Source organism: Heterocephalus glaber, unplaced genomic scaffold, assembly GCF_053883595.1.
Source record: "Heterocephalus glaber isolate CG9 unplaced genomic scaffold, H.glaber_assembly_v1.0 deba00001509, whole genome shotgun sequence".
In the NCBI taxonomy this organism is placed as follows: Eukaryota; Metazoa; Chordata; class Mammalia; order Rodentia; family Bathyergidae; genus Heterocephalus; species Heterocephalus glaber.
In genome coordinates this window covers 3,556,080-3,690,454 of record NW_028258325.1, presented here as the reverse complement: position 1 = coordinate 3,690,454, position 134,375 = coordinate 3,556,080, and the positions used below count along the sequence as shown (strand labels likewise).

General features: G+C 49.3%; 3 protein-coding genes and 1 long non-coding RNA gene across 7 annotated transcripts; all 4 read left to right on the top strand.

Annotated features, from left to right (window-relative positions):
* Positions 1–775: 775 nt before the first annotated feature.
* Positions 776–10,638, top strand: LOC147825051 (uncharacterized). The gene is made up of 2 exons (XR_015441256.1): positions 776–8,341; positions 9,248–10,638. It is a non-coding gene; the product is annotated as an uncharacterized LOC147825051 (long non-coding RNA).
* Positions 10,639–12,019: 1,381 nt separating this feature from the next.
* S100p (S100 calcium binding protein P) lies at positions 12,020–14,704 on the top strand. Its single transcript, XM_004847324.4, has 2 exons — positions 12,020–12,355; positions 14,419–14,704. The coding sequence occupies exons 1-2, from the start codon at positions 12,218–12,220 to the stop codon at positions 14,566–14,568; spliced, it is 288 nt and encodes a 95-aa protein (XP_004847381.1). The 5' UTR covers positions 12,020–12,217; the 3' UTR covers positions 14,569–14,704.
* A 6,613-nt stretch (positions 14,705–21,317) lies between these two features.
* Bloc1s4 (biogenesis of lysosomal organelles complex 1 subunit 4) lies at positions 21,318–22,519 on the top strand. The gene has a single exon (XM_004847325.3). The coding sequence runs from the start codon at positions 21,366–21,368 to the stop codon at positions 22,017–22,019; it is 654 nt and encodes a 217-aa protein (XP_004847382.1). The 5' UTR covers positions 21,318–21,365; the 3' UTR covers positions 22,020–22,519.
* A 28,129-nt stretch (positions 22,520–50,648) lies between these two features.
* On the top strand, positions 50,649–131,028 carry Kiaa0232 (KIAA0232 ortholog). Of its 4 annotated transcripts, none has more exons than XM_013073057.3 (10): positions 50,649–50,791; positions 83,187–83,682; positions 101,241–101,378; positions 110,469–110,535; positions 111,796–111,877; positions 113,879–117,167; positions 118,537–118,608; positions 122,908–123,016; positions 126,855–126,952; positions 128,656–131,028. In XM_013073057.3, the coding sequence occupies exons 2-10, from the start codon at positions 83,539–83,541 to the stop codon at positions 128,833–128,835; spliced, it is 4,179 nt and encodes a 1,392-aa protein (XP_012928511.1). In that variant the 5' UTR covers positions 50,649–50,791; positions 83,187–83,538; the 3' UTR covers positions 128,836–131,028. The 4 variants fall into 4 exon arrangements, with proteins under 4 accessions (XP_012928511.1, XP_004921151.2, XP_021115972.1 ...); XM_021260313.2 differs by lacking the exon at positions 50,649–50,791 and adding an exon at positions 72,067–72,197; XM_004921094.4 differs by lacking the exon at positions 118,537–118,608.
* Positions 131,029–134,375: the final 3,347 nt, after the last annotated feature.

Sequence of the window (134,375 nt, the reverse complement as noted above, 5' to 3'; positions counted from 1 at the left end):
AGCAGCAGTGGTTCATCAAATCCCTCTCGCTCAGGATTCCTCTAACACCTTCCCAGCACACACGCATACACAGCCAAAGAGTTGTGAAGCTGGGGTTCGAATCCCTATGCCCCAGGGCCCACGGGGAAGGGCCAGTCACCGCAGGTGTGGATGAGCTGATTCCTCAGCCTTTTTACCAACAGCCAAGGAATGTGGGAAAGACGGAGTTTATTCGGATCAGAGTACAGATCCAGAGGGATGGCGCAGGTCTGCAAGGGGGTGAGCCTGGGGTCCCCATGGGGGTGGGCCACGGGGCCTCAGGACTGCTTATTCCAGGAGCCTGGTTTCTGCCGATATTGTAACTGTTGCTAAGGTTGTACACTGAGGTTGTTTTGTTTTCAGAGTGGGAACAATTTATTGAGAAAAAGCTTCTGTCTAAGAGAGGCAGAAGGGGGACAGCAAAGTACATTGGCTGGGTCGGACACTGTCAAGGCCAACCGGCAAGGCCTTTCACTCGGGCCTCACAAAAGGCTCCTCAGACTCAGGTATCTGTTTGCTGTAACTTTGGGGAAAGATGGGTCACAGCTCGTGGTAACGAATGGTTCTTATATTTATTAGTATCTCATGCTGTTCTTAGTTAACATCAGTGCTGTGCCTCGCGACCGCCCTAGTGCCGGGCCAGGGCTGCGTCACCAGAGCAATGCCGAGACCTAACCCTTTTGTCAACAAACCTGCCTCAATCTTCTGACGGAGCCAGCGGTCACTAGTCGAACAGTACCTGAGGAGAGGGGTGAGGATTAAGAAAAACAACACAAATTCGGGAGAAAAGAAAAGCAGAGGAGAGAGCAAGGGCCTTCTCCTTCCCACTTTATTGAGCCTTTTATATATCCTCCTTCATTACCCACAGCCTCCCTCCCTTCCTCCCCTCATGATCTCGTGACTAATTATTTTTACAGAGAAAAGGTCAAATATATCTTTACAATTCCGGGAATGTTACTTTCTCGTCCAGCAGACATTCAAATCCTTTCTATATTCGTTGTTTTCTTTAAAAGTCAACATCCTTGTTTTTGTACCAGTTTCATATCCTGGCTCATTATGTTCTTATCTGACTCAAGAATCTCAAGGGGTTTAGGAGTCTTTCCAGGGTAGTTTCAACCCTTCGCTCTCCACAATCTTCCCTGCACCCAACTTCACTATTCACTACCGACAGGGCCACTGCAGGGGGGGAGGCGATAGCCACCTCCCAGCTGTTCCCTGATTTGCAAAAGACTACCAGCCAGCTTCCCTTCCTGCTGGGAGGCCAGCACCAAATCCCGGTTCTAACTCCCACTCGCGACCCTCAGCTAGTTCAAAGTTAGGGAGCCGCGGTGTCAAGCCCCGCACCCCAGCCTCGGGACCCTCAGCATGGGGAAGGGAGGGGACACGAGCGCGCCACCACGCCTGCGCGACCCCGAGCCCGCTCCACGAGGGGCGTGGCGGTAAAGAAAGGGACGTGACTGCGAGGGTCTGACCTATCAGAAGAGGCGCTGGAGCCCTGCGGGCGTGGCCTTCGCGGTTTCCCCGGAAACGCCCGGAGCGTGAAGTTGCGTAGAGACCGAGCAGAGCCTAGAAGAAAGCAGGGAAGGACGCAGGCGGAACGAGGCGGGGACAGAGGGAGGCGGCAGAGTCGCGGCCAGTATAGGGACAAGGGGCTGGCGGTTTCTCCTTTCCCTGCGTAGTTCAGGAGAGCATGATCTGCGGTGGAGCCCGGGGTAAGGAGCACCTCCGTCACCAGGGGGAGCGGTGGACACGCGTGAAGGACAGTCCTGGCTTTGCTTCTGTGTCCCCGATGTGACAGTCTCGGCTCAGAAGTCATGAGGCCAAGACTTTCCCCCACTTGTCTACTGGGTAAAGAGCCTGGCTGCGTGGACGGAGGAAACCGTTTTTTATGCCTCGATTTCCCCCTATTTTTCTATTCGTGTTTTCACCACATGAAACATTAAATGTCCAATACCATGCTTTAAGTCTTAGATTATGAGTTTCGTTTTTGTTGTTTCTAGTCCGGTACTGGGAGTTGAGACAGGCTGTCTCTAAGTGTTGAAATTGTCTGGGGTGGGCCCAAACTTGCAGTCCTCCTGTCTCAGCCGCCAGAAGGGCTGAGATTACAGACTCAAGCCACCATTCCCTTGCTTTTTGTTTGTGACAGGTCTCACTTTGGCTTCCAGGCTCTTTTTTGATACCGGGGATCGAACTCAGGACCTTGTGCTTGCAAGGCAGGCAGCCGAACCACTGAGCTAAATCCCTTTGTAAGCCACCCTGGCTTCGAGTTTGCAATCCTCCTGCCTCAGCCTCCTGAATACTGGGGTTACAGATGTGTGCCACCATACCTTTCATGCAGTGTTTTAAAATTAATACTCCATTCAGTTTATGGGACAGGCAGTGGAACCACTGAGCTAAATCCCCGGCCCTGCATTCAGTTTAGAAAAGACAGCTTTTAATGAAATGTTTTCACATAAAGGAATATGATCCAGAAGCTGCTGTGCGGCCATATTTGTTACTGGGATTTCATTATAGTCTAAAGTTTGGAAGTTCATCCTCGTGCTTTGCCATCTTTTTGTGCGTCCTGGAATTTGAGGACAGAGGTCTACAGGTGAGGAGATGGCTGTGTCTGTTGAATCAGGAACCCAGATTCCAGTCGCAGGTGTGACTGGCTCCTTTAGGTAAAACTGGGGATCCTGGGAGATTCTTGGCCCCCAGTGGTGGGGAGGGAGTGGGGCTCTGAAGTGCACTGGTCCAAAGGAGGAAGCTGGGTTTTAAGGAACTGGCTATGTAACTGGTGGGTGACAGAACGAGGATGAGTTCCAGGGGCCGGCATTCGATGACGGGGAAAGTTCTTTCCCTACTGCAAGGCTCCAAGAGCCCAGAGGGACTGGCAACGGAGTGTGGCGCTGTAGTCACCCTGCTGAGAGTCAGGATGCGGTTTCCAGGTGATGTGCTCAAGCCCAGACTTCAGACGCTGAGACGAGAGATGGGCTTACTCTCAGGTTCACTTGTGTGAAACATAGATGCTGACAACCAGTTTTCAGAATCTTTATACAAATGACCGAAACCACTGGGTTAGGTGTTCAAAGGCCCATCAGAGTCAGGTATAGTGGTTTACACCTGCAATCCCAACACTCAGGAGGCTGAGTCAGGAGGAGCACCACAAGTTCAAGGCCAGCCTGGGTTACATAGTGAGACCCTCTCTCAAGGAAAAAGCAAAACAAAAGGCCCTTCGAAGTGGGAAGGAGGACTGAGCCACAGGAGGCAGAGCAGGAAGGGCCCTCCAGAAGCAGGTGGTCAGCCACCCATGCCCCACCTCCAGAGGCCGGAAGTGCATTCAGTCACCAAGCTTTCTCTGTGTCCAGCGAGTTCAAAGCTTGGCCAGACACTGGAGGGTACCAAGGACTTCTCAGAGACTGTCATGGATTGAGACACTGGATTCTGGGGCTGCTCCCGTGAACTGAGTGCTTGTAGGACTGGATCTGGTATTTGTAAGAAGCTTAGAACAGTGCCTGGCCTCAGGAAGAGTTACCTAAGTACTCGGGGAAGCTGAGGCAGGACAGCCCAGCCTGGGCATCTGTAGCAAGACCTTGTCTCAAAATATAAAATAGACACAAGTTATCTCGGTAAAGTGTGAGCAGGGGAACCAACCAAGATCCACAGGAGACTCAAGAGCTAAGGGCCACAGTGGGGGATCATGGAGCTCAGTAGGTGCAGCCTCCAGCCTGCTGAGGCTAGGGAAGCTAGGTTTTCAGTGAGGGCAACCGCCCTCCGAGAGGAGGCGCAGCTGCAGCAGCAGGGGGCGCCTGGGGCGGTGCAATTCCAGGACCGGGCGGGAAGGTGTGGCCTAGGACCGGCTGTGGCCCTGGAGCTACAAGACCCGGAGGGGTGGCGTCCGCGGTCCTGCCGGGCTGCCGCGGCCGGGCAGGATTCCACTGGCGTCGGTGCCTTCCGGCCTGACTTGTTTTCTCCAGGCTGCTCCGGAGCCGCAGTAACTGTGAATGTCAACAAGTTATTTGGGAGAGAAGCTGGCCCGGTTTTTTATTTTCTACACTTCCCAGTATTTAAGGTTCATGAAAGTAATATGAAGGGTCAGTAAAGATTGAGCCGATCTTTAAGCCCAGGTGTGGGGGTCCTTGCCTGTCAGCTCAGCACTGGGAGCTGAGGGAGGAGGATCGAGTGGTCAGGCCCAGCCAGGGCAATTTAACAACTTAGCTAAATTTAAAATAAGGGGAGAAATGAAATAAAAGAAATTTTTAAATTAAAAATAAAAAAGGGTGGCGGATATAGATCAGTGCAAAGGCCCTAGGTTCAGTCCCCAGCACTGCAAAAAAAAGGGGAGGGGGGACCAGGTTTCAGTGTTTTTGTTTTCTACAATTCTCAGTATTTATAATTAATAAAAAGTAATATAAAGAGTGTCAGTAAAGGTTAAAAGTACAATATTTACCGGTCCTCAAAGCTGTCGGGCCATTGACTCGGTAGTCTCATTTCTTGGGGCCCAGAAAGCCGGGGCGGGCAGGGAGCAAGCAGCAGGTTTCTATCAAGCACCGCCAGAAATTGCACACCGTATCCAGGTGGCTCTGGGTGGCGAGGGTCACTGTCGCTGAGGGCCAGCGTCCCAGGCACGCGCTTGCTTTGTGGTCCTCACACACCTGGCGGGATGGAGGCCTTCTGAGGACAGACTCACCAGTGTCCCTCCTCCGCCTCGGGAGGCAGCAGGCGCCTCTGGTGCTTCTCGGCCCAGACTCAATTCTGAGGAGAGGGCAGCCCCCCCGCCGAGGTCTCCCGGGAGCAGCATCCCAGCCCCGCTCTGGGGCCTCCTGGGCGCAGTGGCAGGGTCTCCCCATTACCGAATGTTTACAAAACTCAACCCAGAGCTCAGGAAACCCAAATGCCCAGAGCAGGCCCAGTGTAGGGGCAGGAAGGGCACACAGGGGCCTGGCTGCCTGGTCTGGGGGAAGGTTGACTCCCAATGTGGTGGGATTGTCAGATTTCCAAATTAGGAATCCACATTCTGGGAGTAAAATCTTTATTTTATTATTTTTTTCTGGTACTAGGGATTGAACCCAGGGCACTGAGCATTCTAGATAGGAGTTCCAGTACAAAGCTACAGCCCCACCCCCCTTTTTCTTTTGGGACCGGGCCCTGCCAGGTTCCCTACACTGGGCTTAAATATATGATCCTCCTGCCTCAGCCTCCCAGATAGTGTGGATTACAGCCCACCATGCAGGGGTTAGGGGTGAAATGCTATGTTTGAACATTGTTTGCATATTTCAATGCTATGTTAGCCAATACAATCTGTCTCTACACTGAATTCAGTCCAGTGGCTTTATATTAAGGTTCTGGAGATCCGGAGCATTGTATATATTGGGGGATGGATTTTCAGCAGTTAGCTCACGAGCCAGTCGGGGGCTGACTGTGCAGAATCGCAGGGGAGGCTGGCATGGGATGCTTTTCAGTAAGACAGTGCCGCAGCTTTGAGTTCAGATTCTGTGGGATGGAAACCCGGGCAGACTTCCTGTGTCCCAGGCTGGAGCAGGGTGCCTTCCGGAAACCTCTGTCCCCTCTCTCAGGGCCCTTACCTGATGGGACAAGGCCTACCCACATGAGGGTCCCTCATCTGCTCAGGGTAATCTGCTGGTTTAAATATCAGCTGCATCTGAAAAACATCTCCCAGCAACATCTTGGCTGGGGTTTGAGCTGCTGAAACTCTGTAGATGCCCTCGGGGTTGGACCAAGCCCCCCACCTGGGCCCAAGAGGCCAGACTGATACAGCTTAGTGGTGATAACTGTGCTTGGTGCTTCTTGCGCTGCACTGCAGGCCGCCCCGCACCTCCAAGCCTCCCGTCTTAGAGGAGCTGTGATCACCACTGCTTCCTAGGAAACGGATCTTACACCAGGGCAGAGCATTGGTCCACGGCATCCGGGAGCAAATAAAGGACAGCGCTGAAGTCAACCCGAGTGTTTGCCGGAGGTCAGGCTGCTCAGAGTGATATAGGGGAAGAGATGTAACTCCCAAACCTATTAGATATCTGAAATGCGAGTTTGTGTTCTCTAAAATCGAAGAAGGAATTCTAGGAACAACGGAGGCTAAGAGTAGAAAAAACTTATTGGGAGAAAGAAAGCTTCTGCCTAAGAGAGACAGAAGGGGGACCGGAAAGTGGGTTGCCCACCCACCCCACTTTTCAAAGATGTTTTATACAGCAAAGCCATGTGGTGAGGCGGGTACAAAGTGGGACAAAACTACAAGACCCAATGGAAATTTACAAGGTGGGGCAAGACCATGACCAAACAATAAGATTACAAGAACAGTCACCCAGGTAATATGGATTAAATGGGGGAGCAAGTCATGTAATGTAGCAAGCCTACAAGGATTTTCAGGAAGGGTGGGGGTCAGGGATATTGCCTGGAGAGGCCGAGTCAAGACCTTGGCCCCCACGCAGGTGACTGATACCTACTTAAGAATATCAATCACTGCTATTCATCCTAATGGGTGTGGTAGTTTCTCTCCTGCTACAATGCTGGCCTTCAGTGAATGTGTCTTCACTGTCCTCCCTGTTGGCTCCTCGTGGGCTGGCCCTGTCTAACTGCCTACAAGATACCTAATTAACTCACCTATCTGCAATAATAGGACCGGCATCTTTCTGGGAAGACACTCAGGGGAAGACATCCGTGTGACCACACAAGCAGCAGCCACACTGCTGCAGCTGCAAGCCACGGAAGGCCAGGCACTTGACAGCCACCAGAAGCTGGAGATGGAGGCCCCAGGGGAACCAACCAGCTCAGCACAGTGCCTGCTGTCTGCCACAAGCACCAGAAAGCCGTTATCCTCACCCGCATGGTTGCAACATAGCTGCTGCTTCCCTGGACATCACTTCCAGGGTTCAGGAAGGAAGAGGAGATGGACTGAAGGGCTTATTGCATTCCAAAAGGCCAACCCCCTGCACACCCAGAGAAATAGCATCTGTCTGGGACTGTGGTGCAGAGGCCCCTGGCTGCAAGGGGCTGGGTGATGGCCCCAGGGCTCCCAGCTGGGAAGTCGTCATCCTGCTTGGCTCTGGGAAACTGGTTTTCTCAACTCTCACAGCCTCCGCCCTGGTCAAATATTTGCCTGAGGTATTATCAAGGAGGAAGCTGGTTCACTCAGGACGTGTTTAGGCAGCACCATATGGGGAGCAGGAGCCACGGAGCCTGGTTACTGCTTCCTTGCTCTGAGCCTGGGTTTCCCCGCTGCAGGCATGGGGGCTGTGGACGGTGGCAGGGGAGTCCGCTCTTCCTCCTTCACTTCCTGCCCCTGTCCAGACCCCGCCCCTCCCAGCTGTTCCCCAGGCTGGGCAGCTCAGGACCCCTGAAGCAGGTGTGGCCAGGGCCTCCCTGTCTCCTGCCTGGGCTCCTCATCTATCAGCCACACCAGCTGCAGAGAGGGCCTCCAAAGGGCAAACCCTGCCTCGCTTGGTGGGGCACGCTTGTAGTCCCAGCACCCAGGAGGCTGAGGCAGGAGGATCACTGAGAGTTCTAGGCCATCCTGGGCTGTATAGTAAGCTCAAGACCAGAACTACATAGTGAGAGCCTGCCTCAAATCTGCCCATATGCCCCCCTCCCCAGTTAAAAATCCTGGTGGCCTTTGCTCCTGCCCATCAGCTGGAGCTCTAGACCTAGAGGGGAGCAACAGGGCCAGCACCTGTGAGGGTCCCCCTGTAGCTGTGAGGTACAAGAGGACCATACTTTGGGGCCTTCCCTGGCCTTCTCCACCCCAAGCCACCTCCACCTTGAACCCCACTGTCCCTACCCCAGTGCCTGGGGTTCAGGCCTCTCTGTCGCCTTGCCCCATGCTGCTATCTCACCGCTCCCTCCAGCCCCTCCCCTCGCCTCGCTCCAGTTCACTCCCCAGGCATTGGTCAGGCCCAGCGTGGGCCCCGCCTTGCTCCGAGCCCCACTTCCCCTCCTCGGCCCCTCTCCCTCGTGGCCCCAGTCTGGCTGGGGACCCAGATCCCAGGCTCTGATCTTGCCCACCACGCATCGCTCAGCCCAGGGCTCGGCAGGACCCGGGGGCACACCAAGGGCCCTGGGTCACCCCCGCTGGGCCCAGAGTCCTCCTCCGTGCCCCTCCCCACCCCAGACTCCGGAGACAGGAATGAGTCACTTCCTGAGAGGGGACCCAGAGCCCAGTGGCCTTAGAGACAGGTCGGGGAGGCGGAGCTTGCCTGCCTCCCCACATACCAAAGGTTTTCTCCAAGACTTCCAACTCTCCCTGGTGCCAGATTCACTGGAGACTTTGCTGGCCTTCCCCATGCCCTGGCACGCGCAACCTTGTCAGAACCGGGCTGAGACCATCCCACAGGTGGGCAGCTCCCTGCTTTCCTCATCCTCCCCATCCCGGAGACGAGGACATGGCCCCCATGATTCCCAGGGCTTCCTCAGAACCCTGGTTAACAAGTAGGAGCCCCGTCATTCTGGTTCTTTGTCTGGTCTTTTGGTCCTGGACACCAGAGGTCCCTGTCCAGGTATCTGGATACCAGACTGGCAGCCGGGGGCAGGGGGAGCCAGAGCTCCTGGGGCCAGGCTGGAGGCCCTGCCAAGCACAGAGCTGGGCCGTTGAGGGGCAAGGAGCTGCCTCCTCAGCCTCCTGACCATGGGGCCCTGTGGAGACACCAGTCAGTCGGCAGGTGGTCCTGCCAAGAACTTTCTCCCCGAAACAGCCTTTCAGGTGTCCACCCTGCAGCCAGCCAGAGCCACCACCCCTAGCTCCCTCTGAGCCGTGGGTGTCAGGAAAACCCACCCCATCTGCCACCCAATTCCACCACCCTGTTGTGCTTCCTGATCTCCAGGACCCATGGGCACCTCAGTGCTGGCCCTAGTGAGCCCAGGTGCCCAAGCCTGGAGGATGGGAAGAAAAACGATTCCAAGGTGGCCAGGAACAGAGAAATGTGACTCAGTCTCCCTTAGGGAATGAGCTAGCTTTGGAGATCAATGCAACTTCCAACTTCTTCACATTTGGATGAATACAGTGCCGGTGGGTCTGGGAAATCAGTTACCTGTCCACATAGGTGGTCAGAGGGCAAAGTTCTCGCAGGTCACTTTGACTAGGCATTTCCTGTCATGATCACTCTATCGGTAATGGCCTCAAAGTTCTCTGCATTGAGACCCTAAATGGGCCGCCACGGCTTCTGCAATATGCTTGAAACCAAAACTTTGAAAAAGACACGTTTCTAATTAAATTATCTGAAAAGCATTTTTTTCCCCCAAGGAGACAGGAAGTGCAGGTTTGAGAGTCCCTGCTGCGGATCAGCACTGGCTGCTGCGGGCCACTCCCCGCCTGCCACGGTCACAGCAACATTCCCAGGTGTTCTCAGGACCCGTTTAAAGGTGTCATTAAAGCAGCCTACAGGTCTGATGCAATCCCCATCAAAACACCGGGTGACACTCTTCAAAGACAGGAAAAAACAATCCTGAAAGTCTTGTAAAAGCACCTAAGACCCAGAATAGCCAAAGCTCCCTGAGCAAGAAGAGCTAAGCCAGTGGAATCACAATACCCAGCTTCCAAACATATCCCTCAGCCATCCTAACGGAAGCAGCCTGGAACCAGCGCAGGGAGGAGGACAGGGAAACAGACCTTGGAACCCAAAGCAGCTGGTTCTGAACAAAGGAGCCAAAAATGCACGGGAGACAAGATGGTGGCTGTAACAGGTGGTGCAGGGGAAACCGGATCTCCACACGTAGGAGGTGGAAACTAGACCCTTGTCCCTCACCCTGCACGAAAGTCACTTCAAAATGGATTAAAGATGCAAAGGTAAGCTCTGGAATTTTGGAACCACTAGAAGAAAACAGAGGGGACCTGGGTACCAAAACCAAAAAGAAAACAGAGGGGAAACACTTGAAGTCCTAAGCACAGGCTAAGACTTCCTGAATGGACTCCAGTGAGTGGCCAGGAAATAATAGCGAGAATCAACGGGTGAGACTGGGTCAAATTAAAGAGCTTCTGCCCAGCAAAGGAAACAATCAGCAGAGTGAAGACTCAGCGACACGGTGAGGAAAACTTTTGCCAGCCACTCTTCCGACAGGATGAATGTCCAAGACACATAACAAAACAAACAAACAAAAAATCCCCCAACCCCCAAATAACACAATTAATAAACGGGCAAATGAACTGAACAGATACTGCTCAAGACAAGAAGTACAAAGGCCAAGAAGTAAAAAAATGTTCAACATTTTAAGCATTAAGGAAATGCAAATCAAAACTACATTGAGGTGCCAGCGCAGTGGCGCATCCCTGCGATCCCAGCACTCTGGGAGGCTGAGCCAGGAGGGTTGCGAGTTTGAACCCAGCCTGAGCAACTTAACAACCAAAAACGGGAGCCAGGGTGTGCAGCTGGGTGTGCAGCTCAATAAAAAGGCCCTGGGTTCGATCCCCAGCACTACAAAACCAAAACCAAACAAAAACATGCTGGTGAGGAGGAGATGCGGTGTGCACAGCTGGTGGGAATGTGAAATGGTACAGCCGCTGTGGAAATTGGTGTGGAGGGTCCTTTTAGAACGAGAGCTACCATTGGGCTGGGGATTTAGCTCAGTGGTTCTGGTGCCTGCCTCGCAACCGCAAGGTCCTGAGTTCGATTCCCGGTACAAAAAAAAAAAAAAGAACTAGAGCTACCATTTGATCCAGCTGTACCTACAGAAGGAGTTGAAGGCAGCATACTTAGGGACACTCAAACACCTGGCTTAGTGCAGCTCAACTCACAATGACCAAGATGCGGAACCAGCCTAGGCACCGTCACCAGAGATAAAGAAAACGCGGCATAACACACGGCGGAGCCATTCAGCCAGGGAGAGGAACAAAGTCGTGTCATTTGCAGGAAAATGGATGGAACCACGGGTCACCATGTGAAATGAAACACGCCAGACGCAGAGAGCCAAATAATCACACATTTCCTGTCCTGTGTGGGAGCGAGAGAGAGAGAGAGAGAGAGAGAGAGAGAGAGAGAGAGAGAGTGTGAAAGTAGAAGGGAGACTTAGAGGAGAGAAAGGAGTGAGCGGACTGCGGCTGAACAACACAGCTGATGGACATTACCATGGGCCGAGCTGTCAGAGCGCAGCCCGCCAGTCCCCTAACTACCGCACGCACCCAGAGAAGTGTCAGACGGCTTTTCTCCCTCAGGCCCACGCAGGTGTTACTCCAGCAGGGCAGCCACAGTCATCAGCGTCCCTCCCAGGCCCAAGTCCATCCGGAGAGCCAGGTCCTCTGCACTCCCACTTTGCAAGCCTGCTCTGCAACCCTAGAAAGCGCTGTCTGATGCTGTTTCAGCCTGGTTTCCGGTCGGTCTCTGGGCCGCTGCAGGGGTCGCCCCCGCCTGAGGTCCCCCCTTCCTGCCCCAGTGGTGACAGCTGGTTTAAGGGACCTCCTCCGGGAGACACCATCTGTAGACTGGCAGCCGTGGTGACCAGTTGCCTGAAATCTTGTCCCAGAGCCACCTGTAGCTTGGCAGGAAGTGCAGTGGCTGACAGTCACCAGTGGGGCCACGCTGCACCTCCACTGGGGAAAAGGTCAGCAAAGCAGTGTATCCGCTTACAACCAAGCCCCCTGTGCACCACTGGGTTAAACTCCTAGCACCCCGAATGGCAGAGGCCCAGGGGGCCTGGGGATCTGGGCCACTTGTTGGAGTACAGCATGCTGGGAGAGGCCAGGGCAGGACTTGAACCCAGGCCCTGGCCTTTCGAGGCCTGCATATCTGCTCCTTTAGCTGCTGTGGTTGGGGGTGGGGTGGATAGAGGGGTCAGCTGCTTCTCCGAGTAACCAGGCTGTTCTGAGAAGGGGGTGACGCGCCCCTCCAACACCCAGTTCGTTCCCCTCCCAGACATTCTGTCAGGTCCTGGGTGCCCATCTGCGGTCGGTTGGGCTGAGTTAATAGGCAGGGCAGGGCCCGTCACTCATGACTCACTCAACAAACACGCAGCAGGCCCGAGACGGCATGTGCTGCCCGAGGGAGGGGAGGGGAGGGGAGGGGAGGGCCCTCTGACTCAGGGTGACTCCCACACAGCCAGGCCCAGCAGCGTGGCTCCTCGGTGGCCGGGGCAGGGGACGCAGCGGAAAAGGCCAGCACTGTGCCCTGCTCGCCCCACCCTCTGTGTCAACAAGGCGGGCCTCATAAAGCCTCTGAGGCGGCCCGGGCCACATTTCCTCCTTGGCCTAACCAGCCCCAAGCCAGGCAGCAGAGTTGGCACCATGACGGAGCTGGAGACAGCCATAGGCTTGATCATTGACGTCTTCAGCCGCTACGCAACCAGCGAGGGCAGCAAGCAGAGCCTGACCAAGGGCGAACTGAAGACGCTGATGGAGAAGGAGCTCCCCGGGTTCCTACAGGTGGGGCCTGGGGTGGCGGATCTTAGAAGGTGCAGCTGCTGCTGCAGGGATGAGTCTGGACCCCACGTGGGCACACGGAGCATCCGTGCAGGGAGGGAGGGAGGGCCCAGCTGCTTCCCCGTAGGGCCCTGGTGGGATTCAAACCTGAGCAGTGGGGTGGGGCTTGGAGGAGAGTCCAGGGCCATCCCTGAGCCATCCGGGGGCGCTGTCCCTCTCCAGGGCTGCCGTCCACTTCCCGCTGCCCAGGCCCCTTGTCGCCTGGAATTAGTGGGGATGGCAGGAGCAGGGCAGAGAGGATCCATGGAGGCCCCGTGCGCCTGGAGGCTCGGCCTCCCTGGGAACCTCAGAGACAGTATGGAGTCACAGGTCTGGCGCTCAGGGAGGCCCTGGCCCAGGAGCAGCCTGCCTCTCCCCCAGCAGCCGGGGAAGTCTGAGTCAAGCCCTTTCCTGTCCCTCACCTCTCCCCCTTCCTCTCCTCCGCCCTCCATCTCCCTGTCTCCTGTGCTTTCAGGGCCCTCAGCTCCTGCCCACAGCTGAAAATGAAGGTCCACAGGGTTCAGCCCAAAGCAGTCCTTCAAGGGTGCTCAGCGCCTCCGAATGTTAGGGCTCTGGTTCCCAAATATGAACGCAAGGAAGACACTTTTTTTGAGACAGGGTCTCACTATGTAGTCCAGGCTGGCCTTGAACTTACCGGTGATCCTCCTGCCTCAGCCTCCCAAGTGCTAGGATTACAGGAATGTGGCACCATGCCCAGCCACGATTGGCTATTGTTTCAGATTTAACATTACAGCGTAAATTCTCACACCCGTGCTCATTGGACACATCTGCCCCATGCTGGGAACTCATGCATTGGGTGTAGATGTCTTGATGAGCATCTAATTTGAGGATTTAATGCTTGGGGATTTTGATCCAAAACATTGATTGGGGTCAGAGACAGTGATGGAGGGGGAGAGGTTCTTTTTTGAGACAAGGTCTCACTATGTAGCCCAGGCTGGCCTCGAACTCCTGATACTCCTCCTGCCTCAGCCTCCTCAGTGCTGGGACTACAGTCGTGAACCACCACGCCCAGCTACCTTCGAACAGCTTTGAGGACCAGTGCCTAGGCTAAGGAGTCTCCAAATTGGTTCCGTCAGAATCACCAGGGGGAACCTGCGGAACCAGAAGGCCAGGGCGCTCCAGCAGGCTGGCCCTGGGCCCTTTCCCACCCTCCCTCCTCATCGTTCTGAAGCCTGGCGGGAGAACAAGGGCCACCTGGGGGCGGGGACCGGGTGGCCTTGAGGGCCTCCTTCCCCGGCGCCCAGCCCGGCCCGGCGCCCGGAGCTCAGCGTTTCCCAAGCCCCGGCTGTCCCTGTGGCTGGGAGCAGGGAGGCCTGGCGCGTGGGCGCAGCGCCGCTTCCTGCTGAATTCCCAGCGCCCTTCCTTCTGCGCGGGTGGTCAGCGCCCCCTGCTGGCGACGTGCAGACCTGAGCGCTGGTCTGGTCGCCCCTGGTCCCGGGATGGGGCGGGGGCGGGGGGGGGGAGTTCGTCCAGGCTTTCAGACCCCCAGCCTGACCCTCTCAAAGAAGGTCCGGGACCTGGGTGCTCCAGCCAGGTGGCGGAGCAGAGAGGAACAGCAAGACTTCTGCGCTCCCTCCACACCTAGGGCTCCTCCCTGTGTGACCTCTGGCGGGTCCCCTGGGCCTCGGGTGACCCTGGGGCTCTGCAGCCCTAATCGTCCTCCTTGTGACACAGAATGCACCTTCCTTGCCCGGGGCTGTGAGGACCACGGGTGGCTGTGAAGTGTGCTCGGTGCAGGCAGCAGGGACACATTAACTCAGCGGGGCACAAGAAGTTGCGAAGTTCCTGGGGACTATCACGTTACAAATCCAAAAGCTGTCCCCTTCGGCACCAAACCCCCTCTTGCACAGCATAATCCGATTCAAACGTGGCCTAAACAATTATAGGTTCAGTTCAAGGCAGGGATCTGAGGGCACCTTAGGACCTCTAAAGCCTGCCCACCCGAGGCTGGGCCCCTCCAGCCCTGCAGGACATCCATGTCGCTGACTCTGGGCCTCTCTCTCTAGAGCGGAAAGGACAAGGATACTGTGGACAAACTGCTCAAGGACCTGGACGCCAACGGAGACGCCGAGGTGGACTTCAACGAGTTCATGGTGTTTGTGGCCACGCTCACTTCCGTCTGTCATAGTTTCTTTGTGAAGGCAGGACCCGTATGAAGCCCTGGGCTGCAGATTCCTGGCCAGCCGGTGCGTCAGGGGCTGGGGGCGGGTCCCTGGCTTCCAGGAACACTTGCTGCCAGGGCTGAGCCTGCTGCTGGTGTCCCTCTGATGAATAAATGCTTGTCAGATGGTACCGGTCTCATTTCCTTTAAGCCTCAGTGTCTTCCTCTCACAGAAACAATTTGCCATGGGCTCCCACCCTGATAGAACCACGAGCATCTTGGTTGTAGCCTCCCTGTTGCCCGTCTGGTGACACATGCGTCCCAAACCCAACAGGACAAAAAAGTTGTTGAGATAGTCATCCAAGTGTGGTGGACAGGCTACTGGCACCCACAGTTTTGTAACCAACTGTGGATGTGTTGACAGTTCTTAAGCAAAGCCAAGTCCATCCTGGTTGGCCACGGCCTGGCCCTGTCCAGCTTAACATGTTCCCTCCCTTCTGTCTGCTGCCTCCGACACACCTCTGTGGTCGGTCCCCACTGAATCCCACTCTGCTGCCCTAGATCTGCCTTCCTTCTGTCTTCTGGCTCCTTGCATGGTGGTTCTCAGTCACCGAGACCAGCTTTATGTTTGGGGTCTTTTTCCTCTAATTTTTGTTTTTATTAGCACACGTTGCAGTTCATGCTGGCCACATTCATCATGGGGAGGTGGAGCATGTGCTGAGCCATCTCCATTCTTTTTCCTCCGCCACCTCTCGGTCCCTTTCCCACTGCAAAAGATCCATCTCCCTGTTTCCCAGTATCTGTCTTTTACTTTGCTCTTAAGTGACACATTGGGTTTCTCACATAAGAGAAACATTCACTGTAACATTCACTAATTGAATTTGTCATTTCATTCCTCACCGCCTGCCCAGCAGGGGGATGGGTCAGCAGGTAGGAAGGAGTCTATTCTCAGGCCCTCTGCTGAGCACCTGCCCCATGCCCGCCCCATGGCTGAACCCAGTCCCTGGCCCAGGAATTCACCAGCGTAGTGACGGCTGCTGCACTGGACCCAAGGGAGGGTCAGGGACTTGCAGCCACCCATCTTCGAAATGAGCCACACAGTCTGTCCATCCAGGTGTCCGTCCTCCGGCCACACCATGGTTTCTCAAGCAACACATTTTGAATGATGCAATACTACTTTTGCCACACATAAAAAACATAAACCAGTGGCATTTGGAGAGAAGGAATGAATGGCGAGCGGGGATGAGCAGGGCCACAACTTGCATGCCAGCTTTCTGACTCAGCTGAAGGAAGCAGCCTAGGCCACTCAGGGAGGTGGCACACACGCGGTTGGTAACCGCATCTGGTCTCAGGGTCCCTGGCATTTTGAATACCCAGCACCCAAAGCCTCTTCTTATGTTCCCCAGAGAGGAGACAGCTCCGAGGTCCTGAGCTGGGAAGGGGACACAGGGACTCGGGGCCTAGCTTGCTCCCTCTTCAGGGAGGGGACCACAGGGTTTTGCAGGGGTGGGGATTGTCACACTCATGTCAAGAGAGGATGAAAGGTAGAATTGCAACTCAGGGTGGGAGGCCAACAGGTGCCCTACAAAAGGAATCTTGTTTTCTTTTTTCTTGCTGCTTAACAGATCAGTCAACAACCTGCAGATGACAAACAACCTGCTTCTTAGCTCTGGAGAGAGGCCAAGCCCAGGACGCTGCCACAAGCCTGGTCAGCTTGGAGCCCGGCTGCACTCAGAGCGGGGTGCAGGGCCCTGGGGCCCGGACTCGGGCAGCAACACCAACATGGGGACCCCCCCGCCCCGAGCCCCATGGTGCACAGCAGGGCTGCAGGCAAAGTCCCAGCTCTGCAGCTCTGAACCTGGCTCCGCAGGACACTGAGAGGCTCTGGGGACTCTGTAGCCACTGACCCCGCTCCACCAGCCCAGCCTGCCACAGTCCAGCACCCTGAGCAGGATGCAGACGCCTCAGCCCTCAGGGACGAAGTCCTGCCACCTCCCGGGACGCCTGGTGCCTGGTCCTTTCGAAGCAGAGCCCAAGTCAAAACAGCACGCATGCCACCTTGTTACTGTCCACAAAGGGTAGCTAGGGATTGAACTAGGGAGTACTCAGTTGCATCCCAGCCCTTTTGGTTTTTTAATTTTAACACAGTGTCTCACTAAGTTGTCCCATCTGGCCTCGAACTTGCAATCCTCCTGCCTTGGGCTCCTGAGTAGCATGGATTACAACCATGTGCCACCATGCCCAGTTTAGACTACACTTCTTAAAGATTCCCTCTCAGTGCCATCATGAGAGGCATGAGGCCTCCAGCAAAACCTCTGGAGGACAGACCACACTGTACAAGATTACGATGGTAAAGGAGAATTTTGTTTGTTTGTTTGAGACAGGGTCTTGCTACGTACATAGCCCAGGCTGGCCTCGAACCCACGGTGATCCTTCTGCCTCAGCCCTCCCGATTACAGGCATGTGTCACCATGCCAGTGAGAATTGTTTTTTATCATGGTAAAAACTCATAACTTTATATATTTACCACCTTAACCATCTCCAAGAGCCTCAGTAGTGTCAACAGCTGATTGGTTTTGGGGGTGTTTTTTTGCTACCGGGGGTCGAAGAGACCTCCCAGCCTTGCGCTTGGGAAGCAGATGGCACCACTGAGCTAAATCCTGGCCCCCTATTAACAGCTGATGGTAACAGAACTCTAACAGCCCCTCCCCTCAAGCCCTTGGCAATCCTTATTTCACTTTTGGTCTCTATGAATTTGTATCCTGTAGGAATCGCCCATGAGTGGAGGCACATGGGGTTTGTCCTTTTGTGACTGGCTTATTTCATTCAGCATAACGTCCTTGGGCTTGACTGTATTGTAGTAGGCTTCAAAATTCCCCTCCTAGGGCTGCGGATTTAGCTCAGTGGTGCTGCTGCCTGCCTCGAAAGCTCGAGGTCCTGAGTTTGATCCCGGTACCAAAGAAAGAAAAATTCCCTTCCTTTTTCTGGCTGAGTAATATTCTGCAGAGTGCATACAACTCGTTTGCTTATCTACGTGTCTGCTGATAGATACGGGTTGCTGATGGAATGTTTCTAAACAAAATATTTAACCTGCTAAATGTTTCTCCCCTGTCCTGCTTGGAAGACAAGTAGTGGTCATTTCCCAATTGAACCTGTAGATGATTGGATTAGTGATGTCTTCCAGCTGGGCAGCCACACCTGAGACCCAGGCACTTCCAGGTCGCCAGCGCCACCTGCCGCTGCTCCGCAGAACTGCTCCTTGGGCCAAGCTCTGAATGAGGGCAGAATGAAGTTTAGGTGCTGGGGCTGCAGTCGCTCTGTGCTCTGACAGGGCCGGAGGACCCATCTCCAAAATGCCTTACTCGTGAGCTCGTCGGAGAGAAGCTCTCCCCTAGCTTTTGGACCAAGGCCTCAGTTCCTGGCTAAGTGGGCTTCTCCATAAAGCTACTGCAAACAAGGCAGCTGGTTTTCCCTGGAACAAGTGCTTGGAGAGGAAAGAATGTCATGGTAGCTTTTATGGACTAACCTCCTAGTCACAAACTATCGCGCCTTCCTTTCCTATTTATGATGAGCATTTACACACTCAGCAGGAGGGAAAAACCAGGAGTGTAAACACAAGGGGGTGGAGGTCGCTGGGGGTATCTTGCAGGCCAGGCAGCAACTGCAGTCTCCCCTCTGCCTAAAGCTTCATGTCCTTCCAGCATGCAAACCACACTTGCTCCCACCCAACGTTCCCAAATGTTATTTTTTAAAAATTCATGTAGTTTTATGTATTAATATCCTTATAGTTGTAGCATCAACTTCAAGTGCAGAATTTTGTCTTCCAAATTAGGTCTCATCAGATGTAGATGAGACTTCCTGAGCATAGTCCCTTAAATTCAGCTTCGAGAGTACATTCTTCTCGACATGTAGACCTCTACAACTAGAGATAAGTTATCTGCCCCATGCATCCAATGTACAATTGTGGGTGAGTGTACTACTACATTACACCTGTACTATTACATCTGTAACCATTACAGATGTTCTTGCTTTTAAAATTGGGGAAGGGCAGGAGATTTAGCTAGGTGGTGCCACGCCTACCCCGAAAGCGCAAGGTCCTGAGTTCGATCCCCAGTACCGGGAAAAAAATTGGGGAAAATAGGAGGCATAAATAACTCATTAGTCCAAAGGAATGCTGCAACCCATTCTCCAGGTTTAGGAACAATTCTCCACCACCCTCACTTCTGCTCTCTGGGCTCTTGATTCTGTGTCATGTTTCTGTGTTAGCTTTCCATCAGTGTGGGGCAAGACACCTGAGAGAAACAACATAAAGAAATAGTTTTAGTGCTCCTCATGGTTGCAGAGTGTTCAGTCCATGGTAAGCTGTTTCCATTACTTTTAGGCCTGTGGTGAGGCAGAAACATCATGGCGGAAGGATGTGGTGGAGGAAAATTGCTTATCCCATGGCAGCCAGCAAGCAGAGAGTGTGAAAGAGCCAGAGAGGAAGGGGTAAGGGACAAGATAGACCCTTCGAAGGCGTCCTCTCAGTGACCTACCTACCCCAATTGGGCCCCACCTCCTAACAGCCCCATCAGTCTAGTGGATCAGTCCTCTTGATAAAGTTAGAACCTTGATGATCCAATTAGTCCCCTGGAGGCCATCAGATGACAGCCAGGCCTTCAACATGATGAGCCTTTCAGGGGACATTTTGGATCCCAATAGAACACTTCCTTTTTCATGAAAAGTAGCTTGCGTTTGTTGATGGATTGTTTTCTGTCTGCTTTTTGTAGAGGTTTGAGGAGTCCAAGTGGAGTGGAGTGGCACACATCTGTAATCCCAGCACTCAGGAGGCAGAAGTAGGAGGATTGCCAATAGTTCTAGGCCAGCCTGGGCTATGTAGAGAGATTCTGTCTCAAAAAAAAAGTTTGAGGAGTGTTATTTCTTGTATCTAGATGTCCCCCAAAGCCTCATGCAGTGTTAGATGGAGCTTTTTCAGAGGCATCTGAATCTAGAGTGTGTGATAAATTCATGGTATAATGTTAGGCCTGACGGCACTAGGATTAAGGATGTGAGTGCTACCCACCCTAAGTAGTATGAATAAAATAAAAGGGGAAGAGCGAGCTATGGTCATCCCTATTGCTTTTGCTACCTTGTGGCTGCCATGAACTGTTCTCCTCTGGGATGCCCCTCTGCCATACTACCCTGTGTTGGAGCAGCTGATTATGGACTAAAACTTCCACAAACTGTGAGGTAAATAAACCCTTTTCCCTTTAACTTCGAATTCCGGGTATTTTGTCAGCAATGAGAGAAGTAACTAAGACAAGGAGTCCACAGGCCTTTCTTTTTGCATCATGTCTGTCCCTTTCAGTCCACACTGCAGTGTTTGTGCCAATATAGTAATATATAAAACTTTGTAGGTTTCCTGTCCATTTCACTGAGGGTTCGTTCCATTAGACAAAAGCTTCACTTACAAAATCCTGCGAAATGAGGCCATCTGGGTCTTGAGCTCCCACTGGTAATGCTGAAGAACAAGCCTTTAAACCTCCCAGAGACTCCACCAATGGAGGCTCTGTGCAGCTCATCCTAAAATTCTAACAATTGGTAGGTCTAACTGCATGGTATTGGTGCTATAGACAGCTAAGTTAGGTAGAAATACGATAGGCAGTCAGATAGGGTGGTACCCTGGAGAAAGTCAGTCCAAGAGATGAAAACACATGCGCATGAGTTGGAGGCCAGGCCTCAAAATAAAGACAAAATGACCAGGCCTGCACACTTCCCCAAGGGTAACCCCTTGTCTAATGAACTCTAGATAGACCTCAGCCACCTCAGGAGGTGACCAAGGCCCTCGGGCCAACGCCTTCCTGAAAAGTCCTTTTTCTTTCCTTATACACTTGAAATGCGACATGCTCCCCCACTGGATCACTATTCCCTGAGTGACTATACCTGTGACCCTGTTGATCATAGCTTTAATTCACATTGTACCCACGTGGTTATGCTTTATAAAACTTCCCTTGAAAAGTGGGGCCCCCAGTCAACTATTCAGGATCCCTCCTGCCTCTCAGGAGCTAAAAATCTCTTCTCTCAATAAATATTTCCTACTCTTAACCTCCATTGTTCCTTAGAATTTATTCAATTTGGGGAAACACAAACTCAGCATATCTGACATCTAACAGGTTGGGAGTTAAAATATTTTCCCTATGTCATTTGGAGGTCTGGTGTCTCTCCTCTATCATTAGGAGTCACCACCTTTTTTGAGATTGCTTTTGAGATTTTCAAGGATTTTACGGTCGTAACTCAACCTTCGTCTTCATACTTCTGGAAGTACCTTGGATATGACCTTAGTTTAGATGCTACTTTTAATTTTACATCATTTGCAGTCTGAAGAGGTTGAGAGCTTTCAAAGTCATCAAGATCATTCCATGTTTTGCAGACCTTGGTTTTGCTTGTCTCTTTTTTTACACTCAGCAAAGAAAAAAAGGGGCAGGGAGGGCTCCCGCATAAGCGTGGACCATATTGTTTATGATGATCTAGACAGCGATTACAGGGTTGCATCGCTATGTAAGAAAGCATCCACATGCACACTTAGGGTTTATGCACTTTTATTGTATTTCTCTTACACTTTCTTTAAGGATCAGTGCCTGGGCGCAGACCTAGGGAATCAACCACTTGCCCCAGCGCGTTCGGGAACCGGAAATGGAAAGAGCATGCGCAAGCGTGCGTGATGGCGGCTGGAAGCGGAGGCGGTAGGAACGGAATCAGTCCGAGCTCGGGGTGGGACTGGGGCGGGACTGGGGCGGGACGCACCTGCGCCGGAAGCAGGGTCGTGCGTGCGTGGGCGGAGCCGCGGGGGCCGCTGCACCGGAAGCCCGGGCCATGGACGGTCGCCCGGAGGGCGGAGGGCCGCCACTCGAGGTGCCCGCGGAGGACGCTGGGCCGCAGGCTCCTTCCTGGAGTGGGGACAGTGGCAACGTGTCGCAGAGCCACAGCAGCGCCTCGGGGCCGTGGGAGGACGAGGGCGCCGAGGACGGCGCGCCCGGTCGCGACCTGCCATTACTGCGCCGCGCCGCTGCGGGCTACGCCTCCTGCCTGCTGCCCGGGCCCGGGGCGCGGCCCGAGGTAGAGGCCTTGGACGCCAGCCTCGAGGACCTGCTGGCCCGAGTGGACGAGTTCGTGGGCATGCTGGAAATGATCCGCGGGGACTCGTCGCACGTCGTCGGCGAGGGCGTGCCCCGGATCTACGCCAAGGCCGCGGAGATGAGGCGCATCTACGGCCGCATCGACAAGCTCGAGGCCTTCGTGCGCATGGTGGGCGGCAGCGTGGCCAGGATGGAGCAGCAGGTCGCCAGGGCCGAGGCCGAGCTGGGCACCTTCCCTGGCGCCTTCAGAAAGCTCCTGCACACCATCAGCGTGCCCTCCTTGTTTAACAAGCCGGCCCCTGCGAGGACGCAGCGCAGCGCCTATGAGCCCCCTGCCCTGTTTCGGACCGAAGACCACTTCCCCTGTTGCAATGACAGGCCCCTGCTCTGATCCGCCGGCCCCTGCTGGAGGAGGACCCAGGGGAGCCCCTGAGCCTGAGTATTAATTAAAAACCCTATTAATTTATGCTTGGGAGTATGGAATTTTAAAGTTTCTTTTCTGAGAACTCTGTTTCTCAGTATCTTCATTGTTTCACATAGGAAGTGTAGATTTTTTTTATGTCTTCCAATTCTACTCGGAAAGCTGCTTGGATAGTGCGGTGCCCGTGTACTTCCAGCTACGCAGAAGGATTGCCTGAGCCCAGGAGTTCGAGCCCAAGCTAGACCGCCTCGTGACACCGTCTCCAAAGCGAGAAAGAAAAGATTCAGTGGAAGCTGCTCGGTGTGGGGAGTGGAGAAGCAAAATGAATGAGCGCATCTCCACGATGTGGTAGAACTCTTATTTTTATGGACTTTGCTAATCAACTAACAGTATTACCCATTCAAGATTTATATATTTATATAATCGCAAGAAAAATGAACCATTAAAGCCTTATTATTATTCAATCCTAATAGTGATTCGATTTCCATCGCCTGTCTTAAGGAGAGATGGTACATTATTTAGCATTTAACTTTACATAGCGTACATTGTATCTTTTTTCCCCCATAGCATACATTGTCTTTTTTTTTTGTACCAGGGATCGAACTCTAGGGACCTTGTGCTTTCGAGGCAAGCCGCGGTGAGCCACTGAGCTAAATCCCCAGCCCTGTCTTGTTTGTTTTTTGAGACAGTGTGTCAGTATGTTCAGGCTGACCATAAACTTGCTAAGTAGCCCTGGCTGGTCTCAAACTCACAGAAATACTCCTGCCTCAGCTTCCCTAGTCCTGGGATTACAAGCATTCACTACTATGCCCGGCTCATAGCATGCATTGTAAATGGAAAGAAACTTGACAATTTTTAAGAAAATACATTGGTTCTTTGCAGTGAATTCCAAAGCTGTGTTTGAAAGAATGACCTCACAGTGTCCATTTATTCATAAGAAACACATCTATATATGATTGCCAATGTTTGGTTTGTAACTTAAGCATCACTTAAAATTTTAATTTTATAAGAAAGCTTTCCTTTTGAAACAGTCTACTTATTCCCCTTCTTTGAAAGTAAGCACATTACTTGTGTGGTTTTAGTGGTGGGAATAAAGGAAAGTGGCTTGGGAGTACCCCCTTTAGAAGGCTGAAATGTGCCAGGCATGGTGGTGCATGCTTGCAATCTTGGGAAGCTACTTGGGAAGCTTAGGCAGGAGGATGGCAAGTTTGAGGCCAGCCTGGGGAATTCAGTCAGACCGTGTCTAAAATGTTTAAAAAGTTTTAAAGGTTTGAGGATGTAGCACAGGGGTAGAGCACTCGCTCATGCAACGTGCACAAGACCTTGGATTCAATCCCAGTATCACTGAAACAAAAAAAGGCTAACATGAAAAACTAACCTTAGCTGCTGTTTCATAGCACTATTTACTTCATCCCACGGATTTGTGTGACGGAATGGTGATGGGGAGCCTGTTGACATGAAGCATTAAAAGGTCCCTTGCAGGCAGGCTTCCTTGTGTACTTTAGTCAGCTTTGTGGGTGGTCCTCCTAGACACTAGACCTCAGATTAGCGCTCAGTTTAGGTTACTTTTTTTTTTTTGGTACTGGGGATCAAACTCTGGTCCTTGCACTTGCGCAGCAGGCAGTGAAAACCACTGAGCTCAATCCCTGGCCCAGTTTAGGTTACTTTTGTGTCAGCCCAGATCGTTGAAGTTGACAGAGATATTTTCACTTATATCTGTCTCAGCTTTCATGGATTTTTTTTTTTTTTTTTTTTTGAGACAAGGTCTCACTATGCAGTTCAGGCTGGCCTTAAACTCAATATGTAGCCCAGGCTGCCCTTGAACTTGCAGCGATCCCCCTGCCTCAGCCTCCCAAGTGGTGGGATTACAGGCGAGCGCCACCACACCCCGCTCGTGGACCTTCTATGTCATACATTTATGTTTGTCTAACTGCTTGCTTCATTGGTAACAAATCAAGCAATATCTAAACTTAGAAGACAAGAGAACAAGAAAACTACATTTACTACTTAGCAACTACTGGGAGGTATTATCAGTAATTAGTACATTCCTGTGACATTAACAGAATATAACAATAGCTTCTTTACGTAAAAGCTACATTGCTAAAAGGGTTCTTTATTTTATTTTATTTTTTAGTTTTGAGACAGGGTTTGCTATGCAGTTCAGGATGGCCTTGAACTCACTGTTGTAGTCCAGGCTGGCCTTGACCTGTGGAGGTGTGTACCACCACACTCAGCCAGTCCTTAAGATTAGTTTTTAATACTAAAGCTGACATATAATATCTACATAACAGAAACCTTAAGTTCCAGAAAGTGTAAGTTAACAAGTGTGGCCCCACATGGTGCAAACCTGTAATCCCAGCACTCAGGAGGCTGAGGCAGGAGGATTCCTGCAAGTTCAAGGCCCACCTGGGCTACATATTGAGACTCTGTCTCAAAAACCCAAAATAAATAAAAATAAGTTAACAAATGTGCTATAAAGTAAAACTTAATTATAGTTATTTACTTGGAAATCAGGCTGAGAAAAAAGTATAACCAATGAGGGAATGAATCTCAGCTTCACCATTTTTAATGTTAATCATTTAAAATTTCTTGGTAATCTAGAAGTCAGAAGCCCTGGTTCAGGTGATACATCTGAGCTTATACGTGCAGCTTATCTCTAAGGGACCTTAGGTTCTGAAATTCTCCTTGATAGATGATTCTGCGATTGGCAAACATTTATTCAGGGCCTTCCCATCTAGATTGGGGGTTTGCAGCCAGTCTGCGTGGTAGAAGGCAGACGCAAGGAGAAGGTCCTCAAAGGGCCAGTAAATGTTCTGGAGTCACAGGCCAAATGGGCTCTCTACTACTTGCCTGCCCAAAGGCACCCATAGACTATAAGCCAGTGTGCATGGCTGTGTGCTAATAAAACTTTATGAAAACAGGTGGTTCTTGAAACAACACTGAGAGGGAAAACTAATAGTGGTCTGGAGTGTAAAGTCCTAAACTAGCCTGGCTCAGCAGCCATCAGAAGGGGCTGCAAGGACGGTGAAGTGTGAGTTCCTAAGGGCTTTTCCTTGCTGCTGAGAGTGACCACGGTGACAGCAGACAAGAAGTGAGGTCAGATGACACCAGGTCACCAGCAAGTGGAGCCCCTCTTGGATCCGGTCTGCTTCATCAGCCTTTTTCTGGACCAGAAGCTTCTCAGGGACTTGTTCTTGGTATCGTCTAAGGATGTCGGCTTAGAATGGTCTCCCGTCAGTGGTCAGTGGTAGCACGCTACTCATGGCCCCCAGTAAGTGTCCCCTCTGGCTCTGCCCTCACTCTGTCCCCTGCACGTCCCCAGCAGCCAAGCGGGCTTCGAAAACCCTAACTCAGATATGTCGGGCTTTGCCTGAAGCTGTCACCAGCTTCTGACATCAGAATGGACTCAAATTCAAGCTGGGCATGGTGCTGCACACGTGTAATCCCAGCACTTGGGAGGCTGAGGCAGGAGGATCCCTGGGGGTTTGAGGCCAGCCTGATTTACACAGCAAGACCCTGTCTCAATTTAAAAAAAGAATCCCCAGATTCTGTTCTGTCCCCTGCCAGCCCCACACAACCCGCCCTGTCCCTACACTGATCTCCTCTCGGGTCTCACTCCCTCTGCCCACTCCTGGAAGATGCCGGCCATGTCCCCTGATAGGTGGTTGCCAGGCTGCGGGCGGATGGAAGGTGGACAGGAGGCAAGCACAGGGCGGCCAGGGATACGCACCTGGCCAGTAGGTGAGAAGGCCAGACTCCACAGGCACTGGGGAGGCCGAGTAGAAGGATCGGAAGTTGAAGCCCAGCCTGAGCGTTAGCAGCCTACTGAGACCCTGTCTCAGCATTTTTAAAAACAATTTTAAGTTCTGGGATGTAGATCAGTGCGAGGGCCCTGGGTTCAATCCCCAGTACTGCAAAACAAAAACATCAGTGGGCTACGTCGCGAGTCCCCGCAGAGAGAGCGTCTCGGTGGGCGCCTCCGCCGCCAGGGGGCGCGGTGGAGCACGAGGCGGGGAACACCGGTCCAGCCCCGCCTTTCGCCTTCCGGACGCGCAAAGCCGTCACCCAAAGGTCCCGAGCGGCTCCCCGTGTGGATTGCGAGTGGCTGCCGGGCCTGGGCGCAGCCGGCCGTTCCTCCGCGCGGGGCGGAAGCCGGGGTGCGAGTCGGGGAGCCTGGCTGGTCACACGCCTGCGAACCGGGGTTGGAGGGGGCGGAGCCTGGACCCTGACACCCCGTACCCCCCCCCGCTTCCCCGTGGGCCCCCCCCCAGGGGCCCTTTTTCTCTCTTTCAGCCGAGATCGAGGGACTAAGTGCAATACTCGTCCGTATATACATTTGTAAAATAAATACAATATCTTTTTTTCTCTGCAGTTTTTGTTCTCTTTTTTTCTGATTTGTGTTGAGAGTCACACAACACAGATGTCCCCTCTAGCACCCACTCTGCCTCCTCTGTGGCTGGGATGGCTGTGGGCACTGATCACACAGTATCTGCCTTTGTGATTGACTTCTTCCCTTCGCTCAGATCCTGTCCTCGTGTCCCTGCTGTGGCACCAGAGTTCTCTTCCTTTTCCGGGCTGAAAAATATTCCGCGGTGAGGATGTAGCACGTCTTGTTACCTGCTTGCTGCCACTCCTGTAAGGCTGTGTGCCATGGGCCCTGCTGCCCCTTCCCAGTAAAGGAGCCCGGGGAGCCAGGCCTGCAGGAGTCAGACATGGCAGTGTGGCCCTGCAGCCCACCAGGTGGGCCCCTGACTACACTGACCACCTTGGCTGCCGTGTGGGCAGCCCTGGCTGGCAGCTCAGCTGGCCCTCCACACGTGGTCAGGCTTACAGACAGCCTGAGTGTGTGTCCCAAGTGCTGCCCAGTCCCTGGGGACACTTTGTGTCTGTTTTCTGTTTGTTTTCTTAGACAGGGTCTCACTGTGCAGCCCGGGCTGGCCTCCATCTCCAGGAGGTCCTCCTGCCTGGGCCTCCCAAATGCTGAGGTCAGAGGTGAGCACCCGCATGCCCGGCTCCCAGCGGCCCTGGCATCTTACCCCACACTTGCTTCTGCGCTGCTGGGAATGGACCCCAGGGCTCGAAGGCAGGGCCAGTGCGCCAGCCCTGAGCTGCACCCTGAAGCCCTCGAGGTCCTGGTGTTGTGACAGGGGCACCCTGATGGCCATGAGGTGGGGAGCAGAGGCTTCCCGGGCACAAGGAAGACGAGATGGTGGAGCAAATAAGACGGGTGGAAAGCACAGCAGCTGGGCGCGGTGGCGCACACGTGAGAGCCCAGCACTGGAGAGGCTGAGGCAGGAGGATCGCCATGGTTTGAGACCAGCTGGAACTACATTGTGACTACATAATGCTACCCTGTCTCCACGTGCACACACGCACACGCACGCACATGAGCTACTCTGCCTCTTGTGTCCCTTCCACCCTCCACCCACCCTGCCTTTCTCCAGAGGCCGCCTCAGTGTCCCTGGCTGTTCCCGCGGGAGACCCTGGGCGGCCAGGGGTCTCGGAGCCCAGCTTCCAGCCAGGGCTGGGGCCCAGCTCAGAGCTCGGTGGCCTCAGGGACGGGTGTCACCCCGGCCCGGGGCACAGGAATAAGGCTCCCTCCGGGCAAGATGAGCCTGCCCGGAGCTCACCCCCGGCTGCGGGAGGCCAGCCGGAGGTCACGGCCCGGCCCCTCCCTTGGGCGGCCCGGGCGCGGGCTCACCGGGAAGCGGCTCCAAACCACCTGACGTTGCGCGCGGGGCTCACGCTGCACCCCTGAGGGGACAGGGAGCCGTGACAGCCGGGGCCGCCCGAGGTTGCGCGTCCCAGGAGGGGCGGGGCCCCTTGGTCCCGCAGTGCCCCGTGGTCCCGCCCGCAGCCACCAGGGGGCAGCGTGGCGCCGCGGGCGGGCCGAGCGGGACAGATTGAGCCCTCCGGGGTGACCGCGTCCTCTCGTCCCCTTCCGCCTGTCGGGGTCTCCGGCCCTTGGCTCCAAGGCCCGGGCGCGGGCCCGGGCGCACCGCAGGTCACACCGCGTCGCGCGCACGGCACGCTTGCCCTGCGAAGGGGACCGTTCCGTCCGGTCCCGTCCCTCCTCGGGGGCGCAGGCCTGAGCGCAGGTTCGCGGGCCACCACCTTTGGTTTGGAAATCTGAGGGCGGGGGCTGTAGCTCAGTGGTGCCGCCTGCCTGGTACCAAAAAGAAAAAAATGCTATGGAAATTTGAAATTTTTGTTCTACAGCCAGATATGGAGACTCACATCTGTCTTGCCGGCACTCTGGAAGGGTGAGGCAGGAGGACTGCAAGTTCGAGCCCAGCCTCAGTAACTGAGTGACTTAGCGAGACCCTGTCTCAAAATTTAAAAATAAAAATTCAAAAGGGATGGGGAGATAGCTCAGTGGAAAGGTTCTGGGTTCAATCCCCAGTCCTGCCCAAAAAATAAGAAGGAGATGAGGAAGAATAAAGTTTGCGTCTGTCCCGGGAGGGTAGCTGTGGATCCCGTGCCATTCAGCTACCTGGGGCTAAGCGCTTAGGTCCTTCACCCGCGCTGTGGTCCTGGCCACCCCTGGGGAGGCTGCAGTGGTGGGCATGGGCCGTGGCCTCTCCTCTGTACCCACCTTGCCCAGGCCACTCTGTGCCCGCCTGCCCACTGTGGCCCGCCTCTGTCCCCCGTGGGGACACAATGCAGCCTTGTTCTCCACACACTAAGCCCGCTCCTGGCCGCCCTGTAGGAGCTGTGCCAGCCACAGAAGACACGCGCGTGTGGCCAGGGGCAGGGCTGCATGGCCACCAGGCCTTGGAACTAGGGGCGGGTTCTCTTGGGCAACAAGCATGCAACAGGCTGGGCAGACTCAGAGACAGGGGCAGGCGTCCTGCTGAGCCCTGGCACCCAGGCCGGGCCAGGCCCTTGCACAACTCTTTGGGTTTGCTTGGGGCTGTGCATTCTGTGTTAGGACAGAGCTTGAGCCGGTGTGGTGGTGCACACCTGTAATCTTAGAGCTCAGGAGGCTGAGGCAGGAGGATCTCTGAGAGTTTAAGGCCAGCCTGAACCACATAGTAAGATCCTCTCTGAAGTAATCGATCCACTGAATTATTGCTCCCTAGATTCATAGTTGATTTGTTTTGTTTCACTTTTTGAGACAGGGTCTTGCTGGAATCCAAGCTGGCCTTAAACTCATGGCAATCCTGCCTCAGCTTCCCTAGTGCTGGGACTACAGGTGTGTGCCACCATGCCTGGCCCTGATATATATTTCTAAATCACCTGATCTTCTCCACTCACCTCTGAGCCCTTCCGGCCAGTGGCAGATGGGTTCCTCTCCCAGTTACCCAGAATCCACAACCCTAGGCAAATGCACATCATTGCACAATGTGTGTTGATTAACTATGCCAAAGCCGCTTATGTGATCCCAGGACCTTTGCACCTGCTGCTCCATGGGCCTGGAATTCTGACTCCACCCCACTCCCACACCAACAGGTCTGGGGAGAACATTCCCTTCCAGGACAGGCTGCCCTGCTGCCCCTGTCTGACACCCACACAATTTCCTCCTAGACCAGCATCAGCAGTTGTGTACCCATTCCCATGGCAATGAAGTTCCCTAGGGGGCGGGGCCTGTCTTCTCTCACTGGCCTGGGTGTCCTGAGCTCAGCACAGTGCAGGCTCCCTGTGCCCTGGTAGTGACCAGCAAGTGTGGGCCAGCAGCCTGGGAAGCTGGGCCTGAGTCTGTTTTATCCCAGAAGCTGAGGTCATGGAGTTTGTTGGCAATGCAGGCGCAAGCGCCCATCCCCCATGGGTCCCTGCCGCCATTTGTCTGTCTGTTCACAAGGCCAGGGCCTTAAGCAGTCGGGCAAGTGCACAGCTGGACATACAGCTGGCCCTGCACTGCGAGCCACTGGGGAGGATGACAGGCAGGAGCCAGCTCAGTGGCTGGGACAGGCGGGGGCAGTGAGCACACGGGTTCATCCTCAAGGGCTGCCCGGCTCCTGAGAGCTGGGGGCAGCTGGCTGGAGTCCCAAGAAGGAACTTTGACAACAGCCTCAACAGGGCCTCGTGTGTGGAGGGCCCGGGTTTGTCCCAGACAGAGCCCTGCAGGCAGAGACTGAGCACCCTGGCCCTGGAGGTGTGCACGGCAGATGCAGCCTGGACAGGTCCATGCGAGTCCAGCTGGAATCCTCTCCTGTGGGCAGAGGAGGGAGCACCACACGGTGTCAGCGTGCAGCTGATGCCAAAACGCGGCACGCGGTCATGACCATATCTAATGCACTAGGAAAATCTCCCCCGTAAGTTCCTCTTTGGGGAGTTCTCCCAGCAGCCACTGCGTGTGTCAGGCACTTGGCTGAGGTCACTTGTACAGAGCCAATCTGAGTGTGCCTGTCCCCCTCTTCCCACTGCAAGCTCAAAGCCGGACGTCCTAGGAGCTGCGTGTCCCTTCACAGCCCACCTCTCAGCTCTGCTGGGGAAGGAGATGCAGGGCTCTTTGAAAAGAGTGTAACAGTGCGCATGTGTAATCCCAGCACTCAGGAGGCTGAGGCAGGAGGTTCGCCATGAGTTCAAGGTCAGCCTGGGCTATACAGAAATCCTGTCTCAAAAAGAAAACAAGGGACCGGGGATTTAGAGCAGTGGCAACGCGCCTGCCTCACAAGCACAAGGTCCTGAGTTTGATCCCCATTACTGGAAAAAGAAAAACAAAACAAAACATAAAATCAAAAGGTCTGGGGACGTAGCCCATGGTGGAGTGCCCCTGGGTTCAATCCCTCAATACCAAAAACATAAAATCAAATGAAAGTATTATCCATTTAAGATAGAGAGGAAAGGCCTAAAATGTGAGATTGTTTCCGGGTGATCCAATGCAAGATAATTTTGTTGTGTTCTTCTTTATGTTTTTCTGCATGTTCCTGCCATTCACAATAATCACATGTTATGTTTGTAACATGAAAGAAAATGAAGAAAAAAATGGAACGGCATCAGGATAGACCAAAAAACCAAAAACCCTGCCTTGCTGAGCTCTGAGAATTGTATTTATTTTTTATTTTAATTCTTTGTTTTTGTTATGTTGTTTTCTCTCTCTCTCTCTTTTTTTTTTTTTTGGTACCGGGGATTGAACTTGGGTCCTTTCGTTTGTTTTCTCTTTTTGAGATAAGGTCTCACTCACTCTGTATCCCAGGCAGCTGGCCTCAAACCTGTGGCGACCCTCCTGCCTCAGCCTCACTGGTGCTGGGTTACATGCGTGAGCCACCACGCCTGGCTGTGGCAGGAATTCCAAAAGCCACCGTGAAATCTGTGAGTGTCCATCAGGGTCCCTGGTGACAGCTTTTTGGTGTCTCGGGAGAGAATGGCTTTCCTTCCCAGAGGCTGGCAGCACACCGCCGGCTCCCTGGCCTGGACTGTCCCCCACACAGCTGGGCAGGGACCTGCTGCTTATCTGGGTCCCCAGCCCTCCTGCTTCTCCTGCCACTCTGACGTCCCACAGCCTCTCTGCTAAAGCAGATAGCAAAGCACAGACAGGTTCCCTCGAGATAGGGAATTTGCTTTGAATTTCTCTTTCAAAGCAAGCTCGCCAGCCGGGGATTTAGCTCAGTGGTTTCACCACCTGCTGTGCAAGCACAAGGACCAAGTTCGATCCCCAGTACCAAAAAAATAAAACAAAACAAGCTCTCTGGTCTATGTGTGGGGTAAACAACATGCTTCGAATTGCCCAAGATTGTGAAAGGATCGGGGGGGGGGGGCGCAACCCTGTAAGCCCCGTGCTCGGGAGGCTGAAGCAGGAGGGTCACTGCAAGTTCGAGGCCAGCCTGAAGTACACAGCGAGACCATCTCAAAAAATAAATAATAATAATAGCTGCCAGCAGGGAGTCACCGTGCCCCAGTCGTCACTCTGGGGAAGTAGAGTGGTTGTGCTTTGGGGTGGTAGAGTCCAGGTTGGGCTGCAGTCGGGAGGCTGAGGCAGGAATGAGCGTCAGACACGGATGAGGTGGGCGAGGGTTGCGGTTTCCAGTGCCCAGATCTGGGCCTGGGCCCTGGGGTGAGGGAAGCCAGCTTGACACCCGGCTGCCTGTGCCTGGCCTCCTCTCACTGTGGCTCAGCAGGATGTTTGGGTGCTTGAGGCTTTCTTGGAAATTCGAGGTCAGGGAGATGCGGGTCTCTGGCTCAGGGCACCTGGTGGTTAAAGGCCGGGGAGCCTCAGCCCAGGGGAGAAGGGTCCTCCACCTCCCAGTTCCCCGGGAACAGAGCCAACCTGCCAATGGCAGGGCACTTCCTAGGCACAGGTGTGCCCGCCTCTCAGACAGGTGCAAGTACTCGGGCCTCGCACGCAGTGGGCTCCAGGATTCTCGGAGCAAGGAGATTCAGTTTACCAGCCAGGTCTTGTTTACTGAGGAGGGGAGATCCCTTGGGCCCGGATGTTCAAGGCCAGCCTGGGCAACACAGGAAGAAAAGAGCCCGAAAGTTGAAAGGCCTCAGGCATCAGCTGCCCCAGTTCAGGTCACAGGGTGAGTTCTAGGATCTCGGGTGTCTATTAGCCTTTTTGTTCTGGCTTGTTTTTTTGGTGTGGAGCGGCAGGGATTGAACTTGGGGCCTTTCGCTTTCGAGGCAGGTGGCAGAACCACTGAGCTAAATCCCTGGCCCTGTTCTGGTTTGTTTTTTGACGTGGAGTCTCCCTATGTAACCCAGGCTGCCCTTAACTTCACAGCGATCCTCCTGCCTCAGCCCCTCCGAGTGCTGGCATTACGAGCACGGGCCACCCCTCCCAGCTGTGTTCAATATTGAGGACTGTCTGTGGCGGGGTGGTGAGGGTTACATCACCAGCGGTGCTGTGAGAGGGTTTTGGTTTCCCCACATCTTCAGGACCTGCATTGCTGCTTGTTTTGATAACAGCCACCTGGGAGGGCCAGCGGCAGGGAGGTGGTGCTGCCCCCTCCCTGCGCCTCCCTAAAACCCCAGATGAGAGGGCTTCCAGGAGCTGCTTGGGTCCTCGTTTACTTCCATCCTCTGTGCTCTGCTGTCACAGCCAGGAACCCTGGCCAGCCCAGGGTCAGGAGGCTCGGCATCATGCTTCCGAGGGTTTGTAGTTCCCGGTTTATATATATATATTTTTTCTCAGTACCTGGAATCAAACTCAGGACCTTGCACTTGCCAGGCAGATGCAGTGCCACTGAGCTACATCCCCGGCCTCTGCTTTACATTTAGACCCCAGTCCATCTTGAGTGGTTTGTGTATGGTGAAGTGAGGTGCCACCGCGCCCAGCTGGTTTGGATGTTTTTTTGGTTTTTGTTTGTTTGGTTGGTTGGTTTGGCTTTTTTTTTGAGGCAGGATCTCTCAATGTAGCCTAGGCTGCCTTTGAACTTACAGTGATCCTCCTGGCTCAGCCTCCTGAGTACTGGGGTTACAGGCATGCTACCATGTCCAGGATGGCACTGTAATTTTTTTTTTTCTTTTTTTTTGGTGCCGGGGATGGAACTCAGGGCCTTGTGCTTGGGAGGCAGACACGGTGCAGCTGAGCTAAATCCCCGCCCCAGGCACTGTAATTTTTAACCCACTGAGTTTACTGCTGTCCTTGCCCTCTGAGACGGGACATGGGGATGGTGCTGCGTGGGCATAAGGAGCAGCCCGTTCCTGTGCTGAGTCACGGCAGGAAGGCGAGCACGGGAGTGGCTTGCTGTCCCCACTTATCTCCCGGAACAGAGCCTCCCAGAAGGAGGCCTCCCCTGCCTCGGCCTCCAGACAGCAGAGGGAGTGGCAGTGGGGACAGTTCAGAGTCCACAGCTTCGTCTATGGTATCAAAATCTTAAGCATGGGAGGGCCGGGGATGTAGCTCAGCAGCATAGCGCCTGGCTGGCAAGCTTGAGGTCCCGAGTTTGATCCCCAGTACCAAAAATCAAAACAAAAACAAAACAAAACAGCAGAAAAACTGAAGCATAGGAAGGACTTCATCTCAGAATAGGAAAAGTAACAAAAAATAACAGTTTTCAACTGCACACTGATGTCCCCCATATTATTTTTGTTTTGTTTTTTTGAGTACTGGTGATTGAACTCTGGACCTTGTGCTTGCAAGGCAAGCAGTGGAAACATTGAGCTAAATCCCCAGCAGTTTTGCTTTGTTTTTTGAGACAGCATCTTGCTAAGTAGTCCAGACCGGCCTCAAACTCCCTGTGATCCTCCTGACTCAGCCTCCTCGGAGTGCTGGGATTACAAGCCTGCATCACCACACTTGGCATCCACAAATTATTTTATAGAAAGAATATCTTTTTTTTTTTTTTTTTTTTTTGCTTTTTTTTGAGGAAAGGTCTCCCTTTGTAGTTCAGGCTAGCCTTGAACTCACTATGTAGCCCAGGCTGGCCTTGAACTCCCTGAGATCCTCCTGCCTCAACCTCCCAAGTGCTGGGATTACAGGTGTGCACCACCACACCCAGTTTAAAAAGAATATTTTAGGGCTGGAGATTTAGCTCAGTGGCATCCCTGGTACAAAAAAAAAAAAAAGAATATTTTAAATGTTTGAAACTGGGCACAGGGGCTGGGGATTTAGCTCAGTGGTTCCGCCACCTGCTGGGCAAGCGAAAGGTCCCAAGTTCCATCCCTGGTACCAAAAAAAAAAAAAAGAAACTGGGCACAGTGACATACATACACTGTAATCCCAGCTACTCAAGGGGGTGAGACAGGAGGATCATAAGCTCAAGGCTAGCCTGGGCAATTTAGCAAAACCCAGTCTCAGAATAAAATTTTTTTTAAAAAGCTGGGTGTGGTGGCACAGGCCTGTAATCCCAACCCTCAGGAGGCTGAGGCAGGAGGACCACAGCAAGTCCAAGGCCCGCGTGGGCTATGTAGTGAGTTCAGGACCATCCTGAACTGCATAGCAAGACCCTGTCTCAGAAAACTAAAACAAGGGCTGGGGACGTAGCTCAGAGGCATCCCGGCCCAAGGTCCCGAGTTCGATCCCCTGTACTGGAAGAAGAAAAAAAAAGAGCAGGATATACTCGGAGGTAGAACACTTGCCGAACCCTCCCCAGAGCTGTGGAGGACAAAGGAGCGGCGCTCACGTGACCCTGCGGGGTTTCCTGAGGAACTCAGCCCCAGGGGGGCAGTGGCCACAACCTGGCTCTCGCTCGCTGCGTGTCCCCCCCTGGCGCCCGCCAGCTCTGCACCCGCCCAGGGCCCCGCACTCTGCCAGGCTGTGCCCTTCTGCGCCTTGCAGAAGCCCCGGGCACCGCGATGCCCAGGGCGCGCAGGATGGGGTGGAGCTGCCGAGCCGCTGCCCCTGCCCTCTCTCCCGTTCCTGGCCTGCCTGCTCCCCCACCAGGGCGGATCTGGGGGTGTACCTTGCACAGGAAGCCAAGCGCCACACGGGCTGTGGGGAGCAGCAGGATGGCACGGGCAGCGGGACCCACAGACCCAGGAAGCCTGGAGGGTGGCGGGACCCAAGGGAGCTGTGACCTCACACCGGCAAGACACGGGTCACCAAGGGGCAGCCCCTGCTGACGTCAGGGGTGGAAGGAGAGGAGGATGGAGGACGGACAGGGTCAGCACCAGAGCCAGCATGCGGCCCTGCAGGGAGAGCCCAGCCCACCAGTCTTGGGTGGTCCAGGCCTCAATTCTTTCCTGAGACAGAGTCTCACTCTGTAGTTCAGGCTGGCTGTGAACTCCTGGCAACCCTCCTGCCTCAGCCTCCTGAGTGCTGGGATCTCAGGTGTGTGCCACTGCACCTGGCAACTTCGCTTTGTCTGTGTCCCTGGGCCCGTGGCCCTTCCCTTCTCTGGGTCTCCTGTCCCTTGGTCCCACTCTCCAGCTCCCTCACTGGGCCTTCCGGGCAAACAGCTCTCCAGAAGTTGCCTGGTCAGGACGCCTCTCTCTGCCTGGACAGCAACGCCATCGCTGGGTTTTACGGGGCCCTAATGAGCAGGTTCAGGCCGGCAGAGCTGCACCGGGCCTGCAGATATGTGTGACCATTACAGAGGATGCCAGCAGCCAGCGAGGCTGGTACCAGCCGCAGGAGCCAGCCTGAGCCGGGGGGCTCCAGGGAGCCTGGCGCCCACAATAGCCCTGGGTGGGCACAGCCTGCTGTCTAGGCCTTGCGACACTGCCGGGCATACTGCACAGGCCGGAAACCCAGGCCCAGGAGGCTGAGATAGGAGACCACCAGGAGTTCGAGGCCAGCCTGGGCTACACAGCTCGAAAAAGCAAAGAAACGACCAACAGATGGGAACCCAAGGCTGGGAGCCGGGAGGCGGGAGGCCTCGTTCCCAGACAGGGCTGGGAGCAGCAGGGCAGGGAAGGGCTCCTCTCAGGTACCTGGTGGGGCTGGGCTGACTGCTCCGGGAAGCAGGCCCAGGCCAGCCGGCCCCTCCGCTGCTGGGCTGTCACCACCACGCCACGCCAGGGTGGGCCCGCTCCGCTCTGTCTTCCCGGAGGCCAGCCCAGCCCCAGGCCTGCCTGAGGTGGGGATGGGCCATAGCTTCCTCCCTCGCTGTTGCCCACCAGGTGCCCTACTCCGGAAGCTCCTAACTCTGCAGACCATGCCTGTCTCAGCCCCGCCAAGTGGTGGGTGACAGGAAGACCCGGCCCCAGCAGCCCAGTGAGCCCTGGAGCAGCCTCAGCAAGGACTCAGTCCTGCCCGGGACCACGACCCAGACGAGGAGGGCAGGGTGGGCCAAGACCCCTGCGTGACCTGTGAAAGGTCTCTATGGTCAGGCTGTGTGGCCTCCGAGAAGGTGTTTAACCTCTCTGGGCCGCAGATGGCTCCATTCCAGAGTAGCCACCCATGCAGCATTTATTTAGCACCTTCTGCATACCACGCCACCTGCCTGCTCTCGGGGACACAGCCATGGTGGGGTCAGGTTCAGGGAGCACAGGACCCCAGAGCCAGGATGTGTGGCTTCTTCTGCTGTGGCCAGCTGTGTCTACCAATGGTGCAGGGACAGTGATGGTGACAAGCTGTCACCTGGGGCATGGGACTGGGTGGGAGGCAGAGCCTGAGCCGAGGCTGGCACCCGGCTGAGTGGCCCCTGCTCTGGGGCTGGGAGGCTAGGTTCGGAATGACCTCTCTGTGCCCCCAGGGTGGGGACGGGTGACAGGCAGCGTGTCAGCCCCAAACGCCCTGAGCAGCAGGAACAGCCTGACAGACAGCCCTGGGTTTGGTCCCTAATCAGTCAAGAGTCGGTTCAGCTGCAGAAAGGCCCTGGGTGAGAGCAGGAGTGACAGCTGTCTGAGTTCAGGACGGAGCTCCTGAGGAAGAAATGTGTGGTGCACACGCCTGTGGTCCCAGCTCTCGGGAGGCTGAGGGAGGAGGGTCCCCTGGAATTCAGGGCCAGCCTGGGCTACACGATGAGATCCTGTCTCAAAAAAAGATAAATAAATAAAAATGGGAAAGCTGGAACAATACCAAACATATATAATGGTCACAAATGGATCCCAGCTGGTCCCCTCGGAAACAAACCTTATAGTATGTTGCCAAACGGCATTCTGTGTGTTTCTGTTCAAAGTGGAATTGGTCAGGATCAGGATACATGTGGAATTTGTGTTCAGCTCTTTTCATTTAACATGTGACTCTAGAAGTATATTTACCCTTTCCCTCTCCCTCTCCCTCTCTCTCTCTCTCTCTCTCTCTCTCTCTCTCTCTTTCTCTCTTTCTCCCTTCCCTTCCCTTCCCTTCTTTCTGGATTGAACCCAGGGACTTCTCTCTGAGCCACATCCCCAGCCCTTTTATGTTTTATTTTGAGACAGGGTCTCACTAGGTCACTAAGTTTCCCAGGTGGGGCTGCACATGTGATCCTCCTGCCTCAGCCTCCCAGAGTACTAGGATGACAGGCGAGCACCCCCAGGCCCTGCTACTGTTTCTTTCTGATTACAAAATAAACACGTGGGGATGTGAAAACAAAACAAAACAAAAAAAACGAACAAATCACACACTTATGGAAATCTGGGACAGAGAAAGCCGAGGAGAAAGGAAACCGAAAGTCACCTCAGTCCCCACCCAGGAGGGGCTCTGACACCATGGGTGTGGCCCGGAAGACAGGAACTGGGTAACCCTGGGCTGGGCTCAGCCACAGCACTTGGTCCTTATCAGTGGAGCCTTGGTTTCCTATACGTGGAGCTGGTCATGGCCGCTCCACACCACTGTCAGAGGAGTAAAGAACAGGCAGGCAGGCGCAGGGTCCTAGCACTCTGGAGGCTGAGGCAGGAGGATCGCCACAATTTCGAGGCCAGCCAGGAGTATGGAATGCACAGCCAGACCCTGTCTCAGAAAGAGAGAGAGAGGGAGAGAGAGAAAGAGGCAGTGGTTTTACAACACTGTAAGTGTACTACACACCCTGAGTTGTACACTTTAAAATATTTCATGTTGGGCTCGGGATTTATCTCAGTAATGCCGCCTCCTGCCTCGCAAGTGCAAGGACCTGAGTCCAATTCCTGGTACCAAAAAATAATTGCACATTGCACTCAGGAGGCTGAGGCAGGAGGATCACCATTAGTTCAAAGCCACTTGTGCTACATAGTGAGTTCAAGGCCAGCCTGAACTATACAGTAAGACTTTGCTCCAGAAAAACCAAAACAATAATAAAAATCATGTTATGTAAATTTCACTTCATTTTCTGGTTTTTAATTTTATTTTGTTAGTACATGTTTCCAGTACATGCATTTTACAATCATCTTTTGGAGTTGGTACATGTACATAACATTACCTCAATTTTTTAAAAGGCCAGGCATGGTGGTGCATGCCTGTAATCCCAGCACTGTGGGAGGCTGAGGCAGGAGGATCACACATTTGAATCTTGTCTGGGAAACTTAGGGAGACCCTGTCTCAAAATAAAAAATAAAGGGTTGGGGGCAGGGCTCTGTCTCCATGGTGAAAACAAAGGGCTTGTGGTTTACAGGACCTCAGGGCCCCACACAGCGTCAAAGGGGCTGATCTCACTCTGAGTGCAGCCCCAAGGCCACGGCCTCTGCCTGCCCCGTGTGTCCCCTCCCCGTGCCCATTCTGGCAGTGGAGTCACAGGGGGTCACCATCCTGCGCCTCACCCTGTGTGGGCACCTGGTGGGCTGGGCCGGGCAGACCCCGGGGCACTCAGGGGCTGTCACTGAGGCAGAGCCGTCCCGATGACTCTTCCTGGCGGGGCCTGTGATTTCCACACCCGCCCCCTCCTGCCCGGTTATATTTAATCCTCTGGCTTTCAGAATCCAGGACTTGGGGACAGAGTGGCCTCCTTCTGCTTCAGGGCCCTGTGGGGTTCCTCACTAGCAGAGCTGCTCCGGTCCTGCACAGCCTCGGCCTGGCTTTGAGTCTCACTTTCATTTTTCTTTCCTTTTCTTTCTTTCTTCTTGAGACAGGGTCCTACTGTGGAGACCAGGCTGGCTTTAACTCGAGGCAATCCTCCTGCCTCAGCTTCCTGAGAGGCACCACACCCTGACTCTTAACTGGACTTGGTTTTGTCCTGGGGGCTGGCCAAGTTGGCAGTGATTGCTTCTCCATCAAACAGACTTGTGGCTTGTGCAAACGGACACCCTGGCACCGAGATCTGCCTCTGGCCCCGTGACTCTGGCCAGGGGAGTCACAGGTGGGGGCCCTGTAGGACCTCAGAGGGCAGTGAGGATGCCCATCTGTGTGCTGTCTTCCTGCCCAGCTTCCTGCTCACCACCAGCCTGGCAGCTGCCGCCAGGGTGGCCCTGATGGGTCCTGGCAGCCGCACCCATCTCTGGGGGGACTTGTGACATGAGCACCACCAAACCGTCAGGAGCCCCCGTTGACCCAGCTCGCTGCCCGAGGGTGCTGGTCTCTGCGCGGGGCTCTCATGGGGTGGGTGGGGACAGACCTGGCGTTGGCAGGGTGACACAGCTGCTGCCTCATCCCTTGGGCCTCACAGCCACTCACCGACCACTCCAGGGTGAGAGCCCGGGCAGTCAGGCTCCTACGATTCCCCCGCCTGGGCCTCTGTTCCCCGACAAAGGTGTGCTGCCAGCCAGCACTGGGCACAGTGGAGTCGGGGCCCCAGGGCTCTTGGAGGTCACAGGATGTCACGCTTACCTGGCGGTGCCTTTCCGTGGACCATCTGATCTCACCCTCCCGAGAGTGTGGCCTTCGGCTTAGATGAGAAACTGAGGCTCAGAGGGTGAGCAACCTGCCCAGCTCTCACATCTGGCAAGTGGAACACCCTAAGGGAAAGGAGCCCCTGACCTTAGTCAGGGCCCTGCTCACGAGGAAGCGCTGAGTCCTTGACTGGAGCACCGGCTCCTTCTCACTGCAGGAACGAGCAGCAGGGATGGGGCCATGGCCGCTCTTTCTTGGGCCAAGGTCGCAGGCTGTGCCCTGCACAGCTCCACGGCTCCCAGACACCTGAGCTGGGACGCAGCCCTGCTGTCACTGGACCTGGCTCCACGGGGCTGTGCTCCCTGCCTGTCCTGCCCTGCTCCGGGAGGAAGGTGCTGAGCACTCGGGGTGTGTGGGACAGAGTGGCGCCCCACGACGGTGACATGTGTGCATGTTCACCTCTGTCCCTGTGCCACAGAGGAAACAGCTTTGCCGGCATCAAGAGGTGAGGGCTGGGCTGGCACTGAGGAAATCCCCTTCCCGGTCCCGAGTTGTGTCACTGGACGCGCTTCCTCTAGACTCACACAAACGTTAGGCTCAGGGACGATCAGTTGGTCTCAAATGACCTGCCAGAGGCAACCCGAGCCCTGCTCACTGGGCACAGGAGACAGAAGGTGATGTGGGAGGAGAGTCGGCAGGTGGCACACGCCTTTGATCCCAGGACTGGAGGCTCAGGTCGGAGGGTCACAGCCAATTCAAGGCCAGCCTGGACCACATAGTAGTCTGAGTTCGATCCCCGGTACCACAAACATTTTTTAAAAACTAACTAAATAAATAAGTAGCTGAATGGAAGGCAAAGCTGGGACTCGGACCTGGCAGTGTGACAGTGGCCTCCTGCTAAGGCAGCTTGAGAGCGGCCCCAGTGCCCTGGCCAGCTTTGCTGAGAACCTGCGTCACCGGCCTCAGCTCTCCAGGGGCAAGAAATAAAAATAGCCGGGCAGGGATGCCAGCAGCGGCGTGGGCAGCAAACGTGCCTCTCCTGTGACTCCCCTCGGGGAGTGTCCTGGGCCGGGCCCTGGCTGGGTGCCCGGGGTGACCTTACCCCAAGGGGGGACGGGACAAGTGTGGGGGCGGGAGGCTGTCACCCCTAGGGGCCAGGGGACCCCCGGAGAGGTCACAGTGGAGAAACTGAGAGGTATGGGGTGCACTGTAGGAGTAGGACCCACAGTGGCACACGGGACACGGCCCATGAGGAAACATGCAGAGGTGGGGCAGTCTGTTGGGGTGGGTGGAAGCTGAAAGCAGCCCAGCCAGGATTGGGGTGGGGCCTGGGGTGTCAGAGCCAGTTAGGACAGGGGTGGCACCATGGCTCCCTCTGAAGATTCATAACCTTGAGCCGAGCATGGTGGTGCACACCTGTATTCCCAACACTTGAGAGGCTGAGGCAGGAGGATCACAAGTTTGAGACCAGCCTGGGCTATACAGCGAGTCTCTGTCTCAAACCCAGCACAACAGAACAAAAAAGATCCATAACCTTGACATTACAAACTCCCGTTGCCATGTGAGGTCTGTCTAGTCACATCTTCGGGGGACGCAGAGGTGTTCCACCTTACAGGTCATTCTCCGGCCAGGCTCATCTCTACCACCAACCTTCTGCACTCGACACCTGCGCCGAGGTTGGCTTCCAGGAGCACCTGGGAGCGCCTGACACAGATCCCCCCAAGCTAATCCTCCTTTCCAAGTTCCCCTCCCAGCATCCAGGTCTCAGCAGGCACTGGCGGGTCTGGGTTCCAATCCTGCTTCCAGGGCCGGGGTGTTGCTCAGGGGGGCAGCTCTTGCCAAGCATGCTGGAGGCTGAGTTCAACCCAGCGCCAAGAAAAAAATCTTGCCACTTACTCCCCTCTTCCTTGGGTGACTTGCTGGCCTCAATTTCCTCATCTGATGAAAGAGGTGAGGAGCCCGGAGGGGCCCCCCTAAGCAGGTTAGCGAGGCAGTGGGCCCACAGGAGGTACCTGGAAACCAGGGCAGAGGGCCAGGTCCTAGGGCTTCTAGCTGTCCATCACCTCCCCCCCCACGCGGAAAATAATAAGGATCATAAACACAAGCTCTGCCGTCACCCTGAGCTGCCAACTCTCTCAGGGCTAAAAGGAGTTTGTTTTGTTTGTTTGTTTCCTGGGTGCAAAGCAGCAGCCCATGGTGGAAGCTGCAACTGTCTCAGGCGCCATGGCCGCCGGCGCCCCAGAGGCTGGCATCTGGGGGTGATGGCAGAGGGCCCCCTGAGCAGCCCCTTCCCCTCCAAACAGGGACAGCTGCAGGCCCGCGACCAGCCCTGAGCCCACGAGGCCTGCTGGTTTCAAGGCAGAAATTCCAGCGAGGGCGAAGGTGACACCTTAATTCAGCGGGTTCCTTTGCCTCTTCCGCGCTTCTCGGTCAGCTCCACTGGATTGGACGTGTTTTCTAGCGCGTGGGCAGAGGCGATGTGCGCAGCTCCCCGGTGTGTCTCGTGTCTCAGCAGGTGGGATGCAGGCCGGCGCCTTCTCAGGGACCTTCTCTGCCACTTTCCAGTCACCAAAGGGGCCGTTAACACCTCCTTCATCTTCTTCACTACCTCCCCGCCCTCCGCAGTTGACCCCCGGGGCAGTCCATTCCTCCACCGGAAATACTGGGGACAAGCCAGTGGCGTGATTCCGTGAGCACGCTGCACTTAGCATGGATGACGTCAAAGAAGCCAGGGAATGGGAGGAGCTATGTAGGTGAGAGGAGCCAGGGATGGGAGGCACCAGGGTTGGAAAAGCACTGCGGATAGGAGGAGCCCTGTGAGTGGGCGGGGCCGGGTCCTGTAGAGGATATAGAGTGGAGTGGCTGGTTCTCCCCCGAGCCCTACCACTTCCTGGCTGTGTGACCTTCAGCAAGGTCACCATTTCTCATGCTCCTGCAAAATCGGTAGCAGCAGTGGCACCCGTGGGTGGTGGGGACGCAGCAGGTGAACCCGTGTGGAGTCACGGACGCTGCCTGGTACCGGTGTGCGCTCACATGAGCTGGCGTTCTTACCCGAAGGCCTCTGCGGCTCAGTAAGCCAACGGCAGGAGAAGTGATAAGAACAGGAGGACAGGGATCCCCTTGCAAATAAGGAAGGAGGCTTAGAAAGAACTGAACCACAGCAGCATTATTCTCAGTAGCAAAAAACAAAACCGAGTAACCAAACCAGGCTTGGTGGTGCACGCCTATAATCCTAGCACTCGGGAGGCTGAGGCAGGAGGAGCACCCTGAATTTGAGATCAGCCTGGGCTACATAATGAGTTCAAGGCCATCCTGAACTTCATAGTGAGATCCTGTTTTAAAAAAATAAATAAAATCATAAAGCATCAGACTATGAAATAATGACGGCGTATAAACAAACATAAATATAATATCCACATATCAATTACAGCCATTTCCCCTGTAAGCACCATGGCCTCATTAGATACCAGGAGCAATTCTTGAAGTCCCACTGGGGCTGTGAGTCCTTGGTGCCCTGTGAGTCACCGCCACCCTCTGCTTCTCCGGGAAGTGGCTTCATAAAGCCACCCACGCTGCCCTTCCACGCCACTGTCCCAAACATGCAGGGCTGCAGATGAGCATGTCGGCACATGCCAGGGAACTCAAGGTCTCTGGCAAGGGTACCAGTCGAGGGAGACCCTGACCTTGTCAATAAACTCCATCCTGACGGATCCCTCTCAGCTCTGGAGACCTGCAGCTGTTTAAAGTGGAAAAAGCGGGGTGTGGTGGCACATGCCTGTGATCCCAGCTCTCAGGAGGCTGGAGCGGGAGGATCCCCAGGAGACCAAGGCCAGCCTGGGCTAGATAGTGAGTTCAAAGCCAGGTTGAACTGCATAATGAGACCCTGTCTCAAAAACCAAACAATGAATGAATGAATAAGTGTAAAGGACACCAGAAAAGGAAAGGGGGACTAGGTTCTAAGGCTGGGGCAGTGACCTTGGACCTCATGTCTCTGAGCATCAGTGTCCTCCCCTGGGAAATGGGGACTTCCGGGGTGGGGGTGCCCTGGGGTAAGTCCAAGTTCTCAGCATGGTACCTGTCCATAGTAGGTGCTCAGGAAAAGCAGTCGCTGCTAACAGCACAGAAGCCCACAGCCTCCAGGAGCTAGGCTCAGGACTGGGACCCTCACGAGGCCCAGCTCCTCACGGGGTGGGTGTGGTTTATGTGTGAAGCGTCCCCGAGACTCATGTTTGGAGAACTTGGTGCTCAGGGCAGTGAGGCTCAGAACGGGGTCTCAGAGAGGGGACTGGAGGGCACCGACCTCCTTAGTGGCGATGCTGGGAGGTCTGGAAATGGAAAGTGGGGCCCAGATGGAGGGAGTGGGCCTGAGGTGCAGCCTTGGGGATGCTGTCAGGTTCCTGGTCCCTTCTCTGTGGCTCTCTTGCTCTCTCTCCCCTTGCGGTGCGGTGAGCAACTCTCCCCCGCCATCCTCTCCACCAAGTTGTTTCTGCCTCCCCACAGGCCTAGGAGCAATGGCGTCAGCTGACCATTGACTGAAGCTCTGAAACTGTGAGCTGGGTAAACCCCTCCTCCTCTAAGCACTGGGCTGCAGCAGTGGAGAGCGGGCTCACACAGGATGTGACCTGAGTCCTGCATGCAGATGAGGAAGCAGGCTCAATGACTCCCCGCGGTTACCAGCTCCGACCAGAGAGTGGGTCTGTGCTGCATCACAGGAGCTGAAGATGTGGTTAGAAGTCCAGGGCAGAAGCCACCAAAGGGTGAGTGGGACCTGGGACTCTAGATCCTTCAATGCACTGCTTCCCTGCTGTCAGCAGCAGACTCCTGGGTGCTGACCTTGCCCAGGGGACATTTTTTTTTTGGTACCAGGGATCAAACTCCCTAGGGGACATTTTGACAGGAGATTTGACCTGGCATCCAACAGGTCTGAGATCCCAAACCTGGCCAAGGCCAAGAACTTCCTTGGCTTTGAATTGATCACAGCATGAGATGCATCACCTGAGCTCAAGCTGAAATTACTGAAGACATAAGTGAATTGTTCCCCTGTACTCCTGCCATCCAGCCATCTTTCCCACCAGCATCCCAAACTCCAAGCTCCTCCTCACCTACCACCCAAGGCCTGGCTTGATCTGTACCCTGCGGCTCCTCCCACTGTGGCCTCTTCAAAGTCCTCTGGAATCCTCCAGCCATGCCCAAGGGCTTTCAGTCCCTCAGTGCACTGTGACCTTCCTGCCTCAAGACCCTTGCACCTGCCGTTCTGTGTCTGACATATTTCCTTTCCTGATCATGAAGAGCTGGGTCCTTCCCTAGGTCCAAGCCTCAACCTTAACATTGGTGAAGTTTTTGCTGACCTCACAGCTACACGCACTTCCCACTTACTTCTTTTCATAACAGTCATCACAGTTAGTGATAACACAGTTAAACTTTATAGTCAGTTCCCATCCTTACACTGTAAGTTCCCTGGAGACATTGTCCTGCATTTTTCAGTGCCTACCAGAGTCTGGCACGATGCCTGCTGCACCACTTAGAGTGTTTTCGGAGTACCTGAGGAGCAGGATGAGTGGAAGAAAACCAGACTCAGAGTTGACCTTGTTTCCTAGTCCTGGCACATACCAGCTGAGCCGAGGAAGTGACTTCAGTTCTCTAAGTCTGTTTCCTCATCTGCAAAGTGCAGATAAAACAGCCCCTCCCACCAGCAGTGGTACAGGCACACTTAGGAGGCTGAGGCAGAAGGATTGGTGTGAGTTTGAGGCTAGCCTGGGTTATGAAGTGAGTTCAAGGCCAGCCTGAACTATGTAGGGAGACCCTGCCTCCAAAAAAAAAAAAAGGGAGACAGAGAGAGAAAAGAATGGCCCCCTTCTCTCTTGGGGAGATCAAATGAGACAGCATTGGATTTGTAAGGCCAGGGGGCTGGGGGTGGGTAAGTAAGCGGGGAGGGTAAAGCATTTGAAAATAACCAAGGTACATTCAACTGGGCCTGGTGGCTCAGGCCTGTAATCCCAGCCCTTGGGAGGCTGAGGCAGGAGGATTCCAAGAAGTTCAAGGCCTGCCTGGGCTACATAGCCAATTCAGGGCCAGCCTGAACTACAAAGTGAGGCCCTGTCTCAAAAAAAACAAACAAAAGAAACAAAACAGAAACAGAAACAGTATTTAAACTGGCGTGGTGGTGCAATGTCAAGAGTCCCAGCTACTCAGGAGGCTGAGGCAGGAAGAGCAGTTGAATCCAGGAGTTTGAGACCAGCCTTAGCAACACAGTGAGCGCTCATCTCAGGAAAGAAAAGAAGGGAGAGAGGGGAAGGAAGGAAGGAAATAAGCAAAGTTCGCTCCTGGCAGATGCTTCCACTACTTCTAGTGCAGGGGTGGGGAAGGTGGCTCAGGGACGGGGTGGGGGGTGGGGGGTGTAACTTGCTCCAGGTTGCACAGCTTCCAAGAGGCAGCGCCGGACCCACTCTCTGATCTGCAAGGCCAGATGCAGCAGACTCGGAGCCTGGAGCAGACTCGACAGGGCGGTGCGCTGGGACCACAGCCAGGCAGCCAGGGAGGGGATGCTCTGGAACAGAGTGACGTGGAAGAGGCCAAGGGAAGGACGCTGGCCCCAAGCATGCAGAGTGGTCGGATGGGGTGGCGAGTGGGGAGGACAGGACGGCGGGCAGGGACAGGAGAGGCTGGTGTGGGTGCTGGTGTTTACGGAGTGAGAGACTTACCCTGGGTGTGGTGCCCCATGCCTGTGTCCCCAACATTTGGGAGGCTGAGGCAGGAGGATCACTGCATGTTCAAGGCAAATCCTAAATATACAGTGAGACCCATTCTCACAAAAAAAGAAGAGACAGGACTTTCATGTGGCATCACAAGAGTGTAGGGGACAACACACTGCTGCTTTGGCCCCAGACGAGGCCCACAGGGAGGGGGATGGGGCCACTAACCCCGTCATTTCCTATACCATGGAACTGGAGCCCACAAAGGGCGGGCAGCTACTCGGACGGGGCTGGGATGAACTCCTGGCCTTGCCACGAAGGGCTGGGGCCTGGGGCAAGGTGGGCAAGGCTGGCAAGGGGGCATCTCCAGCTGCAGAAGGGGTGACCTCTGCCCTGTGGACACCCCGAGCCACGGGCCTGGAGCTGGGGTCCTCAGTGTTTGGGGATGGGAGGGTTTGAACATACTCTATTTTTCTGTTTTATTCAGTACTGGGGAATGAACCCAGGGCCTTTGCCTGGAGCTACATCTCCAGTCCTTTTTTATTTTTTATTTTCAGACAAGATCTCACTAGATTGTTAAATTGCCCAGGCTGGGCTCAAACCTGCCATCCTCCTGTCTCAGTCTCTTTGGGCACTGGGATTCCAGGCCTGCCCTGCCATGCTCAGATTGAACACATGGTTTGAGCTGTGTGTGTGTGTGTGTGTGTGTGTGAGAGAGAGAGAGAGAGAGAGAGAGAGAGAGAGAGAGAGAGAGAGAGAGAGAGAGAGAGATGGACCCCAGTCTCAGCCCACATTCTCCAGGACCCTCAGAACGGCTACGTCAGAGGGCACGGGAGCTGTCACCTTCTCTATCACTGCTGTGCCTGCATGCAGGGTTACAGAGCTGTGGCTTGAGTGTAGAAAAACATAACAAATGACTTTGGGTGACCCAGAAACCAGGATTTTTGTGTGTGTTTTGTTTTATTTGAGACAGAGTCTCCCTACGTAGTCCAGGCTGGCCTTGAACTCATGGTGATCCTCCTGCTTCTCTCCCTACCCCTACTCGGACCACACTGTAGATGATGTCAGTCACCTGGACACCAGTGAGCCCTGGGCAAAGGTGACCTTGGAGAAGACCTTGCCTGCTCCCCTGGGATATGAGGCGGAGAGTAACAAGGAAACCACATATAAGCAAGAAACTGGTGAGATCTGTGAGCAAAAACCAAAATAGGGTGCCTGGGCATACAAAGTGTCACGTCTGGGAAGGTTGGCTGGTCTGAACTGGGCACCAGGGCAGGTGTCCCTGGTGGGGGATGGTGTGGCTAAGCCTCAAAGAAGAAGGAGCCCACTATACAAAGATCTGAAAAGAATGTTCTGTAAAGAGGGCTGCAAGTGCAAAGGCCTTGAGGCTGGAGTCTACCAACCCTGCTGAGACTTTTAATAAAATAACCTGAAGGGCAGGAGCTTTTTGCCAAGGAAACAAAATAATCCAGACATCTTCACCCCTTCATCTGTGATCTTTCTCACCACCTCTAAGTCCTGCTGGATCCCTACTCAGTTTACCTCTTCTGCCCAGAAACCTTCAGGCTCTACTAGTTCGTGGTTTATGAAAAGTGGCCCATGGAGGCTGGGCAGTGGTATGAGGAAGCCCGGGCCATCAGCCCCACCCATGTGGCTTTGTGGGCCAGAGGCCAGAGGCCTCACAGTGCCATTCGTCATGCCCCCCGCATCCGGCTCTACAGGCTGAGTGTGCCCGGCCTAGGCCATCGGGGGTCATCGTCCCCAGGGGACAAATCTGCCACACTGAGGCCCTGGATGCCTGGCCACAGTGGACTCAGTGAGCCAACCTCAAGTCACAGTTCTCTCCTGTGTATCTCCTTTTTTTTGCCAGCTCAGTGATAGTTTCTGACTCTACTGTCCATGTTCAAAATGGATTATGTGCCATACTTGGCTAGCTGACATCTGAGTTTTAATTAACATGATTATGGAATTCACCAGCAAAGTTAGAATATATTCAAAGTTAAAATTCAGTGGCAGCTGGGTGTGGTGGCACATGCCCAGAACTGCAGAGGCTGAGACAGGAGAATTGCCATGAGTTTGAGACCAGCTAGGCTACATAGTGAGTTCAAAGCCAGCCTGGACTACAAAGTGAGACCGTGTCTCAAAAAGAAAAAAAATCGGGCTGGTGATTTAGCTCAGTGGTACCGCTGCCTGCTTTGCAAGCCCAAGGTCCTGAGTTCAATCCCTGGCACCAAAAAAGAAAAAAATTCAATGGCAGAAGAGATTATTATTGTTAAGACAAGGTCTCAGTATGTAATTCAGGCTGGCCTTGAACTCACAGCAATCCTCTTGCCTCAGCCTGCTGCATGCTGGAATTACAGGTGTGTGCCACCATGCCCTGGTTTGGAATGGATTATTTTTTTATCAGAGCTGTAAAGAAAGCAATTGTCCTGTCCTGTGTCCCCACTATCATGCCACACTGTGGCCCAGAAGCCAAATATGAATCTTCTGCTTGCCATTCATACCAGTCCATTCCGAGGACTCCAGCTGACAATTTCCCCATTTTCTTGCCCATAATTGTACCATGTAATGAGTTACTAATTCTCCTCACTTAGAACAACCCCTGAGCCCAAGAATATGTACATTTTACCAATGTAGGTCACATGAGAGATTTATGTTCCAATAAACTGGCTCGTGACAAAGAGCTTGATCAACAAACTGCCCGAAGTAGCCATCTGTGTTCGAGATACATTGTTACTTGTTTAAACACTGCTTGACACATGCCCTATTTCACCACCTTTTGCAAATCTCTCGCTTTCTGCGGGGGCTTTTCACTGGTCTATGAAATCCCGGAGTCTGGGGGACCCGAGAATCAGCAGACACCCCCTTGCTCCCAGATGGCGTCCTGGCCCCTCTTCCCACAGCACGTTCTCTGGGGACACCCTGCCTGGCGCCCAGCCAGGCCAAGCCTGCGCCCGCGCCCGGAAGAAGCTGTTGAAGAGACTTAGAGTGGTTTATAATGCATACACGACATTCACCTCGGATGAACCTCAGAGCACGCGAGGGAAGCCAGCCAGCGGGAAGGAAAGACTCAGGTGCAGGCCGGGTTCAGCAGCCGCCTCCCTCCTGCGGGTGCGCAGGGAGGCCCGGAGTCCTGCAGCCCGGCCTCGGGCCTCGGTCCTTGTGTGCCTGAGCCGTGGCTTCCCGAGTGACCCCGGGACGGCCGCGCTTCCCCTGGGGTGCTCGAGTAGGACAATGGCAGTGGGTGCGGCGCACAGGGGGAGCCCGCCTGTGAACGCGGTCCTCTCGGCCCTCGCGCCAGTCCCCCATCAGCGCACGGAATCCCGCCTCTGCTTCTCCCGGCGGCCCTGTCCAGCGAGCGGCCCCTGGGGCCCCGGGCGACGACCCGGGGTCGCGCCCCCGCCTCCTGTGCTCCCGGAGCCCCTTCGGTTCGCTTCTTCAGAGCAGGCCCCGAGTCCCTTTGGGGAGCTGGGTGGGTGTGAAGAGACTGATGAAAAGGTTAGGGGACATTTTTGGCTCCCACTTCCGAGTCTTGCAGAATCTTTTATTTTTTATTTCTCTTGCCTACCTAATAATTTTTAAAAGCCATGTCACAGCGACGTAGCTCGTCTTCTTCTCATCCGCCCACGGCAGCCAGCCCAGGACTCGGCGAGGCGCGCGGGGTGGGATGGGGGGGGCTCGGCCGGCGGCCCCGCTCGCCCTGCAGGGGGCGTCACCACCACTCCACCCCCCCCCCCCCCGCCGCTTCTCCCGGCCCCCGGCGCCCTGCGCGTCCCTGCCCCCCGCGCCACCGGCGGGAGGGCGTGGCCGGGCCTCGCTGATGTAATCCCGCGCCCGGGCGGAAGGATATGGAACGCGGGCTGGTTGGCGGGGCGCTGAGGCCAGTTGCCGGGTAACGGAGCGGAGCAGCCACGGAGCACCGCCTCCCGCCCTCCGCCGAGTGGCGCCGGGGCCGCAGCCGCTTTACGTCAGGCGCAGGCCAGGGCCGCCCGGCGCTCGGCAGCCGCCCGCAGCCCCGAGCGCGAGCTGAGGCGCCCGCCCGCGCCGCCCGGCAGCCTGGGCAGGTAAGGGGGGGGGGCGCGGGGCGAGTGGGGCCCGCGGGGGCGGGGGGCGGGCCGGTGGGCTCCGGGCGGCCTGAGAGAGGCTGGGGCGAGCCCCGCGCAGACCCGGGCGGCCTGGAGCCCCGGCCTGGGCCCGCGTGAGGCTCGGCGCAGGGCGGCCGGCGTCTCGGCTTCCCCGAGGCCTCGCGCTGGCCATGAGTGTGCACAATGGGCCGCCCGTGCCATGCCGGCCGGGTCCTGCTTGGGCGCCGCTGGTGCGCGACACCGGGGGCGGCCGTGGGGCCTGGCTGCGGCCGGCCGGGCCCCGCGCCCTCCGCATTGTCCTCGGGGCCGGAGGGGTTGCCGCGGGGCGGGGCGGGGCGGGTGCAAGCGAAGGTTACGGCTGGCTGCCGGAGTGACAGGCCCCGAAGTCGCCGCCGCTCCCGGCCCGAGCTCAGGCCCGGCTGCGGCTGCGGGGTCCTCGCCCCTAGAACCCTGGCTCCGGCTGCAGCGTGGAGGTCCAACCGTCGCCCTGGAATGTGGCCCGGGGCGTGCGGGGCGCAGGTGACAGGGCTGGTGAGCCCTTGGGAGCAGAGCGGCCCCCGAGCCCGAAGAACCCGCGATTCTTTCTTTTAGCACCTTCCAGTTGTGCTTTTCTCTGCGCAAGCTTTAAAGACTTAAGGCAGGAGAAAGTAGAGGACGGAGATGAGTGGGGAGAGGGTTGAGCGACCCTTGGGGGTCATGGAACAAAATGTCACTGGGATTGCTTGCTTTGCCTCACGTGGCCCAAGTTCTTAAGAATGGGTTTTGCACTTTAGGGGGCTTTGCTTGTTTAAAAAATGGTAGGTGATGGAGGAGGAGGGTACAAGCCGCTTTGGTAATAGATGACGCTGGGGGAAAAGGCTGTTGTTACGCAGTGAAACCCCCAAGCTGGATTTCTGTGCGCTGTCGGACCCGTTCAGAACACTCTGACCGTTTCATAGACCCCGAGTTTAAAGGAAGAAAAAAATACCTGTTACTGCACCTTGAAGGTCAAATATTCGCCTGTCAGTTACTTTGGATTGAACCATTTGTAAATAGGTCTTGGGATCTTTGTTTAATTTCTTCATGTCAAAAACTCTTTCTGACTTTGTGCCTTTGAGTTCCTATAGGCCAAACTCCTTGCAATTATATTTTATATCTGACAGGCAGGTGATGCACGCATGTAATCCCACCTTCCAGGGAGATGAGGCAGGAGGATGGCAAGTCTGAGACTAGCCTGGCTAATTTAGTGAGTCCCTGTCTCAAAATAAAAATTAAAAAAAAAAAAAAAGGTTAAAAAACACAAATGGCGCACTCCTCTAATCCTAGCACTCGGGAGGTTGAGGCAGGATGATTACAGTTAGTTTGAGGTCAACTTGGGCTATAGTGAATTCAAGGCCAGCCTGAATTACAGAGCAAGACCCTGGCCCCCACAAAATAAGAAAAAAAATCTTAGCCAGGCGTGATGGGGATACTTGTAATCCTAGCTCTCAGGAGGTGAGGCAGGAGGATCCCCTGGGCTACAAAGTCAGTTCAAGGCCAGCCTGGGTAAATAGTGAGACCTCATCTCAAAAAACTAAAAGAAAAAACCCCACTTATATTCTAGATTCAACTGTCATGCTTGATAAATAATGATTTTTCAGTTACTCAAAAAGGAGCTTACTCCTGCAGTTCAGAGTATCACAGTTTTTACGTAAATCCTTTCTTTTTTTTTTTTAAGACATGGTCTCACTTTGTAGCCCAGAATGGTCTCGGACTTATGGCCATCTTACTGCCTCAGCCTCTGCAGGGCTGGTATTACAGGTGCGCACCACCATGCCCAGCTGTAAATCTTTTAATCAGCCCTGAGTAGAAGCTCACACCAGAAATCCTAGCACTTGGAAGGCTGGGGCAAGAGGATGGGTCTCAATTTGAAGCCAGGCTGAACTACATAGTGAGACCCTGTCTCAAAAAACCAAAATAAATAAATAACTGTTTTACTGGATTTTTTTTCCACTTGTGAGGGAGGTGGTGGAGCCACTGAGCTAAATCTCCGGCCCAATAAATGACTATTTTAAAATAAAACTTTTACTGGTTAATTTTTTAAAACCCCAAAATCTGTTTTAATCAAGAAAATGCCCATTTGACCACTGAAATATTGAAGGGAAAAGAGAGCATTGCTCTTTATTATATTTATTATATTATATTCTTTATTATATTATATTTAGACCCATAGAAAGTGAAAGTTGTTTTTTTGGAGGTGGGTGTCTTGAGGCAGGGTCTGGTTATGTATTCCAATCTTGGGTTTTTTTCCCCCTGTAACTGAGAATGGAACTCAGGACCTCGCTGAGCTAAATCCCCAGCCCTTATGTATTCCAGTCTTGCTATGATTCTCCTGTCTCAATCTCTTAAGTCCTGGGACTACAGACTGTACCACCATGCCTACGCTTAGAAAGAGAACCAGAGGAAGAGTACTTTGTCTTGGAAAAGAAGGTACAGGTCTTTAACCTGACAGTGTGTGGCAACTATATTATTTTAAGGATAGTTGTTACATAAGCTGAAGAAAATTAAATGAAGTTTTAGCACTTCTCTAGTGGTAATATAACTTGCTCTACTGGTTTTTTTTTCCCAAGTACTTACTGTCCATTTTGTACCTTATTTTCAAAAGCAATGAGATTGTTTTTTATTTGGCATTGTGTAGAAAAGTACTGACCCTGAGCTTTGTCCCGGTATTGGTGGCATTTGACAGAGTGGCCGATGGCATCTGAGCCTGTGTGGTCATCTGTGAAGTGAGAAGAATGGGGACACCTGTCCCCCAGGACACTTGGAGATGACAGTGAGGGAGGTGTGAAGTACTTTGTGATCACTGAAACCCTTCAGAGTGCCGGATTAGTGCTTTACTGCTAGCGCCTCAGATTCCTCTGCTTCTCCAGGCTCTGAGCTCTGTCTTCTGCTTCTCCTGCCCCTCCTGTCCACACTGCCAACTGCCAGAGTCTTGTCCTAAGCATACACCGGCTTTGTCAGCCTCTGTTCAAGCTATCTTCCAGGTTTCCTGTGGCTCGACGCTCAGAACACACACACTACTGTAGTCTATACTGTGTTCTCTTAGAGATTGTTTATATTAAACTCTAGTTGTGGTGCCCATGTTAGTACGGTACCCAAACACCTTCTCAGGGGTTTCATGCAAGTGCTCAGATGTTTACCAAGTAAAATCAGAGTCTCTTAGCCACCTTGAAGAATATGCTGCTGTCATGAAGTATTTTTAATAACAAGCATCAGAGTACCAACTGCCGGGGCCGGAGATTTAGCTCAGTGGTTTCGCCGCCTGCTACGCAAGCGCAAGGACCCGAGTTCGATCCCCGGTACCAAAAAAAAAAAAAAGAGAGAGAGAAAACCTACCAATATCTAGATGTGGATAGAATTTTTGCATATGTCTCCTAACAGTGGAAAGTTGAAGTCATCAAATTTTTTGTGCATATTATTTTTCAGCAAAGCAAATGTTTTCACTTTAATCTTACATCTTGTAATTATTCACTAAGGAATTGGGCTCCTCTGGTATTTGGAATGGATGGTGAAAATATTTCTCCCATCTTCAGAACTTTCCTGTCACTAGTTTTTCTCCACATCCCTCTGTCTCTTCTGTTTTTTGGGTTTTTTTGTCTCTTGTTTTGTCAGCAGTTTTAATTTGAGACTTCAAAAGTGAGCAGGGTGTGGTGACACACACCTGTAATCCCAGCACTCAGGCTGAGATAGGAGAATCTCCTGGAAGCCTGGGCTACCTAGTGAGTTCAAGGCCAGCCTGGACCACATATCAAGACCCTGTCTCAAAAAACCCAAAATAAATAGTCATCTGTTGTTTCTAAAATAATATGGAAGCTGGGCGTCCTGTAATCCCAGCATTAAGGGAGGACAAGGCAGGACAATCACAGATTGAAGGCTTGCAAGGCAATTTAGCTGGACTGCCTCAAAATAAATAAAGGAATTCTCTATCTACAATGACATAACATATTGAAGGCTGTTTAACTTATATTGGCTATAGTTTCTATTACAAGTTTTTTTCATCATTGGAAATTACATATTCCTGGGAGGCTGAGGCAGGAGAATTGAAAGTTGGAACTCAGCCATGGCAGCTTAGCAAGATTCTGTCTCAAATAAAAAAGGGCCAGAGACGTACCTCTGTACAAAGGCCCTGTGTTCAATCCCCAGCCCCCCCCATCACATATTTCTAATAAATCTCCTAAAACCTGCTCCAAAGATTTGGCATGATAGGATTCCCCATGTGAATAAAGTTGCTAATATTGTTAGTATCTGTATCAGAAAAGAAACGTAGCTGGGCTTGGCAGCCTGGGCTACATAGTAAGTTCAAGGTCAGCCTGTACTACTCAGTGAGACCCTGTCTTAAAAAAAGAAAAGGAAACGAAAGGCATTAGGATAATTAGAGGATTAGTAACTTCAAAAACTGCTTTTGGATAGCTGGAGTAGTGAGTGAATATGAGTTCTGAGAATGCGGGTGCTGTATGCATGTGCAGCTCTAGTGACGGTAGACACGGGGCACTGTATAATATGCCTGTAGTCTTTGTGGTGTGGGGGTGTCACTAAGTAAATATTAAATAAAGTAAGTCATCTATGTGGAGGAAAAACACATGGAGATAAATAAGTTTAAAGGAATATGCCTCAGTGGATTTTCAAGGTGTTTTGGTAGTATAGTATGGTTGTTATTTTAATTATATAGGGGAAAGTTAAAAAGAATAGGGAAGGATTTCTTTGCCCTTTCAGCCAGGAGTTTGTTTCTAACTCAATTGCAAGTTGCAGAGCACTTTTGGAATCTTAATAGCTAGTGCATAACTATTGAATAATTTTAATAGGTAGTGCATAACTTTCAAAATTGTTGGTCTGATTTAGTCAGACCCTTTGTTTTTTTCCCCCTTCTTCCTTTACCAGCCTTTTCTTAGATATCTGATTAGTATTTTGCTCCTTATTCACGTTTTCCTTGAAGATTTTCAGAAAAAGTTGAAATTCAATAAACACATTTTTTTTTAAGGAAGATATTTATTGATAGGAAAGCTCCTGAGGGGCAGGAGGGGTCCTGAGCTGGTAGCCCATTTGTTTTTTGTGGTTTTTTTTTTTTTTGTACCAGGGATTGAACTCGGGTCCTTGCACTTGCGCATCAGGCGGCAAAACCATTGAGCTAAATCCCTGCCCCAGTTTTTTTTTTTAAAGTAGGAAAAATTTATTGAGAGAAAGATAGCTTCTGTCTTAAGAGAGACAGAAGAGGTACCAGAAAGTGATTTGGCCCAATAAACACATTTTTTAAATCCCTTTTTGGGGTTGTTGTTACTTGCCTACTGCATTTTTGTTGTTGTTAATTTGTTCTTTGGTTCTAGGGATTGAACCCAGAGGCACTTTACCACTGAGCTACATCTCCAGCCCTTTAAATTGTTTATTTTTTTGACTTCAAGACAGTCTCACTAGTGCCCAGGCTGGCCCAAAAGTCATGATCCTCCTGTCTTGCCCTCCTGAGCAGCTGAGATTACAGGTGTACACTGTTACACTTAGCTTTATTGTTTGTGCTCATGCTAGTCGCATCAGAAAGTGTCTTGTTTGGCATTTAGGTTGAATCTGTTAAAGGATGTTTACTCAGCTTTACATTACTATCATGAAACACCGGAGGCAGGCTAGTTACAGAGCAGAGAGGGAGTGTTTTTGGCTCACGGTTTGGGAAGTTCCAAGTTCACATTGGGCAACAGCATAAATGAGGGTGGCAAGATGGCATCACTTCTTCCTGAAGTGTGTGTCAGAGCAAGCACCCAGTTTCAAACCAGAAAGCATGGAGAGGCGGGGCCAAGCTTGCCCCTTTTGTAATTGCCACCACCTTAGGTGAACTACCTCAGTCCCTTTCAGGCGCTCCAGTACCCAGAGAACCACCTGTTAGGCTCCACCTCTTAAAGGTTTACTGCCTACCACTATGGCCACCCTGAGGAACAAGTTTCTGACTGTGGACTCCTGGGTCCATTCAAATCATATCCCCTTGTCACCACGCAAAATGCATTCATTCTATTCCAGTACTCCAGTCTTTTTCTTTTTTCTTTCAGGTACCAGGGATTGAACTTGGGACCTTGTGCTTGTGAGGCAGGTGGGAGAACCACTGAGCTAAATCCCTGGTCCCTAGTACTCCAGTTTTAACTGTTCCAGTGTTGGTCCCCTGGAAGTCCAGTCTCCTCTGAGCCTCATGGCAAATTCTTGCAACTGTGAGCCCCAATAGCAGTGATGGCAAACCTTTTAGAGCTTGCAGTGACACAAACAGCCTGCTGTGGCACATGCCAAAGATTTGCCACCACTGCCCAATGGCCATCAAAACAAGTTGCATACTTCCAAGATAAAAAAGTGGGACAGGCACAGGGCAAACATTCCTATAACTGTGGGAGGAAGGTAGAAATAATCACCTGAAAGCAAGACCAAAACAGCAGGACAGACGCTAGGTTCCATAGCTCCGGTTCAGGCAACTGCACATAGCTGGGAGAGGGGAACCCCTAAGGCCATTGCAGCTCCGCCCTTGCATCTTCCCTGGTCTCCGCTGCTGGTGATGGCTCTTTGGGAGGACGCTGCTGCACATCTCTGGCTGCACTTCCTTTCTATGGTCTCCAGTGTAGTATGGTTTACCAAAAGGATTTGAATCTAAGTAGCAGTTAAAAGTCTATTTTATGTAAGTTTTTTTTTGTACCAGGGATCGAACTTGGGACCTTGCGCTTGTGAGGCAGGTGCCAGAACCACTGAGCTAAATCCCCGGCCCTAAAAGCCTATTTTAAAATGAACAGGTGAAAGAAACCTAAAAATGCAGTAAATTGTAAGATGAGAAACAAATGTCCTTCGTCCTCCTTCCCATCCTGTACTCATCTTTCTTTGAAAACTACTGATGAGTTTCTTGGATATCAGAGGTAGAAAGCCATGCCTGTAGTGTTTTAAAAAAATGGGATCAAGGCCCAGAGCTTTCTGTGTCCTCTTATAAACGAACACTGGGCTTTGTATCTTGGTGTGGTTTCCCCTTCAGTCACACAGGTCTACTTTATGTGCAGGTCTGCTTTACCATGCTTTTTTGGGGGGTGGGTACTTGGGGTTGAACTCGAGACCCTGCACTTGTGAGGCAGGCGGTGGAAACACTGAGCTCAATCCTCAGCCCTGTTTGAATCATTTTAGACATTAGGCTGGATATTTCTTCAAACACAGCTTCTTCTTATACATTGAAATCTGTGAAGGCTGTGGTCAGCCTCATCTGCAGTCACCACAGAGCCCCTTGTTTGGTTTAATGATCTGTCACAGTCTTGCTATTCTTTGTCGTTTTTGGATTAAGGGCCTACACTGTCATTCTGCACTGGGCCTCACAAATTGTATATCCAATGCTGTAAAGACTTTGTGAAAAAGCATTTAAAAAAGCCCCTTGAAGTGGGTGTGGTGGTCACACCTGAGGCTGAGGTGGGAGGATCACCATGAATGAGTTCAAGGCCATTCTCCTCTACATAGTTCAAGGCCAGCCAGGTCTACTATAGCAAGACCCAGTCTAAAAAAACAAAAACCAACAACACAAAAGCCCCTTGAGCTCTCCCTTTCTAATCCCTTTTTGCATGATGACTGTTTACCATTTAGTTTATCCTCCAGGAGATTCTTTAAGGAATGCCTTTGGAAATGTTGCATACTATGCTTGAGTCTTTTTTTTTTTTAACTATTAATTTGAGCTGGGCAGTAATCCCAGCACTCGGAGGCTGAGGCAGGAGGATTCCTGTGAGTTTGAGGCCAGCCTGGATTTCGTAAGGAGATCCTGTCTCAAAAACAAACAAAACTATTAATTTGAGACCCACAGAAAGTTTGTGTAATTTTTTTTTAATCTATAAGGGATCAGAAATGCTACAGGCTTTAAAATTAAAAGGAAAGATTCCAAAAAATTAGCCATTAATTAGAAGTTGGTGCTGTATTGGTTTGTTTCTGTTTTTGTTTCTTTTTTTTTTTTTTTGGTATCAGGGATTGAACTCAGGACCTTGCGCTTTCGAGGCAGGCGGCGGGACCACTGAGCTAAATCCCCAGCCCTGTTTTTGTTTCTTTTTCTTTTTCCTTTCCTTTCCTTTCTTTCCTTTTTTTTGAGACAGGGTCTTGCTATGTGGTTCAGGCTAGCTTTGAACTACTGTGTAGTCTAGGGTGTCCTCAAACTTGGGATCCTCCTGCCTCAGGCTCCCAAGTGCTGGGATTACAGGCATGTGCCACCATGCCCAGCAAGAAGCTCTTTCTTACCCCCAGAACTGGAGACAGTTCTGACCTACCCACATTTAGGCAGTTTTATTTACTTATCTGTGCTTATTTTTTTTTTTGGTACCGGGGATCAAACTCAGGTCCTTGCGCTTTCCGAGCAGGCAGCGAAACCACTGAGCTAAATCCCCACTTTTTTTTTTTTTTTTTTTTTTTTTTCAGTGCTGAGGGTGGAACCCATGGCCTTGTGCATGCTTGGCAAGCCCTATACTACCACTAAACCTTAACCTAGCCCAGTTTTTATTTCTTTTTTTTTCTTTTTCTGTTTTTATTTCTTTAAAGTGTATTTAATTTGAAACTTTAGGGAATCAGTTTCAGTTTTGCAGAGTTAAGATACTACTGTATCTCTGATGAGACTTTACTTTGTAAAAGGCAGTAAAACAAATCCTAAGCACATCATAGGTAAGTCAGGAATGAAAATAAAGTTTGTTCATTTGTCAGGCTCAATTGAACAAAGGATTTATTAGAAGTATTCTTTTTTTCATTTTTTGGTACCAGGGATCGAACTCGGCACCTTGTGCTTTTGAGACAGGTGGCAGCACCACTGAACTAAATCCCCTGGCCAGAGGTATTCTTCTTTTTCCTTTTTGGAACTGGGGTTTGAGCCAAAGTTTTGGCACTGAGCTACAGCCCCGCCCTTTTATTTTTCGAGACAAGGTCTTGCTAAGTTGCCTAGACTGGGTTTCAATTTAGAGTCCTCTGATCTCAGCCTCCGAGGTTGCTAGGATTACAGGTGCATGCTGTCATGCCTGGCTTCAGTAGGAATTTTTTATGTTTTATTTAGTTAAAAGTGGATGGAAATCTTTTTTTCTTTTTTTGGGGGGGTACCAGGGATCGAACTTGGGTCCTTACGCTTGCACAGCAGGTGGCGAACCCACTGAGCTAAATCCTTGGCCCATCTTTTTTTTTTTTTTTTTTTCCATCGGTACATTTTAGGTATACAATATAATGACATTCCTCATTGGAAATTTGCACCTTTACGTAATCACTCTTGGTTCTTATTTTCCCCCTTCCCCTGCCCTCCTTTCAACCCCTCCATCCCTCCCTATTTACAAAGATTTTGTTTCTAATTTTTCATTTTCTCATGGAAATCTTGATGCAGTAGAAAGGTGAGGATTCTTAGAGGTAGTTACAGAAAATGGAGGGATGGGAGGCTGTGAGCTAAGCCTGGTTAACAGTCCTCCCCCTCTTGGGGATTGTGTTAGAGACCTTAGGTAAAGTTTCATTTAAGCCTCCTTGTGGCCCTGTGAGAGGTGATTGTTTTAGTCAGCTTTCCATTACTGTAGCAGATGCCTGGACTAATAAACTTAGAAATGGCTTCTTTCAGCTCACTATTTGGGAGGTTTTAGTCCATGGCCCATTGACCTTGTTTTCTGGGTCTCCAATGAAGGAGCCTATCACAGAGGGAGCATGTGGTGAAAGAAAACCACTCACTTCATGGCTAGGAGGCAAAAAAGAAAAGAGAAGAAAGGGGATGGAATCCCATAACTCACTGGCTTCCCTCTAGCCCTACTTTCTGAAGGTTGTACCACCTCCCTGCAGTGCCATGCTGGGTCCAGGTCTTTAACATGGACCTTCGGGGACATTCAGGGTCCAAACTGTAGTAGTGGTGCTGTCATCATTTTACAGATGTGGAAGTTACACCTCAGAAGTCTGGAAAACACCTCCCTTTGATCACAGATAACCTGCAACACAAGCCAGGATACTCATCCTTACAGCATGCAGTCACGTTCCTTCCAATGCCCCGTTCTTCCTAGAGATGCATGCATTTACAGTACATTTGTTGACTGCCTACAGTGTGCTGGGCACAGATGCCCAGGTGAGTTAGACATGCAGATTTATTGGGGGAATTGCCTGGGAAGTGTAGAGGTGGGAAGCAGGAGCGTGTAGGAGGAGCCTTCCTGGTTCCACACTGGTCGGTCCCTGAGAAAGAGAAGGGAAGGTTGGATATAAGCTGCCTTAGATCGCAGCGTGGTCAGGGACCGCCCCTGCCAGGCTGACAGGGAGCTTCTGCTGCAGTTGTGCATCCTGCAGCAGACAGGAAGATGGGACCAGTCCCCTCCTCTGATCCAGGCCTGGCAGGGGGTGCTGGGGGTCTGTGGTTTAGGGTCAGTGTCATGCAAGTTCTGAATGTGCAGGGACAGGAGACTGCTGGCACTCTGTGCAGCAGCTTCTCTGGAAGGCTGGTCTGACCACGGCAGCCCATGGCTGCCACCTGTGGCACTTCCTGTCCTGGGGGGGGGGGACTGCTAAGGAGGTGGCGCCCATGCCAAGGGAAAATGAGTATAGAAGGGGAAACAGAGCAGGAGATGGGTGTTTTATACAGGTGGGCAGGGAGAAGCTCTCTGGTAAGACAACACTTGAGTGAGAGACCTGAAGGAATGAGGGTCCCAGCTGCTGGGCTACCTGAAGAGGAGAGCATTTCAGGGAGCGCGGGTTGAGCAGACGCTCCATTCTGGCTTGATGCACTACTGTGCAAGCAGAGCTAAGCAGGCTTGCCGTAGGACCACAAGTGGAGATGGAGGAGTGGTTGGAATGTGGAGTTGCCCTTGGCTGACCTTGGGAAGGTCACAGCACGGGTGGTAGTGGTAGTGAATCCAGAGTAGCTTCGTTTTAGTCACAAGTTTGAGATGCCATGCGGATCCCTAGCTGTGTAGCAGCTTGTTGGCTGTGGAGTCTGGCATCAGGGGAGAGAAGCAGTGCAGTGACCACATGGAGGATATTTAAAGTCACAGCCCTGGAGGAGCTCAGCCAGCACTGTGCTGTTCGGTTGACAGCCATGAGCCACAGGAGGCTTCGGAGCTTTGTCATGTGGCTAATCTGAACTGAGGAGTGCTGTGTCATACACACCAGATTTCAAAGGCTACTATGAAAAAAAATGTACCAGGAGGTCCTAAGTTCCATCCCCGGTACCAAAAAAAAAAAAAAAAAAGTAACATGTCTCAGTAATTTTTTACTTCAGTTATATTTGCAGTGATATTATTTTGGATAGTTTGGGTTAAGTCAATGTTGTTAAAACTAACTTCCCATTTCTTTTAATATTGCTATTAGAAAATTGCACAATCACCTCATTTTGTTCTTAGAGATGGAATAAGTGTAAGTGCACATTTACAGAGAAGGCCCAAGTCACTGGGCCTGGGCCTGGGCCTGGGGCTGGAGAGAGGAGGGGTGTGGCTTGGAGTGGGTGAGAATGATCATTGCTGTGTTCTGTTCACCCATGAGCGTTGCTAGAACCTCTCTCAAACTTGGATGAAAGGAAAGCTTCTGAGAGAAACTAGCCCTGAGTAATATGTTACAGGATCACGTTACCCTGTAGACTTACAGCAGCTGTGCAGGCAGTCTCTGCCAGAGGTGGCCAGCTGTTCATTATCACTGAAAGCTCTAAAGGTTTGCCATCACTGGTCTGTGCTTTTTTTTTTTTTTTTTAAGTGAGTCTCATGCAGCCTGTTGAGAGAAAACTCTACTGCAGCCTATCTGGGCAGTCAGCCATGTAGAAAAGCACACATTTGTAGAGCTCCAGCACTAATGCAGGAAGGAGGTTCTTGTGGTCCTTATCTTCGGTCACAGGCCTCTTACACCTTGCAGTCTACCTGCTGAACTGACATTTACCTGCCTCTTCCTGATCCCAAGCTCTTAGGTTACCTCCCAGTGTTCATTTAGGTGCCTCAGTGGGCCTTGGCTGCCAGAGGGGCTTTGTGTGCTTCTGTTGTATAAACTTCCAGTTGGGACTCCTGGCTTCCCCCTTGCTCCCATGGTTACTTAGGCCAGCCTCACTTGGCACTCTGCTGTCTTCTGTTCTGAGATCACAGATGTGAGAGTCCACTGTGGTCATTTGTTGACATTCTCAGAACTTCTCATGCATCCTCTGAGCTTTGTTTTTTTGAGACAAGGTCTCCCTATGTAGTTTAGCCTGGTCTTGAACTCACTGTGTAGCCCAGACTGGTCTCAAACTTGCCTATACCTTTGGGTCAGATTTCTGTTCAGCTCTGCATGTAGACAGCCATTTTAAGGGCATGACCTGGAGGATGCATCTGATCCCTGGCCCCTTGCTCTGTGGCTCTTCCCCCGAGCTGACCTTCCTAGCCACCATGAAGTAAGTAAGCATGTTCGCTCTGCCCCACCCCTCTGCCATGTTGTTTCTGCCTTGGAGTCAACCCATCATGAACTAAACCCCCAGAAATTGTGAGCTAAATTAAACCTCTCTTCTTTGTTGTTTGATTTGGGATTTATTTTTATTTTTTGGTACCGGGTATCGAACTCGGGTCCTTGCGCTTGCTCAGCAGGCAGCAAAACCACTGAGCTAAATCCCCGGCCCTTTTGTTTTGTTTTTTGAGACAAGGTTTCACTGTATAGTTCAGGCTGGCCTGGAACTCAAGGCAATCCTCCTGCTTCAGCCTCCTGAGTGCTGGGGTTACAAACGTGTGCTATAGTACCATGATAGACATTATGAGTTTCATTCTTCCATTTCCAAAAAATAAACCACTTGCACACGAAAGAGTGTTTCTAATGTTTTCTCCCTGGGTATGTGATCGGTGCCCATGGAAACTGAACCCCTCAGAGAAGCCCTTGCATGAGTTTCACCAGGACAGGCAGAAGATGATGTTGACTTCAGGAAAGATCCAGTCACACCATGCAGGTTGCCATTGACTAGAGCAGGGTCTGAGTGGTCTGTTCTTCCCTGTCCTAGGTTCTGGCCTGTGGGGCTGCACAGTAGCTAAGTCAAACCTATGGCTGGGCAGGTACAGTAGATGCAGGGGAGGGGCTTTGCTTAGTCCTTCGAAATCATAAAAAGGAAGGGCTCCGAGTTCAGTGTGGGTCTGACAGTGATAGAAAGGCACAGCTCTGGAGCTGGGCCACCCGAAGGGCCTGGTTTTGACTCCATTGGACCCTGCATATGTGCCTAGGTGTCTCAGGCTGTAAGCTGGGGGCTGGCGTGGCTCTGTGTGTGGGTGCTGTGGAAGCGGTGTCTGGTGTAAATAGGTGCAAACGTGTTCTCTGTGAAGGAGTGGGCACAGGCATCTGGACAGCCCAGGCACAGGGAGAAGGGGGTGTGCTTGTGGTCTCTGTGCTCTGAGAAGTGCCAGAGCATCCCGGGTCAGATGCTCACCTCTGAGCACCAGTGGGCGTGCTTCTGATGGAGACTCACCTCATTTCTGTCCCCTCCCAGCCCTACCCCAGCATACTTAAAAAGGTAAAAGTTGTAGAAGAAAAATGTATTTTCAGTGGGATTAGGGGAGACAGTTGCTGTATTTATTCCCTGAGACTACTGTAACAAAGTTCCACAAATTGGTGACTGATAGCAACAGCAGTTTATTTTCTGAGGGCCAGAAATCCAAAATGCAGGTGCGGTGGATGTGAGGGCGATCTGGCTGCGACATCTGTCACCCCATTGATCACCTGGGTTGATTCTGCTGACCTGGCTGGGCGAGTGTCCCCTTCCTCCCTCACCACTCCATGTGTATCCCTCCCCAAGCTTCACGCTTGGTCAAAGAGAACCACCGCTTCCTCGGTCAAGGCTGTATGAGTAGCTGCGCTCCCCTGCCAGAACCTCTAAACAAGCTCTCAATTGAAGGTGCGGACAGAGTTGGTCTCCTGAAGGAGAGCCTGATCCATCCCTCTTGAAGTTACTTTTTTTGTTGCTAAGATACAGTACCTGACACCCACAGACTGAAGCAGGAGAGGTTTATTTGGCTCACAGTCTGTAGAGGTTCCAGTCTGTAGTTGGCTGGCTCCAAGGCGGGGTGGCACTGCAGAGGGGCCTGCCTGGTTGAGGAGGAGAATCAGCTCGTAGCATGGGAGCTGGAAGCAGAGAGTGGGCAGTCAAGAGGGAGGAGGGGGGATGAACCCTTCCAGGCCACACCCACAGTGACCCGTCTCCTCCAAGCAGCCTTCACACTGAGGTATAAACTCATCCAGTGATGACTATCTTGTCCCCATGATCCAGGCACCTCCCAAAAGCCCCACCTACAGCTGGGCATGGTGGTGCACACCTGTAATCCTGGTTCTTGGGAGGCTGAGGCAGGAGGATCGCCAAGAGTTCCAGGCCAGCCTGGGCTACATAGTGAGTTCAAGGCCAGCCTGCACTACAAAGCAAGACCCTGTCTCCAAAAAAAAGAAAAAAAAAGCCCACCACCTATGATGATCGTATGAGCCTTTGGTGGACATCTAGATAATAAACCGCAGCTTCTGATGGTTACTGAAGGTCCTCGCCTTGTGGGTGCATTATCCCAGTCTCTGCCTGGCTTTCCCTTATGAGGGTATCAGTCACTGGATTAGGGTCCACCTAGTCTGGTTCAGCCCTGTCTTAATTTGTGCACATGCACAGCTCCCATTTCCAGGTAATGTTTATGGGTGATAGAGTTACAACTTGGATGTACCTGTAATCCATAGAAATTGCCAAGGTTGGGGGTAAGCTACCCATATTAACTCTTCAGATTCATATCTTTGCTTCAGAACTGTCAGAAGAGTTGGTTAAAAAAACAAAAGTAAAACAACAAAACAAAAAATCATTGTCTACTAGAAAATAGGCATTTGGTCACAAAGGCAGAGTGGAACAAAGGATAGCCTTGGACTACGTAACTGTTAGATGGCTCCTATAAAGACTAAGTTTTGTTTTTGTTTTTTGTTTTTTTGCAATACTGGGGATTGAACCAGAACCTCACTGTGGTAGGCAAATGCTCTACTACAGAGCTGAGCAAAGTCTCCAACCCTTTTTACATTTTATTTTGAGTCAGGGTCTCACTCAGTCACCCAGGCTGGCCTTGAATTTGAAATTCTCCTGCCCCAGCCTCCCAAGTAGCTGGGATGACAAGTGTGTGCCATAGCACCTGGCAAAAGAAATTTTTTTTTTTATACACCTAGTTTTTGTTTTGAGATTAGTTGTTTGGTTTTTGTTTTACATGTGCTTTATTTTCCTTTTTTTTTTTTTTTTTTTTTGGTACCAGGGATTGAACTCGGGACCTTGTGCTTTCAAGGCAGGCGGCGGAGCCACTGAGCTAAATCCCCGGCCCTTTATTTTCCTTTTGATATCATCTGAATTCGTATTTGAGAATTTGGGGAGAAAGGCTTTACATCTTAGACTTGTTGGATCCCGTAAATAAGTCAATCAGAGCAATCAGAAATGTCATTTAGGAAAATTTGGGGGCGTTTCAGTCACTTGTGGAGATGCAGAGCTAGGTTGGAGCCCAGTCTCATGGGCTTATCATTCCTTGTGTGCAAGGTTAAGCGATGGGGTGGCATCAGGAGCCCAGTGGGAAGAGTAGGCAGCAGACAGGTGTGGGAGAGTTCGCTCCTCTCAGCACTCTGCTAACTGCCCATTGTGTGGGAGGGAGTAGGAGCACTGATAGAAGTGCCGACAGGGCTCTGAATACTTGTGCCATAGGACAGTCAGTATTCTTCTTCGTGTATAGAGCAGCTGGCTGCTGAACCGTAACGTGGAATTGTTGCCAGTGCCCTAAGTTTTGCTGTCTGAGCTTCCCGAGCCTGGCCCATTGGCCACCTTAGCCTTGCAGGAGCTGAGAGTAGTGTGGCCTCTGTAGGAGCCTCAGTCCAACCAGTGTGCCTCTTTCCCAGTCCTCCCCCAGGGTATAAGGCAGGCGGGGACACTGCTGTAAATGACAGCATGCCCAGCGACAATTCAGGTGTAGAGTGAGGTTGGTAAGTTGGTGATGTACAGATCACAGCAGAGTGAGTGTAGCTTTAAGGTTTTTTATTTTTATTAGTACATTTGGAGTGCATAATGATTACATTCATTGTGAGGAGCTGTATATGTGCCTAACACATCTCAATTCTTTTTGCTCCCCCCCCCCCGCCTTTTTTGGTACCAGGGGTCGAACTCGGGTCCTTGTGCTTGCGGGGCAGGTGGCAGAACCACTGAGTTAAAAATCCCTGGCCCTCTCCCTCCACTTTTTTTTTTTTTTTTTTTTTGGTACCAGGGCTCGAACTTGTGTCCTTGCGCTTGCGCAGCAGGCAGCGAAACCACTGAGCTAAATCCCCGGCCCCAAGGTCACATTTCGTATGATCCTTTTGTTTTGTTTTGTTTTGTTTTTTGGTACTGGGGATCAAACTTGGGACCTTGTGCTTTCGAGGCAGGTGCCGGAACCACTGAGCTAAATCCCCTCCCTCTCCCTCCATTTTTTGATCTCTTTCCCCTTTGCAAAATGTGTGTGTCCCTGTTTCCTATTATATATTTTTTATTTTGCCCTTTATTTGTACTTTGGGTTTCTCATAGGAAAGAAACCATGTGGCATATAAGTTTGTGTGTCAGATTTATTTCACCTAACATTATACTCTCAAGGTACATGTTTTCCTACAGATGACTCAGGTTTATCCTTCTTTGTGGCAGAGTAGTGCTCCACTGTGTGTAAATACCCGCTTTCTTTATCTGTTCATCTGTTAATGGACATATGAGCCACTTTCAAGATTTAGCTTTTATGAGGTGTGATGTTATAAACATGGGTGTGCATAGATCACTGTAACATGATGTCTTTAACTCTTCTGGGGGAATAGCTAGGTCAAATGGAATTTCTAGTTTTAGTTTTTTGGGGCAATCTCCATACTGATTTCTTTTTTTTTTTTTTTTTTTTTTTGTTACCGAAGATCGAACTTGGGACCTTGCACTTTGAAGGCAGGCAGCAGAACCACTGAGCTAAATTCCTGGCCCTCCATACTGATTTCTATAGTGATTGTACTAGTTTACATTCCCACCACCAAGGTAGAAGGGTTTCTTTTTTGCTGCAGACTCCACAGCATTTATTACGTTTGTTTGTTTGAGATAGGGTCTCACTTTGCAGTTCAGGCTGGCCCTGAACTCCCTATGTAGCCCAGGCTGGCCTCGGACTTGCAATGATCCTCCTGCCTCAGCCCCCAGAGTGCTGGATTACAGGTGTGTGCTACCATGCCCGACAACCAACTTATATTTAATATGAGTAATTTGGAAGCTAATTTTTAGGTTTTGTGTTTGTGTAGTTAACTATTTGTTTTCCATTTTTATGTTTTTCTGAACCATGCCGTGTATGTTTGGGTTGCCATTCTGCCAAGGGTTCTTTTGCTCACTTCAGGATAGAAATCACAAAAAAGCAAAGTACAACTGTTTCTGGCTTTTCTCACCCCCAGTCTTAGTGTTACCAGCTCTGTCTTGGTCTCTCCTGCTCAGTGTGAAATAGAAATTATGAAGCTAGCTCATCTGAAGGAGGCTTTCCTGAGGCTTGTGCATGGGATAGGGTTTCAGATTGGCTTCCCAAGGGCTCCGGAGGAAAGTTACCTGCACAAATAGGTGATATTAAGAGGCGGTTCAGCTGTCACATGTGACCAGGGGGCTTCTGCATACATCTTATCATTCTTTGCTCTTGGCACCAGAGTCTGCACTTGACACAGGGATCTCTTCATCCATGCTGGGTCTGTTTGTGCTCAGCTCTGCAAAGATGGTGGAGATGCTAACTGCTGCCTCCCCAGGAAGATCACATATCGGTCAAGATCAGGTGTGTTTTGCATCCTGTGGTTGCAAGGAGATTTGCAGGGGGAGCCAGCATCCCCTGAACCTGGTCATTGCTGGAAATAGTTCCTCAACAGTTCTTTGAAAGCACCAAGCATTTGGTGGGAACCCTTCTCTGCTCTGTTTCGTTTGTGTCACCTTTTTTTTTCCTGTGCTACTACCTTGTAATGTAATAATACTTATGATTTTTTTTTTTGAGACAGGATTTCACAATGTAGCCCAGGCTGACCTGAACTCACACCAATCCTCCTGTCTCAGTCTCCCTAGTGCTGGGATTACAGCCATGTGCTATCACGCCTGTCAATTTATGATTTGAATGAATCATATCAGTGAGGTTTTAGAATTTTGACCTGTGTAGTACTCTACAGAAAGGTTACTCAAGCCCAGGCCACGGACCTGTACCAACCTGTGGCCTGTTAGCCAGATCACACAGTGGCACTTCCATCTGTATGCACAGCCACAGCAAAACCAGTCCCTGGTGCCAGACAGTTGGGGACTGCTGCTCTACAGGTAGTGATTTCAGTTTATTTGTTGAAAAGTATAGGGTTTTGTTGTTGTTGTTGTTTGGTGGTGCTAGGGATTGGACCCAGGGCCTCTCACTTTCCAGGCAAACACACTGGCATAGAGCTACATCCCTAGCCTTTTTTATTTTTTATTTTGAGACAGGAGTCTTCCTGAGTTGCCCAGGCTGGCCTCAAATTTGTGATCTTCCTGCCTCAGCTTCCTGAGCAGCTGGGATTTCAGAGGTGTGCCACCATACCCAGCAGGAGAATGGTTTTAATTAGATTCTAATCTAAAGTGTTACACTTTTGCTGAGTATTTTAATTTTTTCCCTTTTTAAACTTTTATTAGTACATGTTTGCAGTACATAATGATTGCATAACATTTCAGTTCTTTATTTTCCCTCTTCCTGCACCCTCCTTTTATTTTTCAAGCATCAGATTCATTTAAGACCATATGAAGTTAAGTGTTACACACAGATTAAAAACCAGACTAATAGGCCGAAGAACATAGAAAAGATATTGCTGAGTATTTAAAATACATATTTGGGAATGTTATATTGTTCACTTTAAAATATTTGTATTTTGGGTTTTGAGTAATATGTCTACTTCATCTGGGGAGAGTTTGGTAAGATAAATGAACATCAGCGCTAACTCTGGCTTGTGGGGATTCTCAGTGTGTTGTCCTGATTCAAGGGGACAGTGCAGTTAAACTTGGTGGTGTTCCTGAGTCTCTCAGCAGCTGCACCTCGACCTGAAGCAAATGTTTATTGAAGGCAGATGTCCCACGTGGCCGGACCTCCCCTTCACAGACCCCGGCCTGTTGTGCCCAGCTTGCCCTGCCTCGGCTGTGGAGCCCCTGGCCAGCTGCTCCATCCCTAGTGGAGGCTGCTGTGCCATCATGTTCAGATGCTTTGGACCCACTGAAATGGTTGCTTTATGAAGCATAAGGAAATGTGCCCCGTGCACAGAGGGAGTGCTCTGTGACTAGGAGGGCAGAGATGAAGTGGGTGCATACACAATCCCAGGAGTACCACAGATCAACAGTGAGCCACCAGCAGGCAGGAGAGGCTGCCCCAGGTTCTCCCACGGCCCTCTGACAAGACCAGCCCAACCAGCGCCTTGATCTCAAGCTCCAGAACTGGGAGCAATTCATTTGCTGTTGGTTAAGCCACTCTATTTGTAGGATTTTGTTATAGGAGCCCTATCAAAATAATATGCCATAATTTACTCACAGTTCTTAGTTTTTAAATTTTTTTTTTTTTTTTTTCCGGGGAAAGAGTCTCACTATGTAGCCCAGGCTGGCCTTGAACTCAGGGTGATCCTCCTGCCTCAGTTTTCTGAGTGCTGGGATTACAGGCATGCACCACTACACCCAGCTCAGTTTTATTATTAACATGTAATAATTGTACATGTCAGTAGGTTCCCTATAATATTTCAGCACATGCACGCAGCACAAACTGGTCAAATGTAGTCACCCTAAGCCCTCTCTCCCTGCACACTTCTAGGAATTACTGTTCTACATTCAGGTCCACTTCTTTTCAACTTCTTCCTATGAAAAAGAACATGTGCTACTTGTCTTTTTTGTCCAGCTTGGAAGGAAGGTGTAGGAACCAGCCAATGAGTTGGGGTAGGGGGACAATGAGGATGAACGACAGAAGACACAAGATAATTTAGAATGAGGGGGCCGAGGGGCTCTTTGCCTGTAGTGGACAAAGAGCCCTGAGTGTTTGGCTCACCTTGCTTTTATTCACTTAGACACAGGAAAGAATAATTAGGTTAGTACAGGATTCATCTCCCTCTGGTTATCTGTCGCGTGTACTGAGGTGAACATGCAGATCTCAGCTGCACTGACCTTCTCTGCAACTTGCCATGGCATTCTGCACAGTGCCAAAGGAGGCGCAGCTTGCCATTTTCCTCTTGAGCTTGCAGAGAAGGTCAGTTAGGCCTGGACCTCATTACCTGGTTTCCTGCGGGTAGGAGGGCAGGCAGGCAGGCTGGCTGCTGGCTTTGTTGGCCGTGCCTCCTCAGTGTGGTGCTGCCTGCTTTGCTGCTGTGCAGGGGCACAGTCATAGGTGCTTCGTGCTGGGGACCCTGCCCTGTAACCATTCAGATGACCCGCTGAGAGCTCCAAGGTATGCATCCACCAGGAGTCAGTGCGGGCAGGGGCAGAGGCATATGTGCCTGGAAGGGAGTCTGAAGTTTCTGATAACATGAAAAAGGAGTACTAATTGATTTGCTGTGAAGCATAGTACAGTTTATGCAGGTTAACTGAAGGCAAGAAAAGAGGGATACACTTAGGGATCTTACTCCTAAGTTACAGCTCTGTTTACCTTTTCAGTCTTGGGAAATCCAAGATCCAAGAACCTCAGGTGATCCGTGTCTTGCTTGTAACTTGGGCTTCGGGGAAAATATTGCTGTGAGAAGACTGTATTTCCAGTGTGTTCCTAGGAAGCAGCGGCAGAAGCAGAAGTGATGAGCAAATGAATGGCCACTTATTTAATTTCTTTCTTGGAGGTCCCAGGTGCACATTATTTCAGGAAGTCTTGAACACACCCACTGGTGCTGATGCAAAAAGCAGAAGTCCATCACAGTACGATATATTTTGTGTAACAAGTTATTTTTTAAATGCTGATACTGTTTTTTTAAGTAGCTTCCTAGGAACAAAAGAATTACCAGTTACCTTAAGAACCACATCTAAAGACTTCATTTAGTGTTTGAACCATAAGATTATTGGATGAAAAATGAGAACATGTACTTTGATCCTGTACTAAGTTCTCCAGTGTCTGTCTTTTTGTAGAGATTTTCGTTTAGACCCTTTAAAATTCTTAACTAGTAGGTTATGAGTCAGTGAATCCATAACCTTTTTTTTTTTCCCCTCAAAGCAGGACTTTTATTAAGGGACAGAGCTCCTGGGCTGTTTCGAACAATGGCGAAAGCAGCCCCATATATTGAGTTACGTACAGTTCTCTCTCTCTCTCTCTCTCTCTCTCTCTCTCTCTCTTTCTTTTAGGGTTTGCTTTTTTTGAGACAAGGTCTTGCTCTATAGCTCAGGCTGGTCTTGAACTCACTGTGTAGACCAGGCTGGCCTCCAACTCATGACAGTTCTCCTGCCTCAGCCTCCCAAGTGCTGGGATTACAGGTATGTGTCACCACACCTGGCTTGATAAAGTTACCTCTTATTGACAGATATTTAAATGGTATTGATGTATTGCTTATCAACTAAGTCTATTTTAGACAATTATAATATGTTACTGCTTTGGCTAAGGCTTTTTATAGTAATTTTCAAAACCACACTGTCTTACCAGTTGTAGGATATTAGCCCCTTGCTTGAAAGAGGATAGATCACTTCTAGTTTTGAGTTTAGTACACTCTGCAATTGAAAGCTGTACAATGTTTATGCCCAGTCATTTTGATAAGCCACAGTATCACTTCAAAAAGTTACTTTGGTGCACCATGATCTAATATTTTAACTCTGACAAGTGGGTTTTATCATGTTGGAGCTTTTATATATCTTATAAAAATATAAAAATCTTATTTTAATATTTTTGTTTCTAAATAAACTTGCTTATGGTTTTTGAAAAGTTTGCATTTGTTAGAATAAATATTTCTCCTTATAAATTAGATTTCTAATTTAAATTTCTAAAATGTAGTTTCATTACTTTTACAATTATTTCATTTATTTTGTTTTCATTCAGATTTCATTTCATTCATTACTTTTCCAACAAAAGCTTGCTTTTAAAAAAATCAATAAATTTTTTTTGTTACTGGGGATTTGAACTCAGGACCTTGTGCTTGCAAGGCAGGCACAGTGCCACAGAGCTAAATCCCTGGCCCAAATTTTTGATGTTCTTTTTTTTTTTTGTTACCGGGGATTGAACCTGGGTCCTTGCACTTGCACAGCAGGTGGCCAAACCACTGAGCTAAATTCCCGGTGATTTTTGATCTTTTTGAGACAAAGCCTTGCTGTGTAGTCCAGGCTGACCTTGAACTCAAACCAGTCCTCCTACCTCAGCCTCCTGAGTGCTAAGGATCACAGGTGTGCTCCACCACACCTGCTTCCAACAAAAGCTTTTAAAATTTCATAGTAATTAATTTTGTTTTGTCTCATTTTGAGGTTTTCTTTGGGTACTATTTTGTGATCTTTCGTAAAGGGAAGAAAAGAGCAATGTAGCCTTAGGTAGTCAGAGTGCTTAAGGCGGGAGTGGACACCGTTGCCGATTAGGTGGCCATGATTCAGCAGCACTTGTGGTTTCTGAAACTTTTCTGGGTGTAATCACTTTTGTCTCTCTTTATGCATCATTTCTTTTGCAGTGCTTTAATTCATCTGTTCTCTAACCCTACCTGACACTGGTTTTAGCAGTGTTAAGAGATTAGATGTATCCTACTAAGAGTCGCCTGTTTTGCCCCTGGAAATGGTCATTCTGGCAGATGACACCTGTCCCCGGGGAGGTGAGGCCAGGAAGCTTGCTTAGACTGATGAGCCATGAGAATCTCACTTCTAGGAGGAAGCTGTCAAAACACCATGGCTCATTTTGGCACAGATCTTGTTTTCTCTGGCCCTTGGACTAGCAAGACTGAAGGTGATGGCCATCTCGTTGCCCCATGTCCCAGATCACATCAAGTGACAGCCCTGAGCAACCCTGCCAGCCCAGTGTAGACACGTGGCACAGCAAGATAAAACCTTAGTATCAAAGCTGCTACAATTGGAGGTTGTTTGCTTCCGAAGCATAATGTACCCTATTTTAACTGATCTTCCCGGAGTTTGCCCCTTGGCTCCTTTCCCTGGTTATTCTCAATTCTCTGTTTATTCTGTTAGTAAACTTCATCTGTTCTCGTTGTCCCATACATCTGACTTTATCTTTGAATGTTCCGTGATTACATTGAACTGTAATGAAATTTGACCTGTTGAATTTCAGTCCTGCCAAACACAAGGGTAGATGTTTTCCAGTTCCCTCAAAGAGTTCCGCTGGGCACATTATATTATCTTAGAATACTTAGAATTAGCATCTCATCTTCTGGGTGTAAGGAAGGATATCTACTATAGTCGCAGGCACATGGGAAGGGACATGTGAACTGGTGCAAAGAACTAATGACTCTTTGTTCCGCTCAAAGTAGTCATTTGGTGGAGATGGTTAAAGTCTGTGTTGTTCGGGGCATGGTGGCGCCCATCTGTAATCACAGCACTCCAGGGCTGAAGCAGGAGGATCACTGTGAGTTCAAGGCCGCCCTGTGCTCCATAGAGAGTTTAAGGCCAGCGTAGACTACACAGCGAGACCTTGCCTCCAAAAAAGAAAAAAAAGTCAGTGTTTCCAGTAGAACCTTTTTTTTTTTGGTACTGGGGATCAAACTCAGGTCCTTGCACTTGCGCGGCAGGCAGTGGAACCACTGAGCTAAATCCCCAGCCCCTGTAGAACATTTTTTAAAAATGGTATTTAATCATTTTTATTGAGGTAATATTAGTTATAATGGCATATACATTGTAGAACGTGTATTTATATAAATAGCCCATGCTATACAGACATATGGAAATTAAGTTGTATAGAAGTCCTGAATAAGTGATATTTTCTGTCTACTCAGTCTAACTTCAGCATTCCTCTAACAGTTGCCTGAGAAGTCCTGTACATCTTCTTTGTGCATGTATGCCTGTAAATAGATTACCTCATGCATTTTTTATAATCCAGAAGTTTCCCTAGTGGGAAAGAAGTGATGCTTGAAGCTGTCACTTTTCAAACAACAAATATTGAATCAGGCATTAATTACAGTTTCATCTAGATTAGTTTTGCACTAAACTTAAATGAATTACCCCAAACAAAACTTATATTAATTACTCCACACAAAGATTCACCATGAATAGCACAAAGACTCTGGAATCCGCAGCTGCATATTTTCAGTATCTTAATTTTGTGTGTGTGTGTGTGGGTTGTCCTCACATATTTCAACTAGTACATATTAGATATCTAGAGTGATGGGTTTCACTTTGGTATTCATACATGCATATAATATATTGATCGTTTCTATCCCTGCTACCCCCTTTGCCCTTCCCTTCTTTTTCTTTTGGTACTGGGGATTGAACTCAGGTCCTTGTGCTTGCACAGCAGGCGGTGAAACCACTGAGCTAAATCTCTGGCCCTGTCCTTCCCTTCTTTTTATTCCCTCCTCTAATAATCTCCTTTCTGCGTTTATGCCCCCCCATCCCACCTACGGGAGCGTGTTCAGTAGAATTTGTGTATGATGCACATGCTCTGTATTTGCATACTAGTCAACTGCATATATAGCTTTTGAGCTCTTGAAGTATGGCTAGTGTGACTGAAGAATTGAATTTTTTAAAAATAAATTTTATTTTAATTTTATCCCATTTCTCCCCCTCAAGCCGCCACCCCTCCCTGTGCACAAAAGCTTTGTTTCCATTTTTTCCTATTTTCAGGGGTTTTTTTTGTACCTTCACTTCCCCCCCCTTGAGGAATTGAATTTAAATAGTCATGTGATTAGTGACCACCATGGTAGACAATGAAGTAAGACTAGAAAAACATGGAGTGTCGATGATAAATGAAAAAAGCAGAATACAAGAGTGTTATTATATAACATGTTGATAATGTTCTTTCAGGTGCTGAAATTACATGTGTTCTTTTCATATTTAAGGAAATATTTTTAAACATTTATAAAAAATAGATAAACTCGAGCAGAAGGAAATACTCTGAGATTAATAGGCTGCCTCAATGAGTGAATGCATTGGTTGAGTAGAGCTGCCTGTGTTTGTCTCTACCAGGGCCACATTTCATATTTTTTTCAAAGCGCCCTGGAACTCTGATGATTGACAGTGCCATAGCAGGAGTTGAGAAAATGGTCTACAGACAGTATCTGTGTAGTTGTGTCAGAAAGAGATGATGCTTTTTGAAATAATTTTCCTGACTTTTTTTTTTTTTTTTTGGTACCGGAGATCGAACTCTGGTCCTTGCGCTTTCGAGGCAGGTGGCGGGACCACTGAGCTAAATCTCCGGCCCCATCCTGACTTTTGATCACACCTACAATTCTTACAGTATGTTACGAGAGAGAGAGAGAGAGAGAGAGAGAGAGAGAGAGAGAGAGAGAGAGAGAGAGAGAGAGAGAGAGAGACCTTAGTATTTAAATTAAGTTGCACATAGAAGCACTGTATTTAAACACAGAAGAAACAACTACAGACAGTGCACTGTAAGTCACTCATCTAGAAACACTAACAGGAGCTGTGACTTGAATTGCTTTTAGTAATACATGTGGAGTTGTGAAGCATATGAAAAGGGATGGCAGTGCATTTCTCAGAACATGGTTACAGTAGGCATGAGATTGGTAAGATTAGTGAACTTCTTTAAAATGACCACTCCTCCCAAACACTTCTTCCTTATTATATTACTTACTTGGAAGTGGTAGCACTGTCATATTCATCAGTTGGTTGAAAAAGGACTGGTTTAGTATAACTGAAGTACTTAGTAGACCTCTTGTATCTTTTTGTTAATGGACATACCACTTAGGGCACATTATATCACTCTGAAGACATGCATACTGGAGAGTTGAATCAATGCTTTCATTTTAAAAAGTCTCTTTGTAAAAATAAAAATAAAAAGTCCATTTGTTATTCTAGTCCCAAGTTTGACTATGAAGCCACAGCTCCTGGGGCCCTGACTCATGAGACCTGGAGTGAACCCGGGTGCAGGCTTTCCTGGGCCCTTTGGGCCACCCAGCTCTCATTGCTGGGCAGGGGAATGATTGCATTCACCACTGGGGCTCTTTTCAATTGGAAGGTCCTTAAACTGACCTGAAATAGTACACTGGCCAGCAGAGCAGCCTGGTGTGGGCTGTGCGTATGAGTTTATGCTGTTCGGTTAGAGTGTGGCTTAGTCTGCGGAGACTGCTCTGCGGATGTCTGCCTTCCAAAGCAAGCAGAAATCTGGGCAGCACATAGGGGCCTTGTATTTCTATGTTATCCTTTGCCTTTAGCCAGTTGAGGTTCTTTGCAGAGTCACACTTGAACTTTGTAATAGATAACTAAAGTGTTACCTAACAAGAGGAAGGGCTCGGACATAACTGTAACTAGATTATTTGGGTTTTTTTTTTTTTTTTTTTTGGTACCGGGGATCAAACTCTGGTCCTTGCGCCTGCGTAGCAGGCAGCAAAACCACTGAGCTTAATCTCCGGCCTGTAACTAGATTATTACAAACTAAGGTCATTTCATTGTTGTTTTTTTTAAAAAGGATAAGGAAATAAAGGTTATGATTTAAATAATTACAATTCAGATAATCCTATTAGTGAATGAGTCTAAGATTAAGCAAATATAAACAATTATGTAATAATACTCTGTATTTGCATGGCATTTTGTAAAATGCAAAGGCCACAAAGTACATAGCTCGTGCCAGAGAGAGAGAGAGAGAGAGAGGGAGAGAGAATATATGAATGCATTACTCTCAGTTTTACAGAGGAGAAAATAAAGACCCTGAGAAGCAGTTGGCATAACACCCAACCTGTTAAGTAGCAGAGGTGGGATTGACTACCAAACCTCGGTGTGCTGACTGCTGAGCAGATGCACTTTCCTACTCTTCCTCCCACCTCCGTGAGTTGCAGGACTCCTCTGCCAACTTCATGGGCACTGGATTAGCCGTCTTATTTTTATCCCCTTAATGGAAACCACTTAAAATTGAAAGTAAAAGAGAAATTCTAAAATAAGGATACTTACTTTGGGACTTTGTTTGAATCTGTCATGAGCCCTGTCTTTAGTTAATTTTGAATGAGAGAAAGTGTGCTTTGAAGGTCTTTTTCCCTTGGCCTGAATCTTTGAAGAAGGAACTGTTAAAAACAAAACTTCTGAGAATATACAGTGAGGCTTTTTCTTTAGTACTTTTTTAAAAACAATTTAAATAAATTGAAATTTAAAATCTGTGCTGACTACATTTCACAGTTGGGATGACTGTAAAGGTGAATGGACATAAGTTTGAAGTTTGGCTGTCTGCCAATTGCCTTTTCCCTCCTGCTAAGTAGATTCACCTTGGCGGGTCATCCCTGACAGTTTTAATGAGACACAGTCCATGAGCCAACAGAGCCAGAGAGACTCTCCGGCTTGGTCAGATGTCCTCCCCTCTCTAAGGGCTTGCCACTTAGAACCCTGTGTCCACCCCGGGTGATCTGCTCACAGACTGAGATTCAAAGCAGGATGGATGCCACTCTGGAGCTGTGAGACACTTCCACCTGCCATCTGGGGCAGGAAGAAGCAGAGTAGTCTGAAGCCTCCAGACTTCCCACCTTTACTTTCTCTTTCTCATCCTTGGCCCTCTGTTCTGTGTGGATTATGATCGCTAGTAAGTCTGTGGCTGTGACCTGAAATGACACGTGACAGGAAGGGAGTTCTGTTAGGGACAGTAACACAAGTGAAGTTTTTTTTTTTGAATCAGCTTTGATAAGATCATGAGGATTCAGTGTGCTTTGCTTTATTTTGGGTTTGTATGCAAGTTTTTTCTTTCTTGACTGCTTCTTGAAGCTTTCATTTGGCTAAAGAAATATTGTCTTGCTGACAACAGGAGATCCTATGGTTCCTGAAATTTTGTGTAGGATTTTTGTGGTTGATTTTTTTTTTTTTTTTTTTTTTTTTGATACCAGGGATCGAACTCGGAACCGTGCGTTTGTGAGACAGGCGGTGGAACCACTGAGCTAAATCCCCGGCCCCTGGATTTTTGTGTCTGTGTAGTATCTTGGCCTGGTTTTGGTACCAGTGTAATGCTGGCTTGAGAAGTGTTGCTTTGTCTTCAAATTTTTGTAAGAGTTTGTGTAGAACTGATGTGTTTTCCTTCAGTATTTGGTAGAATTCACCTTTGAACTGTGCTATTAGTTGTATAATTTATAGGTCTACTTTGTTCTATTTGTCTACTTTGTTCTGTTGATGCATTTACCAAAAGAAATCGATAGTTCTCTCTGTGAATATTTTTTGTACCAAAATCTACTTTGTTACATAATATGATGTAGACCTTTCAGGTTTTTTGTTTGTTAGCATGGCATATATTTTTCCATCTTTTTACCTTTAACCTATATCCATGGTTATATTTAAATTGACAACATATAATATTCATGGTTATATTTAAATTGACAACATATAATTAGGACTTGGCTGTTTTAAAATCCAGTCTGGCCATCTCTGTCTTTTAATTGATGTGTTTAGGTCACTTATACAACATATTATGATTGTTAATAGCTGTCTTATCAGAGCTTGTTTTCAAGTGAGTCACCATTTCCTGTATGTGTAAGAACCTTGTAATAGTATTACGTTTCTGTACTCCTGTCCTTTATGCTAGTGTTGTCATACATTTTGCTTAAACATATGTTGTAAATCACATATTCTGTTATTATTTTTAAATAGTCAATTTTTATCTTTAAAGGATATTTAAATAATGAGATGGAAGTAGTTACCATTTCTGGCTCTATGTTCCTTTGAGTGGATCCACATTTTGTTCTGGTATCCTTTTGCTTCTGCCTGAAAGGCTTCTTTCATATTTCTTGCAGGGCAGGTTTGCTGCTGATGTATTCCTTCAATTTTTACATGCCTGAAAAAGTCTCTTTTTCACCTTGTTTCTGAAAGACATTTTTAATGAATATAGAATTCTTGTGTTTTTTTCTTAGCATTTTAAAGTTTCTGCTCCATTATCTTCTCATTTGCATTATTTCCAACAAAAACATCTGACATCATACCTTGTCACATTTACTGCTTCTTTTTTTCTCTGGATGTTTTAAAGACATTTCTCTTTATCACAGGCTTCAGTAATTTTTGTGTGGTGTATCCTTTTCTTCATATGTGTTGTGCATGGAGTTCATTGAACTTCTTGGATCTGTTTTAGTTTCACCAATTTTGGAAAATTTGGGGGAATAATTCTTCCAATATTTTTTTGGCTATTTCCTCTCTCCTTTCAGAATCAATCACATGTTTACTAGGATCCTTAAAGTTGTCACAGAACTCACGGATACTATGTTAATTTTTTTTGTTTGATTTTTGGTATCAGGGATTGAATTTGGGTCCTTGTGCTTGGGAGAGGCATGCGGCAGCGGAACCACTCAGCTAAATCCCCGGCCCTACTTTTTTTTTTTTTTTTGGAGACAGGTTGTGTTTTTTTTGGTACTGGGGATGGAACTCAGGACCTTGTGGTTACGAGGCAGGCAGCAGAACCACTGAGCTAAATCCCCGGCCCATGGAGACAGGTTTTTACTATGCAGTTCAGACTGGCCTTGAACTCACTGTGTAGCTCAGGCTGACCTCAAACTCAGCAATCCTCCTGGCTCAGTCTCCCAAGTGCTAGAATTACAGGCATGTGCTACCATGCCAGGCTTTTATGTTCATTTTTTAAAAAATTATTTTTTTCTCATTTTGTATAGTTTCTTTTGCAGTTTATAAAGTTCGATGATCTTTTTTCTCAATGCCTTAATTTGTCATTAATATCAACATTTGTATTTTTCATCTTGAACATTGTAATTTTTGTTCCTAAATGTTTGACCTTCCTTTTTTTTCTTTTCTCTTCTTTTTTTTTGGACAGTGTTTCACTGTGCAGTCCAGGCTGGCCTTGAACTATTTTTTTTTTGGTACCGGGGATCGAACTCGGGTCCTTGCACTTGTGGGGCAGACAACAACACCACTGAGCTAAATCCCCAGCCCTGGCCTTGAACTTGTGGCTATCCTCATGCTGCGTTGGCCTCCCAAGTGCTGGGATTATAGGCATGTGCCACTATGCCTGGCTGATTTTTTGTCTTTTATATTGCCTTTCATTCTCTTATCTTTTTTTTTTTTTTGGTACTGGGGATCGAACTCGGGTCCTTGCGCTTGTGCAGCAGGCTGTGAAACCACTGAGCTAAATCCCCAGCCCTCTCTTATCATATGGAATATAATTACAACTGTTTTAAGTGTTCTCTGCAAACTTAATTTCTGTGTCAGTTCTCAGTCCATTTCAGTGAATTTTCTTCTTTTCCATTTCCTTCTAATTTCTGAATATATGCCAGACATTGTAAATTTTACCTTCTTTGGGTGTTGGCTATTTTTGTATTCTTGTAAATACCCATAAGCTTTGTTGTTGTACCACTGTGAAATTAGTTGGAAACAGTTTGGTCCTTAGGAGTCTTTTCAGATGTTAGGCAGGACTGGAGTGGTGTTTAGTCTGTTCCTCGGTGTTCTCTTGCAGTGTGCCCTGAATTAGGTGATTTTCTAGCCTGGCTGGGGCACCAGTGCCTGGAGTTGGGCATCAGGTGCTATGTTCTCCTGACCTTCGTGTGCCCTAGTTAGCTCCCTCCACGCACATGCCCGTTCTTACCCTTTGAGTCCTTGAGGGCAAACTTCTGCAGTCTCCGATGTCCTCTCCCTGCAGCCCCCTCTAGTTTCCCCGCCATCGCTTCAGATCTCACCATCTGGGTTGAGCTTCACTGAGTGGTAACCACCTTGGCCACTGTTTCATGTGAACCAGAAATGAATGTATTGCTTAATGGATGATCTGGCTGGGACTCTGAGATCCAAACGTTTGTGAAGTGATTTACGGAAAACGTTTTAATTTTAAGAGTCAACTGGAAAATATCATCTGATGAAAGTTACAGAAAATTTTAGCTTTAACTACCTTTTATAATTTAGGAAAGATAGTATAGTGAAAAAGAGTTTTGAAAGTAACAAAATACTTATTGGTGACACATTAATCTAGTGATTTAGTCCCATAGCAGATAGAAAATTGTTTTCTTTTGGGGGGCGGGGTACCGGGGATCAAACTCGGATCCTTGCGCTTGTGAGCCAGGTGGCAGAACCATGAAAATTTTTTTCTTTATATTTAGTGTATATAAATTTTATTCTGTACTTCTAAATAAAATACATGAAGCTCATTCTTACATCTTTGGGGGAAGAGTGTTTATCTTTCTGACTCGGTGCTCTTGCTAGTAGTACATATTAATTCTCAAGTCCTTTTTAGTGGTCTTATCTGTTGAAATCCATCAAGAGCTGACAAGCTTCACCTGCCACTGCAGTGGTTTTCATTTTCTAGTGGTGTGTTAATCAGAATTCTGACATAAAAAATACTATGATTGAATAAACCCATTGTTGAGTTAGTTTGGCCTTTTTTCCCCACAGTACTGGACATTAAACTCAGGTCTCTAATTTTTTAAATTTTATTTTGAAATAAAGTCTTGTAAAGTCACAAGTTTTCCAGGCTGGGCTCAAACTTGGTAAGCTTCTGCCTCAACCTCTCATAGTCTTGGAATTACAGGCTTAGTTTGATATACTGAAATTACATTAATTCAAAGAGAAATGCCGTGTAAGTGTCATGTATCACAGGTAATCAGAAATTCAACATAAATATACGGTATACAAGAAGAAAAGCTGCAGTAAGTATAACTGCCTAGGCTGGCATGGCTATAAACCAAATTTGTGCCTTGTCCTAATTTTTGTGAAGTGATGACAAGTTCTAAAGCTTCTTACTATATGATAATTACTTGGGTAAAAAAATTTAAAGAAGTAATGTTTTTTTAACCACTGTTTCAGTGAAATTGCTATCCAAATGCTTATTTCTCTTACACAATATAAACTAGTGCTTTGTTACTAAATTCTTCTGGTGTTAACTATAAACACAGTATTACTCCGGTAGTCCTGTGAGATAGCAGAATAACCCAGTATAATTGAGCATAGAGCATCAACTTCTCAGTTTTCTTTTAAAATATTATTACACATTTTAGAGTTACAGCATCATTTAGTTTATTTTTTGTGGTCCTGGGGATTGAACCCAGGGACTCACACAAGAGCCCAATCATTGAGCTACATGCCCAACCCTCACTTCATTGAAAATGTCAAAGATTCTAGAGGAAAAAGGAACAGTGTCCTAAGATAAATTATTTTTTTCTCTTTTTGGAAACGGTCTTGCTGTGTAGTCCAGACTGGCCTTGAACTCACTATGTAATTAACTCAGGCTGGCCTCAAACTCGTGACAGTCTTCCTGCCTCAGCCTCCCGGGTGCTGGGGTTACAGGCATGCACCACCATGCCTGGTTGACACCAAAGATATTTTAATAAAGAGGAACTGTTTACTTTTTTCAAAAGATCAGTAATTGAATTTCTGTCTATATATAACACATACCTTTTCCTTACTCTCATTTTGTAGGTTCTGCCGGAGCCTTGCAGTTGGCCTCAATGTGAAATGAAAGTAGAAGATTCCATCTGCATATGCGTTGTTGTCAGGGTGCTGATACATTGGTCATGCCTGAAGAGGCAAGTTCTATTCTAGACAGCTGAGTGCAGCACAGTAAATGCTCCTCCTCCATGTGCAGCGCCTTTGCCTCCTGCTGGAGTGAAGACCCCCACCAGACACCACCGGGACCTCAGCTGTGGGAAATGCTCTGCCTGCCAAGGATGTCAGCAACCTAACTTCATGCACCCATCCGTGCCGACACTGTGGATGCTTTGCCATCTGAGAGCTCCTCACGTCTTGTCCAGGGCCCGCATCTGCTTCTGACATGTCTCTGCTTCATGCTTTGGGCCCAGTGCAGACCTGGCTGGGGCAAGAGCTGGAGAAATGTGGCATCGATGCCATGATTTATACGCGCTATGTCCTCAGCCTTCTGCTGCATGACAGCTATGACTACGACCTGCAGGAACAGGTATTTAGGTGTTTTGAGTGTTTTGTGAAAATTGATGATTTTGTTTATCTGTCCTTTTTTGTTTTTGTAGTCTAGACTGGCCTCAAACTTGCAGCAGTCCTGCCTCAGCTTCCTGAGTGCTGGAATTACAGGTGTGGGGCATCATGCCCCACTCTGTGCATTAATGATTTCACGCTCCCGAACAGGGCTGGTATGTCAGTGACACAACAGTAAGATTATATTAAAATGTAAACTGACTGTGTCACCCAGCACACTATGTGGTTCAGCTGCTTGGCCCTTGGGCATTCTCCATGTTGCTTGGGACCTGCCGCCTGCGAGCAGCCCTGCTCTGAGAGTTGGTTTCTGTTCTTTGGGAAAATCACATGTTGCACTATGTATTAAATAATCTTGCCTCTTATTTCTTACCGTTCCAAAGTTTTCATCTGCAAGAGTGACATTAGGCTGCTTGTTATCTCAGTGTATATGACAAACGAGCAGACCTACCGATCTGTAATGCTCTTAGCTTTGGCACCAGTAAGTCAGGCATTGCATTTTTTTTTTTTTTTTGGTACCAGGGATCAAACTCTGGTCCTTGTGCTTGTGAGGCAGGTGGCAGAACCACTGAGCTAAATCCCTGGCCCTGCACTTTTTTTTTTTTTGGTGCCAGGGATCGAACTCGGGACCTTGCACTTGCAAGGCAAGTGGCAGAACCACTGAGCTAAATCCCCAGCCTCCCCGCACTTTTTTTTAATGTGATGAGAAATGAAACAAAAACAAATCTAGGTTCTTAGTAAAGATTAAACTGCCTCATTTTCTGAGAGGAGCTACTTGACGTGCGGCTGCTGGAGAGAACAGAGTTATTGACAGTGCACAGATGGGCTCTGAGTGACCTCTGCATACAAATCTCACATCACAGTTGCTGGTTTTCTAAAGCCCTTAGTGGAAAGAAGGGGATGTTTTGCGGGCAGTTAGATGTTGTTTTAAACCCTTGTTACTGACAGTGAGAGCAGGAACGAAGTTTCATTGACAGAGGAAACTTGCTTTGCTCTTCCAAACCACAGAAAAGCCTCAGTCCTAGAACTAACACACGGAGGCTCTCACCACGCTGCATAGCCACTGTGGAATACTCTGTGCAGAGCGCTGTTTCTCGTGCTGCTGTCTGTCCATTTCTGGATGGACGCATCTGTGTTTCCCCTGCTTGTCGTTGCTGCCCGCTGTGGCTGGTGAGGTTTAGGTGAAGGGAATTTTTGAGGTTGATTCACAACCCAGGCAATCTGTTGTTTGGGGTCAGTATTTGATAATTTTCTTGTTGAAGTTTATTATTTGCCATCATTTTTCTAGTAAATGTAAAAAAGGTTTTAGGGGCAAGGAAAATGTTAAATCTACAGACATGGAAGAACTTATATTTCCAGACAGGAGGAGGATAGCTCTCCTAATACAAGAATCATGTGCTTCATAAGGAGGTACTCATACATAGGGGTGGATCTTATTTTCATAGAACTTTAATATAACTTCTTGTTTCTTAGCTATATGTCAGCAGTGTCAGTCCAGTTTTCCTTTCTTTGAGTTTCGTGAGACAGGATCTCACTATGTAGTTCAGGCTGGTTTTGGACTCACTACATAGCAGTACAGGCTGGCCTCAAACTTGGCAGTCATCCTCCTGCCTCAGCCTCCCACATGCTGGGATTATTGGTGTGCACCACCATGCCTGGCTTAGAATATTTAATCAGCAGTAAATTTACTAGGCCAGAGAGTGTATGTGCTTGTACTGTAGGGTGGGTAGGATAAAACACAGGCCCACTCATCCTAGGATGGTAGCAGGCCCATCTCTCATGACACTTGGTGGTGATTGTGAATGCTGCGGTTCCTCTGTCAGCTGTAGCAGGCCGGGGTCAGGGGACACGGACACATCAGTGTCTTCACCCAGGTTCAGTCTTCCCTCCAGAGTTTTCCCGTTCATTGTTCAGGACATGGCGGATAAAGGTTGAAACATAGGAAGTCTGGAATTACAAGGAGGCCCACAGGGAAGTAAAAGGCCCTGAATTACTTTTCCACTCAGCCCAGGTGGAAGAGCAGACCATGACCTGGGCTGATAAGGAAGACGAAACTGCAAACGATACCTGTGTTACGAGGGTACCTGTGACTGGTGGGTTGGTCAGGTAAGCCCTGCCTGCTTTTCCCTGCAGCTGCAGTCCCTTTTGAGGGTGGATGATCTGTACAGAGCAGCTGTGCAACTCGGGAGGATATGCCCACTGCTCCCAGGAAGGAAGCTGGTGTGGAAGGGCCTCTGCTCAGCGTTCATAACCCACTTCTCACCTAGCCAGTGAGCAGACCTGCTCCTTCCTGACCTGGCTCATCCAGCTCACCCCAGCTCAGCCCCTCGGGTGGGGCTCAAGCTGCTGCACCCTGGCTGTGGGTTCCTTCTCCTTACCCTGGATCCTGAGTCAGCCTCACCTTGGAATGAAGATGGCCAGTTTCAAGGTCATTGCCCCAGGTTCTTGCTGTACCTGCCATATGTAGACCATCACCTCTCCCAGTCTGTCTAGAACAAACATCTTGTGAGCACTGTAGCAGGTTTGGTGTGTGAATTTGATGTTGGCAGTGCAGGATGGGTGGGGAGGAAGTAGAGCCGATCAGACCTTGCTCTGGGTCGAGACTGAAGAACTGGGCTGAGTTGCACAGCCACCTCTGGTGTGTGGCGTCCGCTTGTCACTGGTAGTCCTGGATACCAGCTACCTTCTGCTATGCATGTGCCATGTGTGTCAGTAGTTTCATCCACAGGTTTTCCTTCTGCTTTTGGTCCTGATTCGGAATTCACTGGTATCGTTTATAGACTATATAAACTTTTCTTCCCTATCCTTTGGAGCTCATGTCGCTCCTCTGATGCTTTTTCTGACCCTGCCTGATGGAAGCAGTGTCTTCTGCCACCGTTGATCCTGTTTCTCCCGTGGAGCTCTTCACTGTGGTGGCTGGAATGCACTCTTTCTCAGTGAAGTAGAATGTTCTTAGGGGCAGAAGTCATATTCATCCTTTTAAAAAAAAGCAATCCTGGGCTGGGGATTTAGCTCAGTGGTTCCGCCACCTGCCTCATAAGCGCAAGGACCCGAGCTCGATCCCCAGTACCAAAAGAACAAAAATTTAAAAAGCAGTCCTCAGAGGGCTGGGGATTTAGCTCAGTGGTGCTGTGCCCACCTCAAAAGTGTAAGGTCCTGAGTTCAATCCCCAGTACTGGGGGAAATAAAAAACAATCCTCTGATTGAATTGTGTCTTCTAGCTATGAGTGCATCAATCTAGAAATGGAGCTGGATCAATGTGTACTTGTCCACAGGTCATACATATTAGAGCCATCCCAGTACTGATTGCTAAGTGAAAGCCCTCTCTTCTGCATCCAGCGGAGCTCCTGTGCTCTTTCAGCCCATCTGTAGCATATGCTCGCAGTACTGAATATCTTGTGAGTTTAGTTTTCACTCCTTGGAAGAACCACCATCTGCATTGTTTCACTGTACAGTTTATTCTGATCCTACAAGAGGGCAAAAATCAGACGCATCCTGGTTCCTCACGTGTCTGCCCTGAACATACAGATGGTTTAGCCTAACAGTTTTCTGCTTTATGATGGTGTGCGCGCAGCACACGTTCAGGAGAAACCAGAGTTCCCGTCTTAAATTCTGCAAGTCTTTGGGGCTGGTGATGTGTGGTGTGCTGCTGTCCCGCGGTGCTGGGCAGTGGCAGTGAGCCACAGCTCCCAGGCAGAAACTGATGACCCTGTCATGAGGCCTCCTTGTTGTCCCACAGTTAATATCAGCTCAAGGCTCCCCACTTTTTCAGGCCCAGCGTGTTCTCACTGTGGACAGAGCAGCGAGCACCCACACCGCCCTTTTGCTGCTCACTGAAGTAGGTTCAGTAGGCCACACTGGTGTCCCGACTGATTGTGAAATGCTTTTGTGTTGGATGGCTTTGCCCAACTGCCTTCCATAGGAGTTGTGAGCACATTGAGAGCAGGCTAAGCCAAGCCAAGGTGCTTTGTCGGTCAGGTGTATTAAGCACATTTTGACTTATGGGTTGGGTTTATCAAGACTCAACTCCAGCATGAGTTAAGGAATGTCTGCTGACTTCAGCAAGTTTTCACTGAACAGACACTAGTCAAATGCGTACTTCCTACACAAAAAGCCTTGGTGTTTGAATTCAGATGTCGCTTCTGCCTTCAGTTATTACTGGGTTAAATGTACCAAGTTGGCTTCATATTTGTAAGTTAGTATTTCAGAGCTCAAGGAAAGAAGGAGAAGTGTCTTCCTAGAACCTTCTTTAGCCCAAAACCTTCCCGAGATTTGTCCTTGCTAACAATGGAAGAAGGTGCACGTGCCAGTGTTCACAACACCAACTCCCGAGAGAAGGACAGGAGCCGTCAGGAGAGTGGGCACAGAGCACATGTCTGTCATTGCATTGTTGGTGAAGAATGAAGCTGGAGGATAGGAGAGCTCATAGGATATAAAACCTGTACTGCCATCAAGTTTTGCTTTTTCTTTTTAATAGCTCCTGATGTTTGTCCCAAATGACTGTCCAACCTGCAGCTTCTTGTTCTCCACCTCTGAGACACCTCCCTGACTGCCAGTGTCACACAGGGAAGAACGTGGGTGTGGAGTCTGAGTATCTGGGTTCTGACCCTACCTGCGTCACTGTCTAACTTGGACGAGTCAGCGCCTCTGTGCCTGTCTGTTCGGTTCTAGGATGTTTATACGCTGCATGTGCAGGCCTGGCGTTATTGAGGATTAGAGATTGGATTCCTTGACTGTGTAGTTGAGAGAAGTCATAGGTGCCAGGCATTGCTAGGTACTAATAATACAGCTGGAGCCGGGTGTGGTGATGCACTCCTGTAATCCTAGGACTCAGGAGGCTGAGGCAGGAGGATCACTGCAAGTTCGAGGCCAGCCTGAGCTACATAGCAAGACCTTGTCTCAACCAAAAAATCTAAAAACATTTGGAGTGATACCAGACCCAGAGTAATATTGGTGACCCCTGTTGTTGTAATTGCCACTCGTCCAAACCTCTCTGCCTCAAACAGCCATTTCCCCTGTTAGCTACCCCTCCTGTAGCAGGTGGACAGATACATTTATTAGAGGCAGGTGTAGCTGCTGATATATTTCCAGCATTTCCCAGAACAATCGCAGTTTGAAGTAGTTGGCCTTGCCATATATCCTAATTGTGAATCCAGCACCATGGTCTCTGTGACATTTCTGGGTTTAAGCACTACCGGACAGTCTCTTTTACAGGCGTTTTTCTAGACTTAAGGACCAACAGATTACCATGACAGTTGCTATTATTTCCTTGTGACATGGTGACCAGGTTAGACAGCAATAAATTTTAGGAAGCTAAAGTAAAATCTTTTGATGGTATACATAGATAGGAAGAACCTGCATTTGTTCACAGAAAGGTATAACAAGAGGGTGAGGGGATGTTCTCTTGGGTTTAAAAGAGATGTTTAGTATGAAAGAAAAGTATATGGCTTTAAGAATAATCCAAAAACAACTCAGACTTTACTGGAAGAATCAGGACCTCTCACTTTCTGTGCTGCTTTTGTTTTGTTAATGGGGATTGAACCCCCAGGGCCTTTACTCTGAGCTACATCCCCAGTCCTTTTTTTTGTTTTTTTGTTTTTTGTATGTTGAGACTAGGTCTTGGCAACTTGCTGCCCAGGCTGTGTTCAAAACTCCCAGTCCTCCTGCCTCAGCCTCCCAGAGTGTTGGGATTACAAACACAAGCCACCACACCTGGCTCTGTGTTGTTTTTGAGAGAGTTACAGAGCAATGAATGCCTTTCAGACACAAGGAAAATTACCTCCAACCTCAAACATCTCACAGAAGCCATTAAGTATAAAAAGAATAACAGAAACAGCTTTTGGTCGGTAAGGCTTCTAACACTACTGTAGGTCGGAGTTTAACCTGATAGGAATGTTATTTAATTATTTGTTTATTTGTAGTACTGAGGATCATATTCAGGGGCATTTTACCCTGAGCTATATCTCCAGCCCTTTTAATTTTTTTCTTTTTTCTTTTTTTTGAGGCAGGGTCTCCCTTTGTAGCTCAGCCTGGCCCTGAACTCACTATGTAGCCCAGCTGGCCTTGAACTCAGAAGCCCTCCTGCCTCAGCCTCCTGAGTGCTGGGATTACAGGCGTGCACCACCATGCCTGTCTCCTCTTTTTAAAATTTTGAGACAAGGTCTTGCTTAGGTAGCCAGGTGTCATCAAACTTGTAGTCCTCCTGTCTCAAGTTCCCAAGTAGCTGGGTTGGGTGTGTTTTACTATACCTGACTTATTCTTCAAGCCATATTTTATGTTGTGTACACTCTGATGCATGGACTAAATTCCATATTTGAAAAAAATCTAGTTAGATATATTCAGATTGTTAACAATAGTTAACCCCCGCAGATTGAAATTACAGTGGAACTTTTTTCCTTTTGGGGCTAATTTTTAACTTCCACATATTTGCATTCCTTGAATTAATACTTTATAATTAAATTAACCAATAAATTTATACATTACAAGTTCTTTTAGTCCATTTCAGAATTGTTTTACAGGTTGCTTACAGCTAAAGCATAGTTTTTTGTTTTTTGTTTTTTTGTTTTGTACTGGGGATCGAACTCGGGTCCTTGCGCTTAAAGCATAGTTTTTGGCTTCTTTTTTTGAGGGGGTACCAGGGATCGAACTCCGGTCCTTGCGCTTGCAAAGCAGGCAGTGGATTAAAGCATAGTTTTAATAATTCATGAGCTGTCCCGGGGATTTAGCTCAGTGGTTCCACCGTCTGCCTCGCAAGCACAAGGTCCTGAGTTCGATCTCTGGTTCCAAAAAAAAAAAAATAGTTCATGAGTTGATAAATCTGAAAGGAAGCTGGAGACTTCTCCCCCCAAAGTCTTGGAATGATCTTCAATGATATGATTAGCTTTGGTTTTCACATGAGCACTGATTAAAAACAGTTGCCATTAGATTTATACTATTGTGAAGAAGTACTTGTATTAGAAAATGTATCAGCTTTATGTCTAAGGAATATGAAAACAGTGTCAGAAGTTAATACTGATGGGTAGACAAACTCATATCAACATAATTCCCAAGATACTTAAATTTTTTTGTGTAAAATATTTTTGTGGAATAAAGATGTTTTGAATATAAAGTTTTTGGGGGATTACCGGGGATCCAACTCTGGACCTTGTGCTTGCGAGGCACGAGCAGTGCCACAGAGCTAAATCCTCGTCCCTGGAGCACTCTTCAAGGAAGACAGAGGGCTAGGGTGTCCAGGGTCACAGCACCAGGAGGGCCGCTGTTGTGAGGCATAGGGAGTCTGTGAGGGAGTGGAGCAAGCTCGAACAGGAAAGCCTGCAGGATGCAGAGCTCAGTCCTGGAGACAGAGGCCTTTGCCCTGGCCCCGATAGCACAGGTTGTTGTAGCGGGGCATGTGCTTGCTTCAGCGACTGCACCAGGGAGGCCAGGGAGCAAACCACACTCTTGGCCAAAGGACTAGAGGAGAAAGGTGGCTAGAGTTACCCTGAAAGTATGCTTGTTTGGCTGGAATGTCTCATTTCTGTCTCATTTTGAAATAGTTCTTTCAAGCAGTGTGATCTCAGTGGATTTACCACTGTATTTTCTCCTCAAATTTTGGCTGTACTATTCAAAAGCAACTCAAAAAATTGGCCTGAATTGGTGGTGGGGGGAGGGGGCAGTGTTCATGTAGCTGAAAGTCCAAAAGTAGTGCTGGCCCCAACTGGTTTGATTCAGTGTTGTTACAGCTTCTGCTCCGCCTGTCTCCCACTTCCTTCTTTCTGCTTGGATTTGAACCCACTCTGTGCAGAGTAGAGGGGAGGGTGGTGACAATGGGCACATTTCTGGCATCATCTTCTCACGCAATATCCAAAGAAGTGTTTCCTGCATTCCCAGCAAAAACCATGAAGTGGTCATTTCTGACCATCTCATAGCTCTGAGCTGCTCCTAGTGGCCAAACGGGGGACATGCTGACTTTGCATTCATCCAGTGAGGGCCTGCAGGAGGAGTGGTCGGAGTCCCATTCAGACACATCAGGTCTCTGTTACTCAGGAGGCTGTGAACAGGAAGATGTGGGAGGCAGGGGTGGGCGCGCAGCAGCAGACGTCAGTGACACCAGCTGTATTTTAGAATGTTGTGTTCTTTTCTTCCTCCAGTTCCCCGTCTCCTTTTCTGATATAAGACAGCATGAGAGAGTCAATCAAAACTGTAGCCTTATGTTACCTCACAGTGGTGTCTAGAAAATACCTGGTATAAATAGACTGTCACACAGGAAGTTCTTTTGCACACCTGCTTTGGTTCTTAATACTTGTGTTCTCTCAAGATGAGGGCTTTGAAAACCCATGTTTGATTTTTTTGAGTAACTCTCTGGTGTGTGCCTAATATTTGATGTTTATACATCAGGTGACTTTTAGCACAGCATAGGAGTCTAAAAAGATAACAAGTAAAATAGAAATATCTTGGATCTTTTTGTTTTGTTTTGTTTTTCTTTTTTTTCTTGTTTTGTTTTTTTGTTTTTTCTTGGTACCGGGGATCGAACTTGGGACCTTGTGGTTGAGAGGCAGGCACCAGAACCATTGAGCTAAATCCTTGGCCTCTTGGATCTTTTTATACCATGCTTTTATTTTTCTTTTTTTGCAGTACTGGGGATCGAACTCAGGACCTTGGGCTTGGAAGGCAGGCACAGTGCCACTGAGCTAAATCCATGGCTATACTGTGCTCTTTTAAATTCTGATTATTAGTTCAGTCTAAAAATGTAATAGTTAATAAATTATGACACATCAACACAGCACATGAAGCCAGAAAAAAATAGAATGAGGAACCTCTCAAATATAAGTGAAAAGAACAGAGTGCAGAAAAGTACCTGTAGTATGCTATTGTTTGTGTTGACTTTGTTGCAGAGTTCTTAGTGTTTCTTAGTGCATTCAACCTAATGTTCACAAGGTAAAACAACACCTGTTCGCAAAACGTATAATGCTGTAAAGTCATTTTAACAACTGTTTAAATCATAAGTAATACCAGGCTGCTTTATACATGTCATCATTTTGGCAAAAGTTGAAACAAGAAATCCCAATTCCTACACACATTTACAGCATGTAAATCAAGGCGCAGTTCCAGCAGCATTTTTCATACCTTGATACAGAGAATACTTATTTATCATAGCACCTGTTTACTTAAGATGTAAAATCTCAGTAAGTCTCCATTAACAGGGCAGTTGGGTAAGAAAAAGAAATAAAAGACATTCAGATTGGAAAGAAAGAAGTAAGACTATTTTTAGTCATATGTGACTATCTTGTATGTATGTAGAAAATCCTAAGGAATTAAAATATTCCATTTACAATAGTATAAAAAAGAATAAAATACTTAGTAAAAAGCAGCGTGGGACATAAGTATTAAAAACTATAAGAGAGGCCGGGGATTTAGCTCAGTGGTCCAGCCGCCTGCCTCACAAGCACAAGGTCCCAAGTTCGATCCCCGGTACCAAAGAAAAAAAAAGCAAGTCAAGAAAGACCTGAATAATAGAAAATCATCCCTTGTTCATGATTGGGAAACTTAATATCATTAAGATGGCAGTACCCCCCAAAATGATCTACAGCCATCTTTTTTTTGGTACTGGGGATCAATCTCAGGACCTTGCGCTTGCCAGGCAGGCACAGTGCCACTGAGCTACATCCCTGGTCCCCCAGCCATCTTTATTGCAGAAATTGACAGGCTGATCCTGAAATACATGTGGGAAATTCAAGGGGCTCAGAATCCTCCCCCCTAAAAAAAATCTTGAAAAAAGAAGAGCACCATTGGAGGATTCACACTTCCCAGTTTCTAAACTTCCTACAGGGTTCCAATAATTGAGACAGTTTGGTACTGGCATGTGACTAGATGTATAAAACTGAAGTGGAACTGACAGTCCAGAAACAAGTCTACATTTAGTCATTTGGTTTCCAGCAAGACTATTCAGTAGGGAAAGAATCGTCCTGAAGTGGGGCCCCTGCCTCATACCACATACAAAAATTAACCCTAGGGCCGGGGATTTAGCTCAGTGGTTTCACCGCCTACTACGCAAGCACAAGGACCTGAGTTCAATCCCCGGTACCAAAAAAAAAAAAAATTAACCCAAAATGGACCACAGGCTTGAATATAAGAACTAAAACTATAGAACCCTTAGATGAAGATGTAAGAATGTATCTTTATAACTTGGATTCTGGAGTGTCTTTGTAGGTGTCAAAAGCATAAGCAGCTAAAGAAGATGTGAATAAATTAGACTTTATCAAAATTGGAAACTTTTGTACTTTATGAGAAAAGACAGCCTACAATAGGACAAAATATTTGCAAAGAATATATCTAATAATTGGCATATATGCAGATAGATTAAGAACTCTTTTAACTCAATAAAAAGAAAATCCAGATTTTTTTTTTGGTACCAGGAATCGAACTTGGGACTTTGTGCTTGTGAGGCAGGCAGCGGAACTACTGAGCTAAGTCCCCAGCCCCAGAAAATCCAGTTTTTAACTGGGCAATGGATTTGAGCAGTCATTTTTCTGAAGAAGATATACAAATGCCATTAAGCTTGGAAAGATCCTTAACATCATTTGTCATCAGGGAAATCACAGCTACAATTCTATACCATCAAGATAACCACTTCATATCTTCCAGGATAACTAAAATAATGTGGGGAATCACAAATGTTGTCAAGGATGTGGAAATATTGGAATGCACACAAATTACGAAAGTGACTGAAAAAGTAGCTGGTTTGAGTAATAGGGTGGCAATTACCAAAAGATTAAACACGAGAGTTAACATATGACCCAGCGATTCCTTTTCTTTTTTTGCTTTATTGTTATATAATAGTAATGTGTAATATTAACTTTCCATAATGGTGGGGTTGTTTGGGAAATTGGTGCATATGTTTAACATCATAATTTCAGTCCCATTAATGCCTCCCCATCCCCCAATCCCCACCTCCACCACCCCAACTAATATTCCCGATCTCCAGAAGTTTACCTCCTGGTTTTCTATCATCTCATTTATTTATTTGGTTGGTTAGTTGTTTGGTTTCTTAGATAAGAGAAAACATGCAATATTTAACTTTTTGAGACTGGCTAATCTCACATTACTGATACGATGATTTCTAGTTTCATCCATTTTCTCTCTTTCTTTCTTTCTTTCTTTCTTTCTTTCTTTTCTTTCTTTCTTTCACTGGGGATGGAACCAGGGTCCTTGCACTTGCGCAGCAAGTGGCAAAACTATTGAGCTAAATCCCTGGCCCTCATCCATTTTCCTGTAAATGATATGGTTTCATTCTCCCTTTATACTCTGTTGTGTATATAGATCATATTTTCTTTATCCATTCATCTGTTCCTGGGCATTTAGGCTGTTTCTGCCACTTAGCTATTGTGAATTGTACTGTTCCAAACATGGGTTTGTATATATCTCTACAGTATACAGTCTTTAATTCTCTTCAGTATATGCCCAGGTCAGGTATAGCTAGGTCATATGGTCACATGGTATTTCTACACATGTTTAGTCTTTTGAGGAGTCTCCATATTGATTGATATACTGCTCATTCTAGCTTAAACATGTGCTCACTGGCTTGAACCTACAGTAGTACATGCATGAGCTCCCTTTGGGCACCTCATAGCACTGGTGGTACGATAGTACAGTTCTGCATGTACCACCCCACCAATGGTTCAAGCTGCCTGGCAGTGAGACACATGATTTATGAGATTTAAGGTCTGGTCGTGAGAGTGTTAATTCCCACCAACAATGTAGAGGGTTCCTTTTCCCCACAGCCTCAGCAGCATTCATTGGGTTTTTTTGTTTTGTTTTGTTTTGTTTTGTTTTGTTTTGGTACCGGGGATCGAACTTAGGACCTTGCGCTTGCGAGGCAGGCAGCGGGACCACTGAGCTAAATCCCTGGCCCCTCATTTTTTTTTGTATTCTTGATACTAGCCACTCTTATTGGGGTGAAATGGACTCTCAGTGTAGTTTTTTTGTTTGTTTGTTTGCTTGTTTTTTTGGTACCAGGGATCGAACTTGGGTCCTTGTGCTTGGCAGTGGCAAAACCACTGAGCTAAATCCCTGGCCCTCAGTGTAGTTTTAATTCACTTTTCTCTTGATGGCTAGAGATGTGGAACATTTTTTCATATCCTTTTGGCCATTTGAACTTCTTTTGAGAAGTTCATTTACATACTTCTTTTGAAATTGGGTTCATTGTTATGGGTGTGAATTTAACTCTTTTATCCACTTTGATTTTTTTTTAGTATAAGGTGAGGAAGAGGCATCTAGCCAAACTTCTCTGCGTGTGGACCTCCAGTTTTCCATTTCTCCAGCACCATTTGCTAAAGAAGCACCTTTTCTCCAGCTTATGTTTTGGCCCCTTTGTTAACAATCAGATGGCTGTAGGTGCTTAGATTTGCTTCTGTGTCTTTTATTTCATGCTCTACATTTCTGTTTTTGTGCCAGTACCATGTTGTGTTTGTTACTAAAGCATTATAGTATAGTTTAAAGTGAGGCTGGGCATTTAGCTCAGTGGTGCCCGCACCTGCTTCACCAGTGCAAGGTCCTGAGTTCGATCCCCAGTACCCACCCCCCCAAAGAAAGTATAGCTTAAAGTCTGGTATAGTGCCTTGAGCAACAGAATAAATATTCTACTTCCTTAAAATCTTTTTGAAAAAATGTTATTAGTGTATGTTTGTAATAGATAGTGATTACATTCATCTTGGGGAACTGGTACATGTCCATATTGCATCTTTATCATTCCCTCCCATGGCCTCCTCTCCCTGCTCAGTTCCACTTGCCATCTCCACAGTCTACCTTCCTGTTCCCTACCATCTCTCTCTTATTTTGCTTTTTAAACTATTGGTAGCTTTTTTTTTTTTGAGACAGGGTCTTACCTTGTAGTTCAGCCTGGCTCTGAGCTCACGGTGTAGCCCAGGTTGGCCTCGAACTTGTGGTGATCCTCCTGCCTCAGCCTCCCAAGTAATCTATTTGCATTTTGAGGCTCTCATATTAGAGAAACTATGCAACATTTAACCTTGTGTCTGATTTATTTTCTTTAGTATTATTTCCTTCACTATTATGTATATAGCAATTTTACTCCTAGATATATACTCACAAGAATTGAAAACATATGCCCATACAAAAATTTATACTTGGATATTCATAGCAGTATTATTCCCCCAAAGAATGAGCTGAGCATGGTGGTACACTTTGTACTCCTAGCTACTCAGGAGACTGAGGCAGGAGGATCACAAGTTCAAGGCCAGTCTGGCCAATTTATCAAGAATGTTTTCCCAAAATATAATCAAAATAAAGGGTTTGGGATGTAGCTCAGTTGTGAAGTGCTTGCCTAGCATGTGTGAGGCCCTGTGTTCAATCCCAGTACCACAAAGCAAAACAAAAACTGTAGTATCCAAAAGGAGGAGACCACTTAAATGTCCGTCAGTGGATGACTGGAGGAGCAAAGTGTAGTCCTTCTATATAGCTGATGTGAACGGAAATCAGGTGCTGATGATGTGTGCTTCAACGTGGACAAACCTTTAGCACACCGTGCTGAGGGAAAACATCTAGATCCTGGAGTACTTCATGGTGCAAGTCCAATAGCATGGGAGAGAGGATTGGGAAGTGACTGCTCAGGGCTCCCAGGTTTCTTTTTAGGGTGATGAACTGTTTTAAAAGTACATAGTGGTCACTGTTACAAAGCTTAGCGCATGTGCACACTCACACACGGGCTCGTGCGCACACACACAAGTAAATGTTACTGGGCGTGATGGCCTATGCCTGTAATCCTAGCACTAGGAAGGCTAAGGCAGGAGGGTTGCTGCGAGTTCGAGGCCAGCCTGAACTACATAGGGAGACCCTGTCTCAATAAAAAGGTAAATGTTATGGTACACAAATAACATGTCAATAAAACTTATTTTTAAAACATGGTTCACACTGAACTGTATACTTAAAAATGGCTAAGATAGTATGTTGTGCATTTTTCCACAACTAAAAGAAATTGGGAGGAAAAACATTGACAGCTGAGTTATTTGCAGTCGGTTTGGTTTTGTTTGAGACGGATCTCACTGTGTTGCCCAGCCTGGCCTCAAGCTCCTGGGCTGCAGCCATCCTCCTGCCTCAGCCTCTTGAGTAGATGGGACTACAGGTATGTGCCACCATCCCCAGCTTGAAGTTGGTATTGGTGTGTAGGGAACACGAACTTTACATCCTTCTCATTAGCAGAACTGTAGTACTTAGAGTTGTACTGGATTATATTTTGAATTTTGTCAATAAAAATTTTCAGAAATTTATTTCATCTTTTTTTTTAAGTACCACATTACATCCTTGGTTTATCCTTTTGGTTTTAAATTATTTACTGTCTGGCCCTTATAGAAAGGTTGCCATCCTTGCATTAGCACTTTGTTTTTCCTGCCTGGTGTCCACATCACCCTGGCCCAGGCTCCTCTTCAGTCTGTCATTCGCCTTTGCTTACCTCAGGCCAAGAAAAGGATGCGCACACCCTCCCACCATCCTTGGTTGGCTGTGGATGTCGCCCATGGCAGAGGTCACACAGGAGCTGTTTGCTTCCTGCTGCTTCCCTGCTCATCCTCACACCCTCACTGCCACAAGAAGGACACTTAGATGGAATAGATGAGTGGATGAGGGTGACCAAAAATGTGGTGACTGCTGCTGCCGAGTCCACTGGAGAGGTAGGCTTGTAAAAACATGAAGGTGCATCCTCATCTGCCTCCTCCACCTCGTCTAGTGCTGCGTGACTCTGGCTCTTCCTCAAAGTCAAAAGGAAAGTCAAAAGTTTGAGTCGGTTGAGGCCATCAAGTCAGCCCCAGCAATGCAACTGAAGACACTGTGCAAGAGGACTCCAGAGCTGCCTCAGAAAGTGGCGGGATTGACGGGCTGCGCCACCCCATTCAGGCTGTTGTGTCCCATTCATTAACCATCATGTCGTGAATCATGTCCTCCTACTCGCCATTTTGGGTATCTCTGTGCATTTGCCATTATTGACAGCAATATGATCAACACACCACTGCATTTAAATCTGTGTACACTTAGTGATCAAGTCCCAGACGTAGGGTTATTGGATCACAAGTGCACGTGCATGTTTTAAGATGGGTGATGCGTGTTGTCACGCTGCTCCAGAAGGATTGCGTCTCCATCTGAAGTTTGAGTCCCTCCTGCTTTCGTAAAATTTATGAAGGCTGTTGAGTGTGTGACCTGTGCCAAGCCGTGACACACTTCAGCAGAGCAGCGGTTCATGAGTGCTTGTGAGGAGAAAGCCAGCCTCAGCCGCACAGACACAATGAGTTTTGTTTTCAGTAACTTACACATAATTCTCGTGTGTGTTCTTTTCTATTCTGTAAACAATAGAAAGTGATAATATTTTTCTCTGACATTAAGGAGTTTTGAGTAGACACTGCTAGGGTTCTATCCCATGTTCTTGCTGCAGGATAAGTTCTTAGATGTCATTGTTGAGAAATGTTGGGGCTCAGATACAGCACAGCCAATAAACATGTTCAGCAAATGGAAACACTGGTAGTTCTCACTTGGCTTAGAGCAGTTTTCCCGTAGAAAATGACAATAATACCATTTAGCCAATGAACATGATTTTTAGGTGCATAAGACCTGAAGGCATACCTAAGAAATTAAATTTTTTTGGTTTTGCTGTTTGGAGTTTTTTTTTTTTTCTTTTTTTGAGATGGGATGTCACTATGTTGTTCAGGGTGGCCTTGAACTCACTGTGTAGTCCAGGCTGGACTCAAACACATGGTGATCTTCCTGCCTCAGCCTCCTGAGTGCTGGGGTTACGGGTGTGCACTACCAGTCTGGCAAAATTAAGTTTTAAAAGGATGCTAATTCTCATAAGTATAGGAGAAACGCTCTTTCTCCCACTCTTAGCTGATACCATTAAAGTGACTTTAATACTGAGAGTTCAAGTTGATGGTATGTGATTGGGACTTAAAGGATCTTTAGAATTATTAGTATCATGCCCTTTTCCTTCTTTATCCTAGCTCGCTCATTCATTCATATTGGTTTCCTGAGGGCCACCATATTTCATAGCCAAAGAATTTGTAGTAACATGGGGTAATATTTGCAATATTGCTCAAACATGAAATTGTGCAAATAGTATGAATTCACAAGTGTTTTTTAAAGGCATACTAGAAAGATTGACTGAAGTATGCTAATTGTAGTTTTTACTAATTGATAGAATTACAGGTGATTTTTTTTTTTCCTTCATTTTTTTCCTGCTTTTGAAATTTTCTTTAGATTTGTATTTTTTTATTTTTCTTTTTTTGAAGAAGGTTCTTCTTTATCTCAGGTTACCCTGAAACTTGGAGTCCTTCTGCCTCAGCCTCCCAAGTGCTGGGATTACAGGTGTGCAACACTGGCTTTTCTTTAGATGTTCGTTTATGCGATACTGGCTGTTGAACCCAGGGCTTTCCCAATGAGCTATGTCTCCAGCCCTTTTTAATTTTCAGTTGGGGTCTTGCTGAGTTGCCCGGGCAGGGCTCAAACCTGTGATCCTCCTCCCTCAGCCTCCTAGAGTGCTGGTATTACAGATGTGTATCACCATAACTTCAGATTTTTATAACAGACATGTATAAGCCAGAGGAAAATAAACTTAAAATCCTATTAAAATATTTTGTATCTGTTGGGTTTATCTTGTAAAATATGGGAGTTGAACCATTTAACTATTAAGCTTTAAAATTTGATAATAACCTGAACAACTCATTGAAGAGTAAGAACTATAGAAGAGAGAATATTTAATTTTGTTTATAGTTTATAGAGTTTATACTGAAATTTAAACTCTGTGTGCATTTATGCAGACATCTGAGTTGTTAATAGTTAGCATGTACTCTAAATGTACCTGATCAAGCCAGGCATGGTGGCCCACACCTGTAATCCTGGCACTTGGGAGGCTGAGGCAGGAGGATCACCACAATTTCAAGGCCAGCCTGGGCTAGTGAGTTCAAAGACAGCCTGAACTACATAGCGAGACCCTGTCACAAAAAAATAAATGTAAGTGATCAGGTTTATTAAGATGATAATTAACCATGAGCACTTTCGATACTGTAATAAATAAATGGATTCTTTTAAAGTACTATAATTGAGGATGTTCTGTGTTTTCTTTTTCTTTTTCTTTTTTTTGGTACTCGGGATCCAACTCAGGACCTTGCGCTTACAAGGCAGGCGCCGAAACCACTGAGCTAAATCCCCGGCCCTCTGTGTTTTCTTAATTTATTAGTGTGTCCTTTATTTTATTTTTACTGATCGATTGATTGATTCCAGTACTGGGCATTGAAACCATAGCCTTCACATTGAGCTACATCCCTGGCCTTTTTTTATTCTGAAACAGAGTCTTGCTGAGTTGCCTAGGCTGGGTTGCACTTTTCAGCCTCCCTGAGTGCTGGGACTCCAGCCATGCCCCGCCACACCAGGCTTAGTGTGTCCTGTTTTATGAATTTTGGGTGGGGAAATGGATGTGTAAGTTGGTGGAAACAGGAGCTCTTGAAACGTGTTACTGAGTCCTTGTTGTCTCACCTGTGCCGTCTGTTGCAGGAGAATGACATCTTCCTGGGCTGGGAGAAGGGAGCTTATAAGAAATGGGGAAAGAGTAAGAAGAAGTGTTCAGATCTGACTGTAGAGGAAATGAAAAAGCAGGCTGCTGTCCAGTGTCTCCGATCTGCTTCTGATGAAGTAAGTTTCCATTTCATTTCTAATGGGCGGAAGAAAGCAAGGGGTGTTTTAGAAAAGTTTACAAATACAACAGCTTGACCGGAAAAACTTGAAAGTGAACTACCCATTATCTTTCCACTGGACCGCGAACATTATAATTTTCCTTTATGAAATGTTTAATACATTTTGTTTCATGAAACATAATCTTTTGGAGGTACCTTTTCAGTTTAATGTTGTATTATATTTAGTACTGTTCTTACATTGTCCATTCTTTCTAGTATCTAAATTTTATTTCATCAAATGATATTCTAGCAGCAGCATGACATAGTTTCTACTAGATATTTAGCTGGCTCTTGAGCTGGAATATTCTTTGTGTGGTTTTTTTCCCCATCTATAGTATTTCTTTTGGATACATTTCTAGCACTTTAAGAGCAGCATATTTGTTTATGAGTCATAATTTTTTGTCTTTAAGAAATTGTTACAAGATTTTTATTCCTCTTTAATGTTTCATATAAAATATTTTGTTTTTAGTATCCTAAAATAAAATAATTTTAGAATATGATCACCTATTTAAAATAATACTGTGAATTCTTATTACGCTAAATAGTAATCTCCAAATCATAACTGAGATGTGATATCTGAAATCAAACAATTTAAAAAATTGTTTTTAAAAAAAATTGTTTTGTTCTGATTGTGTTATTTGTACATTTATGATGTGAGATGAAGTCGTGGGTCCTGACTTGCAGGTGCCAGCTTCCCAAGAGAGTCCAGTGGGGGGGCTGCGAGCCCAGCTTTGCTTCAGTGATGATCTGGACAAGTTTATCCTGCCTGGTGCCACCTGTGGCACAGGCTGCTGACCCTGTCTTGTCCGCTGTCTCCCACCTTTGTTCCCACTTCAGGACTTCCCCACTGTGTACTCATGGCCCCGTGTAACCTTGGATTAGCACAGCCTGCAGCTCAGTGGGTCAAGAACTGTGCATGGCCCTTTTTTTTTTAATATTCTTGTGCCTGCTAGAAGTGTGTTCCTGGCATATAGAAGTTCCTGAATTTTTCTTAAATGGAATAAAAAATAATTTTTTCTTGTTTGTATTGGAGATCCATCCTAGGGCCTTAGCACTGAATTATATCCCCAACTGTTTTTCAGTTTTTTAAAATTTGAGACAGTGTCTTGCTAAGTGGCCTCAGTTGCCCTGGCTGGGCTTGAACTTGAATTCTGTGCCATCACACCCTTTTTGAAGAGCTTCCTCTTTCATCAAATCCTTTTCCTCTCTCAGCTGTCTTTCTATCCTCCATCCTTTGGTTTTTTAATGTAGAATTGCCCAAACCTGCTGCCTCATACCGTGTTAGATAGGAAATTGGAAGTTACTGCTTTTGTGACATGGTCAGGTAATGGCTCATTAGCACAAGTGGGGATGTAATTACCCTCCTTCAAGAAGAAACAAACCAGACACACAGGAATTGGGGCTCTCACACTGGAACCAAAGGCTGAAAGTGTGGCCTCGGGAGGGACCTGAACTGGGAGTCACTTTCTCTAATGACCCCTCTCATTTGCTTCTGTCTGCTTCTGGGTGACTCCTTATCTTTCTTTCTGGCCGTTTTAGCGTCTGCATGGGGAAGGGTGGCCTGCCAGCCACAGCCCAGCCTGACCACTGACCTCCATACCCACCCATTTGGCTGCGCAGAGAATCCCATTGGTGCTGCATGGGCCAGGTGTCGGGCCCTGGTTGGATTAAACCGTGGGCGGGGCTACAGAGAAGGGTGGGGCTGTCAGTGACCCAGAGGTGACCTCCTGACACTGAGGGAGTGGACTGGTAAAGTAACTAGGAGCTTGGCAAGAAATGCAGAGTCCAAATGGTCTCAGTAAGTGAGAGGTTAGTGCAGGGAGTTCTTTGAGCAAAGTCCAAAGAAGCTGCTGAGTCATGGTTGGGAGGAAGGTTTGTGTGGAAAGAGAGGAGCAAAGAGGACCTACACAGGAAACCACAATGCCAAAGTTTATTTATTTTATTATTTTATTGCCACCCTGAGTGCCTGCCCATTATGATTATGTTGCTCATTTCCTGAGTACATATTGGGATTGGTAACACCCATAGCATTACGCTGTACTTCCCCACCCCGGCCAGATGCCCTATGAGCTCCCCGCAGCATGCTCTTCTCTTCACACTGGTAGTCACAGTGAGAACCCACAAGAGATCCGAGTTTGTATCTAGTAGATGGAAGTGCTAATGGCAAAATCAGAAGACAGCACTACAGGCAGTGTGAGGTTCGGTATAGGGACCTTAAGGAGTGGTGATCCTGCTGGGGGAGATGATTCTCCTACACCCACTCGTTGCTGTGACTATTACGGTTGAATGTGGGCTGTCCCTATCAAAGCATCTGTGGTTATCGATTTATTGCCCAGGCTGGCCTTGATGCTCCTGCCTCAGCCTCCCTAGCAGCAGGCATTGCAGTTGCATGCCACCATCTCCACTGAGTAGAATTCCTTTGCTAGTAGAAGTACAGATGCACCTCTGCATCTTTGTGTTTCGTACATTCAGTTGTGTGCTATCTAGACTTGTATCCGAAGTAAGCCACCCAGAACTTCTCAGCCCAGTTTGCTTCAAGGCTTATTTGATCATATGTATTGTCTCTTGGCGTACTGACCTTAACCTAACTGGAGGTAATAAGAGCATCCAAACAATGCCAAGCAGCATCTGTTGAACCCTTGAACTGAGGGAGGGTGAGAGGTGAGAGGTGACACTCCCTGCACTCCCCAGCCAGACCCTCAAGAAGCACCCAGTGGTCACAGAGCTGAGGCTGCTCTGGCCAGCCCAGCCTCGGGAAGCCTGGCCTTGTCACTGGGGGTGCAGAGATGGGGCTGGAGCACCCAAGGAACCCTGAGGCCCTTATGAGGACCCTGCTTTCCTCTGAGGAGTTGGGAAGTGGGCTATCGGAGGGGAGACTTTCAGTGCTACCTGCAGCACGGGGTTGCTGTGTGGAGAAAGACTGGCTGAGGGCGCAGAGGACAGACCCCAAGAAAGCAAGAAACTGCTGCAGTGGCCAGCATGCAGGTGATGGTGAGCACCAGTTGGACAGGGCAGAGCTGACAGGGTGGGGCGTGGGCAGAGTTAAGGCAGGACTCAGCGAAGCTGAGTTCTGTGTCCTGAGCACCCTTGAGCATGGGGTTCTCATGATGTGGAGAGAAGGAGCCCTGCAAAGGAGTGCGTCTGGGGGGTGGCTACGAATATGGGTGAGATCCGGGCACCCGCACCAGAGCGTGGTGAGGCCCCACGAGGCAGGGCCGACGGCAGGCAGCTCGCAGAGCAGAGGGGGCATGCTAGCACTTTGCTCATCTTGCCAGGTCTCTTGCTCGCTGTAGAAGTGGCTGTAGAAGTGGTGGATGTGAGGTTTCTACGGGAAACTTCCTTCCCCATCTTTCAGGTGTTGAAAGTTGAAAGTGTGAGAAGGGAACCAAGTGGGAGGGGCTGTTGTAAAAGGCAGAGGTTGATGAGCAGAGGGCTCTCTCTGGTGTTGGGGAGGAAGACTGGGCAGGAGGCTGGGGCAGCAGGCAGCGCAGGCTGGAGAATACAGCTGGTCTCCCGGTCCTCTAAGGACAGAGTGGGGACTCGCAGGACGGCCTGCCCACCACCATCCTCCCTGCCCCTTGCAGAGGTTCCTGCTTACCTGATCTGCTTACCTGATCTCCTTTCTGTGCTTATTTTTGTACTTTTGCCAAACACTACTCAAAGGTACATACAAATATGTAGCATTATCTGCCATGTTATGCCATTCTGCTCCTGTGTGTTCCAGCTTCTTTTAAAAATGTATCTATGTTAGAGTGAGGCATGGTGAGATGCTGAGGCAGGAGGATCCCCACTAGCTCAAGGCCAGCCTGGGCTACATGGTGAGTCCAAGGCCAGCCTGGGCTACACAGCAAGACCCTGTCTCAAAACCAAACAAGAAGACCTGTTCTATTCATTGAAAAGAAACCTTTGTGGTATTATCTGTTTGTTTCTTGAAGAGAGAATCTTTGTCTGTGTCTTGTACTCTGAATAACTACTTTGAAGACAGTGATGTCAAGTGTATTGCTAATCTCTTATTTTGTCATGAATTAAAAAAATTTTTTTTTTATAAAATAAAAAAAGAACTGTTCTAAGTTCTGTTTTGAAGACCACGGAACTTCTTTTTAATTGATGAGTGAGGTGTGAAGGGCAGGTCCACACATTCAACCAGAGCCTTCCACACCTCCAGGCCCAAGAGGGAGTTTAGTTCCCCCTGGAGGAGTCGGGTATCTGGAGCGGAACTGCTGTCCCCATGTGAAAGTAAGACACAGCGGCTGTCTACATGAGTTAAAGAATGGTTCCTGCCCCGATGGACGCTGCTAGGATGAAAGGGGAAGCGGGAGGCCTCCCGTTCAAGCCAAAGGGTGAGAGTGGAGGCACAGGCCAGTGGATTGGCTCGTCTGGGCTCATGCAGATCACATGCTGTCTGCATTGCCTCCCCCTGCAGACACGTGGGAAGTGGAGTTTCCTTTTTCTAAGTCTGATCATGTTATTTTCTCATTACCTGTAACAAGCAATGTCTCCTGCTTCTGGTGACAGCTTTTCACTCTTTCAAAGAGCGCCTCCTTCATACCCTGGCCCTCACCTTCCTGTGCACACGTGCTTACCAGCTGGATGCTTCTCTCCTCCTCCGTGTCATTGTCTCAGAGCAGTGTATGTAAGAGCTTGGAGACAGGCCAGGTGTTGTCGTTTCTCCCATGTTCAGGGCCTTGGCAGAAGCAGCTGATTGGCTGGGGTTTGGGGTTTTAAAACTTGGCGTTCCTTTCCTGGCCTCTGAAGACACCAGTTATAGCCCCTGGTCTGTATTCTCAGCCCCCTCACTCGCTGCTCTTGGGTTAAGGAGTTAACATTAATATTAGTTCAGCTGTAGATTTTACAAGGGTTTAAGAAGCTAATCACTGAAATGTGGAATTGATCCTTTCCTCTTCAGTGTATTTATTATCACTAGTAGCCATTCCTTCCATCCCTAGTTAGGTTTCCTCCTACTCATCTTTCAACTCAGCTTGAGGCCACTCTTTAAGATTTGAAAAGACTAAAAAGAACACTGTGTGCAGGGGTGTGATAGCCATGTAGCCCCTCTCCTGCATGGTAGGGCCGGCGGGGTGGTCTGCCGTCCAGCGTGGGGTCTGTGCAGCCGTGGTGCAGTGGTGGTAGGGTTGCCCCTCACTGAACTCAGTGTTCCGGGGGCCTCAGCCACTTGCTGCCATGTGGTGGGGAAGCCCAGGCCCTGTGGAGGGGCATAATTCGGGGCCGGGGTGGGGGTTGGCTTTCCTCTGCCAGTCACTTGAGAGATTAGAGACTCGGGTTCTGGGCTTTGGGACACCAGGTGTCCTTGCAGGGAAACATGAGACGATCATAATGAAAACTAGGCACTGAATGAAGGTCCACAAACTGATGGCAACTCCCTCCCTGTCCCTTTCTGCTGCCTGGTTGCTCGACACTGACCCTTAGGTTTCTGTCCCAGCGGTAAGAAAGAGAAGGGAGCATTTCTCTCTCAGAAAGAGGTTGCTGTGGAGAAGAAGCAAAGGACAAGATGACTCTTAAAATTCTAAACATGGCAATAGATGTGGAAAGTGCAGTTGAAGGGTTGGAGAGAATAGTTGAAAAAGATCCTGGGCCTGGGATTTAGCTCAGTGGTGCTGAGCCTGCCTTGCAAGTGCAAAGTCCTGAGTTCGATCCCTGGAGAGTGGGTGGGGGACAGATCCTGTGGGAAGTAGGACAGAAAGATGAAGCAATGGTAAATAGGAGGGAAAAGAGTGGAGACAGCAGAGCAGGAAGTGGTGTAAGCAGCTGTTGGGAAATGTCTCCACAGTTACCAGCACCATCTTCCACGTGTGGAAACTGAGGCGTGACAGGTGCCTGGTTTGTGTGGGGTCACATAGTTCACTCAGACCCAGATCTGTGACTCCACCGTAGGTGTCACTGAGTGAAAGACTAGGTTGGATCACAGGGTGGCGTGGAGGGAATGTCCGGGCCAGTGGGTGCTTTGCGGGGTGATGAGGGCCACAGCAGGAGCCTTTGGATGTGGGGAGGACAGGTGATGCAGCAGAGCCAGGCAGACTGTCTCTTCCCTTTCCGCTGATAGTTAGGGTCAGGAGTTGAAGAGGATGGGAAGTGTGGAGCAGACAGAGAATCACTGAGAACATTATGGGATGGAAATGATAGGGGTGTTTCAGGGAATAAGTAAGAATTTACAGAAATAAAAGGACCCAGGCTGTGTCTCACCAGCTCGAAACTCTTTAGCCTGCCTGAAAGACAGCCGCAGGGACCCAGTGCTGCTCAGAGATGAATGGGCCAGGGTGTCTGGGCAGGATGGAGGGGCTTCCATGGCTGCATTCAGGTAACTTTCATTTTTACCCTCTCACCTTGAACTCAGGTCACAGAAATCAGGGCCAGGGATTAGCTTGGTGGCAGCCCGCCTGCCTGGCAAGTGCAAGGTCCTGAGTTTGATCTCAGGTAACAAAAACAAACAAACAAAAAATCAAGTCACAGAAATCAAAGGCACTTTTGAAGGGATGAATCCAAAATTGAAAATGAGGGCCGAGGATTTAGCTCAGTGCTTCCACTGCCTGCCCTGCAAGGGCAAGGACCCGAGTTCAATCCTCAGTACAAAAAAAAAAAAAAAAAAATTGAAAATGAAAGAAAGAAAAAGTCTAGAAATGACTCCAGCATGTAAGTGGCCAAAATGGTGGGATCAGAAGGATTGTGACACATGTGCTTACCCAGGTGACTCGAGACAGAGCTGGCGGTGGTCTTGGTTTAGGGAAAGAGTGGCACACAGCCCTTCACTGCCCATGAGGTAGCAGGGTGAGAATTCCAGACCCACACCCATTCCCCATGGCCCTGTTCCCAGAATTCCAGGAGGGCAGGCCTCGCTCTCCTGCACCCAGCCTGCCTGGGGTGGGGTAACCACTGTCCACTTGGTGAATGAGTTCCTGATACACCAGTGTCTGACTGGCCTGGCCTCTGAAAGCTGTGTGTGGCTGAGTGCACTGCAGGTGTGGAGTGCTGTAACCTGAATTTTAGAGTGCTCCCTGGTTGGCAGAGTGTTTTCCATGTTTGCTGGGCACTTGGGGCAGGGGGCAGGCTGATTATCACAGGAGAAGCAAGGCTGAATTCAGTCGCTCTGTCAGCACTTTGTCCAGCCCAGCCTGGTCCTATAGAGTTGTTACTAAAATACCAGCACTACATTTTAGTCTTTGTTGCTTAAGGTGATGTAGGCTCCAAAGTATTCTTAAATGCCCCATGCCTGTGTTATACTACTAAAATAACATTATTAAAATTCTCTAATAGGTTATATCACAACTGGGAAAGTGAATAAAATTTCTCATTAACAGTTCTAAATTAACACTTTAAAATACCTGCTAGGACATGACAGGGAATAGTGGCAGCTTCTGACATCCCTTTGAGCTTCTGGGTTTGCGATTATGGTAACCCCCAGGCCTTATGATTGTTTTAAAAATGTAAGTGGGATGCTGCAAATAGTTAAGGAGAGAACAAAAACCTGGTCATAAGACTTCCTGGTAATAAAACACACAGAGCAAGAAGTTAAGGTGTTTATTTCCTTTGCTGTTTATATACAAGAAGATACATACTTACATGTTTATATATGAGAACAAATATATATAAATATAGAGAATATAAATTACATATAACATATAAAAGTTTTTATTCTCATATATATCTGTGTGTATAGTTTCCAAGTCAGAGCGCTGAGAGTCCCAGCTCACTGGGTTGTAATGCTGGTTCTGTGCAGCCCATTTAGAGTACAGGAAGGAGTTTGCTTAGCAGTCCCTGCAGGTCCTGTCCCATGTCCTGCCCTGGAGACAGCTCTGGGGTCACAGACGCAGTGACATAGGCTTGCTATGCAGAGCAGTATGCGGCAGTCAGCTGACCAGTGTCAGTTTCGTAGTCCGGGGAGGTGGAATATAATTGCCGTCCTCATTGCACCTCGAGCATTATGGTAAGCAGACCCTCTCCAGAGGAATTGTGGGTCCACCAGTGTGTGTCGGACTAACACCTGCAGCAGCTTCTAAGAGTGTGTTTAAAGGAAAAGACAGCGCTGGCCCAGCGCATTTTTCTATCTCTTGTTAGAAGTTGTGGTGTGATGTGGATAGAATGTAATTGTGGATGTTCACAATTAATTGTTTTCATTGTAATTGATATCTTGCTGCTCAAACTGTACAACTGAGGGGTTTCTTGTTCAGGAATCTCTAGTACTTGTGCTGAGTCATTCTGAGTTGAGTGAATGGGGTAAAGTTCTATTTTTAGTCTCTTGAGGCCTGGGAAGGGCACTGCATGCTCGACCTGTGCGTCTGTTTGGTTGCGCCCACTGAAAGGGACTCGAGTCTGACTTAAGTAGGACGTTGGCCACTGAATAAATCCAACGTTCTAAGAAATGCATTCACCTTTTTTGTCTTCTGTAAGATGTTTCTTTTCTCTTTTTTTTTTTGAAAATTTGTAACTTTTTTTTTTTTTTTTTTTGGGTACCGGGAATCGAACTCAGGTCCTTCTGCTTGCAAGGCAGGTGCCGGAACCACTGAGCTAAATCCCCGGCAATGTAAGATGTTTCTTGCAAGAAATCAAGACTATGGAAAGTTTAAAAAGTCTACATAGTGAAAGATTATTTGCTTGTGCCTGTTTTCAACATTAATTTTTCTTTAAAGGCTGGACTCTTACTTTTATCCTCCCAATCCCAGATTCTTCCAGCTACCCCTCCTGAATTTTGTTCTGGTTCTATATAGAGGCTTACACCTCGTTCTGACTGATGTTTAAAGGAAAGCAATGCTTTCACATTTGACCCCAACGTCATGAGAGCTCACTTTAAAAAAGAAAAGAATCACCTTGTTTTCTTTAGACTGTGACCTCCTAAAAGACCAACATGAATTGTTCTGTGGTGTTTCTTTGGTTGAATCTGTATAGACGGTGCTCAGGTAGATACTTAGTACTGTTTTTGTTGCTGACAGATTTTAAACTCTGGTATATAAGTGTCTGTATTAACACAGAAGTGTATGAGTGCCTGTGTTTCTCCATCTGGCAGTGAGCTAACAGTCTTCTTTCTGTTGTCTCCCAGAGCTCTGGCATCGAGACCTTGGTGGAGGAGCTCTGCTGCAGACTGAAAGACCTGCAGAGTGAGCAAGGTGAGTAGTGTCGCCTCCTTCAGGAGCAGAGCCCATGGCCATAGCGTAGCCCCTGCTGTGGCTTGAAGCAAACTCAGAACTGCTCAGAAGTCTTTGTGTGCAGTGTGTGTCATGAGCCCAGCACCTCATTCCTTCTTTAGCTGTGCTAGCAGTGTGTCGGCCCTTTGTAGCCACTTAGAGAGCCCCGCTCCCACAAGAGAAGAGGGACTTCCATGTCTGGACACCCTGAGAGACAGAAAGCGGAGGGAGGGGGTGTTTTCTTTCTGTTTATCTGTTTTGCCTTGGTCTTCAAGTTGAACCTCAGCACTCACCAGCAGTATTTTCTCTTTCCTCATACTTGTCCCCCTATTGTATCTGCCTGTTGATATTACTGCCTCCAGAAGTGGTGACACTGATGACTGATTATTTCAGGTGTGGAAGGATCTTTTGTCCTGACTTGAATTTTTTTGGAATGGGCATAAAGCTGATTAAGTCATTTTGATATGTGAACCCTTGCAACTTCTGTTCCTGATTGGTCTGCAAGGCCCAAGAAAGAGACTTACATTTGAAGGCCAAGCACCTTGTTTCCTTGCCTTCATTGTGGTCATTTTTCTATGCCTCGAGCCTCTGTTTTTTGCGGGCCGGGCCGGTGGGGTGGGGGTGGTTGGAGCCTCTTATTAAGGGCACTGTTTGTTTGTAACTGAAGGCAGTATTATGAGCTAAGGTAAAAGTTTAGCTCTTTGTATTTGAGTTGAAACATAGCCCTTTCTTACCTACATGTGAATTAGCAGTTAATTGTAATGAATTTTCCTTACACATTAGTATTAGTCAGAATGAGTCAGTACAAAGTCTATGCGTCAGGATTCTGTGAGAAAATATTTTTGGGATCCAAACAGATGTTTTCCTGCTGGTCTGGACTAATAAGTGAGTGAGTGCACAGGGAATGTAAGTGCCCCAGGGCTCAGAGCTGGGGAGGGGATGTGGGCAGCCCGAGCCTCTCCTGGCGCACTGAATGGGTAGGTGTTTATTAAAAAGACAAACTGTAAGGGCCGGGGATTTAGCCCAGTGGTTTCGCCGTCTGCTGCGCAAGTGCAAGGACTGAGTTTGACCCCCGGTACCAAAAAAGAAAAAACCACAAAAAGACAAACTGTAATGGATTTTCCTTTTTAAGATATAAACTCCTGTTTCATTTCTGATTAAAATTACTTGAGAAACTTTTTTAAAAATGAGGATTTATTAACTAGGTGTGACAGATCTTTCTGAATTTTTCTTTCCTAACAGAAGAGAAAATTCACAAAAAGTTGGAGGAGTCTCCATCTCCAGAGGTAGAATTATCCCCCACAGAGAAGGATCAAGTGGAGATGTATGTAAGATCGTATTCAGTGTAAACTGTGCATTGGTTAAGGTCAGACTGATAAACTGCTACGTGGTTTCCATTTTATCATCATCTACTTAGTTCCATACTTTGTAATTTAAGAAATATTTATTGAACACTTATCATATGCTTGACCCTGAGAATTCAAAGTTGAATAAGATGGTTCTGTCCTTACCCACATGTTCGAGAAACATTGGTGAAATGAACAACACGAGGACGATCGTTGTTTATAGTCCTTTGCGACATTATGATTATCCTTGTTTATAAGCAAGAAAACATTCCCAACTTCCTGTTGCAAAGGCAGCACAAGCAAATCCTCGATCTAATCAAACCTGTTTTGTGTACATTTAGTTCTTTCTTTGTAAATGATTAGTATTAAAATACCCTACATTTTAAGCAGATTTCCTTGTTACATATTTTATTTTAATCTTCTGAATCGGTAAAACCCAAAGGAAAAATTGTGTTTAGTTGCTTTGTATAGACCCATACTATCTATAACTGTAAGCTACAGGAGACTGTTTTTCACTTGACACATGGCTAGTTCAAGTTGAGATGTCCTTTAGGTGTAAAATTCTCATCAGATTACAGAGACTTACCATAAAAGTGCCAAATATTGCATTATTGTTTAATACTGATGACATGTTGAAATGGTATCAGTTTGGTTAAATAAAATGTATTAAAATTGGAATTCACCATTTTTTCTTACACCTTTAATGTCATTGCTAGAATGCTTAAATTATATATGTAGCTCATACTATACTTTTAGTAGACACCTCTTATATAGACTGAGAAGGAGAGTCAAGTTTAGGCCCTCTGAAAGCATGGCCTTTGCCATTTCCTGTGTGACCTTGAGTATTATCCCCACAGCAGTATTATCTCAGTAGCCCACAGGACTTCGCCTCTGCTTTTGGCAGTCTGTTCTGCTCTCAGATCTTCAGTGGCTACCGGTTTCCTAGCAGGTCAGAGCCCTGCACAGCCAGCCTCCTGCTCTTTCTTTCTACGCATTTCCAGGAACTCCATTCCAGTTAGGCTTCTGCACAGGAGCACAGCCAGTGTGTGTTGCAGGTCCTCCTTCCTCACAGTCTGTACTCACTGAACTCTGCCCCATGGGACAGCAAGGCTCTGCTAAGGTCTCCTTTCCTCTGGTTGCTCTAGGCGGTACCAGCGTCTTCTTCCTATGTGCTCTGTGATCGTCCCTACCACCCCCAAGGGCCTGCTGAGAATGCCAGGCCCTGTGCTAGCATCCTGAGATAGAGTTAACAGGAGTCAGGACAGTCCCTTAAGCAAGTGCTTTTCTGATTCACTTCACATATTAATTCCTTTACTGCTGACACCAACTCCCTGGTACTGTAAGATGGGTGCTCTCACCTCCTGCTTTTGTGACTGAGGAGTCTGAGCCCCAGAGAGATGAAAGAATGATTCTAACGTCACACAGCTAGCAGAGGGCAAAGCTAGAATCCCATCTCAAGGAGTGTGGCTTCAGAGCTCATCCCCTTGACTCATTAGCTATCCAGCTTTTCAGGTGCATAGATTTCCAGTGCTCAGAACAACTCTGTGAGGTAAGTCGTATGCTCATCTTTCCCAGCTGAGGAACTAGACCAAAACATTAAATAATGAGCTAAAGTCAAAGGTGTAGTAACTGAGGCTTACATTTAAACATTTTGTACTGAAAAGACTATGTTCTTTCAAAACTACATTGTATTTGTCATTTTTTGCTTCTTAATTAAGATTCAAGCTTTGAAGATACAATTGTCATCTTACATATTTTCATAATGTTCATAAAGTGCTTATCACAGTGCTAAGCAAAAAGGTGCTTGATGCACAGGATTAATTTATTGTACAGCATATTTTACTGTATTGCAAACTATTTTACAGTTAATTCATAGATGATGTGCATGTTGACTCAGAATGAAATATTCTCCTTCTCTGGTTGGATGTGTTTTACTGTGTGAAATGCATTTCATTTTTGAACACTCCTCTGTTTTTCAGGTACTATGAAGCATTTCCACCACTTTCTGAGAAACCAGTTTGCCTGCAAGAAATCATGACTGTGTGGAACAAGTCCAAGGCCTGTTCTTACTCCAGCTCCTCTTCATCATCCACAGCCCCCCCAGTGAGCACAGACACGTCCTCTCCCAAGGACTGCAACAGTGAAAGTGAAGTCATCAAGGGAAGAGGCACCGAAGGGCCCACCACTGTGCACGAGAAAGCCCAGAGCAGAAGTAGACATGAGAAGGAGAACAAACTGAGCAATGGCACTGTGCAAGAAAAACCTGCCTTGTACAAAAAGCAGATCCGACACAAACTGGAAGGGAAGACGCGCCCTCGCTCCTGGTCTTCCGGCTCTAGTGAAGGAGGCTCGAGTTCAAGTGGTAATCAGGGAGAAATCAAAGCATCCATGAAGTACGTTAAAGTAAGACATAAGGCGCGGGACATTCGAAACAAGAAAGGGCGGAACGGGCAAAGCAGGCTGTCCCTGAAGCACGGGGAGAAGGCAGAAAGAAGAGTCCATGTGGGCGGCAACAGCAGCAGCAGCAGTGCCGGGTCCATCAGGCAGCTGTGCAAGCGGGGTAGGCGACCAGTGAAGGAGGCAGGGAGAAGAGATCCTGGGAGCACTGGAGGGAAAGAGCTGTACACAGAGAGCAGAAACGACAAAGAATATAAAGAGGAGCCATTGTGGTACACCGAACCGATTGCTGAGTATTTTGTTCCTTTGAGCAGGAAGAGTAAACTAGAGACCACATACCGAAACAGACAGGAATCAAGTGCTCTGACACCGGATGCAGTGGGAGACTTGTCTGAATCTGTGCGTGGCCTTTGTATCAGCAGCAGTAACACTCACAAGACATACCTCGCAGCAGGCGCTTTCATTGATGGCCATTTTGTAGAAATGCCTGCAGTTATAAATGAGGATGTTGACCTCACTGGGACCTCATTAGGTTCTCTGCCAGAGGACAACAAATACCTGGATGATATTCATCTGTCAGAATTAACACACTTCTATGAAGTGGATATTGATCAATCCATGTTGGATCCTGGTGCCTCAGAAACAATGCAAGGAGAAAGTCGGATCTTGAATATGATTCGACAAAAAAGCAAAGAGAATACAAATTTTGAGGCAGAATGTTGCATAGTGTTAGATGGTATGGAGTTGCAAGGGGAACGTGCAATATGGACAGATTCTACCAGCTCTGTGGGTGCTGAGGGCTTGTTCCTGCAAGACCTTGGCAATCTGGCTCAGTTTTGGGAGTGCTGTTCATCCAGCTCTGGTGATGCCGATGGGGAGAGCTTTGGAGGAGACTCTCCAGTTAGACTCTCTCCGATCTTGGACAGCACAATGCTCAATTCACATTTGCTTGCTGGCAATCAAGAGCTCTTCTCAGATATTAATGAAGGATCTGGTATAAACTCTTGTTTTTCAGTGTTTGAAGTGCAATGCAGTAATTCTGTTTTACCATTTTCTTTTGAAACGCTCAACTTGGGAAATGAAAATACAGATTCTAGTGCTAATATGCTTGGGAAAACACAATCTAGATTGCTAATATGGACCAAAAATAGTGCCTTTGAAGAAAATGAACACTGTTCTAATCTTTCAACGAGAACTTGTAGTCCATGGTCCCATTCAGAAGAAACACGTTCTGACAATGAGACATTGAACATTCAGTTTGAAGAATCCACACAGTTTAATGCAGATGATATTAATTATGTAGTTCCTAGAGTCTCATCAAATTATGTAGATGGAGAACTTCTAGATTTTTTGCAAGATGAAACTTGCCAGCAAAACAGTAGAACTTTGGGAGAAATTCCAACTTTAGTTTTCAAAAAAAGATCCAAACTAGAGTCTGTCTGTGGTATTCAGCTAGAACAAAAAACAGAAAACAAAAACTTTGAAACTACACAAGTATGTAGTGAAAGCAGTCCACATGGAGATGGCTACAGCTCAGGGGTTATTAAAGACATTTGGACAAAGATGGCAGATAGAAATTCTGTGGCCACAGTAGAAATAGAAAGAATTGACGATGAGTTGTTTTCAATAGATGTAAATAACTACTGCTGCTGTTTAGATGCTGAAGCTAAAATGGAGACCCTTCAGGAGCCCAGCAGGGCAGTGCAGAGGTCTGAATATCACCTCTGGGAGGGACAGAAAGAAAACCTGGAGAAGAGAGCCTTTGTGTCCGCCGAGCTCTCCAAGGTGGGTGGTGGTGATTACACCACACCCTCTAAACCTTGGGCTGTGGCCCAAGATAAAGAGAATGCTTTCATTCTTGGGGGAGTCTATGGAGAACTCAAAACCTTCAGTAGTGATGGGGAATGGGCAGTTGTGCCGCCAGGCCACACAAAAGGAAGCTTGCTGCAGTGTGCAGCTTCCGACGTTGTGACCATAGCCGGAACAGACGTCTTTATGACCCCAGGAAACAGCTTTGCTCCTGGTCACAGGCAGTTGTGGAAACCCTTCATGTCATTTGAACAGAATGATCAGCCGAAGAGCGGGGAAAATGGGTTAAATAAGGGATTTTCTTTTATCTTCCATGAAGACTTACTAGGAGCTTGTGGTAACTTTCAGGTTGAAGATCCTGGACTTGAATATTCATTCTCTTCCTTTGACCTAAGTAATCCATTTTCACAAGTTCTTCATGTAGAATGTTCATTTGAACCTGAAGGGATTGCATCTTTCAACCCCACTTTTAAACCCAAATCAATCCTCTGCTCTGATTCAGACAGTGAAGTATTTCACCCTCGGATATGTGGCGTTGACAGGACGCAGTACAGAGCCATCCGGATCTCTCCCAGGACTCACTTCCGCCCAATCTCTGCATCGGAACTGTCCCCAGGAGGAGGGAGCGAGTCAGAGTTTGAGTCTGAGAAAGACGAAGCCAATGTTTCTGTTCCACCTCAAGCTGATGTATTTGAAGATCCACAGGCAGATCTCAAACCTCTGGAAGAAGACGCAGAGAAAGAAGGCCATTACTATGGAAAATCAGAGCTTGAGTCTGGGAAATTCCTTCCCAGATTAAAAAAGTCTGGAATGGAAAAGAGTGCTCAGACATCACTTGATTCCCAGGAGGAGTCGACTGGGCTTTTGCCAGTCGGAAAGCAAAATCAGTGTCTGGAATGTAGCATGAGTGAATCTCTGGAAATAGATATAGAAAGCTCAGAAGCAAATTGTAAAATAATGGCACAATGTGAGGAAGAAATTAATAATTTTTGCAGTTGCAAAGCAGGTTGTCAGTTCCCTGCTTATGAAGATAATTCAGTTTCTTCGGGACAGCTGGAAGAGGTATGTTTCCATGTGTGTCAGTATTTGACAAAGGATTTGATCAGACTTAAGTCAAGCAAAGTATTGTTGGGCCGGGAACTTAGCTCAGTGGCGCCACTCCTGCCTGCCAAACTCAAGGTCCTGAGTTCGATTCCTGGTACCAAAAAAAGAGAATAGCATTGTCAGGCCCTGAAAGAGAGAGGCTAAACTATTGAGAAATTAGCTTAAATGTCTGACAGCTTATGATTTTACATTTAAGGACTTAATATGGATCTGATATTTACAAATTTGAATTAATGTGCATTTAATAATATGGCAGGTTTTAAGATTCTTATGTGTTAGTGTTAATGCCCTATGCATAAAGCAAAAACTGTATGTTAGCATTCCAGCTCTCAAAGCCAATGAACCTGGATATGGCTGCTAGGTTCTTTAGATAGCAAGCCTGTCCAACTGTTTCTTTGATGTTGATCAGTTTTGTTAAAGCTTGTGTTTTACGTTTAAGTTACATCTGGTCAACGTTCTCTGAAGTACATTGTGGTGCATGCGAAAATGAACCCACAGTTGAAATGTAACACGATATTTTCTACAGAACCTAAGTTAGGTGTACCTTGCGTTATACAAAGTAGATTCTGAGAGCTCTGGATTCTGTGTTGAGTTCATCAAGTCAGAGGGGTGTCAACAGTTTTGTTAATGAAATCATCGTATCCCTTGGTTATGTTCCAAAGAAGGGTCTCAGGTTAAATTGATTGTACCAGAACTAACACCAGCACTGAGGGCAATAATACCCTGTTTCCAAAAAAGCATCACAATCCACGCACTTTTCAGCATTATCTGACAAAGCAGTCCCTGTCCTTTCTCCAGTAGCAGCTTGCTAAGCAGTGTCTAGAAGTCACACCCCCTGAGGCGCAGCAGTGAGTGCAGCCTCCCTCCTGGCCTCCCTGTGTGCTGAGTCCCACCCCTACCATGAGGCTTTCCACACGCCACCTCCTTCACTGACACTTTCTCTCCCTACTCCACTCTGACCCCCATCAGAATTAATTCCTTCGTTCTCTTCATTTTTCTGTGCTTGATGCCTCTTTTTTATTGCATTTTCTGTGTTTTCTGAGTATGTGTGTCATGCATGGTTATCAGCTCCTCGTGGCTGTGGCCCATGCCTTACTCAGTGCCTAAGTGTGCAGCTGCTACCCGTGGTGTAGGCGGTAACTTGAGAGCCACTGCTGTGGTCAGTGCGTCTGGGGACCTGTAGAGGGATGAGCTTAGTCCCTTTGGAACCCTGAAGTCGCCACTGTAAGCAAAACCAGTAATATTGTTAGCCTTTATCTATTGTTTATTGCCCCCCTTTTCCTCCTTAAATATTCCTTTATGTACTTTGTATTTCACCTGGTTCCAGATTGGGAAGAAAGAAAAAGAGGAAAGAAGCAAGAGTCTGCACCATACCACTACCATATTCCTTCGCTTTCTAGTATGTTGATGTATTTACACGTTATTGGAATTTTGGGTTTTCCTGGAAGGCCTTAGCTTCCAGAGGATGTTTCGGGGTGTCTGGGAGTCAGGTGTTGTGGGTACCGAGGTCTCAGCAGCAGCGCTGTGGTGTGGCGCCAGGTTGGAGAGGTGGAGAGAGCAGCCTGAAGGGACTGTTTGGGACTGGGCCAGGACCAGACCCAGTGCCCTCCCCTGTCCCTTTGTCTGTTTGTCCTCTGCAGCTCCTCGGAGAACACTCTTTCCCCTTCCTCGAGTGAAGCCATTCTTTCCAGGGCCCCATTCAAAGACGCTAGCACCCCGTCACTTTCAGAGCAAGCAGGATTGCTCTGCAGTTCTAGTAGGATTGCCACTGGAACTGGTGTCTAGGATTTCCCCAAAAGTTCTTAGTTTTGCTTTGGTTTTTTTTTTGGTACTAGGGATTGAACTCAGCACCTTGAGCTTGCTAGGCAGGCACGTCACCACTGAGCTACATCCCCCACCCTGATTTTCCCAAAAGTTAAAGTTCAGCTCAGTGGACATTTATTAAATACCTGTTGCTGAGATAGGAATTCTGATGAACAAGACTTTGTCCTTGCCTGGGACAGGTTCAGTCTAGGCAAGAAGACCGATTTGTAAACAGTCTCTTTTAACTGAAATAGACAACTCCTATAAGACTGAGGAGTTCCAAGAAGACTATACTTGGTGTCGAGCCCCGTCCCCAAGAGCTGTTATGGGTATGAACTCTGGTGGGCCCTCCAAGGTTGTTTCTTGCATGGACAGGCGCATACATAATCACAGAGATATTTCCTCCTGTTTTTTTTTTAACTGAAATGGCATTGTATTATAATTGCCCTTCCTTTTTTATTTTTTACATGCTCCACTGTACGGATGCACTGTAATTTAAGTGGCCAGTTCCTTGGCTTCCAGGGCCTTAGAGCCAGCCCACTTTTAGGTAATGTGGTGGCTGGAGCAGAGAAGGGGAGCCCAGGAGGCTGTGGAGACCTTGGAGCCTCGCCCAGGCTGGTAGCAGTGTGGAAGGAAGGCCCCGAGCGTGCCTGGGTGTGCTGTAGAGGTGCTGTGCGGCCAGATGTCAGTGTGGGCCAGAGTGAGGAGGAGCATGGAGGCTGTAGGGAGCTGCAGGTGTCTGGCAATTGCCCAAGTTTGAGTTGCCTTGGTTGCCCACTTAGTGCCAGGCATCTTGAAGCTAAGAAAAGTAGCAGAAGGCTTAATGCCTGTCTCCACAGGACTGTCCGGTGCAGCTCAGAGAGAAGGCCATCTTGCTCCCCCAGGGACTGTGCTGAGGCGGTCACCCACGCTGTGGCACACGGTCCACCTGTGACGGGGCTGTTACCACGTCCCACTGGATACCCACGCAGATTTATTTCACCGTCCAGCTACTAAGGCCACATAGGCTTGGAGGGGTGGGAGGCCTGCCCAGACCCCACAGGGAGGGACACCGACCTGTCCTCCATATTGGGGTGTGCAGAGGAGAAGAGGCAGGCAGGCAACTTGGCTCCTCTCGAGTCTCTGGTGCACTTGTATCACCTCTTTCTGAGAGGCCTGTTGGTTTCCCTTTACTTTTGGAACCCAGGTGACTGGGAACTGCCTGTAGCAGAGGGGCACTGGTCCCCATGTAAAATGGGTCTCTGGCGCCTTCCTCCACCGAAACTAGGATGTTGAGTGCGCATGTGCACCTCTGAAGCTTTTGTTTGCTTACCTGACTTCTGTCTTCTAAAGCACTTCTGAGGGTGATGTCTGTTGCTAAAGCATTTCTTGTCAGGCTTTTTCAATTGTGTCTTTTTTCCTGTTTTTTTTTTTTTTTTGGTAGTGGGGATGTGTCTTTTTTTTCTTTAACCATTTCATCCTTTCATCGAATGCATGCGCTGAGCATCTGCTATACCAGGTGCTGTCCTGGGTGCTTGGAATGAACAGCCCCACTTTTGTGAAGCTGCCCGCGCCCTCAGGGAGCTGACAGGAAGCACATGAAGTTATAGGCAGTGCTGTCCACATAAGAAGAGCTAGGCGAAGCATGTGGGGGCTCCATGCAGAGCTGCCGTGGGGAAGTGCTTGGAGCTGAGTGAGCGAGAGGACAGCTTGCACCTCCTCCCAGCAGTCCGGTTCTCTTCCTCTGCCTTCACTCTGCTTTTTCTGTTCTCTGTGATGGTGTGTGTTTGCACTCTTTTCCACCACAACCGAACCAGAATTACGTTAGGCAGACATTAGATGAGTGAAGAAGCAGCCAACCCTGCTGTGTGACCTAAAAGTTGAAACAACTGAGCAGGGAGATGTCATAAAAGGCTGTGTACGGATTGAGAAGGCCCGAGTTCCAACTGGAGGAGCTGGCGGTCAGATGGAGAATGCAGAAGTGGCTTGCTTCTAAAGCTGCTGTGGGAGCCCTTCAGCTCTTGTCAGGGGCCTTGGCAGGAGAGAGGGGAGGGGAGGTGCTCGCAGTCCGGGACCAGGCCAGAGACGGCTTCCTGAGGTCCCAGACACTGGGCAGCATCTGTCCTTGCCTAGTGACAGTGTCCTGCCCCTAGGAAGCATCCGGTGTGGTTACGTGGCCTCTGACCCCACCTTGGTGATGCTGCCAGCCTGCTTTGCTCATCACACCCAGTCCTCTGATGAGCTTTCTCCCTCTTGCCCTCACACCCTTACTGTCTCAAGAAAGGATGAAAAGATATGCAGCATAATTAATCTCACACTAGTAAAGTAAGGCTGGTAGACAGGAAGACAGGAACTTTGCCCTCCAAAATCATCTCTCTCTGTAAGTGCCTTGGGATGAAGGAGAGGATTCTGGCCAGGGCATCCTGCCTGGTGCTGGACTAGCTCCCAGTAATCCCACAACAGGTAAGGCCTTTCTGGAACTGCTGCAGGTGCTCTTCCCACCTGGGTCAGCCCAGGTCTTGTAGAAAGCAGCCTCTTTTGCATTCTGCTGGGCCCTGTGGGTTCTCTGGTCCTGGACATCTGTTTTTCTAACAGCAGTACTCATTTCCTTGTCAGGCTAAGTTGCAGGAGAAAGTAGTGATGGTTCACTGATCATACTGGGTAGACAGTACAGTTCTACAGTTGCTAATTTGGGAGTATTTCTGAAAAGTTACGCTAAGTGAAAATGAAAGTTTAGAGTGTATTTCCCACTTAGTTACATAATAAAGAGCGTGTTACTGAACCAAGCAATTTTAAAACCGTAAAATAATTTATAGCTAAAAGCATAACAAAATTCTATTCAAGAATTGAACCGTTAGCTCATTTGAATTAGATCCCTGATTGAATTGCTTAGTTACTAAAACCATTCCGATTTTAAACTTGAACCCATGAAGACATGTCTAAGCAGTTTGTAGGCCTCTCCATCGCAAGCACAGTGCAGCGGCCCTGGCAGTTACAAAGATGTTGCCAGCCTCGGCCTGGGGGAGCTGGCTGGCATGCTGCCTCCCAGGCACAGTGGAGAAGCCTGCATACCAAGGGACAGGTGTTAACCACAGCTGGCCGGGAGGCTGCTGGTGACCCATCCCAGGGACTCTTCTGGGCCACAGTTGACAGCTGTTGCCTGTCGATCCCGACCCCTGGTGCTCACTACCAGGTGAGCAGGCAGGTCCAGCCTGGCCCTGGGAGTGCAGCTTGTAAAGGGCGGTGCCAACTCAAGTGTGTGGCCACTGCCTTTCATGCTGCCGGAGCCACAGGGGTGATGCAGAGTGAGCCTCCCTGCTCTGCAGTCCTTCCCTCATCTCTTCCGGCTGGCTCATCCTGTTTGAATTGGAGTTACTAAATTTGTAGTATGTGTATATGTGTGTTTAAATCTCAGCTTCCTTCTGGTTCTCACCTGAGCAAATGATTTTGTTATAAAGGCATTTCGGTTGGTAATGCTGCCCATGAGGATTTTCCTTCTATTCCTCTTTTTTTAAAACTCCCTCTCCTGAAGGGTATATGAGAAGAGGTCCCCTTGTCCTCTGTCGAGCACCTGAGATTTGGGTTGCCCTGTTGCAATTGGTGTGCACTTCTGAAATCTAGACATTTTTCTTCATTTGAGAGTATTTTCTGGTACGCTTTTAAGAAAACTTCCAGCCAGTTGTAGAATGCTCCTGTAATCCTCGAATGTGGGAGGCTGAGGCAGGAGGATCGCTGCTAGTACGAGTCTAGCCTAGGCTACATAATGAGTTCAGAGCCAGCCTGAACTACAAAGCGAGACCCTGTCTCAATCAATCAATCAATAATCCTGAATTTATAGTGGGTAGTGCTGCTGGAACTTTGTCCTCTATTCTGAAAGTTTACGAATGTCTCCTATATTTGCTTTTAATCTAAATAGTTTCCTGGATTGAACACTAATGTGCAAGAAATGCGTAGAAGTCAAGAAAAGCAGACCTGGTGGGAAGAAGCCTTGTACTCTCCCCTTTTTCCTGCATCGGAATGTGAAGGTAAGGAGACCTGTGTTCATCCATTAATTCATTCAGACTTCTGTTTCATTAAAAGCAGTACATTCTCTGAGTGTCGGTCTGAGGACTGCTTACCAAGAGGTCTCTTTGTGGCCAGCACTTTGTTGGGGGCCAACAAAGTACTGGCCTCTTTGTCCTCCGTGGGGACACAGAGGTGAATGAGGATTGGACCTGCTCTTATGCTCAGCCACGAACTGATGGGGGGCTTGGAAAGCCAAGAATGCATAAGTAACTTTTGACAAGAGCTGTCCCGGCCATGTCAGCTCACGGAGGTAGAAGTCCTCTCGAAGTCCAGCTGTGGAAGGAGGCAGGGGGGTCTATGGCAGCTGAAGGAGCAGGAACCCGTGGGGCATGGCAGGGTGTAGCTGAGTCCAGAAAGGTGGCTGGGGGAAGCCTGTCAGGGGAGTGGAGAGCTGGCTACTTTAGAAGCTTTCAGTGTGCAGGGAGAGGTAGCAGTGAAGGATTTCAGTATGGCAACATCAGTCTCAGGTGTGTGGTGCTTAGAATGCTCTGGCCGAGGTAGAGATGGCATTACAAAGCTCCCGGGCACCACATTACAAAGCCAGGGCTACCACAGCAGCTTGGGAGTGAGGTGGCAGCAGTGGGCACAGATGCAGAGAGCTGGGGAGATGCTGAGGGCAATGAGAGCAGGAGCAGACTGCTCTCAGGAGAGGAGGGGTTTCCCTCAGGACAGCTCTGAATGAGCCCCTGCAGAAGCTGTAGGAATCCTGTGGGAGTCCTGGGAGAAATGGGGCCAAAGAGCCTACCTTGTGAGGTGGGCTCAGGTGGTCTGGCTTGGATGGCTTGTGGTCTTCTGGGCTTCTGTTGTCTGCGTTGAGTATGGGGCCATCAGTCCTTGCTGTCAGAGCCCGGGGTTATGGGAACCTTCTGTGTGTGTTCACACGTTTTCGTCCCTCATGTCTACCCTGCTGGACTACAGTTCACTTGCAGCCAGTGGCTTCCCTCCCTAGCCACGGTGTGTGCCCATCCGGCCTGCCAGGATCGGCTATTGGACTCTGCTTTGACAGTGTTGCTTTTCCCTGTGCAGTAGCCACGGAGAGCTTTGCCTGTCCCGCCGTCCTTCCCAGAGGTCTGGCGGCCTCATGAGGAGGTGGGGAGCTGAGTCTTCCTTGGCATCTGTTTCTTCCATGGTTGCTGCTCACTCATATGAGTACCTGGACAGTCCTTTGCACCCTGGAAGGTGCTCCTTTTGTGTAGCTCCCACAGGAGTGGATGAGGTGCTGCCTCTTGTTTTCAGTGGGGGAGGCAGTGTTGCAAGGTTAGTAGTTTAACCAGGTCCTGCAGCACACCCGCTGGGCCAGGTGTATGTCCTGGAAGTTTTGCCCTGTACAGCACTGGTGTGCACTCGTATGAGGAGACACTAGGACTGTAGCAGCACGGACCTTCCTTCCAGGAGTACCAGAGATGTCCGTGCAGCTAGCAGAACATGGGTGGCGAGGGCTGGAGCTGTGTGCAGAGGGAAGAGCCTGAGGGAGAGAGAAGGTGCTGCCACATGGCACAAGACCACTCCACGGGGGTTTCAGAACCCTGCGTCCGTGCTTCCCTGGCCTTGGGCCAGCCTCTGTCACCAGTTGGCAGGAACCCAGTCCAGCGCTTGGCTCTGGCTCTTGGGTCCTCCCTGTAGTCTTTGGCAGGTCTGGGCCAGCAGCTATTCTGCAAAGTACTGTGGTATGTGAAGTGGCTGAATAACAGTGACGTGTGTGCCTCAGTCCCTGTATCAGGAAGCACCCTCCTTCTAGCATGGATGTGGGGCCCACAGCCTCAGGAGGGACTTTGCCAGGGAAACAGCCACCTGCCTGCTGAGCAGAAGCTACAAACGATTAAGCATAAGCACACGCTGCTCAGCCAGGGGCAGCCCCGACCTCCCAGCATCCCTGGATGGGCCATGTCCTCACTGGCAGTAGCGCAAGGAGACAGAGCCCAGGGCCACTTGTTACTGTGCCATCCCACTGACAGTAGGGTGGGGAGACAGGGCCAGGGAATTGGGACTGCTTGCTGCTGCGCCTGCCTGGCCTGAGCATGCAGCAAGCGTGTGCCTCCCCTGTGCTGGGCACTGCTTGGGGCTCAGGAACTCAGACAGACTCATTCCCATCCTCCGGCCAGATGTCTTCTAAGGAGGAGCTTGGGGAACGGTGAAAGCCTGTGCCGGCTGGGACTCCTGTAGGGCCAGTGCAGTAGCAGCCCACAGAGGGCCTGTGCAGTAGCAGCCCACAGAGGGCCTGGAGATACTGCAGTGGTGCCCTCCAGAGCTGGGCCCAGCTCTCCAGGCCTTGGAAGCCTGAGATGCTGCCCGAGAGAACCCTGCCAGGGGGCAGGAGACAGCGTTAGGGCCTGTGCTGGGGAAACACAGCCGAGTTGGAGCCGAGGCCACTGGGCCCAGCTGCTAGACTGGCAGCGATGGACCTCTCTCTGCCTTCACTGCCTTGACTGGTAAAGGAAAGGAATGCTCCCTGGTGTGTGAGTCACAATAGGGTAAGAACCCTTGAGCAGCGTCTAATGCACATCGCCACTCAGAACCTGGGGACTCTTCCCATGAACGTCATGGAGAACTTGGAGTGTATTTGAGCATCCCGCCTTCCCAGTGCCCACCTGAACAGCCTCCCCCACCCCCAAGCCTGCCTTCATCCGGGAGACACCCTCTTCCTACCACAGCCCCAGTGAGGCGGGGCGGGGCTGTGGGCGCTTGGGTGGGAAGGTGAGGCAAGGTCCCCGGCCTCCACAGCTGTCCCAAAGCCCATGTCCTGGGTTGGTGCTTGTGGCTGTTACTGTGTGCTCCCTCCCCATGTGGCACCTCTTTCTGTGTGCTCAAGCCCTGGGAGGGGCAGTGGAGGGGATGGGGGCCCAGAGAGTTAGTTAGATGATGCTTGTATGCCCAGAGTCACTGTGCCAGTGAGCAGCGTCTCCTGGAGTCCACTGCAGCCTGTAAGATCCCAGAGCCTGGGAGATTCTCAGGATCCTGAGCTGACCACCATCCTGCTGTGCAGTGGCACAGGAGGCCTTGGCCCTGCCCGAGGCTGGCCCTCCTGATAACTCCCAGCACAAGAGGCCTTAGAAGACTCACTCAACTGATCTGGTGCTGCCTTTCCTGTGCCTCAAGAAGGACCAACGTCTGGCCTCCCCCAGAGCAGTCGCCTGGGAACCTCTGAGGGTTAGCGGTTCCCAGATGTCCCCTGGGGACTTGCACGTCCCTCCCAGGTGGAGAATGAGGGACTTCCTTGATCTGTACGATCCCTTCTAATCCAGCCTGCATGTGCTTCCAGTCCTGAGGTCCATTTGCCCAGTCGAACCCTGACCCTCGCTCGCTCCTCTCCCCATTCCACAAGGTGAAGTTGGCCTGGTGTTGTCAGGGTGGCCTCCTAGTGTGGCGCTGCATTGTCCACAGCTCCTGTCCCCGCGCCCATGAACTACATTCCTGCGGTGGTGTCTGTCTCCCTGTGTCCTGGAGAACTAGACCCTGTGGTCTTTCTCATCCTGTGTCCTGGGGCCTGTCCCAGTCTAGGTGTGAAAATGTACTTGTTGAGTGAATGTCTCATGGTAGAATCACAGGGATGTGTCTTTAGCTGACCTGTTTTTTTCCTTTTTTTTTTTTAAACTCAGTCTGGCTTAAGAAGTTTTGATGGCATCATGATTTTGTCAAGTGCACCTGGCTGGCTGTGCTTTTAGTGGTCACCTAAAATCTCCAGAGTGTTGGGAGACCTACCTTTGCAGTGAAAATGGAACAAGAATGTCTGTTTCAAAATTATGTCTTAATGGAATTTCCCCTTTTCCCTTTTTCCCTTCTCCATCCACAATGATTAAGACTGTTATACAAATGCCAAGGGAGAGAATGGTATAGAAGAATATCCAGATGTTAAAGAAATACCTGGTAATGAAGAGCATCTGTTAGATTTTAATAGGGTAAGTGGATTGTCGTCCTCCTCGTTACAACTTAGAAATGGCCGCCCCTCACTGTCACGCTGGCCACATCCCTGCCCACGGCCCCAGGTCTGCAGCCAGAGCCCTGCTCCTGCTGGCCCCTCGGGTCTCCCTCACCTCCACCTCAGCCTTTCACTGCCAGGGCTTCCTACCGGATCCCTGTGCCCCTCTGGCATCTCCTGCCCACTACTGCCTCTGTATGTGAACTCGGAGCCGACCCTGCACCCCTCCTCCAGCGCTGCCACTTTGGAACGTGACCCTGTCCTGGCCCCTGTGGGATGCACTCTGCCCTCCCTCTGGCCCACCGCATGGTGGCATGTGGCCTCGTCCATGCCTGAGTGTCTGCCTCGGCCACCGTGGCAGCACCTGGAGGGTGGTGAGGGAAGAGCAGGCTCATCTTGGCCCCGCCCCGGCTTGGGCCTTCCCAGGCAGGCAGGCCGGCAACTGGCTCTCAGGATGCTCTGTTTGCTTCCCAGTGTGGGTTGCCCCTGTAAGAACTGTGCTCTAGCACCACAGTGCCAGTGGTCCTGGTGTCCCCAGCCTGCCTCGGCAAGTGGCTCACACTGTCCCCCTCGGCCTCCAGCCCTGCCCCGTTTCCCTTGTCGCCTCCACATGGGCTGCCCACTTCCTGCTGCCCCCACCCTCTGCCTCACGCAGACTGCCACCCTAGTCCTCTTCTCAGCAGTGGCTGGGCTTCTCCGGCCTGTGAGGCACTAGCTTGGTGCCGCCCGTGTGCTCGCAAGTGTAGTCTGGTGTGCCTGATCCACAGAGCAGAACACCAAGGTGCCCCAAGAGTACGAGCAGTGAGTCAGCGTGGTGCAGCCCTGACGGGCCTGCAGTCTGAGGCTGGGCCCTGCTCTTGCCCACTGCGCTCAGCAAATGCAGACTCCTGCTGTGCCTCCAGCCCGAGTGTTCTGCCCCCGGCCTCACGCCCCTCCTGGTGCCTCACGCTGGCTTTTCTGTCCTCCTGCTCCAATTTTTCATGGGTGCAGGGCTGCCACTTGGAGATGGTGTGGGGCTGGTGCCAGTTCCGAAGATGGGGTAGGAGGCCTTGCTAGCTCCTGTGGTTGGCGGGGGCTGCCACTTGCACCTCCTGTCCTCGGAGACGGAGGTGCTCACCATCTGGTGAAGGGGAGACTTCAGACAACAAAGGGTTTGCCCTGAAAAGCACTATGAGGTCAGGGTCCCAGGTCATAGCAGCCCCCTCTCCCTCTGCTTCTGCGAGAAGCACTGCCTTCCCACCATGCCGAACCCGGGCTGTGCCCCAGTGCGCTGGCACCTGCGGTCTGGGCGTGAGTGTGTCAGTTTGCCTGTCCTTTGCCCCCTGGGCTGTGAGCCCTGGGCGGGCATGTCCAGTTTTGTCCTCCCAGTGGAGTCCTGTGCCCAGCACCGTTGCTGTCCTGCGGCAGGAGCGTGGCAGGAAGAAGCAGCATTCCTTTAGCCTGGCCTGACGTGGCCATGTCTGTCTAGGTGACTGGGCAGCAGAGGGGGGATGCAGGGTCTCAGGCAGCAGGTGGAATGGTGTCTCGCCCTGCAGCAGGCAGCTCTTCCTGTCCCTGCCTCTCCACAGGAGCACACCGCAGCTTGTTGTGTCATGGGGGGGGGGGGTAAGGGCAGAGTATCACACCTGCTTTCATCTTTTCATCACACCTGTGCTCATCTTGTGAAACCATCTTGCCTTGCAGGTTTCTTCTGTCTCTGAAGCACGGTGCACCAGAGAGGGTGGTCCTGGGGCCCAAGCAAATGGCCTCTCCAGGAAGATGTGCTCCAGCGCCAGCCCTGACCCCAGAGACTCAGGCTCTGACGGTGGTGGCGAGTGGGTGGACCCTCAAGAGGAGGAGCTCTTCTCCCGGACTCACCTCTGACCTCGCACCTAGTGTGAGCACTTTCTCAGTGCTGTGTGACGGGAAACCACCCCTTTGAGACCTATTCATCTAAAGCAACGACATAGGTTTCCTCTTGGAGTAACTGATTCCAATCCGTGATTCTTTCTTCTTGCTTATTTTAGCATTGAGGACCGCGGTCCTGTGGAGATCTCTTTCCCAGCTGTTCATTCTTGCTATTGAATAGACTAGATGTGCTGTCCGGTCCAGAATGTTGTGCATGTGCTCGTCCTAGAGGTGTCGCTGCTCTTGCCTCGCAGCCACAGGCCTCTCCTTCTCACTCGGTGACATCTCTGTCACCTGTCAGCACTATGGTGCCGGCACCACTTCTGCTGTTTAGAGACTTTAGCTTTGGAACATTTAGCTGTGTTCTCTAAGCACTGGGAGATCATTCTCACCCTGCAGTGGATCGGTCCTTTCCGGGGCGGGAGGGAAGCATGGGTGACTTGTCCCCATCTTTGTTCAGTAGAATCTTATGAACATGGACATAGGAGCGCAAGGGTGTGCGTGCGTCTAGAGACTTTCAGAATACTGTGTTTTCTACCCTGGGATTTCCCCCTGAAGTATCGTGAGATACTCCGGTGTGTGTCTTTCTTGCTAACTGGAGGTGCCAAGAATTTGGGGCATGGGGTGGGACACTTGCCTAAGTGGGTGCTGCAGTGCGTCCACATCGAAATGCAGTCAGGGCTCCAGAGAGTCTGGAACATGGGGGAGGACCTTGGTTGTGGATTGTGGTTTTTCTGGCGACTGTTGAATCAGAGCCCCCAAAACTTGAAATCGAGAGCATTGGACATGCAATAAAGGCCCCTGTCACCCACAGAAACCTTCGGCTGCTGCAGCTGGCTGCTCTCATGGTGAGGTGTAGTGTGGCTGCTCTCATCGTGTCTGAGAGGATATCCTGGGCGAGTTCTGTGTGCCGTGGTGGGTGGTAGAGCCCTTCTCCACGTGGCCCTGTGATTGCTGTCCTGTCAGCACCACATGTGACTTAGTCACCCAGGGAGTCAGTCTGTCTTTTGCATCCGTACCTGCTGATACCTCCTGGAGCGCTCCTGACACTGACACCGTGTGGCAGGGTCAAGCCGGGAGGGGCCGTATCAGCAAAACCTGAACGTGTTAAGTTGTTTTTCTTTTTTAACCAACTTATCCTTGTAGAAAACATCTAATCCGAGCAGTCGGTTGAGTGTGTGTAACCTCAGGAATATGGGAAGCCTAGCGTGGTCTAGACAGCCTCACTACTAACTTCGGCAGGCAGTGAGCCCGATTGACTGCCTGGGAGCTGAACTGCCTGTAAAGTTTGGAGCATTTGGGTTTGTCGCCTTTTTCTTAACTGATAGCACAGGAAACACCACAGAGGCTGTGGGTCCCCGAGGTTCTGTGTCAGCCTTCTCTCCCTGAGCAACCCAGCGCGCCCGCCAGCCTCCTTCCCCCACCTGCTAGGGTTCATTTTTACGCAGCACATCTTTGACACTTTACAGTGGTGTGTGTGTGTGTGTGTGTGCATGCGTGTGTGTGCGTGTGTGTGCGCACACGCATGGGTAAGGTTTTATGTTGCTGTTATTTATTTACAGACATCAGATAAGTTGTCATGTATTTTTCTTTCTTCTGGAGCTTCCTAAAAACCGATTCACATCTGCACTGAACTGTTAATTTAATAGCAAAGGCAAAAGCGGAGTGGAAGTTGTGAATTCCTAAAATCACTGCAACGACAGTTACCCTAGAAGTCGTTGCCCACGTAGCAGAGACCAAATAAAGAGGTATGAGACGCACCTGGGCTCACTGGGAAGGCTTCAGTGGGCAGGGTGCCCGCATCCTGCAGCGGGGCGTGGAGAGCGCCCTCCACGGGGAGGGGCGGAGTAGGGACGGGCCAAGGGATGACGAATTCTGTATTGATTTGTTTTCATAATTGAGTGGCTAAAGCTCAGTGACTTTCGGCAACAGTTGAAAGTGTGGTTTTTAGTTTTTGTGAATGACTGATTACAAAATGCGTTTTTAAAAAAGTTGGCAAACGCTGAAACGCACTGTGGTATGAAGCGCATTGCATATCCTTAGCACTGAAGTATCAGTTTCCATTCCTGGGCTGAGATTTTTTTCCCGTGGTTGTATTGTTCTGATTTCACGTACACCAGAATAACTGATTTTTTGTTTTCTTGTGGAGTTAACACCAAATAAAAATTAAAAAAAAAAAAGGTGCCTGTGTTTGTTTCTCATAGCCAAGACCATTACGAGGAACCCTGGCTGTACACCAGGAGGAGGAGGCTGGAGCTGAGCTCAGCCCACGGCGGGCGCCGAGGAGGCCGCGAACTGCACCGGGCCCTCTGCTGCCACCGAGCTTCCTCTTCCTCATTTGGTTCTGAAAAAGCCTTCCATGTGTTAACGTGACTTACGTTCATTTTAAGAGAAGTCGGATATGTTTAAAGAAGAGTAAGGGGAAAGGAAACCTCATCTGTCCTTCGTCGGCCTGAGCCGGGAGTTCCCGCCCCGACGTCCTCCCCGTCCAGGGTCTGAGCGTGGCTGTGAGCGGGTCGTAGAGAAGGTCACTGCAGGCCGCCGTCCCTGTGCACTGTGAGCGCAGGAAGATCACCGGAGAGCTGCAGAAGCTCCTCTTCCCTCGGAGACCACAGGGTGCCCGGGTGACATGTGGGAACCCTTGGTGCTACCCAGCATCTGATCGCGTGCCCTCCTGTGACACCAGCATGAGCCGTGAGGCGGGAAGCCCTGTGTGGGCCCAAGGGTCCTCTTCTCAGCATTCAGCTCTCCTCACATTAGTGTGTGTCTTTCATCTGGGGGCGGAGAAGGGGTTCCACAGACAGGTTTACATTCTGTCCTCATGGTTTCTGGGGCTTTCGGGGACATTCTTAGTGCCTTCTCCCTTTTAAGAGTACAAAACCGCTCTCCCACGTCGTGCTAGCACCTGTGTACTTCATGCAGAGCTCATTTTTGAGGCACAAGGGATGAGGCTTCAGATTTGGTCTGTTTTCCCCAACAGTGCTCAGTCACCCCGACAGCATTTTGTATCAAGTCGTCCTCTGCCACCTGTGAACATGAAGTGGCAGACCGCTGGCGCCCCAGTCACCGGCTGGTTTGCTTTGGGATCTTGCAGGGAAAAGGAGTTCACACCTAGGGAGCCCTCTCGGGTGGGAGACATTCCCTGCCCGTCAGCAGGCGGCATGCCGAGGTTCGTCTGCTCTGACGTCCAACTCCCTGGGCTGGGGCTGCAGCTTCCTCCCAGGTGGAGGAGTGCCCTACGTGGTGTTGAGGGACACAGAGCCTGCTCTGGAGACACCTGCCATTGTAGCCATACCAGGCCAGCCCCCTCATGGTGGGACCTGTCCCACAGAAGGCGCCTGAGGTCTGGCGCCTCCCCTGGGATCGGCCTTCTGCCCTGACCATCGGCACGCCGCGCCATCCGTGTGGTTTCCTGGTGCCCGTACCAGGAGGCAGCTCAGCCAGGGCTCAGGCCTGGTCCTGCCCCAGCAGTTCTGACATCGCAGCTGAGGATTCCGTAGAACAGGCAGAGGGGTGGAAAGGCCTCTGTCACCCACGGAGCTTGGGCCAATGCTGCTGCATCCCCCTACAGGTGCCGGCCCTGCAGGTTCCAGGCACCTGTTAAGTGGCCGGGCCATGCCCAGGGCCCAGCTGCATCTGCACAGATGTCCAGGAACGGAAGGGGCCAGCAGTGGCCGCAGGTTGGCACTGTTGCAGGCAGACTCTGAGGCAGGAAGCCACTGTTGCCTCAGCCTGCTGCTGCCTTACGCCACGGCACGGTTGGTAGTGTTTTCGGGGACCCCTCCCATGCTCAGAAGAGCAGTGACTGATAATGATGCCACCTCCTAATGTTGGGCAGTGCCAGTAGTACTAGCCGGCACCTGCCAGACTCGCCACGGGGCAGGCTCTGTCCACCCGCTGTGATGGTGACTGCTGCCCTACTTTCTGCTGTACAGGGCTTGAACTCAGGGCCTTCATGCTGAGCTACTCCTCAGCCCTTTTTTTTGAGACAGGGTCTTGCTAAGTTGCCCAGGCTGGGCTTGAAATTGTGATCCTCAGCCCCCTGAATGTTGGGGTTTGCAGGTCCCACTCCCAGTTCAGCTGCCCCCTTTGCAGAGGCTCCGAAAGTGCTTGCCGGAATCCCGCAGACCCTGACAGTACAGGCAGTGCGGACCCTGCTTCCGCCAGGTGGCCTTTTCCTTGTCCCGGTGGGTGACATGCTTCCTACCCAATGACGGGGTCACTTCCAGAGTCCAGTACCGGGTTCCCGGGTGTGAGTGGGGGCCATGAAAGGACCTTTGTCACAGGGTTGGTGAAATAGCCATCCTCAGAGTCACTAGGGAGCAAAGGCCAACGAGACGGGGCTGCATCCCCAGGCTGAGAGGACCCCGTGTTCCCCGTGGCTTGCCGGTCCCTGACAGGAAACAACAGGCTGGAAATCCAAAGAGGAAGTTGCCACAGGCATCCTGTAACTCCGGAGAAAATCTCTACCTTGCGGCTGCCCCTCCCTTCCTCCTTCCTCATGGCAGCCCAGTCCTTCAGGCTGGGTCAGTGCCTTTGGTTTCCATGGAGCCCACAGAGGTCACACACCGCCAGGCGCTGGCAGGGTGCTGCTGGCACAGTGTGTGACCATCACAGGACCGGCTCAGGCCTGCCCTCCTGGAGGGAGGGCACAGGGCACCTCTGTGCTCCCGGCTCCCAGTGGCGCTGGGCTGGAGCCACCATGCCTGTGGGGAGGAAGGTAGTGCAGCTGTCAGCTCTCAGTCTACCCTGCCACTCTCACAGGTCCTGCCACAGATGGGGACCATGCTCCCTTCCAGGCTGGGGGGGAGGCCACACGTCCAAGCAGAGGGTGCCTTCCATGTTGGTCCTCAGAGCAGGCCGTGGCCAGGAGCCCTGGGCCCTTGTGCTTGCAAGGGGACACTTGACCCCCTTCCCTTCACCCCAGGGACCTGGAGCCTGAATCCTGGGTGGGGTCCGCCCCCCTGCGAGCTCCCAGGCCCAGTCCGTCCAACTCTGGCCCAGCCCAGCATGCCCATCGCTGCTGGTTGCAGAGTCCAAGGGACTGTCCTGGGGGTACCCAGTGCAGCTTCCAAAGCTGGGAGCTTGCATCCCTCCTGCTGTGCCCCCATCCCAGGACACTGAGCCAACTATGGACCTGAGGCTGGGGACCCTGCTCAGTGCCAGCTTGGCCCAGCCCTTCAGCTTGGAGGCCGTGGGCAGGGCACCTGTGGAAGACAGCAGACCCGCAGGGAGCCCTTCGCTTCGTACTGCACACCCAGCCCTGTGCCAAAGCTGGGCTCCAGGCCAGGGGCCTCCCTGGGCTGAGTCTCCTGTCAAGGGCCCAAGGGCACACTCCATGGCTTTTTTAAGGTGCAGTTCCTAGTGGTCACAGATGTCACATTAATCCCACATCCTCCCATAACTGCAGGCTGCCAGCCAGTGATAACAGGAGCCCGGACTGGCCTGGCCTCTGCTGGGAACTGGGCTCTGTGTCCCCAGGCCTCCCTCACTGCACCCACACGGTGCCTGAAGAT

Excerpts from the sequence above, each read along its gene's own strand:
- Bloc1s4 (XM_004847325.3), top strand. The coding sequence starts at position 21,366 with ATGGACGGTCGCCCGGAGGGCGGAGGGCCGCCACTCGAGGTGCCCGCG.
- S100p (XM_004847324.4), top strand. The coding sequence starts at position 12,218 with ATGACGGAGCTGGAGACAGCCATAGGCTTGATCATTGACGTCTTCAGC. Across the intron at positions 12,356-14,418 it reads AGCTCCCCGGGTTCCTACAG|AGCGGAAAGGACAAGGATAC; the intron begins GTGGGGCCTGGG and ends CTCTCTCTCTAG.
- Kiaa0232 (XM_013073057.3), top strand. The coding sequence starts at position 83,539 with ATGTCTCTGCTTCATGCTTTGGGCCCAGTGCAGACCTGGCTGGGGCAA. Across the intron at positions 110,536-111,795 it reads AGACCTGCAGAGTGAGCAAG|AAGAGAAAATTCACAAAAAG; the intron begins GTGAGTAGTGTC and ends CTTTCCTAACAG. Across the intron at positions 118,609-122,907 it reads CCATATTCCTTCGCTTTCTA|TTTCCTGGATTGAACACTAA; the intron begins GTATGTTGATGT and ends TAATCTAAATAG.